Genomic DNA, 141,401 nt, shown 5'->3' with positions numbered 1-141,401 from the left:
GCGGACTTGAGTTATTTCCTGGACGGACTGGTGGAGGATGCCGAGTCCAGCCGACATGACGATGCTGGAAACACTCGACAGGAGCGGACGTCGAATTTCTCCGGCGGCAGCGACCCGAGCCTCTCTGTCCGACATCTTGTCTCCTTCTGAGGCTCTCTGAACCCAACATGGAGGGAAATGCGCGCGGAGCTCCTGCTGCAGCCCGCCGCTTGCAGCTGCGCTCCGTCTCGCGCTCTCACGTCTCGCCCGCTCGTGGGAGAGAGAGACTCACGCGAACCTCTTGTAGCTAGCATGCGAGCTAACAGGCTAACAGGACGAGCACCGGGCGGCGGGTTCCCGGGCTGACGGTCGACGCTGTGCGCCGTCTAAGAAAACAAAACACAGCCGCGTATGGTTTCTTGGTTTGGGTTTAATTAAATTCAACGCCGCTGGTTGACCCCAGGCCCGAGCGGACTCCCATTTTAACCAGCGGTGTTAAATATCTGGAGAGCCTCGATGCTCGCACCAGACTCCGTTCATAAATCCACAACTTAAAGGTTAACTGGGGCGCAACCAGCAGATCTTTCTGTTGCTGCGCCTTTAAATCACTTTACATGTTCTCAGCTATTTCAGCTCAGTTCGGCTCTGACTCGGTCCAGATTCGGCCTTTTAATCGGGCCAAACTGTAAACTTTATGAGGAGCTGCAGGCTGCGGTTCCCGCCCACTCCGCCGTGTTTTGGTGGCAGAGCTCTGAGTTGTTTCTAATCTGATGGCGCCTCCAGCCAGACTCCGTTCTGAAGTCTCTCACTTTAGTTTACCCAGTACCGACGGCGGTGCTCTTCTGCCCGCCGCTGTTAGAGGCAGTTGGGCATCGCAGCTCCTTTCGTCCACATTTAATCCAGACTAAGTTAAAGAGCAGGTCGCCGTTCCCGCCCACACGGCTCTGCTTGGAAGCTCCACCGTGCACTTCGAGCCAGACTCCATTTTAAAATCCATAACTTTTCAGTCTGCGTGGTCACAGGCCAGAGAGTTTCATAATTCAGCATCTGCAAATGTCCAGTATATTTCCTGAAATGTTCCGGGTCGGTTCGGCTCACACTAAATCCATCTTCGGCCGCTTTTCGGATCAGACCGTAAAGTTTACAGAGGTTCAGATGCTGCCTCCGCCCAGTCCGCCGTGTTTTGGTGTTTCTAAAATCACACAATTCTTACTTGGATTTTGGTGGAGGCGGTTAGCGTCACAGAGCTGCTGTTTTCAGTTTGGTTGATGAAGCGGTGATTATTCGGAGTGTCAGCACAGTTTCCCTCCGTTACTGGGACTCGGCCGGTAGCTCTGACCGGCGAAGACTTACTTCTGAGACAGTTATCGATCCTGATCGATTGATCAGTTGAGTCAGGTGGATCCCTCCTCCTCATTTACCTGTTTTCAGGTGTTTCTCTGCACTGTGGACTGGACGGACAAAACTGTACCAGAACAAATAAAGTGTTGTTACTTTAAATAGTTTTACAGGATATTTAGTTACTTTCAGTAACTTGTTATTTTATGAAGCTCCTGTCAGACAAACCTGCATTCTGACTATTTTTCCAGAATAAATGAAGTTGAGTAGAATAATCAGTGAGCTGCCAACTCTTGGTGATAATTAGTTGGGTTGTTTACATTTTTAAGAAGAAACTGTTAATTTTCAGATTCTAGTTGATTGGCTGAAATGTACTGTTGACTCTTAAATTACTATTATTTACAGATGATGTGGTTTCAATTGATTTGGTCTGATTCTGTGTTGGTGGCGTCTCTTTGGCTGAATCCTGGTCACATGGTGTGTTCAGGTGGCAGAGCTGGTGGTGGATAACTGTCGCTCAGGTGACGGAGAGGTGGAGGGTCTGACGGAGGAGTACACGGAGCTGGAGATCCTCAGCATGGTCAACGTCGGCCTCAGCTCGCTGGCCAAACTGCCATCGTTGCCCAAACTACGCAAGGTGAGCTCACCTGCCCTCATCACCAGGTGTCTGGACCGCCCCTTTACCCTACTCCCAACCCAGTGAGACATGTGTAAAAGTACTGATTCAGTCTGTAATATTGGACAAGCAGATCTAATAATCTCTGATTTATGGCTGAGTTGAAATGTGAAAAGTCCCATGTTTGACCTCATATTAAGAAAAATTGAGAATCCAGAAGTCAACTAGTGATACTTTCTGAACCACGTGTAGCTAGAATAAATAAAATATTGAGTAAATGATAGTTTTTAGATGAATCCAATAGGTGTTTAGTCAGAAAATGTTGTAAAATGATAAGAATTGAGAATGAAAATATATTCATTCTTAAATGATGAACTGTGAATATCTACCAGTGGTTTTATTTTATACAAAGATTCCATAAAACATACGTATTTCCAACATCTTAGAACTGAACATGATCTAACAAAATACTATGTGTATGTTACTGCAGCTGTCATAAACTGAGGATATGTATTATTTTAATACTTTACATACATCTTAATACACTTAAACACTTTTACTTGGGTACCATTATAGTGCATTTTACTGTGTGGTTTTCTGCACTGTTTATTAATCAGAACCAGTTCATCAGTGATAGAAGGAAAGCAAACTAAATTATGTTATTCAGCAGCAATGGTAATAACAAAACAAATGATCTGAATTATTTCTGCAGACTGTTTGTTCCCGGTGAGTTTGTGTTGTTTTGAGTCTGAGTGTGTTTGCTGTGTTTCAGCTGGAGGTCAGTGATAACACCATCACCGGAGGTTTGGACACGCTGGCAGAGAAATGTCCAAACCTGACGTACCTGAACCTGAGCGGAAACAAGATCAAAGAGCTGAGCAGCATCGAGGCGCTGGTAGGTGTCACCATTTTACTAATTAACACACACTTAAATTTGTTAATGTTATTAAAATCCATTTAGTGTACATGTTTGACAGCTGAACAGCTACATTACATTACATCCAGGAGCTTTAAGAAAAGGTTCCACCTACAGAGAGTACCATGTTCTGTAGGTGGAACCTTGTTGTAAAGGTCCAGTAGAACACTGTATATATGTAGCGTAATGTAATAGGGTTAATGTAGTGTAAGAGGGTAAATGTAATATAAGAGGGTAAATGTAATATAAGAGAGTAAATGTAGTGTTGGAGGCTAAATGTAGGGTCATTACGACAAGCACATTACTAAAAATTTTGCATCCATAGTAGAAACATAAATTCGGAAGCATATTCAGATCCAAAATATCACCACTTACTTATGAATTAAGTTCTTCACCTACTAGATCAAACCAGCCTAAACAAATCATCCTTTGGTTTGGTACGTACTGATCAAAGACGTTTTTCAGCATGTGGTTTTGAGACAAAGAAACACTTATGCTGTTTGGACTGTCTCTCTGAGATGTTCTTTGGTGTCGTCCTGCAGCAGAACTTGAAGAACCTGAAGAGTTTGGACCTGTACAGCTGTGAGATCACTACGCTGGACGACTACAGGGAGAGCGTGTTCGAGCTGCTGCCTCAGCTCACCTACCTGGACGGATACGACCAGGAGGACAACGAAGTGCCTGACTCCGAGGCCGACAATGGTGAGCAAAAACACAGACCTGCAAACACCGGCCAAAAAAGCCTGCAAATACTGACCAATTAACCTGCAAACACCGACTGAAAAACCTGCAAATATCATCCAAACACAACCCAAATGCCGCAGATACAGACTCAAACACTGACCAAAAACCTTCCAGCAACAATATATGTGGGGTTTTTCCATCAGATCATCAGGGCTTCTTCTGGACAATCTCTGATCTGCTTGAACTTTTTCAGTCATAAATATATCTGTATATTTTTCAAACATTATTGAATTAAATTGAATAATTTATCAAATGCAGGATGTAGCTGAATACAAAATGGATCATACCTACTTCACAAGCAGGAGACAGATATGAAGAATTTTTAGAAAACTTTTTGTTGTTTGGTTCCAGACGATGACGATGAAGGAGGTCCACACGGAGACCTCGATGATGATGACGACGACGACGAGGAGGATGAGGATGACGAGGAAGGCTCCGACGGAGACGAGGACGAGGTCGGCCTGTCGTACCTGATGAAGGAGGGAATCCAGGTGAGTCTGCATGTTGCTGTTTCACTGTTTACCTCTGGGTGGCACTCTTCATCCAGCTTCCTGTGTCCTGATGGTGATTCCTCTTTTCAGGACGAAGAGGACGACGGCGACTACGTGGAGGAGGAAGAGGACGATGAGGAGGAAGAGGAGGATGGAGGTTTGTGATGAAGTGAAACATTCTGTTCAGAATCTGTAAATATCGATCATGAGGTTCTACCGGGTTGAACAGGTGCTTCTCCTGAGAGAACGCTCAGTGAATCCACTTTATTCTTCATTCATTCTCTCAAAAACACATTAATTCTTTACAGCACTAAATAAAGAAAATATTCTGATTGTTTCTGAACAGAGCAGCGATGCTGCTTTTTTTAATTCCACATATAAAAGTACATAATCTGTTTACTGTAGAACTGCAGCATTTTATTGACACATTAGTTTATTCTTGAAATAATTCTGTTTTTCTTGAAATAATGTGACAGACTCCCGAAATATTCAGATCATTGTTTTTAACTAAAAATCACTTGCAACTAATGTAGTGCTCATTATAAGTACACATATAGATTATATTTATAGATTATACATATATTTTAGAAATCTTGCTGTTTTCTTGTATAGTTTTGACTTTATTATTTGTTAAAAGTAATTTTGTTTGTTTTTAATGGTATTCTCACTTTTTTCCCATAATATAACATTTTCTGAAACAGAATTCTTTAGGTGATACTGTATTTGTTAGCATCTTATAAATTAATTCTGCCAATATTTCAGCTTTGTTAGCGAAATTACACATTTAAAACTGTTTTATGGGTGAAATCTAAAAACATTTTCACACTGCCAAATTTTTTATTTTAACATTACATCTGTACAATTTTGTTGCCTTTTTACAGGTTCCCATTTTTTGCTCACAGTGAGCCTAATGATATATTTGTTTTTCTAATAACTCAACTTTCTTCTTCGATCTAGGGTTTATTTTGTCATGTAAAATTACACCTTTAGTGCAAAATGTCAGAATATTCATGTTAAATTGTAATTTTGTTCATAATAATTGGCCTTTGGTCTTAAAATAACTTTCATATGACTTTGTTCTTATACTTTATTCTAATGTGGTGATTTAACTTAAATTTTTAATTTTTTTTCATCCAACAACAATCTTTGGTGTCAGTATTACCTTTGTCTCAGGATCTAATCTTTTCTTCTCGTTTTTTTTATGCTTTTGTTCAGTTTTCTGACGTATTTCTAACTCGTTTGCGTCATGTGACTGTTTTAAGTATCTGTCATTTGTGTTTTTGTCAGACGACGACGGAGCTGCTGTTCGAGGGGAGAAAAGGAAGAGAGATGCTGAGGACGACGGTGACGACGATGACGACGAATAGTTGGAGCCTTCACCTGCTGTTCCACCTGGCCCCACCCACCACCTGACCCCGCCCCCTCCAGTGACCTCTGACCCCTGCTGGCCTCTGAGCTGCAGACTGACAGCTGCTCGTGGCTGATGATGTCATCATTACCTCGGTGACGTCGTCAGCTGACAAGCAGGAAACCAATCAAAAAAGCCTGATTGGTCTTTTAAAGAGTTTGAACAGAAACAGGCTGCATTAATCTAAGTATAGACTTTCAGCGATGCCATTTTCTCACTTTCAGGTAACATTAATGCATCATATAGCAGTTTATTGGTCTGGTATTGATCAAGGCTTAAAGAAGTGCATTTTTCCTCGACATGTCCATTAATGTCACAGTTTACCTCTGTAAAAATCAAACCTCATTTGAATTTAATCTCATCCTGATTGAAGTGATTCCTGCTCTGCTCCAGAGCTCCTGCAACACTTCAACACAACGATGATTACCAATTTGTTTTCAGAATGACACGTCACAATTCACATGTTTTACTGATCCGTCCTAAACCTCTAAATTCTCAGCAGTTTGTGTCATTTTAACTCGCTGTGATTCATTTTTCAATCTAAAGTCCTGCAGTGGAAACAGGACAACATCAAGAAGGAGAAGAAACTCAGAAATTTCTTCTGTCAGTACCAAAGAAAAATAAACTTTTCCTTTATTAATTTTATAAAACTAAAAAAATCCAGGAACCATAATGGTTCCTCAAATGATAAAACTCTGGAACTAATTTTATTTCCTCATACTGTAGATGTGGAACTATCTCCATGGTCCTCTCCAGACTTTTTCTCTCTCCTCTGCTCATCAGCTGTAGAAAGATGTTTCACCATGCTGAATGTATCTTCAGACAGCTTGCTCCTCTGTTCACTGTTTCTGAGCCACGCTGCATTTATTTTATTGATCCAGTTCACCTGAAACCTTTGGATTTTTCACTCTGTCATGAAAAATCAGTTGCAACCAGGAGTGAAGAACTTTTTTTACAGGATCTGATAAGAGCAAAGATTTTATTTTTGGAAAAATTTTAAATGGCACATACAGAATAAAGTCATATTAGTGAAATATAGTGTTTACACTCAGATTTGGTATTTTTTCTGACAAAGCAGCCCAATACAGATGACTGCTTCAAGTTGGACCTTTTGAAAGTTGATTCTTTCAGATTTTAGTTTTTGACTGATCACTGGTGATGTTTTGGAGGTTTTTAAAAAATCAAACGTGTTTCAAACCTGCCGGCAGGTTTTAGGTTTCAGAAATTTAAATACTTAGAGTTAAATGTTTTGCTCACAAATGGTGGAAATTATTTTTGTTGCTGTGCTTAAAAGAAAAACAGGTTTGATTCAGTTAAATGGTAGATTCTGTTAAATGCAGCGAGTTTCTGTTTGATCTGTCAGTTTATTGATCATCGCTCAGAGCTGATCAGGTTTTGTGCAGCGGATCACCGTGATCGAACTGATTTCTAGACGTTTGATCAGGTTCTCCCGTGAAACCAGTTCAGCTTTTACTGGCTTCTTCTGTTTCTCCTGATCCTGAACTCAGCTTCTGTTCAAACTTTCTTCTGTTCAGTCTGCTCTGACTGAATACTACATTACCCACGAGTCTCAGCAGCTGTCACCGTGGAGACACTTCCATTCAATGCTGTGACATCAGAACTATTGCAGCTGCTGATTGATTCAAAAGTTAATCCAGTTAATCTCTGATTTGATGTTTCTCAAAGCAGATGCATTCTGGGACTCATAGTCAACTCAGGTGTGTTTGAACTGTTAATGCATTAACCCCGCCTCCTCTCACCTGGCACCTATCCGTCTGCAGCTCAGTGACCTTTCAGCTCCTCCCATTGGGTCTCTGTGGGTCTCGGGTCCTTGTAAATAGAAGTGAACTGGTCTGTGTAGGTTTTGTGGTGTCGTCTCTTTGACCCTGACTTGTCGTGTTGAGTTTAGAAACGTGAAGTCGGAGTCCACTCGTCTCCGACTTAAGTTTATTTTTTTATTCCTGTCTGCTGATCGTGTTGCTGTAACCGCCGTGTTTTCGAATAAAACGACTGAATTCTCCACGTTTCTGTTCAGTCTGGTCGCTTGAAAAAAACCCACAAAAATCTGAAAACTGTTTGTCATCAGCTAAATAGTTATTGAGTCTATAATGTCAGAGATTCAGTTTTCTGAGAAAACTACATCTATTCATACTTTTTGTTCAAAAGAAATAGTAAATATAATCAAAAAATGTAAAGCAATATAAACTTTCTTTCACTTTAACTGACAATTGGAAAAACAACTTTTATAGAATATAATAGAATAAGTGGAGATTAAAATAAAGATGATTAAAGACATGAAAATAAAATAAAAGCTAGATGCAATGAAATAATAAAAACTAGGCAAAATATTTTTTTTAAAAATAGAACTGAACTAAAATAAAACTAGATTTGAATGTGATAAAATGAATTAAAAGAGCTGCTGTGGTTGCAGCTCTCAGCCTGCAGGGGGCAGCACTGCATTACATCAGTAAAACACCATTATTTCTCTCAGGTTTTTAAGGTGTTCATTAAACCCGGAAATAAAATCATATTCAAGTGTTTCATGATCTCTTTGACTTAAAATTCAGTTCGGTTCTGCTGTAAATACGATCACTGATCAATAACCTCTGTATGAGTGTTGGCGGCTGACACACTCCTCACTTGCTGTCATTAACACACAAGTGTGTGAGCCCTTCTGCAAAGCTTCCTTTCTTCTTATATGGACGTACAGGACAGTCGGGGCGGGGCTTAACACTGTTTTACAATAGAGCTGAAAGAAGGAAATAAAGACTTGACACTATTATTTTAAACTAACTACTTTGATCAAAAACTGACCTTTAAACAACCTCAAACGTAATGATTCAGCTACACATCAAACAATGTCGGTCTCAGGTGTGTGTGTGTGTGAGTGAGGTAAGTTCATGTAAATAGTTGTGCTTTGATTTGTTTCGATACTTTGACTTTGCCTGACAAACAAATCAGATTGAGCCGACTCACTGACTGACTGCTGAGTCATCCAGGTGAGGCAGCACCTGACCGACTGATCTCTGATCTCAGGTGTATGATGTTACAGTTCAGGTGGACACACAGTCGTCATGGAAACAAATCTGAAGCACGGAGTTTGCATCCAGTTTGAATGAAATGTCTCTCACTCTCAGACAGGTGTTCTTCAGCACAGGTACCTCACACTGGTTCTATCTGGAGCACACGTGGAGCAGGTGTGCTTTTACCCAGTGCAGGTTCGTTTTAGACCCACCTTAGAGCTGCTTTACATCTGTTTTGGAACACTCACTGTCTGTGAGGTCTAATTAGCAGCTGCAGTTTCCTCATTGGCACTGTATAATGACACAGATCCAGGTTCAGTTTGCAGCTTTTATTTTAGCACATGAACTGATCACAGTACTGGAACCTGCTTCACTACTGGACTACATCTCCCATCATCCCCTCTGGGCTTCAAGCTCCAGCAGCAGAACAAACAGCACCACTGAAATCCATTAAACGGGTGAAACATCAGAGAACCACCGTCACTCACTAAAGCCACATTTTCCAGTTACACAATGTTGGTTCTGTTTTATTTAAGTTCACATTCGTACCTTCTTGTTGAGCCTCTGGTAAACCTGTGCAGGTGAATCCACTGAAACAGACTTTTATCTTCTCACTTCTCTGACAGCTTCATCAGTACAAAATGTAGCTTAAAAAAATAAAACTATTCTCTGAGTGATTGTTTTAACCTGCAAAGGTGCATGTTTGCTTCCTCACGTGTCGCTTTAACACGACAGTCACTTAACAAACTCATGGAGATTACAGTTGTGATGAACCAAAACAAAGAAATAGTAAAAAAACGTTCAGACGTTTGTCTGAACAGGATCAGGACCTGATGGAAGAAAATTACTTCTATTATCAAAATGTTGGCTTTTGAAATCTAAAAACTGCATGAAATCAAATAATATTTAATGACTTTATCGTTCCCAAATCTCATGAAAGAATCTTTTGTTTTCTACTTATGACATTGACTGTTACTACAGAAGGTTGGTGACTAAAAACACTGTAAACAAAATGTCCACACTGAATTTGAACCAAGTCAGCAAAATCAGTTTGCTAGCTCAGTTAGCATACTCTTGCTGTTGTTGCAGGGACAGCTAGCTGGCTTGTTAGCCTTCTTTTTCTTTACTGGTTTTCATTCTAATTTTCTCATTTAAAATTAAGTGAGGTTGGGAGGACTTGTTTAGTTTTACACAGTTAATGTTTGTTAGCTTTGTTAGCGTAGCAGGTCCTGATACCTGCGCAGACAGTTTGTCTGCAGGTGTTTCAGGTTTACTGAGGATTGTTGGGCATAATTAAAGGTGAACAGAACCTTCACATCTTTACAAACATCTACAGCTGAGATTGAAGGCTGGTGATTGCTGAAAACATTCAGAAAGAAGTCTGACATTCAGACATCTTAAAGGTCCAGAACATTGAACCGACTTGAAATGGGATAAACGAAGGAGGAAGCAGTACCTGTTCAGGTAAACACACCTAAAAAAAACTGACTTTCTGACATAACGTACCTTTATTCTGTGTACTTTTCTCTTTCTAACTTTGAGTAACAGAGTAATTGTGCCTGAAAACTTTGCCTTTTGAGGGATGAATAAATTAGAAAATTAAAGCTGAACAAAAAATTGATTAGCTGCCAGCTGATAAATAAATCCTCCATTATTTTGATAATCAAGTAATCATTATCATAAAAACAGTCTAAATTCTGTGATTCAATCTGAACATTTTCTGGTTTCTTCTCTATGACAGTAGACTGAATATCCACGTTTTTAACCAAACAGCTGATCAATTCATCCAGACAACAATCAACAGGTTAAGTGACTGTGGAAATATTGATTAGTTTTAGCCTGAGCTCTAACAGATGACTGCTGTTGGACACAAACTCAAATGGATCCAAAAAACCCAAAGAAACTGGGACCACATTCAGGGAAGACACTTCATTTCACTATAAACTCCTTCATCTACAATCATAATAAATCTACGTTTTTAATTTTTTTATGGAAAAGGGAAAAGCTCACCAGCTTTTTCCAGAGCTTTCAATCACATCACACAGTTTCTGCAGTCCATTAGGAACAGAGTTTCTGTTGGGTTACAACAGGTGTTCTGTTAGGGTGGGACTGGTTTTGATGTGATGTCCCAAAACTGAAAACAAGACCACAACCAGTAACACTGACTGGTTTAGAACCAGGCAACGTACCTACATCTTATGACAGCAGAACCTCCTGGCAGGTGTAACGAAAAGAACCAAAAGTCCTGAAAACTACTGATGACCCCTGAGCAGGTCACATTTTCCTGAAGAAGGCAATGAGACAGCATTGAAAGCTCCAGAAAAGATGAGTAAATTAACCATTTATATGTCCACCACTGTTCCAGTCATCACTTCTTTGTTCTGTTGTTCCACAGACACACGTCTGTGACTTGAAATAAAAGTTCTCCTTAAAGATCCTACAGATCAGTAAAGACGATCAGTTAAAGAACCATGAGTCCAGAGGAGGCCTTCACCGCTGAGATTCACAGCTTCACCATATTCTGCATTCGTACCGTCCAGCTGCATAAACGTTCCTCTAAAGGAGCGTCATAGCAGAACGTGAAGGATCCAAAGCTGTGGACCCTTAACTCTCCTCTTGGCACATTTTCATGCACTTTGACAACAGAAAGTTTCCTTCAAATATTAAAATGCTTTGTCAACAACCATCACTCAGTCGACTGGAAACTTTATGGTCCGGATGTTTCTGAAGATCATCAGGTAATTGTAACTGAGCTGCTACACTTCTGCTTCCAGGAAACTAAAACCTGAATCTATCAAAATAATTTAAAATTTTTCATCTGCAGCCTTCAGCTTTGTGTCTTTACCTGAACTGGATCTGTCTGACCCAGTTCCTACCAGTCTGACCCAGTTCCTACCAGTCTGAACCAGTTCCTACCAGTCTGAACCAGGTCCTACCAGTTTGAACCAGTTCCTCCCTGTCTGACATAGGTCCTACCAGTCGGAAGGGGATCCTACTGGTCTGACCCAGTGCCAACCAGTCTGAACTGGTTCCTACTAGCCTAACCCTGGTCCTACCAGTCTGAACCGGTCCTGTTTACATCAGGCTCTTGCGGTCGGGGCTCAGTTTGTTGCTGTTGGAGGGACTGATGGCAGAGGTGGAGTCCAGCTGTCGGTACAGCACCCTCAACTCCTTTACCTCCTCCAGAACCTCACGGGCCTGGTTCCAGGCCGCCGCTGCCTCCTTCAGGAGTCTCTCAGCTTCAGCTCGCGTTCCATCAGTCCCGCTCTTCATCTTCCCCAGCTCCCCCTCGCCATCTGTCCGGACCTCCATCAGCAGCTGCTCTGTCTTCTCCAGCTTTTGACCAATGAGGTCCTGCAGCTGGCTGATGGGCGCTGCCATGCCAGTCGGTGATGAGGCTGACGAACGAGACGGTGCTTTGTTTTTGACAGTTTTAGTTTCTGAGTGTGTCAGGATCTCGTCCATGGAGGCGCAGCGGTTCTTCTCCGCCGTTGTGAGACGTTTCCCTGCCTGGGGGGTTTGGGCTGGGCCCGTCTGCTCCCACACCACCACCACCTCACGGGGAAGGCTCTGAGACTTCCCAGAAGCCTCAGCGGTCCGAGCTGAGAGGGTGCCATCTGTTTTGGACCTGGGACAGTCTGGTGTGAGGCGGAATTTATCGAGGTCAACCCTGAAGCCATCGGCACCCTGTGGAGACACAGTGTCCTCCTCTTGGATCAGGTCCAGAGTCAGCATCCCATCTGAGGACGAGGTGGAGGCCTGAAGGTAGAGAGGAGGCGGGTCAACCACTCATACACCTGAGACTAGGTTTGGTAATGACAGCCACTGATTAATCAATTGTCGTTAATATTTTAACAGATTAAAAATATATTAACCCCAGTAAGGCAGAAGAAGAAGGTTGCGCATGTCTGTAAATGCACTGCAGATCAGCTGTAGTACCTGGTTGTTCCACCAGGTAGAGCCTCTTACTGAGACCACAGTTCATGTTGGCAAGCAGAGAGCATTGTGGGAGTTTGGCTAGCAATGGGCACCATGACAAAGACTTCTGTGGAGGTTAATGACCTCCAACCAGAACTCATATAACCAAGATGATTTGTACTCCACTAGGATGTTATAGTAACCAAGACACTAATGTTAGTTAATTGCTCTTACGGAGAAACTTGTGTGTCTATGATTAAAATGAGTTATGTCGGTATATAGAGTAATGTTTACAAAATCCATATTGATTGATTGATAATGCTATAGCAACCATTGGTTAAGAAAATTGTTTAAAATTTGCAGCAGTTTTTGACATCTGTAACTGTAACTGCAGAAACATCCTGAACACCACTGAATGCTGATTATCTGGTAACTGAAGCTTTTGATTGAGTCACACTGTCACAGCCACAGTTTAAGGCTGTGGACTGTGGTAGTGCTTCCTCCTCCAGCCCTGTTCTCTCTCTCCTAGGTGTGTGTGGTGAAGCTGGCAGCAGGTGTGGTGCATTGTAATCAGCAGACGAGCTGCAGGTGGAGCTGAGTGACTGGTCTCTGAGCGTCTCTATAAAAGCAGATGGCGTCTGTCATTTGAAGCTGGACCGTTGTCTAATCTCCAGTTAGTGCTGGGAGTAGAACTGTCCTTCCCACCAGCCTAGAATTGCCAGTAATTCTGTTTTCTGTGTTTAGAAAGCTGATTCCTGCCTGCTGAGTTGCCTGGGTTCCTTCGTCTGCTGGTTTTCCACCCAACCACGGATTCTGCCTTCTACGGAGGATCTCCACCTATCGCCAGCTTAACCTGGGAACATCGGCTTACACCTGGAAAGAGGACTTTCTCTGGAAACATCTGCCACGACCGGGTTCTACCGACACCAACTTACCAAGCACTTGGCGAACACTGGGAGGGAGAGTTCTGGATGAAGCCAAACCAAAACGACTGTTCTCAGCTCATCAGTTAAGTCTCCAAGCCCTAGTATCACCAGACTCTTTGTATTGTTAATACGTCGAATTAAATAATCAGCGTTCCGTATTTAACTTAATGTATTTGTTGCTCTGCATAGGATAGTTTTAGTCTGGGGTTTCAGCTCATAATTACTGGTAGTCTAGGCTGGGTTAGTTTTGTATTTTCAGTTGTTTCCCTACCTTGGTGTTACCATACGTGGGTTAACCTTAGTTTCAGTTTCCATGTTCATGTAGTTATTCCTCCGTACCTCTAGATGGTTTTGTTTTTTAGTTCTAGTAGTCGTTTAGTTCTTCCTTGTCTAAGATTCTAGTTCCGGTTCCTGTATAGAGTTTCTTGTTGTTAATAAAAGCATTTTTAAAACCTTTACGCTGGTGTTGTTTCATTTCCTGCTCCTGAGCCTTTTGAACCTGCCGTAACACACAGTCTTCATCAGCAGATTAATTAATGTGGGTGTGACCTTTGAGCTGAGATTTCTTGTTAATTTGAATGTGTGATCAGTTACAATTTGAATTTGTCAGATGTAAATAAGTTATTTAATACAATATAAGTTTAGTTTATGTGCAAATAACATTTTAATAGACATATTTTATTCAGCAGAAATAATCAGTTATCATTCTGCTTGGTCATGATTTACGCATAAACCCCCCCATTAATCACGTCATTGTGAATATGTTTCAGCAAAGTGAATTTGTGAGTATCTGTAATGACTTTGTGTTGGTTTTGTGATAGATGATACTGACCACAGCCAGCAAGTGACCTCTGGTCGGCAGCCGGCGGTTGTGAGGAATCTTCACTCGATCTCGAGTCAGATGAGACAGCTGAGAGTCTTCAACCGTCACCTGAAACACAACATCAGAAGGTTTAATACAACATGGTGAGCTCATACTAAATGATTATAAGAATAGTTGGAGATTAACAATCAAAAGCTAATTAATTAATCATGCAGCTTTGAAGTGTGAACGGAAAAATAAAAAAAACATGGTTAATACTGTTCTGATTAGTTGTTTTATTAAATGTCAATTGTTCCATCAGCTTATGGACAAACATGACTGGAGTGTTAATTAATGTGTGAAGAAATGCATAAATAAATTAATGTCTTTTTTTTTTTATTTCTACATTTTAATACAATTTTTGTTTACACTATTTCTTTCTTTGTATTTTCTATGAAATCAGACAGGATTTATTCCCCTCAGGGATGACATTATCACAGATCTTCAGGAGACCCAGGACGGAACCCTGAGGAACTCCTGAACTGTACTAAACTCCACTAGCACTTAACTGGTTCAGGTTAAAGTGGGTTCTAAGTTCAGATTCGAATCATTTAAAAGACTCCTGGCTGCTGTTAATTATCAAGAGTCACTGTAAGAGCCAATCAGGATGCAGAGACCATGAAGGAACTGTTTACTTGTTTCATGTGAACAAACACCTGCAGTCTTTGTTGCAGAGTGTGTTCTTCTTGAAAATTAGATCCATAAAACTTTGAGTCCATCATCTGAGAAGAATTTCTGTTGTGATAACAAGAGGAACTCAGCAGAACCAACAGTTTAACACTTTAAACTGAGCCTGAACATCAGTTTGTAGCTGTGAGAGTCGCACACTGTGATTCCCTGAATGGAAAACACTACAACGTCAATACAACATGACTGTGGTAGTAGTGCAACCTGGAACACAGTGTGCGACAGTCAGAGTATTATCGATGAAAGCATTGATTGGAGTATTGATGGGTGGAAAGCAGCTCTGACACACATCCTGCTGCTGTCAGCGAGGACGAACACAAACACAGGAAGCTGCTTCTAAAGTCAGACCTGCAGACACCTCCGAATAATTCAGCTCTGTACTAAATCTGACATCAAGCAAAGGTGATTTTAAAACAACTGTAGCTCATCAGCAGCAAGTCACAGCTCAGTGAGAGGGTTCCGATCCTTTAAAACTCTCACAACCTGTTTTTATAAAATGCTGACCACCTAAAACATCTTTTCACAAACCAAACACTAAACAACCTGTTTATAACTGCACCAAAGAAAACTGAGGGAAGCAATAACAAAGAACCAAAATGCCACCAAACTGCAAAAACTGTCTATAAAAAAAATTAAAACTCTTCAAAAACAGCCAAAAACTGTCCAGCAGCCTCAGAAACTGTTTTAACCAACACAACACTGTAAAACTGTGAAACAAAACCAACCTGAAACTCTACAAAAACATCTGCTCACGAAACACTTAACAGAACCTAAGACTGCACAAGTTGTACTAAAGTGATGAAAAAGTTCCAACAATGCAGCAAAAAATGTCCGAAATTATCAACATCCAAAAAATCTGAAACTTTACAAAAAGTTCCCAAAATGTCTAAACTGAGCCTCTAAGGAACTGTTGAAAAAACAAACCGATAGTCAAAAACAGGGTCTGCTAACAGCGGACTGAACTGCTTTAGACTGGAAACAAAGGCTGCTAACGTTCTGCTTTGTGTTTGTGTCTCTTTAGAACTCGATTCTCAAGAACAGAAGAGAAAACAATAAACTTATATCCACCTCATCCAGAATGCGGTTCTTGGCTCTGGTGATGGCAGCGTTCAGGACGGAGATCCACGACTCTTTATCCTCTGGACTGACGGCCAGGAAGACAAGGTTTGGAACCTGCAACACACAGAACAGGTTAGAACCGCAACCCCAACAGACACAGAACACACACACGGTTTTACTCCGTGTGACATCACACACATGAAACGTCAGAGTCCAAACTTTCTGCTGAGAGTCTGTCGTCAGTCTGATGGGTTCTAGTCGGTCGGTTTGAGTACATGTTCAGAACCTCAGGTTGTTTTAAAGCTGACAACAGGAACAAACTCACACTGAAATAACAAAACACACTGATGAGAATCGGCTGCAGAGTTGTGCAGTGTGAGATTGTGGGATTGTTAGCAGACAGGCTGTTCTGCTGTTCGTGGTCCTCACAAGTACAGGAATCTGTTTAGCAGAAGCTGCAGGACACCTGACACCCCCAGTGCATTCTGGGTATTCGTGTCCATCTGTTGCGCTGCTGTCGAGGAAAGTGTCGCAGCAGAATGTGCAGCTGTGTTCAGTCAGCTGCTGAGTCGCAGTAAAAACACAACCTGCTTCTATCTCACTGAGCTGCACAGGAGCAGAACCAGAACCAGCAGAACCGAGCTGCAGGTGGACAAGCTACAACATTGTTTCAGTCAGGTGACAGTCGAATGAATCTGAGCTTCTCCATCTGGAACTCTTCAATATTGGTGATCCTCCATGTTTGTAACATTACAGCTGATCTGAACCAAAACCAGAACCAGGCCCTCATCCAGTTGATCCAGATCCTCAGTGTGAGCCACGAACGTAGCTTTGATGTGGAAAACATGTTTCTGATTTTCTGACTTTAATGTAAAATCCACACATGGATCTTAAATAAGTTTAAACCAGATAACTTCAAAACCTGTTGGTGATTTTAAAAGACATTCTATCTGTAAAAAAAAAAAGTCAGTGCAGCGCAGAGAAGAGATGAAAGTATAGAAATGCAGTATGTCTCAACAACAGTAAACAGAGGAGCAAGTTGTTGAAGATACATTCAGCATGGTGAAACATCTTTCTACAGCTGATGAGCAGAGTAGAGAGAAAAGGTCTGGAGAGGAAACATGGAGATAGTTCAGCATCACTAGCATGAGAAGACAACATTAGTTCCAGTGTTTTAACATTTAAGGAAACATTGTGGACATGATGGTTGTTTTCTGTCTTTTTTTCATGTTTGTAAAATAAATAATCAAATACTTCTTTTTCTTGATTTGTGTCATTTCAACTGCCACAGAAGACATTTCTGAGTTCTCTCTCCTTCTTGATGTTGTTCTGTTTCCATAGAGCTGCAGGACTTTAGATTGAAAAATGAACCACAGTGAAGAAAAATGAGCCAGAAGCAGAAAAGACCCAAAACAAACAACCAGGAAATATGACAACATCTGCTGGGTTAAAAATACACAAACAGCAACCTGAATTATCAATTTTAATGATGTAGAAAGTTGTTTAAATACATTTTTCTTAGTTTCACGACCTCTTGACTTTTGTGAGTCACTACAGTCAACTACAGCTTCTGACTCCTCGGAGCCAATTTAAATAGAACCCATTTGATCCACTCATTAGACTCAGACACAAACACCACAGTGGGAAAATCTGAGGAGCTCAGCACAGATCTGAAAAAGCAAATCATTGACTAGAACAAGTCATAAAGTCACTTGGAGCCACAAAGTGACATAAAGAAATGGTTAAATCAGGCTAGAATGATGGTTTTAGACCGGTCTGCCCAAAGTTCTGATTAAACCCATCAAGAACCTGTGGACTGATTTAGAAACAAGTGTGAGTCAGAAGGACAACAGATTTAGTTGAACTGCACCAATTCTGTCCAGAGGAGTCAAAGATAAACCAGAAACTTGTGGATGGAAACCAGAAGAAGCAAACTGAGGTGAAAATGGCCAAGGACGATTAGCCCAATGGTAGCATTTGTGTATGTATATTTATGAGCCAGCAGATTTAGTCATATTTCCAGAAGATCTTTAATACATCTAAGAAAGAACCAAAATTATTATTTTTGACAAAGATTCATGTTTCAGTGATTCCACCATAAATTCAGAAATGGTCATTACAAGCGGACTTTTGTTCACGACTGTATAAAAGTATGTTCAGGTGTATGTACAAGTTTATGTACAGGTATGTTCGGGTGTATGTACAGGTGTGTACAGGTGTGTTCAGGTGTATGTACAGTTCTGTTTAGGTGTATGCTCGTCATTGTAAATGAGAAATTGTTCTCAACGGAGCTTACCTGGTAAAATAAAGAATAATAATAATAATCATGTTCAGGTGTATGTACAGCTCTGTTTAGGTGTATATACAGGTGTGTTCAGGTGTATATATAGGTGTATGTACAGGTGCATTCAGGTGTACCGTGTTCCCTGGCGAGCTGCAGCGCTGCAGTCTGAACTTGCTGTGGTTCTTTTTGCTGCGACTCTTGTTCTTTCTGATCTCCTCGCAGCGCTCGTAGTCGGACAGGTCCAACACCTCGTCAGCCCGACCCAGCTCCTTCACCTGTAGACAGGTAATATACAGGTAATATACAGATGATATAGAGGCAACACAGGTGCTCAGGTTAGTTAGGTGTGAAGGTTGAGGGGGCGGAGCATAGAGAACCACTTCATCCTCAAACAAATTTCCTCTCAGTTTTTGTTTTGAGGTCACATGACACTGTCAGGATTCAGGCCCCGCCCACACCAGTTGAGTTCCTCCAGAATCAGGCAACAAACATGCAGCTGATTTTCCCACAAATACAGTCAGTGTGGTCAGTGATCAATATTGATACCCGTGCCGATATCGATAATGTTCGGTCTATCGCGGTCTATACCAGCTCATGTGTTTTCTCTGTTACTGTCTTTGTCTGTGAGTGGGAACTTCATTTCCCATGAGGCTTTGAGGGAGTAAACGGGAAGTGTAGAGTTTCTGTTCAGTGAGTTGGTCTTTTTTTAGCTTGTGTCTCTTTTCCTGATCAATTATGGATGATCTATTAACAGCTCTGCTGCCCAGAGTTGTCTGGGAAACACATGAATAAAACATCAGTTTATGAAAACTTATGGAACAATACTATCAGTATATTTTAAAAATAACAATAAAAATCTCTTATGTAGTTTTTGTTTTTATTGTTTTCTCTAGTGTTTGGAAAGTTTGATAATTTAAACAGTGTTGGATGGTTTAATGTAGGTTTGAACAGTTTTGGACCATTTCTTGGAAGGTTTTGACAATTCTAGATGCTGAAAGACAGCTTAGTTTGTTTTTGGACAGTTTTTCTGTAATTTAAATACTTTTCTGATCATATTTGGATGGTTTTTAGACATTTTTATTGAAGTTTTGGACAGTTCTTCACAGTTCTGGATGGTTCGGACAGCTTGGGACAGTTTTAGTTTAATTTTTAACAGGTTTGGTTCCAGGTGTGTACAGGTGGTTCTGCTGTCAGGTGTCGGAGCAGCACTGATCCTCTATCAGCTGATCTGCTCTGTGTTTACTCTCCACTCTTTATAATGCTCAGCATTCATGTTTCTACCTACAGACAGACAGACAGTTTACGGACAGACAGACAGCTTACAGACAGACAGACAGACAGTTTACAGAGAGACAGACAGTTTACAGACAGACAAACAGACAGAAAGACAGATAGTTTGCAGATAGACAGCTGTTAGCCCGTTAGTATATCTCCTGCAGGTTTTGGCCCATTGGTCTCCATGGAAACAGCATCCATTATTAACCAGACTTAAACTGAGACTTCCTGGGAGGGAGGCCACGCCCACCACACACACAGACACACGCACACGCACGCACACACACACACACACACACACACACACACACACACACACACACACACACACACACACACACCTGTTTGCACTGGTGTGTTCATGTGTTTGTGAGGACTCTGAGTGTGACTGCAGCAGCTGACAGTCTCTGGTTGTTTCTCTGCAGTTTTACTTCAGATTTGGATACACAGTTTGGTACAGTTTATTTTTAGTTCCTGTATACTGGTGCCACAGGTGTAGAACAGGTGTAGAGCAGCTGGGTCGTTCCAGAATTTGAGGACATTTTACGTCCCACCCATCAAATTTCAAATAATTCATGTACAAAATACTAAAACATGCAGTTGTTGTGTAAATTTACTTGTTCTGAGATCAAATCTAAAAAAATAGAAGAAAATTGTGTTTGAAAATGTTTTTAAAATACTAAATAAGTCTGGAGTTCCCCCTAAAATGACATTTTTCTCTTGTCCCACCCCCCTGAATTGAATTGATGAATTGAATCTCAAATAAGACCATTAAAATCAAACCTAAACCTCCTTTTTGAGCATTATTTTTTCATTGATGTCTTTTGTAATTGTGGGAAATTTTTTTTTAAATCAACTTAATATTTTAAATAATAATAATTATGCGTGGAACATGTGTCCCACAACAACCCTATTAGCACAACCTTTTTAGCTGAAGAAGAAAACAGTGAATCACACGATACGCTGGAATTAACATCATCCAACAGTTTTCCTAAAGAATGGGTAGAGCAAAGGGATGTCCTCTCTTCTATTTCTCATATTTTCATAACATGGTCAGCCTTGATTGAATGTCTCACTCTACCTCATATTACCAGGATAAGACAAAGTGTTTTTGCTTTTTTCTTTACTTTTTTTCCATCAGTAAATTTGTCCTCTTGGTCAGCAGTAACAGCTAGCTAAATAGGCAACTTCTACTCCTGAGAAAAAAGCTAACATTAGCATGGATTAGCAACCCTGTTACTGTGATCAGAGTAGCGTTAGCAAACAACAAATAAAATGTGGAATAAAAGTGGTACCATTGATGTGTAAGCTGAGCCAATCAAGCCTTTGATAGTTTATTACCTATTATTGATGAATATGGAGCAGAAAATTGAAAAAGAGGTCTATTTTTCAAAAATTTGGAAGCCCAAATGTCCTGCGAATCTGGAATGACTCAGCTGATTGGTCGGTTTTCCGCACTTTGTTGGAGGGTTTCTGAGCAGTTTAAACAGCTCCATGGGTTCTCCAGTTTATTACCGTTCAGAGAGTGCGTTGGGCTGAGTTTGAGTCAGTGTTTGAACTGAACCTGAACCGGTCTGAACTCTGAAGAACATCACGTCCTGTATCATCACTCATTCAATCAATAATTAGTATTCACCACTCAGCTTCACAGTTACATAATGACTGACCTCTGACTGTCACATCCATCAGTGTGTTTGTTATCGAGTCAAACTCTCGATTAAGGACGCAGCCAATCAGATAACAGTGCTGCAGTCAGAGCCGGGTCCATGTGAATAGAATGACAGCCCGAGCAGCCAATCAGAGGGCAACTGTCTGAAGGGAAACAGACACTGCTTCTGAACATTTTAACCTCCATCTGTTCACAATAATCCACAGTGTGTGCGTGTGTGTTAAACATGAGATCTACATGTGGACACAAATCTGTCTTGATGTCAGTGTTTCTGTATTAATTAGTTGATTTACTGACTTTTTGATTGATTCAAAAAGTTAATGAAATTAATGTAATGACTTAATAGTGTTTTATAAAGCTACTGTATGTGATCATTTTATTATTATTACTTCCCTGTGCTGAATGTATCTTCCAACAATGTGCTCGTCTTTATGTTGTTTTTGAAATATGTGACAACAGCTAAAAACAAACAGAAACTGCTCAGAGTTCAGAGGTTTAAATGAAAAATTTAAATATTTACTGTGACTTATGGATGGGATCAGTTGATAAACATCACTATGTTTTGTCAGAAATTATAACAGATGTTTGTCTTTAAGCCATCAGTCAGTGAAACCAGAAAATAATCTGCTGATGACTTCGTAATGACAATAATCATTAGCTGCCACCCATGCGACAGAAAACCTAATAAAACATAATAATATATTACAAATATAAAAAAGACAGGAACGGTTTCAGAGAACATCTCATGAAGACAGAAAACAGCTGAAACTGAACTACATTTCCCATCATCCCTCAGTACAGACTCACCTGCTGTCAGTGACCTTATCTTCACCTGTGAGGAAATGATGCGTTCACTGACTTTTGCACCCGAAACCACATCTGAGACTTCACAGAGCAGGTTAATCAATAATGATTTAGTATTGATTAATCTGCTGATGATCTGTCTGATCAATCAAATGTTAGATCTATAAAATGTTTTAATCCAACAAACAATTTTAAAGATATAAAAGTGAAATAAAATAGCTAATTTCTGTGAATTTGGATTTATAGTCAATTATTAAACAGATCATTTAAACAACTAATCTGACTGACTGACCATTTCAGACACATCCAGAGAATTTCAGCTCAAGTCATTCAATGAAAATGACTGTGAAAAACAGAGAGACAAAGTGAACCTGAGACAGTCAGCAGATCTATTATCACTAATCACATTTATTGATCAAAATTGAATGACATAACAGGAGCTCTAGTCCCCGATGCAGCAATCATGGGTTGGAATTCAGCCCATGGCCATTTACTGCATGTCATTCCTCCACTCTTCTACCCAGGTTTCCTGCCTCTCTCCACTGTCCTACACAATAAAGGCAAAAAGGCCAAAAAATATAACTTGGAAAAAAAAAGAAATGAATGACACATGAAGCTGCTGAAGAGACAAAAGAATGACAAGTGATTCTGTCGAATTGAAAACATGGTCAGAGTGTGTTTCTGTGTGTGTTTATTATTGTATGTGTGTGGTTTGTGTGGTTCCACCCTCAGTTTCTATTCCGGTCAATCAGGACGTCGCTGCTGACGGTGAGACTTCTCCTAAACCGAACCTCAAACAGCAGCAACACTCAGACGTCCTAATTTGGTTGTGAGACAGTTTTTAGGAAGCTTTGAATGGTCATGTGACCACTGACGAAGACTAATGAGTGACATCAGAAAAGGAACCGAAGAAAACCAACAGTTCCACAGTAGTTCTGCGCTTCCTAAATTAAACATGGAACTGAAACTCTTACCCTGAACGCACCACAGAGACTCAGCTGACAGACGCTGAATCTCTAACCTGAGGATGTTCTTTGTGAGAAAAAAGTTCTACAAGAGCATTCTGTATGTAATAAAGGTTCTACAAGGGCATTCTTTGTGAGGTAAAGTTTCTACAAGAACGATATGTCAGTGATAAAGTTTCTGTATGTGATAAAGGTTCTATCAGGATGTTCTGTTTGTGACAAAGGTTCTACAAGGATGTTCTCTGAGAGAAAAAGGTTCTACAAGAACGTTCTGTATGTGATGATGGTTCTACAGGGAAATTCTTTGTAAGATAAAGGTTCTACAAGAACTTTCTGTGTGTGATAATGGTTCTACAGGGACATTTGTTGTGAGAATAAGTTTCTACAAGAACATTCTGTGTGTGATAAAGGTTCTATGAGGACGTTCTAAGAGTGATGAAGGCTCTATGTGGACGTTCTCTGTGGTAAAGGTTCTAAGAAGACGCTCTCAGTGTGAAAAAGGGTTCTTTGGACACATTCTCTGTGATAAAGATAATTGTTTTCAGCATGATAAATGTTCTATGAGGACATTCTCTGTGTGGTAAAGGTTCTATGGGGATGTTCTCTATGTGTTGAGTGTTCTATGAAAACGTTCTCAGTGTGATACAGGTTCCATAAGAACATTCTCTGTATGATAAAGGATCTGACAGGACATATTGTCAGAGTGACAAAGGTTCTATGAGGATGTTCTGCGTGTAATAAAGGTTCTAAGGGAATATTCTTAGGATGACAAAGGTTCTATGAGGATGTTCTCAGCGTGACAGAAGTTCTATGAAGATGTTCTGTATGTATTAACGGTTCTGTGAGGATGTTCTGTGTGTATTAAAGGTTCTATGAGGATGTTCTATATGTATTAAAGGTTCTATGAAGATATTCTGTATGTATTAAAGGTTCTATGAAGATATTCTGTATGCGTTAAAGGCTCTATGAGGACATTCCGCTCTGTGCTGCAGCAGTGAAACCGGAGCTCTCTGTGTTTGCAGCTCAGACTGAAACTCGACTCCTGCAGAACGTCGACTTTAGAAAGTGGAGGAGAAACTTTCTGTTTGCAGAATGAACCTAAACTGCAGAACCCAGAGGAACATGTCGGACACTACACACAGTACACACAGCACTCACAGTACTACACTACTCACAGTACTTCTTTCTTTAGTTCAAGGATGTGGTGAAGGAAATATTTATCAGAACCTGGAACTACATCATGTTTGAATTCAAAATACAACTGAAGCATTCTGTTAGATTATTGATCACTGATCAGTAATTTGAAGTGATTATTGAATATTTAGATGCTCTCAGTGACGTTCTGTCACTTTAAATCTGTTTTAGTAACTAACAAGGTTAATGATGATGTCATGACCTCACATGTGATGTCACCCTCAGCTGTCTGTCTCCATGACAACCTCTGACACCTGGTTGCCATGGCGAGAAGTGAAGCACCTAAGGAGGCGACAGCATCAGTCAGCTGACAGCGAGGCGGGTGTCAGCACCTGTTGGCCCCGCCCCCTGTGACTCACCTCCTTCTCACAGATGAACAGCTGGTCTCCTCGTAGAACCACAAATCGGTTCTTCCAGATCTCTCTGAAGATGCCCTTCCCACAGAACTTCCTGATCCAGCCCACTTTGTCCGGCGGAGTGTTCTGCGGTGCCGTGTCCGCCGGACCCTGAAACAGGTAACAGAAGCTGTCAGTTTCCAGAGGTTCACTAAACGCCTCACAGTCACAGAGAAGCTTCTAGCCTCCATCAGTTAGCTTTCAGAGCTCAATCTGTTAGCATCTGCCTAGCTTAGCATCTGTCTTGTTAATTATTTGACTAACTTTGCACCTGCAGAGCTTGGCATCAGACTTACTTTACATCTGTATTGCTTAACATCTGAACTGTTTAGTATGTGACTTGCTTAGCATCTGAGTAGCTTAACATATCTTTAGCCTAACATCAAACCTGCTTAGTATGTAATTAGTTCAGCATCTAACTAATAGTCTGGCTTGTTTAACATCTGACTAGATTAAGGTGCGACTATGTTAATACCTGACTAGCTTAACATCTGACACACTGTGCAATTGACAAATTTAGGGTCTGACTTGCTTAGCATTTGGTTAGCTTAGTATATGACTATTTTAGTATCTGACAAGCTTAGCATCTGTTTAGCTTTTCTTTTTCTTGAGCCACGCCCTGTAATTAATGAGTAGATGATCAGATATTTCCTTTTGCTCTGCGGTGCGTTCAGGGTCTTGTTTTATTGCGTTAGTGTGAGGTCAGTCTGTGGTGCATTCCGGTGTCTGTGTCAGATATTTCTAATCTAAGTCCATTAAACAGCTGTAGAGTGAAACTTGCTCAGTGTGTCCTCCTTCTATAAATGTGGATTCCTGCAGTCCATAAACTCACCATCATCTGTTTTTATTACTTTTTAAATCATTAATGAGGCTCTTACTGTGAAAACCGAAGTTCAGCTTTAATCAGCGGCTCTGCTCTCCTTCAGAATAAAAGCTCAAAGAACAAAAGGATTACTTTTGTTCCTCGCGCTCCAGTGTAACGGTTTTAACGATTTTAACGGCTTTAAAGCGGCCGTTCGGTGCCTCCGGTGTCTGCTGTAGGCTCCGTTAACACTCACCCGTTTCCCGGAGCTGTTCTTCTTCATGTCTCGGAGCTCCGCTACTTCAGCACTTTAACTCCGGTAACGCAGCGGCGGGAGGAGGCGCTGAAAGCGGCTTAAAGGCCGGTAAAGTCCGGCAGGGAGGACCGGAGCCTCCGCCTCACGCTGCGTGGCTCGGCTGCTGCTCCTCGGTGTGATTCTGCTCTCCGCCCCGCTGCTGTCTGCTGCCGCCGGGCTCCGCTGCGCTCTGACCGGCCTCAGCCTCTCCGACGGTCGGTGTCCGGTTACTGCTCCTCCTCCCCCAGACTCCCGCTGCTCAGCGGCTCCTCGGCAGCATCACAGCGCCCCCATCCGGAAATAAACCGAACTCCATAAAGAACCGAACGTGTCGAGACCGACACTGTGTTTACACAACAATTTCATTTTAGCTGTATAAAATATAAATTGTTTGATAAACATTTTTCCATCAGATTTTAAATCCAGTTTCAGTTTGTGAGCTTTCTGCTTCACAACAAGTTTAAACCTTCACTTTTATTATGTCTGCAGATGTTTCACTGAGCCAGTTAGCGGCCGTTTAGAGTAATCAGATTACTGATGATGTTCAATAAATTGTCCCTTGATATACCGGATACGATCCCAACTCTGCAGATTTGTATTATTTTAGATGAATTTTGAATTATTTTTGGACAATATAAAAAAAAATTGACAAGTTTCGATTTCTATTAGACGTTTATGTGGTTTGTTGGACGTGAAGCTGCAGGAAGCTCTGCAAACCACCGTGTTACCTGAACCCAAACACAGAAACACTCTGATGGAGAAACCAGAAGCAAAGGTGAGGAGCTGCGTGATGTCTTAAAGGTGCAGCAGCTCAGGTGAACACAGAAGCTGCTATTTGTTTCAGTCACACACAAAATCCAGATGTGATTTGAAAACCTCGTGGGTGTGGTTCCAGATCAACAGCTTGGAGGTGGACTTCAGGTGATCTCAGGTAAATAAAGGTGAAACATGTCTTTAGAGTTGCTCTCTGATCAGCAGACATCAAAACCTCACGTTCACATCAGCACCAAAACATCTAAAACACGGAATAATTTATTAAAATAAAATATGAAATTAAGTTGTTTTCTAATCGTGAATCTGATCAATTAAGGGAAAGTTTCAACTGCAGCCGTCAGGTCAGCAGGTTTTACTGTCTGCAGAGGTTCACACTGATCCAGGATCTGGATCTGATGTGGATGTTGGCAGATGTTTAAAGGCTCAGATGTGACCTGGAGTTGAATCACAAACTGGGTCAGACAGACGGATTATCTACTGACACGCTGCATTAAAGGCACAAAACACGCAAACAACAACATCAACAACAACAGATCAGTCTGCAGCTTAATGTTCAATTAGAATCCTGATCTGATGTTTAATCAGTCGACACCTCCACAGAAACAGCAACACATCTCGTAAAAAGCACAACAAATGAGCACACAAAATAATACAAACAAAAAAAATGACAAATAATAAACAATAAAAATTTAAATAAGTCTTCCAGACTTCCTCCTATCAGAGTTTCCTCCAGTTTCTGAGCCTTTTGATGGTGAAGAAAACTGGACTGACTGACACCTTGACTTTCTTCGCAATTTCTCTGTAGGAAAGACATACATTCTTAAGTGTTATGATGGTCCATCTCTCTTCTATTGTCAATTGCCTTTTCCTTACAATTTTTTTAGCAACACACTACTTTCTGCTGTACAAGACTGTTCAAATAATTCTCTTGAAGGTATGGTGCCACAGTGTGCTCCAGCACTACTTTTATGCAGACAGAGGGGGTTGTAAGTAATCAAGAAAAGTTAGGACACCTGTAGGACTTGGTAGCACCAGCTTTCAAGGTTTGATCAACCTCCAATTGTTGCAAAACAGACTTAAGTTATTAACCCATTTCTTGTTCCCTGAAAAAGGCCTTTTTGTATAATTCTGAAATGTACTTCTGACAGTTCACCACTTACCTTTGTACCATTTCAAGCTATTCACTGGGCTTGCACTACATGAAAAATTGGGACATTCTGAAACTTTGACTGGGAGTGTAAATTATTGAAGCTTTCTTTTGTGACATAATCTGTGATTTGAATTCAATTATTACAATAACTGCTTCTATTGTTATTTTGGTTTGTTTTGTTTCATGTTGCTTCACGGTTCCTCAGGTTTGTAACGTTCTGTCCAGCAGAAAATCAGCCTTTATTAGACCAACATCTGAGAGCTGACTCTGAGAACGCAGAGATGATTTGTTCAGATGTCAGAAGAACAGGAGAGTTTGATTCAGTAATCGGATCAGAATAAAGTGTAATTTTACTTCCGAAAGTTAAGGATTTAAAATATGAATTAAAACTATAAAATAAAAAAAGAAAAGACATAAAAAGCACAAAAACACTGAAAGAACATTTTTATTTTTCAGCGTCACTGTGATTCTGTTGCTTTAGCACCCTGTAGCTGATCAATAATCATTAATTGATCAATAAGAGATCAATAACTGATCAATAACTGATCACGAACTAATCACGGACAAATCAATAGAAACTGATTATAACCCTGAATCTGATCAACTGGACACAAATTCAGTTTTTAAAAATCAAATTTTGACCAAACAGCTTCAGAAACTCGATGCAGTTAAAGCGGCAGAAATAAAACTACAACAAGAAAATCAGAATTTACAGTAAACTGAGCAGCAGAAACAGCAGCTTTGTTCTGGGGAAGTAAAATCAAGTTCTAAAGTTCTACCTTCTAAAAATGAAACCATTTATTAATTAAATCTCTCCAGCTGGTTTCTCAGTAAAACTGTGGTTTTTTGTTTTCAGAATTTTCATCTTTAAATCTGAACCTCATTAAATATTTGCTAATTTAATAATTGTTAATAAATAGACGTCCAACAGAAGACATTCTATGAAAGTAAAATCACAGACAATGAAAACGTGTTTCTGTCTGAAGTGTGTCTTCTTCAATCACATTTCAGATGAATGCTCCAGAACTTTTAGTTCCAGTTTTTGGAACTGATGTGAAGAACTTTTTGGGGAACTGAAGGTTCCTTTAGTTTGTTCTCTGTGCTTCAGTCTGAAGTTCTTTGAAGGTTTAAACTGAAAATACTAAATGTTTATTAACTTCACAACATGTTCCGTTGACATTCTCACTGTGGATCTCTGTTCCTGCTGAACGTCTTTGGTTCTTCCATCAAAAGGTTCCTTCTGTTGTCTTTGTGTCAAAGCTCAAAGAACAAAACTCACAAATGTATTTAGAAGAGCTGGACACGGAATTACAGGATGGAACCTGAGATTCCTCCATGAGGTTCCTGTTCCCACAGAGCATGCTCAGTAGAACCCTCCACAGTGAAACCTGTAAAGATCAAGACTCCAAAGACTTTGGATCAATTTATTCGATTTGAGCTAAACTCAGACATTCCACGCTGGTTAAACACACAGATCAGGTTCCCTGAGAATAAAATCACCTAACTGTCTGTCAGCCCTTAAACAAAAAAGAGAGAACAGTTTGCAAACACAGAACCTCGTGTTCTCACATTCTCACAGCCGGAGGCAGAATTTCCTCAAACATCAACAAGCTGAGTCGAAGAAACGTGAAGGAAAATGACACACAGTCAACAAGAACTTGAAGAGGAACAAGGACACAAAGATGGAAACATAAAAGGAACACAATGAGAACCCATTAAAATATCCAGGGCATTGGAAGCTAAAGAGAACATTAAGGGAACTTAAAGGGAAAACAAGAAAACACTGAGGGAACATCAACAGAAACTTTAACAGGAACACTGAAAAAACTTGAAGGCAACATTTAGGAAACATAAAGTGAACAACAAGGAAATGTTTTGAAAAGGGAACTTAAAGTAAAAAATAAGAGAACGTAAAGAGAACAACAAGGGAACATGAAGGAAGCATAAAGATAACATCAAGGTCATTTTAACTAAAAGATGACCGAACTTCAAGAGAACAATAAAGAAACACTAAGGGAACACAGGAGAAAAGTTACACAGGAACACTGAAAGAAATGAAGCGGATATGAATGAACATGATTAAAACATTTAGGAAACAGCAGAAGAACATATATGGAAACTTAAACAGGAATACTAGCAGAACTTAGTGGAAACATGAAGGGAACATAAAGGAAACATAAAACATCAGGGGGGCGTAAAAAGAACAACAAGAGAACATAAATGGTTAAGTTCAAAAGAAACCCTAAAAGAATTTTACACAAATATTAAGGGAACATCAAGGGAAAAATAAAGACTAATTTAAGGGGACTTAAACAGACCATCAAGAGACCATGAAGGACAAGCTCAGGGGACATTAGGGGAACATACTCTTGTTTGAACAGTGTTCAGACACGTTCTCAAGAGTCCAAACACTTGGAACATGTGGAACATGTGGACTGTATGAGTTAAAGAACACACATGAATTTGACAAACACACATGAAGCTTGACATTCAGATAAACAGAGCTAGCAGATGTTGTGTTTCATCTCTTCTGTCCTGCTGGGGGCACTGCAGCTCCGTCACTTCCTGTTTTCACCACGTGTCCTTTAATCCGACCAGTCGTGCGCTCTCTTCCCACAACTTCTTTGCCGCCACATCGTCTCGTCCTTCCGGTGCCGTCTCCTTCTCTGCACAGTCACTGCAAACGTTTTATTGCACCATTACACATTGTTGCGTACTTGTACTGCAGTACACCTGATATCTGGTACTGCGTGCTGCTCAACATGCTTGGATTCTGATTTCACACAAAAAGAATTAACAATTTGGTAAAAACAGCGATAAAACTGGGTGTATTTTTCCCTGAGTGTGGTAAAGGCTTCGTTACCTTACAGACTAAACTCAGGGAAACCAGACTCTTCTCCCAACAGGTGTGTCTGTATTTAGCCCCTCCCACTCCTACCTGAAATAGCGTCCAGAGCGTTCCTCGAGACCCGGCGTCACGGCGCAGAACACGGTGGTCTGACAGCCCTGCCACGGCGTCTTCATGAGCAGCAGCGACGGCAGCCTCAGCAGCGCCCCCAGCAGGGGGAACCAGCCCTCCACGTGGCGACCCAGCTCGGTCCTGATCACACCGGGGTGGAGGGAGAACGATGACACGCCTGTACCTGCAGGACAGGTGAGAGTTCAGTCAGGGGGAGGGGTTCTAGGTGTGTCAGTCAGCTCAACAGCCAACCATGTTGCAGGTGTGATGTTCTGCAGGGAAGGGATAGTTAGACAACAGATAGAACACAGTTTATCAGGTACTTATACTGCAGTCCTGAAGGTTCCTGTAAGAACCCTCAGGACTGCAGTATAAGTTCCTATAAGGACCCTCAGGACTGCAGTATAAGCTCTTGTAAGGACCCTCAGTACTGCGATATAAGTTCCTGTGAGAACCCTCTGAACTGCAGTATAAGTTCCTGTAAGGACCTTCAGGACTGCGATATATAAGTTCCTCTAGGAATTCTCAGGACTGTATTAAAAGTTACTCTAAGAACCCTCAGGACTGCAGTATAAGTTGCTCTAAAAAACTTCTGAACTGCAGTATAAGTTCTTAAGTACTGTCATAGTAAAATATTTCAGTGCTGATGGAACCTGGTTGAACCTAGGTCAGGTTTTAGGTTTTTATGAGTTTGGTCTCTGAATTTTGAGATCATTCATTGAACACAGTGGAACTAAAACTGTGGCGCTGACGGCAGCCGACCAATGACTGGAGCCAAAAACCAGTGATGTCACGATACAACAGGTAAATAGAAGAAAAACATTTGTTAGAATAAATGAAAGCATTTTAGAGAAAACAAATAAATAATGCATCATTTTCTAAATATCAATGCTGATGCATTTTCAGAATCATTGACTATTCTGCAGCAGCTGTGCACCCCGTGAAGACATCAGCCCCGTTTTCAGTCAGTGCTTAGTGTTTTCACTGTTTGGTGTTTTCAGTTACTGTTTTGTATTTTCAGTCACTGTTTGGTGTTTTGAGTCAGGTTTTTTTTTTTTTTTTTTTTTTTTTTACTGTTTGTAGATTCAGTGTTTGTAGAACCTGAGAGTCTGCGGGCGAGTTCTCTGGAGAATAGCACGTTGGCCAGTTTGCTCTGCCTGTAGCTCTCCAGAGGACTGTAGGTTCTCCGGCTGAAAAACAAGTCATCAAAGTTGATGCGACCTGAAACACAAAGAAAACACAGAGACTGTAAAACAGTACCAACTAACACTTCAGAGGTGAGAGGTCAGAGATCAGAGGTCACACCTCCTCGGTGGGCAATGGACGACACGTTGACCACGCGGCTGGGGGCGGAACTCTTCAGCTTCGGCAGCAGCAAATTTGTCAGCAAGAAGTGACCCAGGTGATTGACAGCCAACTGAGTCTCGAAACCGTCTTCTGTCAGCCATTTTGGACACATCATCACTCCTGCAGACAGACAGACAGTTTACAGACAGACAGTCAATCAATAATCATTTAACTAAACATAAAAACCCTGAACCAACATATCCAACATGTTTCCTCAAATGTTACACACTGGAACTGATGTTGTTTCATACTGTAGATGTTAAGATAAGATAAACTTTATTGATCCCACAGTGGGGAAAGTTCACTGTTACAGCAGCTCCAAGACAAAACAAAACAAAACAAAAACACAGAGAACATTATTATTATTAGAGACATTGTCTGTGTATATAATGAACATTATATACACAGAAGATTATTTTTTTTTAAGAATACTATTTACATGAGTTTGAAACAGTTATTGCACATAAGTGGTATGTATATGTGAGGGAAAAAGTGCAGCAGTAACAGAGATAGACCAGTTTATACAGCGGCATTGTGAAGTCTGGCTGATGTTGGGATAAACGACCTGTGGAATCGCTCCTTCTTACACCTAGGGTGAACCAGTCTGTTGCTGAAGTTGCTTTTTAAGTTCACAGTCTGATACAGAGGGTGGGAGGTGTTTCTGATGATAGAAGACAGTTTGGCCAGAGCCCTCCTCTCTCCCACCACCTCCATGGAGTCCAGGGGCAGCCACAGACTGAGCTGGCTCTTTTTATCAGTCTGTTTAGTCTGTTCTTATCACGCTCAGAGCATCCCCCTCCCCAGCACACCACTGCATAGGAGACCATGGATGCCACCACAGTGTCATAAAAGGTCTTCAGCAGTGGCCTGCTCACACCAAACGATGTGAATCTCCTTAGCAGGTATAGATGACACTGAACCTTCTTATACAGAGAGTCAGTGTTATCTGTCCAGTCCAGTTTGTTATTTAGGTGAACACCCAGGTACTTGTAGGTCCTCACTCTCTCAATGTCAAGTCCCTGGATGTTCAGCGGTGGAGTGTTTGAGGGTTTCCTGTGGAAATCGATCATCATCTCCTTTGTCTTGCTGGCGTTCATTTGGAGATGGTTGTGCTGACACCAGTACACAAAGTCAATGATGACCTTCCTGTACTCACAGTCGTTCCCCTCTGACACGCATCCTATGATGGCAGTGTCATCAGAGAACTTCTGGAGATGACAACTGTCTGTGGAGTAGCAGAAATCCGATGTATAGAGGGTGAAGAGGAAAGGTGAGAGTACTGTACCCTGAGGGGCTCCTGTGCTGCAGACCACCACATCAGACACACAGTCCTGTATCCTCACATACTGAGGTCTGTCTGTGAGGTAGTCCATGGTCCATGCAGCCAGCTGGTCACTGACCCCCGCCCTCTCCATCTTCACCCTCAGCAGTGAGGGTTGTATTGTATTGAAGGCACTGGAGAAGTCGAAGAATGTCATCCTCACGGTATTTCTAGTGTCCTCCAGGTGAGACAGGAATCTCTGCAGCAGGTAGAGGACGGCGTCATCCGTCCCAGTCCCTGGCTGGTACGCAAACTGCAGGGGATCCATGTTTGGACTCACCAGGGGACGAAGATGGTTCAGGACAATGCTCTCCAGGGCCTTCATCAGGTGAGAGGTTAAGCCCACGGGTCTGAAGTGGTTGGGCTCCTTGGGGCACGAGGTCTTTGGGACTGGGACCACACAAGAAGTCTTCCACATGGCAGGAACTCTTTCTAGTCTCAGGCTTAGGTTGAAGATGTAGCAGAGCACCTGACAGAGCTGGTCTGCACAGTCCCTGAGGAGTTTAGAGCTGATGCCATCAGGACCCATGGCTTTCCTGGCCCTGGTCTTCCTAAGCTGCATTCTCACCTGATCCACTGTTTGTGTGAAGAGAGGAGGAGGAGGTGGGGGGGGGGAGCCCCAGAGATGGTGGAGGTGAAGAAGGTGAGGGGGAGGGGGCTAGCAGGCAGGAGGAGCTGGAGGCGGGTTGGACAGGTTGAACTATCTCCATGATTCTTCTCCTGACTTTTTCTCTCTACTCTGCTCAGCAGCTGAGAAAGATGTTTCACCATGCTGAATGTATCTTCCAACAACATGCTCCTCTGTTCACTGTTTCTGAGCCTGCTGCATTTACTTTATTGATCCTATTGGTTTGACTTTCCTCTCTGTGGAAACACTGCCTGCAGTTCACCTGAAAACTGTTGGTCACAGCTGAGTCAGTCCTGGAGAATCAGAACCAGGAGGAGGAAGGTTCTAGTTTCACAGGATCTGTTTATTTTTGGAGAATTTTTAAATGAGACTTGTAAAATAGTGTTTCCAGCTGATGAAATGTGTCATATTAGTGATTTTTTTTTTTTTTTTTTTTTAAAGAAAAAATGTCTTTTAAACCCACTGACTAGTTCTGATGTTCAGTCAAAGTGTAAAAACTTTATATAAATATTAATGCAGACAGGTAGACAGACAGACAGGCACACAGACAGATGAGCTCACCTGCGTTGTTGATGAGGATGTCCAGTCTGTCTTCACTGTCCAGGAAGTCTTTGGCGAACTGTCTGACAGAGTAGATGGAGGCCAGGTCCAGGTGTCTGATCACCACGTTTCCGTTCCCCGTCGACCGGCGAACCTCCTCGGCCGCCTGCTCCGCCCGGGTCAGGTCCCTGCACGCCATCACCACCCGGGCCCCTGGTCAGCAAAACAAACACACCTGTTTCGGGTGTTCTTGCAGCTTCTTTAGCCTCAGTTTGCAGAAGTTTCTCTGAACAGACTTCAGGGCGTCTCTATGGCCTGAGCGGAGGTCAGAGGTCACAAAGATTCTCAGAGAGGCTGAAACCCTCTGAGCTGATTATTAGGATTAACACCGTTCTGCGCGTCTGATGGCAGGAATTACAGCCACCAAATGAAGACCTAAAGACAACCTCGGCAGCAGAGCAGTAATAAAAATTAAACTAAGTTAGAAACTGGGGAGCAGAATTAAATAATGAATGTAGAATCTGCAGGTTGTGGATCTCGGATGGATACTGATGGATCTGCAGATTCTCTTCATATCAGCTGATGGTCGTCTGCTCCTGAAGATCCCTTCAGGTTTTCAGGTACATTTAAGAATCTCTCATAGTTTTTAATTTCATTATGTGACTCAGAGCAGTAGTTATGAAGGAAGAGGGCTGCAGTGAACAGGTGTGTTCAGGTGTGTCTACAAGTGTGTCTGCAGGTGTGATATGTGCTGGAACCAGAACCTCTTCCAGCCATGTCTCTGCTCGTCTCTTTGCCGATGCCGGTGTTCGCTCCAGTGATCAGAACTGTCTTCCCATCCAGACGAACCGAACAGCGACACACTCCACCTGCAATCCACTTCCTCAGCACTGCCATACCTGCACACACGCAGCAGTTGTTACCATAGAAACAGCAGGTGATGTGGATGTTTACCATCACTCCTAAAATATCTGCTGCCATTTTCTCTAAATGAAACGACAGTTTATTAAATGAAAATCATGATGTGTTAAAGGAGAAGTGAAACCAGCAACAGAGACAATAAACTCATCAGAAACATGTTCACTGAGGGAACAGATCAAGTGAGAATTGGATTGTTTTCTCAGACTTCTATTCAATCAGTCTCCCCGAGGAGTCGCCCTCCGCTGACTATTAGAATGAATGCAGGTTTTAGGAGATGACATGCATTGTTTACATCCAGTCTGATTCTCTTCACCAAAGAAGTACAAACACTGAAAGAATTTGCATGATTTTATTTCAGATGTAGTTTCTTCTCTTCCTAAACATGTCTTTTCTGTATGAGAAAGAATTTACAATAATCTAACTTTGTATGTTTTTTGATTTTGATTTTCTTGCTTTTATTTGGCAACAAAGAACAAATAGACCATGTCATTTCATCTTTTTTTTTGGTTTAAAATAAAATTTAACAAGCTACGTGACTTTTGTTTTAGGTTTCCAGATGACAGAATGGAATTGCCTTGAAAAAGAGAAATCAAAAACGGTGACGGAGTTGGTTTTAATTTTCCTTTGTGAACTTCCTAGTTTTTGAAAGGTGCAACACAAATAAAAACTATTATGACTGGTATTAATTAAAGAGCTGAAATCTTCTTCTATTGCTTGCAGACTTGTTTAACAGTTCATTAAATCCAGTTTTATCGGTGAGCTTCTTGTCGTCTTCAGCTCCACATCTTGGAAACAGAATAGAAACAGAATGTGCAAAGTTACTGATCAGAAATTAGATGTGAGGTCTTACAGATCAGAGTGACTCCCAGCAGAGCTCCACTCCTCAGCAGCAGCCTCCCCCAGCCCTCCTCCCCTACACTGGGGTCGGGTCCACCGCCATCACCCTCGCCACCTCCACCGGGCCATGGCAGCACCAGGAATCCTCCCGGAGCTGCTGCCTTCATCCTGTAGGTCCAACTAGACTGAGAGCGACACAGAGACGGAGACTGAACAGTACAGATTAACAGATTACAGCAGATTATGCACCACAGGTTGATCTGAGAAACACACTTCCCCCTACAGGTAGCGACAGGAACACAAATTGTATGTGAGATTTGGACTGTTGGTAAAAATTTGAAGTTTGAAGAAGTAAGAAAATAATCATAAGACCAAATGGTAATGAAAATTGTAGCGTTTTTGCTGGTCAAGACCTTAGAAATACTACAGTGGGGTGCTACAATAGCTCAGCTGGTTGAGGGGGCAACACATAAATAGGGGCTATAGTTTCCAATGCAGCGGTCACGGGTTCGAACCCAGCTAGTGACCCTTTGCTGCAGGTCCTTCCCATTCTTCTACCCAAGATTGCTGTCTCTCTCCACTGTCCCATATAATAAAGGCCAAAAAAAGAAGAAATACTATGGTTCAAAAATACTTGTATAGTAGTGAAAGAAAATAAAAACTAGAGGTATTGTCATAAAATTGTGATAAGTGTTTCATTATTTATTATATTGGATTTATTTAACTGATGCATTTTTCTTTTCTACATTAATCTAAACCTAAATAAAGAAAACTATCTCAGTGTCAGGATTTCCATATCTTACATTAACAATAAACCTTCCCCCTGTAATTTCTCTAATTAGAAAATTTGGTTGTTACCGTTTCGCTTTCTGTGTTTTTATTACCAATATTACTTTATTTACAGTCAGATGCCCTTTTAAATTTCCTCCAATGCGAAATCACATACATTTGCATAGAGGTGCTCTAATGAGACAATCAAACATTAAAATTATTTTAAAGTCCAACATATCAAACATGGGTTGGCTCTGGCTTCTTAAATGTGCACATTGTCTGTTTTTGTTTGTCATGTGTGAGCATAGACTGTGTAATAAAGATTAAATAGAAGATAAGAAATATTATTACACAGTCTATGTGTGTGACTTCACTCTTTGGATTTATGGATGGATTTTGATTGACATCATGCTGGGACATGGTGAAAAAAATAGATTTTCGTTGCAATGTTTGACTTTTTATAGACAAACTGATTATTTGGCTAACACATAAAATAACTGAAATCATTTGGTAATAATAAAACAGTTCCAGCTGTAGTTGTAAAACTGTATACAACCAGATTGTTTGTCTATTAGTTTGTTAATAAAGGAGCGCAGTCTGACTGTTTTATTATTTTTGGTTCAGTATTTGTTGAAAAAGGTCAACTGATTCTAACTGAATTTCAGATTAATAATTAATTTTAAAATTTTAAACAGCAGAAACTTTAATTCATTAAAACCGTTATCTGGTCATTTTTAAAATCTCATTTAGTTTTTTTTCAATCATAAATTACATTTTGTAAAACTTTTATACATTTTGTTTTAAAATTGATTACTCGACTGATCGATAAAATAATTGTCAGATCATTTCACAATTAAAGAAGCTGTTTATTGTGTATCAGCAGATTGGATGTCAGTGTATTAATTAAGACAGTCCGACTGGTTCATTATTTCTGTTCAGTGTTTGTTAAAAGTTGAACTGACTCTACTTGAACTCTGGTTAATTTAGTATTTGTTGTTTAATGAGACAAACAGCAGAAAAACTTCAGTTATTGAACCTTTATTTTGTAATCGTTATCACTTTTTGGCTTTAGAGTTCAGACCTGACGTCACTAGGCTCCGCCTCTTCACAAAACAACAAAAACAAAATGGCGGCATGTCATCTCAACCCCTGCTGTTTTTGTGCCTCCAGGTCTCGGTTCTGACCGCCCAGTGAGTCTGCCGGTGCGGCTCTGCTTCTTGTCTCGTCAGTGAGGTTCACCAGAGCATTATCGGCCGCTGCGGAGTATTTCACTGCCTGCAGTCTGAAAACCCGCGGCGCAGAGCTGTACTTCTAGAACAATTTCTAACGACCAATCAGAGGCAGCGCTGCCTGAAGTGGAAGTTGCGTAACATCCTTGCGGGCCAATCTGCGGCTCTGACTCGGACAGTGGGGGGAAGGCCCGCCCCCTGCTATCGAACCGGAGCGCGCCTGGAGAAGAACCGAGCAGCTAAGAACCCGTCCGAGGCTCTCCGGCAGCAGGTAAGATCCTCCCGGTCCGGCCTGGCTCGGCCCGGGTTACCACGCAGACCCGGTACACCAGCGGCCCGGGAGCCTCATGTGTGGAGCAACGAGCTGCTGCCGGCGGGGCGGTGCAAGCAGGCAGGCAGGCAGGCAGGCAGGCAGGCGAGGAATCAAACACACCGTGGCGGGCTGAGATGGGCACCACGTCCGCTCTGTGCTCACCGTGACCCGGTGCAACCGGTTTACCGAGGCTCTCTGACGCTTCTGTGCCTTCCGGAGGAGAAGATTGCTCCAGCCGGGACAGACGCGCTTTGGGCGGGTTTAAAGAAACGCAAAGCTGTAGAGCAACACCCCAGCGGCCGTAGTTGGTACTGCAGACTTGAGGCCATTTAAATCCAACTTTATTGAGCTCTGCGGGACAAACACTGAATAAAGTTTAGTTTAAACCAAAACATCAAGATGCCATATGTTCAGTTCGTTTTCCTCTTAGATTCATTAATCATGTCAGATTCATTTATCATATGATAAATGATTGGAGCTGAAACCAGCAAATGTAATATATATATATATATATATATATATATATATATTTTTTTTTTTTTTTTTTTTTTTCAATTGATTATCAAAATTCTATATGCTAAACATTACATTTATAATGTCCAGATTTTATATAAAAAGCTGCTGGCTGTCCACTAAAGAAACCGCCTGTGTGTATAAAGCTGCAACTACTGACTGTTAATGAAATCACCAACTCTTCTGACATTAATCAGTTTGAAATAAAAACAGTCTAAATTCCATGATGTCAGCTTTTTCAGTGGTGATATTTTCCGGTTTCTTCCCTCCCCTATGGCAGTAAATTGAAGATCTTTGGACAAAACAAGACGTCAGCCTTTGAGTCTAAGTGCTGCTTCATGTTCTAATGAAGGTCATGTGATACGCTAGAAAGCTGCTCAATAGACTCTTGGTCTGTTTCCTGGAACAATTCAGCCTTTCAGGCTACTCAAATTTTGTTTTATGATGATGAGGATGTAGGTCAGAGATCATCTATTGGTTCTTCTGGTGGTTTCCATAGAAACATGGATACAGAGCTGTTTATGGAGTGTGAGGAGGAGGAGCTGGAGCCATGGCAACAGGTGGACGACAGCGTGGAAGAAGACGAGATGGACTTTATGGACAACTACGGCGAGCCAGGTGAGACATACAAGTGATCTGCTGTCTGAGTGTCTGTCCTCAGTGACTGAGTCCTCTCAAAGACTTACTCTGTGTTGTCTGTTTCATAGTGGAGGATTTGCCGTCTCCTCTTCCTGCCTCTGACACTCCGACCCCCAGGACTCCTCCACCCATCACACCTGCTCCAACAGGTATCTGTGTGTGAAGAGATGAGAAAAGAGATGCAAAACAACAATGTGACACAGCAAAACACTAACAGGACAAAAAGATGTAAAACCAGCACTAATAGATGCAAAAAGTAATTTTTTTGGTCCTCAGCTTCAGGTAAATGTTTGTTTATTGGTCCTCAGCCTCCCCTCCTGTGCAGATCATCTCGTCCTCTGTAGCTCCTCGTCTTCCCTCCATCATCACTTCCTCCACCACCCGCCTCCGTGCCGCCTCCTCACCTGCTGTCTCGGCTCCGCCCCTGGTGGCTCAGGCTCCGCCCCTCATCCTGACGCAGACGACAGGTGGAACGTTTCTCCTCCCAGCAGCCCCTGGAACCGGCAATGCCCAACCCATCCTCCTGACCACACAGGTACAGAAAACAAATGCACTCTCTGTTTCATACTGACTGCGTTCGATTTATTAATCAATCGAGCAGATCAGTCAGTTCAACTGATAAATCATTTCCATCATCATGGATCATAAATGTCAAACAGCTTCTGAAATGTTAAGATCAGCTGAAAACACTGTTGAAGAATATATCGTGTGAATGTGATCTCACTCTGGGGTTGCTGTGAAGTCACTGTGAGGTCATGTGTTCCCAGGGCTTCCCGGTGATGAACTCCGGCACTCCTCTGCTGCTGAACCTACAGGGTCAGACGGTGCAGCCGCTCACTCTGATCCAGTGTAAGTTACCGACAACCACGCCCATCGATCCATCAGAAACCTGATCGGGTCATTGATCCCAGCTGGTGTGTTGTCTCCACAGCGCCATCACTCGGTCAGCTGGTCCGGCCTAGTGTAGGGGTGTCCCCCGTCCTCTCCCAGGGTCAGACCATCCAGACCCGACCGACCGCCATGCAGCTGCCCGCCACGCTGACCATCCGAACCGGCACGCAAGGACCTGGTCAGAGAGCCGCAGTCTGAGGGGGCGGGGCTTTAGGCAGCCACTCGCACTGACTCACTGACTGATGTTCTTGTTTACAGTTAACCTCCAGGTGACGCAGGTGGGCAGAGCCAGCACCCTGAAGCTCGCAGGTGCCCCAGCCCTCCCCTCTGGTTCTGCCAATGGAGTCACCAGAGTCACCACATTCAGCAGCGGTACGAGCCACCACTGATCAGTACACCAACACTTTGATCACAGAACGTCTCAGACTGAGTTCTACTGTCTGTGTTCTGATGAAACCAGCTCAGTCCCAGTTTTAATACCAACGAACTGATCATCAGATACTCACTGATACTGCAGAAGTCAACTAGGGATTTTTTCTTAATTACGTGTCACAATAATTCAAAACTAAACACACAAAATACTTTAGTATGAAAGAATGAAACTCGGTTTACTTGGATACAAACCTGCAGGTTCATGAGTTCATGTGTTTCAGACAAACTGATGGACTCTGAGAAGAAAATCATGAATCTGTTGTCTGAAGCATCAGCCCAGAACAAATGAACACTGTGATCAATTAGTGTTATTGATTAATCCATTATTGATTGATATTGTTGCTGGGTTTGGAAATCAAAATTAATTAGCATCCACAACTTCACGCCACAAAACTGTGTGAACAACAAACAAAGGATCCATTTAAAAGCACCTTAATGGGATCACAACAAACCCAGATCAAAGTGAATGCATTAAGTTTCGGTGTTACCTGGTCTCTCAGCTCCTGGCTCCACCCCCTCCGTCATCATGACGCCCACTGTGACCTTGGCACCGACCTCCAACTCTCCAAGGGTGGTGATGAGCGTGGAGGAGTTCTACTACGGAACCTACAAAGGCGACCTGAGTCTGAGGAAGCCCCTCCCACTGGGCATCAAAACCTCCACCTTCACCTGCCAGATCTGCATGCACCTGGCAGAGAACAACCTGAGGTGTGACCACCGAGCATCTGAACACACCTGAACATGCCTGGACTGCTGGATGTCAGTGTTGTCTGTGTTAACCTGTGTGTGTGTGTGTGTGTGTGCGTGTGCATGTGTGCGTTTACGTGTGTGTGTGTGTGTGTACGCACGCAGGTTGATGCAGCACATGCTGCAGCACTCGGAGCTGCTTAGTGGAGGAGGAGACGATGAGAGGAAGTGCTGCAGGTACTGTTACCGACAGTTCTCGTCTCCAGCTCAACTGCAGAGCCACCAGGAGCAGGTGCATGGCCCCACCCTCTCCTCCTGTAAGAACCACACCTGCTCACACACCTGAGAAACGCATCACAAGAGAGTATTTGTGGACATGTTGGTCCCGACTGTGGACTGTTTGATCTCAATTTGAAGTTCATCTTTTCAAGATCTGACTTTGGTCTCACTTGTCCCTCTTTCAGGTATGTGCCGTATTTGTGAATGGGCGTTTGAGAACGAGCCGGCCTTCTTGAACCACATGAAGTCAAACCACAAACCGGGGGAGATGCCGTACGTCTGCCAGGTGAGTCTGACCTCTGACTTCCGTTGGTGCTTCTTCTTAGGTGTCAGTCTTAACTCAGGTGTGATAACGTTTCTTGTAGGTGTGTTCGTATCGCTCGTCCTTCTACTCGGACGTCCTGCAGCACTTCGCTAGCTTCCACAGAGAGTCTCGCTTCCTGCTGTGTGTGTTCTGTCTGAAGGTGACCAGAAACCCAGTCAGCTACCAACAGCACCTGCTCCGACACCAGGTAACACACCTGTTCACACACCAGGTAACAGACCTGTTCACACACCAGGTAACACACCTGTTCACACACCAGGTAACAGACCTGTTCACACACCAGGTAACACACCTGTTCACACACCAGGTAACAGACCTGTTCACACACCAGGTAACAGACCTGTTCACACACCAGGTAACAGACCTGTTCACACACCAGGTAACACACCTGTTCACACACCAGGTAACAGACCTGTTCACACACCAGGTAACACACCTGTTCACACACCAGGTAACAGACCTGTTCACACACCAGGTAATGACTTGTTGCTTGGTTGATTGTTATTCCATTACAGTACTTTAATGGATTAAAAACATATTAACTGATGAGACACAAGATGAGACCCCTGCCTGTAGATCAACTGTAGTGCCTGTTTGTTCCAGCAGGTGGAGCCTCTTACTGTGTAATGAGATGGAGTTACAGTCAGAATGACCAAAATCACAGACAAAACATTGGTTTGATTATTGTTTTTACAAAAATGTGAAAACCTTGAACCTGTCCAGAACAATAAATGTGGTCTCCACATGCTACAGATAACTATTTAACTATTTCCCCGTTTCCAGCCTCTACAAACTTTCTCTAAATTCTTTATGATTTTACATCTTTTGGATGTTTATTTTTTATCTATTTGTTTATTTTTAATATAATGTTCCTTTCAAACCTGAAAGTTAATTTACAATTTCTTAACCTTTTTTTTTTTTTTTTTTTTTTTTTACTTTAACTGTTCTTCAAATTCCCTGTGTAACTGAACTGATTTTATACCCAGTAATAAGTGTCTGTGTCAGTATTTAATTGATTATTGATTGAAAACATGGTCGACTGTCCGTTAAGGAACCTGTTAATTAATTACGTCTCTGGTTAAACACCTGGACAGTAATTCCTTGGTTTTAATTCTGTCCTCTGTGTCTCAGATAAACCAGGCCTTCCACTGCAACCGCTGTCGGCTTCAGTTCATCTTCCTGAAAGACAAAATGCAGCATAAATTGGAGAGCCATCGCAGCTTCCGCCGACCTGCTCAGCTGGAGGGACTGCCGCCAGGGTCAAAGGTCAGCCCTGCCCGTCCTCCACACCTCCAGCCATTACATCAGCTCACCGTGTGTTAATGCTTTAGCCACAGCATCGTTCGTTATTATTGGTCCGTGTGTCTCCAGGTGACCATCCGGACGTATGGGAAGATCCGGCCAATAATGACATCAGCAGGGAGCCGTCTCCTCCAGAACCCCGTCTCCATCATCCAGCCAATCAACATCAAGACAGAGGTGCAGAGGTCGCCAATCCAGAGGAGCCACGTGATCTCCAAATCACCACGATTCCCACACAAGAGACCAATCAGCCGCACCCGAGTCCACGTCAACAGGTAAGTCCAGGTCAACAGGTCAACAGGTGAAAAATGTGATGTTTGTCCAAAAGGTGGTGCCAGAGGACAGATCATGTTGTGACCTAAGTCACAAGTATTTTGTCTCTGTTATACTGTCATATGTCCTACTGTCATGCATTCGACTTTCAGGTGTTCTTTTCAACTGTCAGATGTTCTGTTCTACTGTCAATGTTTTGTTTTCATGTCAGGCGTTCTCCTCTCAGGTGTTCTACTATCAGGTGTTCTACTGTCAGGCGTGTTCTGTCAGGTGTTTTGTTCTACTGTCAGATGTTCTACGATCAGGTGTTCTACTTTCAGGTGTTCTTTTCAACTGTCAGATGTTCTACTATCAGATGTTCTGCTGCCAGATGTTCCACTATCGGATGTTCTACAATCATGTGTTCGACTGTCAGGTGTTCTACTGTCAGGTGTTCTACTGTCAGGTGTTTTGTTCTACTGTTGGGTGTTCTACTGTCAGGTGTTCTACTATCAGGTGTTCTACAATCAGGTGTTCTACTGTCAGGTGTTCTACTGTCAGGTGTTTTGTTCTACTGTTGGGTGTTCTACGATCAGGTGTTCTACTATCAGGTGTTCAACTATCAGGTGTTCAACTATCAGGTGTTCTACTGTCAGGTGTTCAACTATCAGGTGTTCTACTGTCAGGTGTTTTGTTCTACTGTTGGGTGTTCTACGATCAGGTGTTCTACTATCAGGTGTTCAACTATCAGGTGTTCAACTATCAGGTGTTCTACTGTCAGGTGTTCAACTATCAGGTGTTCTACTGTCAGGTGTTTTGTTCTACTGTTGGGTGTTCTACTATCAGGTGTTCAACTATCAGGTGTTCAACTATCAGGTGTTCTACTGTCAGGTGTTCAACTATCAGATGTTCTCCTGTCAGGTGTTCTACTGTCAGGTGTTCTACTGTCAGGTGTTTTGTTCTACTGTTGGGTGTTCTACGATCAGGTGTTCAACTATCAGATGTTCTCCTGTCAGGTGTTTTGTTCTACTGTCAGGTGTTCTACTGTCAGGCGTTGTTCTGTCAGGTGTTTTTTACGTGGAACCGTTCCCTCCCCCTGCAGGTCAGGTGATTCAGACCAGGCGGTGTGCTTAGAGTGTGGAACCGAGGCGTCGGACTTCTCGGCCCACTATCCGACCCACGTCCACTGCCTGCTGTGTCCCTACAGCAGCTGCTGCTCCAGAGCCTACGCTGCCCACATGATCCAGTAAGAACCAATCAACATCATTGATCACTGACTGATTAGAACTCAGACAGGTTCAGCTGATTGATCCGTGTCTGATGTTCTCTGATTGCAGCCACCACGTTCCACGATCAAAAGACAAAGTGCTGCCCCTGCACAGACTGCCCCCTCCCTGGTGAGAACCAATCAGCATTATTGATCTGATCAGTTTTCAATCTATCAAGTCTGTCGCCTCCCCTGAGGTTGTGTCTCTTCATGCTGTTGTGTCTCTTCATACTGTTGTGTCTCTTCATGCTGTTGTGTCTCTTCATACTGTTGTGTCTCTTCATGCTGTTGTGTCTCTTCATACTGTTGTGTCTCTTCATGCTGTTGTGTCTCTTCATACTGTTGTGTCTCTTCATACTGTTGTGTCTCTTCATTGTGTTGTGTCTCTTCATGTTGTCTCTTCATACTGTTGTGTCTCTTCATGCTGTTGTGTCTCTTCATACTGTTGTGTCTCTTCATGCTGTTGTGTCTCTTCATGCTGTTGTGTCTCTTCATGCTGTTGTGTCTCTTCATACTGTTGTGTCTCTTCATGTTGTTGTGTCTCTTCATGTTGTTGTGTCTCTTCATGCTGTTGCGTCTCTTCATGTTGTGTCTCTTCATGTTGTGTCTCTTCATATTGTTGTGTCTCTTCATGCTGTTGTCTCTTCATGCTGTTGTGTCTCTTCATACTGTTGTGTCTCTTCATGCTGTTGTGTATCTTGCAGTGTGTTCCTGCTGCGATGTTCTCAGTGTGACTTCAGACCTCAGACTGCTGATCAGATGGCCGATCACCTGCTAGAAAACCCGGATCACCACAGCGCCACCTGCTACCCCCGGAGTAAGACTGCACCACAACACCCACACAACAATGACACAATAACACACATACACCTGAGCGGTCAGAGGTGATTTATCGACCTTCAGGGCAGAAACACAAACAGACCCTTGTACAGCATCCTGACGTTCTCTGGGTCAGTCTGAGTCAAATCAGACAGAATCAGGAAACATGTTCCTCCACTGTCTCAGATTCTGTTTCCTTATTTGTGATTTGGAACCCAACTAAGTTCTCTAAAATATTTGGTTTGAATTTTGAGAGCTTCAAGTTGTCAGATCTGTGCTTTCAGTGTTTTCCCCATCAGAAATTGGTGTTCATAGGGGTCTAGATGTTGGTGTTGTATGTGCAGAGTTACAAGCTGCTTCATGTTGTCAATTTTGTGTGAAATTTAGCAACATATGAGGCTGATTTTGTCTTACATCAACATATATACACTTTCAAGTTTCAAGTCAAAACAGGCTACAACTGGAACCTTCTGTTGTCAAACTTTCCACACATCAGATACTGCTGATGTTAGAGCCTCAAACGTTGGTGAAATGTCAACCAAAGACTGTATTTTTGTGGAAATATGGGTCCTTCCAGACATATACACTTGCATCAGGCACAGGACCACTAAAGTCTGAACATTTTAAGATCATAAAATTAAAGATTTGTCCTCTGCTGGATCCATTCAATCATTCTGGCCTGATGAAACTATTCTGTCTGTTCTTACCATATTTCATGGCTGTTAGTTTTATTTCTGGAGATACTAAACACCAAAAATGGCTTCACAGATCTCTTTGTTTTGATGAAAATGCAGAAATTCTCAGGTCTGAAAACATATGAAATTTTCAAAATATTTTCCAGAACCTACTTTTGGATCCCAAATACCAAATCAGTAAATGTAAAATTTTTCCTCGATTCTGCCTGATCTGACTCAGCTGCCTGACGTTCTGGATGTTCTTGCCTGTTCTCTTAAATCAGACATTTCCTGGGTGGAGTCTAGAACAGATTCTCCTGTGACAGCGTCCAGCTGTGCAGCCAAAATAAACAGAAGTGACCAGAAGAAAGGGTCAGAGGAGGAGTAAACAGCAGGAACAATGTGTTTATACAGAACAGGAAGTTTGTCAGGCTGATTAACCACAATCTGAACCCTCTGAACTCCGACTGCTTCCTGAAGGGAGTTGTCTCTTCTTGGTCCGTTTTTGTCGCCCCTCTGTCATTTTGTATCATGTTTTGGTTGAGTTGTGTCTTACTTTTTATTTTGTCTCCATATCTTACAGATATTTTACGTTTTTACAACCTGTACAAACTTTTTCTCTCTGCTCTGCACATCACCTGTAGAAAGATGGTTTACCATTCTGAATGTACACTTCCGGTCAAAAGTTTTAGAATGCCCCAGTTTTTCCAGTTTTTTTAATTGAAATTCAAGTAGTTCGAGTCCAATTAATAGCTTGAAATGGTACAAAGGTAAGTGGTGAACTGTCAGAGATTAAAAAAAGGTAAGGTTACCCAAAACTGAAAAATAATGTACAGTTCAGAATTATACAAAAAGGCTTTTTTCAGGGACCAAGAAATGGGTTTAAAAACATGAAGCTGTTCTCCAGCAATGGAGGTTGATCAAGCCTTGAAAGTTGGTGCTACCAAATCCTGCAAGTGCCCCAACTTTTCTTGATTACTTACAACCCCCTCTGTCTGCATAAAAGTAGTGCTGGAACACACTGTGGCACCATACCCTCAAGAGCATTATTTGAACGGTGTTGTACTGCCGAAAGTAGTGTGTTGCTATGAAAATGGCGAGGAAAAGGCAATTAACAATAGAAGAGAGACAGACCATCATAACACTTAAAAATGTTGGTCTTTCCTACAGAGAAATTGCAAAGAAAGTCAAGGTGTCAGTGAGTACAGTTTTCTTCACCATCAAAAGACGCTCAGAAACTGGGGGAAACTCTGACAGGAAGAGGTCTGGAAGACCCAAAGCCACAACAGAATCAGAAGACAAGTTTGTGAGAGCCAAGAGCTTGGTGATAGACGGCTCACAGGACAACAGCTTCAAGCACAGCTTAATAGTGGTCGTAGTAAGAAGTCTCAGTTTCAACTGTGAAGAGAAAACTTGGAGTTGTAGGTTTGACAAATCGAGTTGCAGCAAGAAAGCCATTGCTGAGACGTCAGAATGAGAAAAAGAGGCTCGTCTGGGCCATGAAACACCGCCAATGGACCACTGAAGACTGGAAGAAGGTATTATGGACTGATGAATCAAAGTTTGAAATCTTGGGTTCATCATCCAGGATTGGTTTCATGCCATCAAGCAGACAAAGGGATGGTTCCTCAGTGTGTTACATAAACTTTCAAACATGGAAGAGGAAGCATGATGGTCTGGGGCTGTTTTGCTGGATCCAGGGTCAGTGACTTCAGGTACCCTGAACCAAAACAGCTACCACAGCATTCTGCAGCACCATGCAGTACCCTCTGGTATGTTCCTTGATGGTCAAGGGTTCATCCTACAGCAAGATAATGACCCAAAACATAAGTCCAAGCTATTCCAGAACTACCTTAGGAAAAAAGAACAAGATGGAAAGCTTGAAAATGTGGAGTGGCAGTACAGTCTCCAGAATTAAAACTGATGGAGCTGGTTTAGGATGAACTGGACAGAAGAGTGAAAGCAAATCAACCTACAAGTTCCACACATTTATGGGAACTTCTGCAACAGAGTTAGGAAGAACTTTCTGAAAAATATTTGATTTCCATTGTGGAAAGAATGCTATGAGTGTGTTCAGCTGTGCTATCCACCAAAGGCGGCTACTTTGAGTTTAGAATAAACGTTTTTATTACATTTTGGTTTCTAAATTGATTTTTTTAACTTCATTTTTTATTTGTTATATGCTTTTTTTTTTTTTTTTTTAAATTATTTTTCAGTTTTATCAAATTTTTAATGATGGGTACAATTCACGTGCCAGCATGTGCACAATATTGTCATCGTTCGTTTTTCTGAAGACAATTTCCCATCCAGAAAGTAAAACAAAATACAATAAAATAAACGGAAACATGAACATATTTTTGAACATTAGGGAGTGACCATTACATTGTTTTTACATTTTTAGACTCAAAATTAAATTGGGCTTTTTAATTTTTATGTACACAACCCATTTTTCCCAACATGCCACAAACCAATCTTGTTTTTGATTTACAAACGCTGTCATCTCTTCCATTTTATAAATATCCATTGTTATATCCCACCATGCTGACATGGTGGGAATATCCTGCGATAGCTATTTTTTTGTTATCGATTTCTTACTTGCAACCAACAAAACACTCAGATATTTATCCTTTTTTCTCCAGTCCTCTGGTAAACATCCAAAATAAACAGTTTTTATTCTAAATGGAATTGCACATTTAAAAATGTCTTGCAGTGCTCCATGAACATCTTTCCAATACTGTCTAATAAGTGGGCAGTCCCATAGGATGTGAAAATGGTTTGCATGTTGGTCTCCACACTTTCTCCAGCAGATAGGAGGAGTTCCATCATAATGTGTTTTTTGACATGGAGTGATGAAGTATCTTATCAAAGTTTTCCATCCATATTCCTTCCATCTCTGTGAGTTTGTGCATTTCCACTGGAGTTTCCATATTGCAGTCCATTCCTCCTCTGATATAGTCATCCCTCCTTCTTTCTCCCACATTGTCTTTGCATGTTCAGTGGAATGACACAATTCCTCAGACATTTATACAAAATTGAAATTGGCTTCTTATTCGTTTTCCCATCATTTGAATTTTTAAACAATTTCAGTAAATCCATGTTACTCTCTGACACTGTATCTACTTTTGCTTCTATATAATGACGTATTTGTAAATATCAGTAAAAGTCTTGTTTTTCCAGTGCATATTTATGTTTGTGTATCAAAGCTGATAACTTTACCATCCTTAATCAACTTGCTTAAAATTGTTATCCCTTTAGAGGTCCATAATTTGAATCGTGAGTCTAATTTGTTTGGTAGAAAGTCGGAATCATAAGCATACCATTTTAACATTACAATATCTTTTTTCAGGTTATTTTCTTTTACTACATTTTTCCATACAGAGAGAGTGCATTGAACCCAAGGGTTATCAGTAGTGTCAATATATTTTTGAATATTCGCATCAGCCAGAGTAGCTTGTATTGGGAAAGGAAAGATTTGCTCCTCTATACTTTTCCATTGGGCATTATATGATAAATCACACCAATTTATCGATGCCTTCATCTGTGCCGCCCTAAAATAATCCCTTAGAGATGGCAAGCCCCATCCTCCCTTCTCTTTAGACGATTGCAACGTTTTGAAACAGACTCTTGGCCTTTTCCCCTCCCATATATATCTCGATATCATCTTGTCCCATTCATTAAATTGAATTTGATCAATTTGTATTGGTAGAGTCTGAAACAAGTACAACAGTCTTGGTAAGACATTCATTTTGATAGATTCGATCCGAGAATATAAACTGAAGTAAGGAATTAAATTCCACCTTTTCAAATCTTCATCTATCTTTTCCTTCAGTGGAGTATAATTGAATTCAAAAGTTTTTGTTAGATTTTTTGGTATACTAATACCCAAGTATTTTAAGGATTCACCCTGCCACCTCATAGGGCACTTAGTTGTTATCTCCACCGGCGGGTGATAATTATATGAGAGTGTTTGAGTTTTGTTTATTTTTGTTATACGCTTTCATTTATAATGAGACATTAACATGCATAATTTCCAATAAAAAGCTGGAAAAATTGGGGTGTCTAAAACTTATGATTAGTTGTATATCTTCTTGTAGAACTTCAAGAACCAAAACAACTGTCCATTTCCCTTTTACTGAAGCCCCTAGGAATTTTCTGTAAAAACATTTTTTTGACAAACAGTAGACTTTTTGAGGACAGACAACATGCCTTTGTAACAGATTTTGGGGTTCAGAGGGTTAATATTGGTTGATTATTCAGTCCCTGTTTACTCCCGACAGAACATCTGCTGTTGCTGAGTGCAAATTTTTGTTTGTGCTGAAATCTGATTCAAACCTTCCTGAAACACTCACATGCTTATTATCATCACAGTATTTAGCTTTAGTATTGACTTTGTTGAAAACGACTGTTGAAGTTTTTAAAACCTGTCCCTTGTTTTTCTTTCAGCCTACACCGAATTGGACATTCAATTCTGCCACAATGAAGAGCTGAGTTCTGCAAAGGATAAGGAACCCGAGCAGGACCTGGACATACCTGACGACTCCTGGAGGTCAGCAGACTGTTGGAAACAGTCAGTAGAGAGCAACAAATCCTCCATCCTGCCCTTCACGGAAACCAGCGGTCCAAACCACTGGCTATCTAGGAACAGCGATGCCATAGACTTCTTCAACCTGCTCTTCCCGGCGGCGCTCATTGAGCTTATCACCAAGGAGACCAACTCCCATGCTAAAACCTGCCAGTTCCTGGACGCCAGCTATCCAGACTGGGTCCCTGTCACCACCCATGAAGTCAAACGCTTCATCGGCCTAGTGATCCTGATGGGGATCCAGAACCTGCCTGACCCGTCGCACTACTGGTCCTGGAATCACTATGACAACAGCTGCACCTTCTACCGTGCCATGAGCTTCAAGCGCTTCAAGCAGATCGCCACCAACATCCGCATGGGAAGCTTCGCCACCAGCGAGTACTGTGGCACGGGCAACCCTGGTGACTCGCTGCACATCTTCAGGCCGATGCTGGACATCATGAGCGAAGCCATGTGGAACACCTACCAGCCGAACTGCTGCCTGACCATTGACCGAGCGCTGCTGCCCAGCCTGGAGGAGGAGAGTTCCCACCTGAAGGGAAACCCAAAAATGCAGCCTCAGGTGTGGCTGCTCTGTGATTCCAAGTCTGGCTACTGCCACCGCTTCTTCATCCAGGTGGGGCAGAAGGCGGGACAGGAGGTGGGCGTCACAGTGGTGCCAGAGCTGGTGAAGGGTCTGGAGGGCAAACACCACCAGCTCTACCTGGCCAGTTCGCTCACGTCAATCCCACTCATGCAGAAGCTCCTAGATCAGAACATTTATGCTTCCAGCTCCTTCCCTCCACCTAATCCCATCCTGCCCCGGGAGCTGTGGGATGAAGGCCAGCTTGAGAAGCCTGGAGACTTCCTGCAGAGGCAGTGTGGCCCCCTGTTGGCCACTCGCTGGAGGGACACCAAGGAGATGGGCTGTCTTTCGACGAACGCAGCGCCAGGTGAAGCCGACACTGTTTGGAGGCGGTCTCAGACCAAAGTGGGTGGGCTGGACCCCATTGACCGCCCAATGGCCTTCCGCCTCCTGCAGGAGAACATGCGAGGTGTCGACATCTGCAAGCAGCTGCTGGCCTGCAACCCACTGGGAGGAATCCCACAGGATCGACACTGGCGCAGCCTCTTCTGGTTCCTGGTCAACCTGAGCATCGTCAATGCTTTCATCATGCTGCGGGAGAGCCGCAAGGAGAACCCACCCGCCTGGGTGCAGGATGGCCTTTTCACTCAGGTCAACTTCCGCAAGCGTCTGGGCAACCAACTTGTCAAGTGCTCCCAGAAATACTTAGAAACCATGGAGATTGCCAGCAACCGGAGCACAAGGACGGAGACGCTGGGTGACCCCATCAAAGAGAGACACAGAATGGCAAAGATTAGCAGCATCTCCAAGAGGTGCAAGAACTGCAACACGAAGAGCGTCCGTCACGAGAGTGTGTATGGCTGCATCATCTGCAAGGCCAACCTGTGCAAACAGCCTAGCTGCTTCTGGGAATTTCACGGCCTGTCGCCTCTCAACAAAGGTCAATGTTTCACACAGTCACTCAAAAGCATCCTGCTTTATTACTGCGATACTTCACACAACTAAAGATGTGTTTGATGTTTTCAACAGGACCAACAAAAGTCGGATTTCTCAAGGATAGACTAAGGTAATCGTTGACCAGTGATATGTTATTCTTTCATTTTTGATGTGTTGTTTGTAAGAATTAACCCTCATCCAGCAGGTTTGGAGGGTGGGTTCTTTTTTATTTTTATCTAACACTTTCAAACTTTCTGATGGTCCTTGAAATAATCACGGGAAATTAACCAAATCTGCTGTTAAACATTGCAACTCTTTCATAAAAAATATTTTATTCTAGGTGACCAATTTTAAAATTCACCAAAAATGGACCATTTGCTCAATCCAGATCCCGTAAAACCAGAACGTCTTCCCTCCTGGTTCCAACTGATTCTCCATGACTAACTCAGCTGTGAGCTCATTAGAGAGAAAAAGTCTGTTGACACTGAAAACATGGAAATAGTGCAATATAGGGGGTCCTCCACGTACGTCAGAGTTTCGTTCCTACAGCCCAACGTAAGTCGATTTTCACCACAAGTTGGAATGTCGTTATGTGCAACACGATATCAATCAGTTCTTCAGAAAAATCCTGAATACCAATAACTTTCATGCATGTATAAGTCATTTTACAAGACGATAACAGAATATGTTGCACTGTTTTTACAACTTGATCTACTTGATCATGCTTGGGAGCCATAATGAAGGGCAAAAAGTTAGCAAATGTAGCACAGTCCAAGGTGGCGTACAACTGGCGAATGTAAACAAAGCCGTCTTAAAGTGCTGTGTTACGACATATTCGTCCGCTCTGTTCGCCAGCTAGTTCCAAGTGATGAGTTCCAACGTAACGCCGTACGTCGTAAATCAAGGACCCGCCCGTAACTAGTTCCGACGTAACGTTGTAGGTCGAGGACATCGAAAATTGAGGACCCCCTGTATCTACAGTATGTGTAGACACCAATGAGGACACATTAGACAGTAGCCAAAAAAACGCAGAGCTCGGGGTTAAAATTTTTAATGGAATAGTCTTTGCTTGTGTCTTTGTTTTTCATTAGAAGTTGCTGCTGTGGTTTCATATTGACATTAATGTTGTTCATCTTTGCTGCAGTGGTGCAGTTGAGGTGGATGAGGTCGACAGCGTGGACCAGACGATGGCTCCTGTAGAGGAGTTTTCCGATGATGAGAAACTGGATGATATGGACGACATTGAAGAAAGTGACGCTATTAAAGAAGAATTTATCCAAGAAGGGAGAAGTCTGGAGTCTCACTTGCCATCGACAACAAACACCCATGCCCAACCAGCTGCTATCTTACCCGGGTCTAAAGAGCGGGAGGATTTCCTGAGCGCCCGGCAGCTGAGGATCGCCCTGTTTGCTTTGTGCGATGGACTCCGTCAGGCCTCAAGGGTGTTTTCCACTGAGACACAGCAGATCCGGTCATGGCTGAAGGAGGCCAGGAACCGTCTTAAACAAACCGTGCAGGAAGTCCACAGTGACGGCGAGGATCGCATGGTGGCATGGGTACTGTCCATGAGGGAGCAGCAGCTTCCAATTACAGAAAGCAACCTCTTCCGCAAAGTGTCAATGCTGAAAAAGAAGAGAGGCTTCGGCGACAACTTCCGCATTTCGTACATCTGGGCGGTGAGCTTCCTGCTGCAGAGGCGGCTCGGTGTGAGGACCGCTGGCAGGGCTGCGTCTCTGGGTCGCATCCTGCCTTCATCTCTGGACACCAAGGTCTTGTCCTTCAGACAGTTTACACAGAAGGTCTTCTGTGGCCACAAACTCACAGAAAGCTCTGTGGCTACGATGGATGAACTGTGCCTCTTTGTGGACGTGAGATTAGCTCAGGACAAGTCCCGATGCTCAGAGGCACTGGAGTTCACTGGGTCTTCACCACTGGTCACTGTGTACCTGTCAGCACTGGCTGACGGCACTATGCTGCCGTCTCTGGTGCTGGCTAACCACCAGGTAGCCTTAAAAACACTGCAGGAGTTCATTATGGTGGAGACGAGCCCGGAGGGACTGCTGGTTGAGGAGGCATTGGCTCTATGGACGAACAAGGTTTGGCTACAGAATCAGTCTGGTTTGGCTCGTAAATCAATGCTGGTCCTGGATCGGCACAGGGAGCACCTGGGAGATCAGTTCATCACCGCTGTCAGTGGGTCTGGCACCCTGCCAGCGGTGATCCCCGGAGGCTGCTCCTTCTGCCTGCAGCCGTTGGAGGTCTGTCTGAAGCCGGTGCTGCAGCGCTACCTGCTGGCACGCTGGTCCAAGTTCACCAAAAGAAATCCGAAGGAGCTGGACGAGATGTTACCACGCCAACTTCAAGCTAACGTGGCTCAACTGCTGGTCGACTGGGTGGTTGAGGCCCTGACACACCTGAATAAACATCCGCAACTGTTGAAGAAGTCATTTGACCTGACAGAGCTCCTGCCAAGGTCCAGAGATGATGACAATAAGACAAAGGAGGATGAAATGATGAGTCAGAAACCAGAGGAGGTTCAGTCAGACCTCCTGAAAACTTTAACAGAGATTCTGCTGGGAGCTGAACAGGTAGATTCACCAGATCTGCTGGAACTGGAGGATGAAGAGGACGAAGAGGAAGGACAGGAGACAACAGAAGAGACAACAGAAGAGGCACAAAATAAAGAAGATGGTGGGAAGGAGGAGAAAGAGGAGAACGAGACAAACGACAAGCAGAAGATGGAGGAGGAAGGGATGGAAACTAAGAAGGAAGGAAGGACAGAGGACACAGAACAGGAAGTTCAGGAGACAGTGAAGGATGAGGAAGATACGAGGAAGAACGGCGAGGAGAAGGAGGACAAGAAGGAGGACAAAGAAATAGTAGCAGAGGACAGTGAGAAGGACAAGAAGGACATGAGCAAGGAGAGGCGAGAGACAAGGATTGTGATCGGAGAAGACGTTGGAGACGAATGGAAGATAACAGTGCAGAACCGAAACGAAGGCATGGAGGAGGAGAGGATGGAGGACGGGACAGAGGACAGGATGGAGGGCAGAATAGAGGACAGGACAGAGGATAGGACAGAGGACAGGATGGAGAACAGGACAGAGAACTGGATGGAGGAAAGCTGAACTGTTGATAAGGACATGAGACTAAACACTGGTTGAGTCTCCCTGTAGTGACTCTGTGATTTACTGGTTGGACAGTAAACAGGTACAAGTCCAGGTTTGGACCAAGGGGTTCGGTTCAGATTTAAGGTGAACAGTGGGACAGAAACTGAAAAGGAACCCCGGATGTAGCCCAAAATTTAAACATTCAAACCAGACTGACAGCAGAAGGTCAGATATGACCTTGTTGTTTTTAAGTAGCGGCGTATAGGGGATGACAGAAAAACTGCAGCTGATTGGACTTTAATCATGTTTTACAGTCTGGAACTTTAATTTGCCGCAGATTTTTTTGTTTAGGTGTCATTATTTTTGAAAGTTTTTGTAATAAAATAGCAGGAACAAAAAGACACAAATGATTTTTACACGAACTGATCATGCAGTTGGTGTAATAAAAGCAGTATTTTTAACTAAGTTTCTCCTGGATCCAATCAGGATCCAGCAACTTTAAAGGGAATCTGATCACAGATGCAGCATCCAACCAGATCAGACACCTGTGATGGAGTTGGAAAATGACATATTTCGTCACCCTTCTGTAACTCCCAGGTCGTGACAAACTCCAGACAAGCCTCCAATTTGTCATGTGGTGGCTTTTTTTTTTTTTTGTTAAATAAACCTCAAAGTCAAAAAGGGTTTCTTTTCTGCAAGTTTATTCAGACTCTGCAAACTCACATATACAGTTAATGAGTGAGCTGAGCCTTGATTTTATACAATCAGGTTCACAAGCTTCCTTTTATTCTGAGGTGTAAGGCTAAAAGTCACAGTGATTTACTGAGTAGTGATGTTACCTTTAGTCCATTATATGACCTGCATTTATTTACAAATCATATTCCCCTTTTGTGAGCTCCTAAAGCTTATAATATCCACAGAAAATCTAAATCAAACTGTCATGCAAATATTGATTAGGTTAATTATTAGGTTATATACAAATATAGTTAAGACTAATGATAATACAAATCACATGGTTTCGCAAAGTAAATATTAAGATTAAAGTAAGAGCTCATGAGTTTTATTTTTATTTGTCACATGCTCTGCAGTGAAATACAAAGCGACTGTTGTCAAGGCTGAGCAACAATAATTCATAAAGGACGAAACTTTACAAAAACAATAGAAAATTTTAAAAAAAGGTCTTCGCTCTGCTGACCTCAGCAGCCAAGTAAGTAAATGCTTTACACACAGTCATCATCGTGGCATAGTGGAGTCCAGTCTGGGAATCAGAGACACTTGTTTTTCAATTTGATTTAATTCAGGAATCTCACTAATTCATTCACCAAAAAAAAAATAAATTAACTTTTCACGTATTTCAGCAAGACTCTCACAGATCTTACTACACTGATCACATCTGAAAACTTTTGGGATACACCTACGAGAGGTCAGTATGTGGGCGTGGCTCTCAAGTGTAGGACTTGGTTCTGTCAGTTCTGGGCTCCACCAGTTTCTCTTTGTGCAGGGGCGGATCTACTGGGGTGGCATAGGGTGGCAACTGCCACCCCTAGAAGATGCCTTGCCACCCCAGTTCTGAACGATCTAATTCAAAAATATGTATATGAAAGGTTGTGGCCGGCCGTAAGGAGCGAAAGTCCAGGAAAGACGAATAACGAGTGAAACTCCGATGTCCGAGTGCTTTTGAATGCACCATGTAGACGTCACGTCCTGTACAGTCTATGCTGCTACAGATACGATGCGACACGACCCCCTGAGGGGGCTGATCTTAGACCTCACTCATGTGGATGACAGCTGGACTTCAGTGTGACAGTAAGACACTAGTTAGACTGGGTTAGACTACGTACTAATATAACTGTTCACAATGTATTAAATGCTAATAGTGTCTAAATTCACTTAAAGTGCTTGCGAGACGAGCCACAGTTTCCAGTGAGCCTGGGCCTTGCTAATTTTTACTTATGTAGCTAGCTAATGTTAGAGAACAGCCACAGAAGGATAGTGGGGGATCGTCTGTGGAAGATTTTTCTTTTTTTTTTTTTTTTTTTGATAATTACAACCTGTGATTCTGACAACAGACTGTAAGTCAAAAGAAATCACACATTCACTAAGACTTTACATGACATTAAAGTGTAACTAAACCCCCAGTCACACCAGGTTTTCATGCACTGTTTGAAAACTACATCCTGCTTGTTTAATGCTGTTTTTTATCATTTTGCTGTCAAGGTCATAATAACACCAACACTGATGTGTTTCATCACAGTACAGTCATATCATTTAGTTTACAGCTGAAAAACGTTTGCATGTTAAGTATCTCTTTAAAGGTTTAAATGGTACACATCAGATTGTATCATAGTTAATAATGAAAATTATCAAAGGAAAAAACATAGTTCAGTCAGTGTGATTCTTGTAGGAGACAGTAAACAATGAAGAGGAAGAGCATCCTAGAGAGGAGATGGAGGAGGAAGAGTTCAGAGAGAGAGAGAGAAATGAAGGCATGCAGAGCTCAGACAGAGAAAGGTAAATCAGAGACTATCTCTGGTCCAGCTGGTCCACATGCTACGAATATTACTTTAGTATAATATATCTGAGTAAGAGGTACACCTGTCACAATAATTACCTTTTTGGACAAATTATTATCTGATGTAGTTAGTCTTTTAATTTTAAGATGATAAGTAGATCCTTAATTCTTAGGAATATCCAAATATTGGAATTATAGAATTATTGTAAGAAATGTCTCAAATACAGAGCATCAAAAAATAAAACCACAAATCTAAGACAATAAATAAAATGGATGAATTGATAATGTAATCATTGTGGCAGGCCGAACATAAGCAGAGATCACACAAATGCAGATTTCCCAAAACAGTGCATAAGAGAGACGTTGTCTAGTCTTAATCTAATTTGTTGCTAAATTTAAGAAACATTTTTAACATATCTAGCATTTGGTTTCTTCAAAGTGTGTAAGGTTGACTTTATTTCTGTTTAAATCTTTTCCCCTTTCTGCTAGACATATCAAATCACATATTGTGATTGGCAGCTAATAAGAACAACTCATGTTTAGGATTGGTTTGACAAATACAAATGATATTTACTTATTTAACATACTTATTTCAGCAGTATTTGCGTCAATTTGATAACGCCTGCTGGTTGGTTTCATCCAAACCCGTCATTCCATTTTTGAGTAATGTTGCTAACAGACAGACACCAAAGAACCTCACCAAACTCCTCCTTTCTCTCATGTGGTTTCGAGTTTTTGGCTCCGGTTTGTTGTTCTCCTCGATGGAGTCGAGTCCAGATCAGGATCCAGTTTAAGTACAGAGACTCTCCAGCTTCATCCACAAAAAACATTAATCTAGTTCAACGCCTTTTTCTTTCTCCTATTTTCTGGTTTTCTTCCAATCCAGCTTTCAAAGATTGTAGTTGTTTCATAATCAACTCATTTGTTCAACAATCTTTTTACCATATTAATCATATATTGAATATTAGGACAGTTTGGTGGATTATCAACTTTGTCAACCATTTGTCTTGATTCTCCAGCAGCGATCAAAACCATCCCAGTGATAATCAGCCCTGATTCCTCTTCAACACTGATCTTTATGTTATCTGGGGAGACGATCAGTGTAAGAATCTAAACCTTTAACTCAACACCACAGTTTTCTGCAGCAGTCAGAGTTTATCACAAAAACACATCGGTCACAGCTCTAACTTCACCTGGTTCTGATCTGCTGGGTTCTTGGATCTCTGCGTTCACGTTCTGGTTCCTCCTGTTGTTCCTCTGTGACGCTGAGCTCGAGGACGTCCTTCATGATCCGCTGACACCCGGTTTGGTTCTAATGGTTTGATTCGGACTCACAGGTTGTCAGTCTGTCAATCAGCTGCTCTTAATGTTCTGTAAAGTTTGAGGTGGAAAACCTGAGAATCACTCAGCCTGAAGGTCACCTGAAGGTCGCTGGTCTGATATTTGAGCATCACCTACTCTGCCAGTCAAAAGTCTGGACACACCTTCTCATTCAATGGTTTTTATTTAATTATTTTCTACATTGTAGATAAATACTGAAGACATCAAAACTATAAAAAAAAATACGTATGGAATTATGTTGTAAACAAAATAGTGTTAATTGTAAGTATTAATCTACAATGTAGAAAATGATACAAATAAATAAGAAGCATTGATGAGAAGGTGTGTCCAAACTTTTGACTGGTAGTCTGCATTTAATTAGAAACTTCCATGACAGTTGTAAACTTTGGGCTTGTCTAGGATTTATCACAAACTAAAGGCTGAACAAAGGAAAGCTTATTTCACAGAGCTAAGAAGGAAATTAACCTCGGTACAAACACAGAGGTTTGTTGCAATAAAGTGATTATAATAATACTAATAATAGGATGTTAATGATCCAGTTTTATCTTTTGGTATCTGTAGATTCACCCAGAGAGCACACAGACTGATTTTAACCGGTTAATGAAACATCTGAAAGAATCGTTCTAACAGCATTAATTTACATTAACATCACAAACGATGACAAGTCCAGTTCTGGGTGCTGATTGGCTGGTCTGGAGCAGGTGGAGTCCACTGATGATGATGATGATGATGATGATGAATGTTTGTGTCGTACAGAAGAACTTTATAAAAATCCCCATGAAGTCTGGTGGAGCTGAAACTACAGATTATTTTAGTTTGATCTCTAAAATGGCTACGATTATTGATTATCTGTATATTGACTAATGTAATAATGTTTGCAGCTCTGATGGTTCACTGAGATTCTGAATGTTGCTCAAACTAAACAGCTTTTACCACCTTTAAGACTTTGATGGACGCTTTAGAGTCAAAACAATGAGCAAAATTAATCGCTAATAAAAAATCACTCTTAGCTGTTCTTCTAAAGAGCTGCAAAAATTTGGATTTAATAGTCATTTTCTGGATTCATTGATTGGCTGTTTGTCTCTAAAATGTCAGAAAATGTTGAAAAATGTGGATCATAGTTTCCTCAAATATCTTGTTTAGTCCCAGGATCTTCAGTTTGCTGTCACAGAGAAAAGAAACCAGAAAATAATCACACAGAAGAAGATGAAATCAGAGAATTTAGACAGTTTTTAAGAAAAGACTGATGATGAGTGACTGAGAACTGAAGGTGTTTGTGCTGCTGACAGACTCTTCATTATGTAACTGAAGCTTCATGCTGACTGAACTTTGACTCACAGATTCCTCTGAGATGTTGAAGATTCTTATCAGCTTCTTATCCAACGTCTCTGCTGGAACCACAACGCTGTTCAAACACAGCTGCACTCGTTTTCATAGATGAATTCAGATTCAGAGTGAATTCTTCTGGCTGGAAATGACAGAAACAAGTGACAGACAAAAAATGCAAGAAATTCAGGGGTATGAATAACTTTGAACATGGCATTTTCTATAAAAAAAAAAAAACAGAACCAATCCAAGTTTATCGTTAACAACATCACTGCCACCTGTTTGTGTTGTTTCCAAAATAACAACAAAAACTGTTGGTCCAACTAAAACTGTAACTTTACACTGATCACATCTGTCTGATGTTTGACTTCATCACAGCTACTGGTTCTGGATGAGTTCAGTGGTTCAGAGGAAAGCATCCAGCAGGAAGGTCCATGTTCTTCCAACCAGAACCTCCAACCCAGCAGGAGGCTGCTGCTGCTGCTTTTCTGTGTCTTTGATTAAACGTTTAACAGGTTTTACAGGTTTTAGTCTTATGCTTCACCCGTTTTGTGGCTCCTCATCCATCTGCAGCCTCCATGTGTTAGGGTTAGGGTTTCTGACCCAGCTGTGACCCAGTTCTAACACCAGCTGCAGGTAAGTTCAGTCAAAGCCACGTAGCTGTTCAGGTCTGACAGTAAATCAAGGTTAACACATAGCCCACCCCTCCTCTCTAATTGGCTGGCTCCTCACAAACAGCCCATGTAGCTCCTCCCCCTGGTGTTATGTCAGTGGTTCTGGTCTGAGGGAGTCCAGACCTGCAGGATTGGACCAGCAGCTCAGACATGGGTGAGTTTATCTCTACATCACTGATGCAGCTGCTTAAATCTGGAGTTTTTCTGGTGGAGTCTGGTTGGTCTGCAGCTCTCAGGCTGCTCAGCTGTTGCTGCTTCTCTGCAGCTCACAATTAATGAAACTGCATTTTACAGGCTGTTTGCACAAAATAAAAATCAAGTTTGTGTTTTAAACAATCAGCTGCTTAGATCTGGTGTTTTCCTTTTGGAGTCTGGGTGGTCAGAGCTGCAGCTCTCAGGCTGTTACTGACCTTTGTTCTGTTTGTTTGAGTCCACTGTGGAGCTGCTTCTGTGCAGCTCCGGACTAATTAATCTGCATTCCATCACATTTTATTGCTGTTTGCACAAGCAAACTCAAGTTAGTGATATTTAAACAAACTGCTGCTTAAATCTATGTGTGTCTGGTGAAGTCTGGCTGCTGTAACCTATGCGGCTTAAACTGGTCAGACATGAAAGCAGCTGCTAGTAAAAGTTTTCCGCCGTGGTCATACGTGTTTCTAGAGCTCTCCGAAGCGTTGCTGTGGTTTCTAGAGGTTTTAGGAGCTGGATGTGATGAAACACTTTTATTAGCAGGTCATGTAAGGAGAGTCGAGAAAACAGGATGTTTGTTTGTGAAAGTAGCAGCCAAATTAAATCAGACAAAAGAAATATAGAAAATCCCTGAAAATCTATCTTTTGTATTGATTAATCTGATTATTGATAAAAAGCTTTAAACCTGATCTACAGCAGTTGATCAGAGTCTTTCCTTATTACTGATATTATTGATTATTGAAGCTGTAAAACTGACAGATCAGTAATGAACAACAAAAGAACAACTGACCGATCCGTGTGTGTGTGTGTGTGTGTGTGTGTGTGTGTGTGTGTGTGTGTGTGTGTTACATAAGGCTGCATGTCTTTCTCTTCAGGAGTCCTCATTAGTCTCGAGCTGCTTTGTTTATTATTGCAGCAGATTTAGAAGTTTGTGGACTTTTGTCCCCCGTTGGTCTCCGTAGATTACAGAGTCCAGACTGGTTTCTGCTGAGTTGATCAAGCTGATCTGGACTCAGTTTTACAAAACACCTGAAAAGGTCTCAGAAACCAGCAGCTGGTTTCAGTCCAGTGACCAACGCAACTGTAATAAAGGTTGTAGCTGGTTATTCACTAACAGTGGCAACGACTGTGACCTCTAAGTAGTGTTGTGTCTCTTTGTGGTTGTCCTCACTCTCTTTCTGGTTGTTTTGTGTCTCTTTGTGGTGATTTTGTGTCTCATTGTGGTAGTTTTGTGTGTCTTTGTGGTAGTTTTGTGTGTCTTTGTGGTAGTTTTGTGTGTCTTTGTGGTAGTTTTTAGTCTATTTGTGGTAGTTTTGTGTCTCTTTGTGGTTGTTTTCTGTCTAATTGTGATTTTTTTTCTGCCCCTGTGGTAGTTTTGTGTCCCCTTTTGGTTGTTTTGTGTCTCTTTGTGGTTGTTTTCTGACTCTTTGTGGTTGTTTTGTGTCCCTTTGAGATTGTTTTGGGTCTCTTTGTAGTGGTTTTCTGTCTCTTTGTGGTTGTTTTATGACTCTTTGTGGTTGTTTTGTGTCTCTTTGTGGTCGTTTTCTGTCTTAGTTCTCCTGAGAACTTCAGATCTGAGTGTCTGAGTGTCTCAATGCTCTGGGTCTGTTGTTAAAATGTTTCCACTGCAGGAACCATGAAGCTCCAGGTCAGCTCAGCCTTTTACAGCAACCTACTGAACATTCAGCATTTAACTTGAAGCAGACGTTTGCTTCAGAATGTTTCTGAGGGTCAAAGGTGATGCAGGACTGAAGAGCTGCTGACTCTTACTGGACGTTTCTTTGGAGGTTTCTGATGAAGGTTGATCTCTTTTGTTCCTCAGCCAAGTGTTCAGGATGTGGACCAGGATACCGCAGCCCACTGGACGCCATGAAGGGTGAGTGACATCATCATTTCACTCAGTAAAACTTCATCTCAGAGTCACGTGATCACTGAAACCCCACCGCAGAGATCTGAACTACGAAGCCAGATTAGTGTCAGCAGGTATGCTGAGCTGAAAGTCAGAGATTTCAGTATCATGAAGGTGGCTCGCTTTTAACCTGCCAGATCTCCATGGTAACTGATGCTTTAGCGCTATCTTAGTCCAGGTTGTGCTCACAGTTTAGATTTAACCAGATGGTTTCCTGATGATTCTCTGAGTGATTCAGATCCTCTCTGAGCTGTCTGTTAGAAATATTCAGCTGCACTGATCAGTAAAACAAATATATTAACACATGATTAGCAGTTTTCTACCAGCATTCCTGTCCTGCATCATTTACAGCAGCAGCTTTTTACCGTCATAAATTTTAATATTCCTTGTTGTTCTCCATTAAAACAACCTGCTGACTCCAGTAGGAGGAACATGATTGGTCCATTTACTGAAGATGAGTTAAACACCTTCTTTTATGTGAACAGAGTCTGAAGAAGAGAGTCTGAGTGATTAATGAAAGTTGATAAACACCTTCATGATACCCGTTGACTCTGAGGTTCTAGTTTTTGTGGAGCTGATTTACACAAAGAAAGTCTGGGTATGTTGAACTCGCTTCGTAGTTCAGCCCTCTGGTTAAACCGCACCTGAGATTTAACCTGCTGTAGACCGGGTTTAACTGAGGTTTAAGCCTGAGGACAGATTTTACAGCTTCCAGAAATTCCTGAACTGCTTGATGTTTAAACTTCTAAAAGCAGTGCTATCACTTCCTCCTCAGTTATCTATCATGCCAGTTGCTGATTATCTGACCAACAGAACGCAGTAACATCAATGAAGTTTTTATATCATCTTATAAAACATTACATCCTGGAAACCAGCCAGGGTAATAAATACAATCACTGCAACTGTTTAAAACTAATAATTCATGCTTGTAGTTCAGGTCCTCTCAGCGTTACTGTTTTATTCTACAGGCAGATTCTCTTCATCCTCTGACTCCACGTTAAACACCATCCTGTCACAGATATGTTTATTTCATGGACATGTGCAGAGTTTCTCCTGCTTTCATGATGTTTGTCAGACATGTTGAGCAGCAGATTAAAAAAAACACAGTAAAGGAACAACAGGTGTATTAATGATGGCTCAGTTCCATTTGGTGTCTTTTTTCCTGGTTGTAGGTCCTCGGGAGGAGATCGTCTACCTGCCCTGCATCTACCGAAGCACAGAGATCCTGAAACCCGACTACCTGGCCACCGTCGACGTTGACCCAAAGTCCCCGACCTACAGTCAGGTAGACCCGGACCAGTCTCTGCTGGGTCCTACAGCTCAAACTGTTTTGTGGTCCATCATTGGTCCTGGACCGGTTTAGACTGGTTTGGGACTGGTTTTAGGGCTGGCCTCAAGACTGGTTTTAGACAGGTTCTGGATTGGTTTTAAGGCCGCTTTAGGACCTGATTTTGGATTGCTTTAGGGACTGGATTTTAGAATACTTTTAGTGCTGATTTTAGGACTGGATTTAGACAAGTTTTTGACAGGTGCTAGACTGGTTTAAGGGCTGCTTTAGGACCTGATGTTGAACTGGCCTTAGGGATAGTTTTTATACTGGTTTGGACTGCCTTTAGATTAGTTTTAGACTTGTTTAGGGGTTGTTTAGAACTTATTTTAGACTGGTCTTAGGACTGGTTTATACAGGTGTTAGACTGGTTTTATAACCACTTCAGGATCTGATTTTTGGACTGTTTTAGGGATTGGATTTTAGAATAGGTTTAGGGCTGGTTTTGGGGTTGTTTTTTGACTAGATTTACACCTGGTGTCAGACTGCTTGTAAGACATGAAGACTGGTTTTGGATTTTGTTTCAGACTTTCTGTAGATTGTTTTTAGGGTTAGTTTTAGACTGATTTTACATGGGTTATTGACTGCTTTTAGATTGGTTTGGTGCTGATTTTGGACTGGTTTAGGGATTATTTTAAACTGTTTTGAACAGTTTTAGGGACGGATTTAGACTGATTTTAGAGCTTGCTTTAGACTATTTTTGGGCTAGTTGTAGACTGGTTTTAGGTCCTATTTTAGACCGGTTTCATGGCTGGTTTAAGACTGGATCATAATATGTGTTAGACTGGCTTTAGGACATATAGACTGGTTTTGGACTTGACCCTTGCTGTAGACTGGATTTTGGACTGGTTTCAGACTGGTATAGGGGTTGTTTTGAATTGGTTTTAGGACCTGTAGACTGGTTTTCAGACTAGGTTTAGAGCTTGTCTCAAACTGGTTTTAAACTGGCATGGGAGTTGTTTTAGACAATTTTATTCCCATCTGAATTAATCAGCTGATTGATAATGAACATCTTTGCTTTCGAACAGGTTTTTCCTGCTGCTGCTTCATACGTTTCCTTCTCTTCTTCTTATCCTTTAAGGTGTTAATTTTTTCTGTCTTGAACTTTTGAACATCTTTCTGTAACTGTGTTCTTTAAACATCTTATGAATCAATCAGATCCACATGTTCTTGTGATTTCTACCTGCATAAATATAAACATGTTGGTTCAGGTGATCCACCGGCTGCCGATGCCGAACCTTCGTGACGAGCTGCATCACTCCGGCTGGAACGCCTGTAGCAGCTGCTTTGGCGACGCCTCTAAGACACGGAACCGTCTGATTCTGCCGTCGCTGATCTCCTCCAGAATCTATGTTGTCGATGTGGGGACGAATCCCAGGGCGCCCAAAATGCAGAAGGTACCGTCATCACTGCAGTTTTACCAAGACACATGTTCAGTCCACTACTGCAGTCACATGACCAGCTGCTCCCACTGAAACACAAATCCAACGCATCTCTTAATGATTTACTGCAGTGCTGCTGTTGCCCATGACCCCACCTCCACCATAACATCCACCCATGAGCTCAGAAAGGGTGATGCAGACGTCAGGGTGCTGGATTTTGCCTGGTTTTAGACTTGTTTTAGGGTTTGTTTTAGAACTGGTATTGCATCAGTTTCTGACAGGGTTTGGACATAGTTTTGAGGCTGGTTTTGGACTGATGTCAGACCTTTGTAGGACTGATTTTAAACTTGGTATTGGACTGGCGTCAGACTGGTTTTGGTCTCACATAAAAATAGAAAAAAAGAGCATAAAAATAGAGCTGCATGATGCTAGGATCAGGACTCTGGACTCTGTGGGTTCTGTCAGTCTTCTGGTTCTGTTTGATGCTGTCATTCTGCTGCAGGATGAATTTATGATGCTGAATGAGGAGAAACTGCAGCGACCACAGTGACCAACTTGACTCCACAATCAAGTTCGAAGCATCTTTCACTTGAATTTCGGAGTTTGTTGTTGCAGCTTCACAGTCAGTTTATACAGTTTAATAAGAGACTGTCATTTTAGATGAACTCTGGATTTTTTCCCAGAAATGAACATTTCTCACTGTTCAGAGTATTTTGTGTTTCTTATGTGTCGGGCTCAGCTGTTATAAATCTGACTTTGGGTTCAGTAAGAACTAGAACTGACTTGTACAGACTGAATAAAAACAGGGAGGAGGTTCATCTTGAGGTCAGACTGATAAACACTCAGCTGACAAATAAACCATCTGTTGATGTGAAACCACAAGAATCTGTCGGACCAGTGGGCCAAAAATGAATCAGAACATAAACATGTCTGAGCCCGCTGTTCCCTGGCCTGGGAACTTTATCTCCCCTGATGGAGGTTCTACAGGGATGAGTTTTGCAGTTGGAACCCGCTATCAGTCAAAGATTCAGTTTTCCTTAAAACAGCCTGCAGCTTCCATTAGTGAAGAGTATCATTCAGACTGAAGTTAGAAACACAAAGTTTCTGATCCTAGTAAGTGTCCGGACAGAACCGGAACCACCATGTTAATAATCAAGGAAAACTCCAGTCAATGACACAGAGGTCAGAGTTCCCGCTGTACCAAGACCTGAGGGCTGAACTAGGAAGCAAGTGTGCAAGTCGTCTCCTCAGTCGGAGTTAACGGGTATCATGAAGGTTTTTAGCAACTTTCTTTGTTAACTCAGACTTCCTGCTTCAGACTCTGTTCACATAAAATGAGGAGTTTAACTTGTCACGTGACTCTTCTTTAATAAAGGAAATGATCGTGTGCGGCTGTGTCAGTCAACAGGTTGATATAATGGACAAAAATGAGCAATATAAAAATTTATGATGGTAATAAGCTGCTGCTGTAAATGATGCAGGACAGGAATTCTGGTAGAAAACTGTTAATCCTGTGTTAATATATTTATTTTACTGATCATTGCATTCAGTGGTTTTGATAATGTGCAGATCAACAAGTTTACAGACAACACATTTTCCCTCAGAGAATCTGAATCACTCAGAGAATCATCAGGAAACCATCTGGTTTAATCTAAACTGTAAATCTAAATCTAAGCACAACCTGGACCAGGTTAGTGCCATAGCATCAGTTACCATGGAGATCTAGCTCCATAGCATCAGTTACTATGGAGATCTAGCTGCACAGCATCAGTTACCATGGAGATCTAGCTGCACAGCATCAGTTGCCATGGAGATCTAGCTGCACAGCATCAGTTACCATGGAGATCTAGCAGGTAAAAAGAGAGCCACCTCTGTGATACTGAAAACTCTGACTTTAATTTCAATATGCCTGCTGACACTAATCTGATTTCGTAGTTTAGCCTTCTGGTCAGTCGCTGTTGTGTTATTGTTGTGTTAATTTTTGTGTTGTTGCATTGTTGTTGTATTATCGTTGTCTGGTTATTGTGTTATTGTTGTTATTGTGTTCCTGTTGTGTGTTCAGATGGTGGAGCCGGTCGATCTGTTCTGGAAGTGCGGTCTGGCGAATCCTCACACCAGCCACTGTCTGGGCAGCGGCCAGATCATGATCAGCTGCATGGGAGACCCAGCGGGGAACGGCAAAGGTAACACAACAGCGACAACACACACAGCTACACACACTCACCTGGTGCCAACGTTCTCATGAACCGTTGTGTTCTCAGGTGGGTTCGTTCTGCTGGATGGTGAGACCTTCGAGGTTCTCGGTAACTGGGAGCACCCGGGGGAGGCGGCGCCATTTGGCTACGACTTCTGGTACCAGCCGAGACACAACGTGATGATCAGCACCGAGTGGGGGGCGCCCAAAGCTCTGGTCAATGGATTTGACCCTGCTCACGTTAAAGAAGGTGAGGAAGGTTCTGATCCTGGCAGGGTTCCAGCAGGTACTGTAGGGTGAAATCTGAGAACTTCATCTGGGTTCTCTGGTTCTTCTTTCAGGCCTCTATGGCAGCTCCCTCCATGTTTGGGACTGGACCACCCACAGGAAGCTGCAGACGCTGGATCTGGGTGAAGACGGCGCCATTCCTCTGGAGGTCCGGTTCCTGCACGACCCAAGTGCCACCGAGGGATATGTGGGATGTGCTCTGAAGTCAACCGTGTTTAGGTTCTACAAAACACCTGTCAGTACCGCAGGGTTCTGATGGACTCTGTTGTTCTTACACTGCATGTTCAGAGTTTATCAGTTACATCTTTGTGATAAAGAGCTGTAAGACTAAATTAGCTTGAACATTATATCTGTTCTTATTAGAACTTTGACTGAAGCAGGTCAGAACCACATGAAGAAAATATACTGCCAGTATAAACTAATCAATCAATTGATCAAACTGACCACTAATCAAAACTTGAAATCAGTAATTGCTGCTGCTGATGGCATAGAGTCGTTTTGTTTTTAGAATGTTTACTGCTAATTAGCTAGTGGTTGCATGCTCACCTAAGATGACCAGCATGTTAGCACTGTGAGCTTGTTAGCATGATGATGTTAGCCTATAGCTCCTATTAGAGCATTGCTGTAACCTCAGTGTTTTATGTTAGCTTTTTGATGTTAGCCTTTAGCTCCCCAGTTAGCATGGCTCAGTGTGGTATCCTTGTCTCAGAAAGGTGACTGGGCTGCAGAGAAAGTCATCAGTGTTCCTAGCAAGAAGGTGGAGGGATGGATGCTGCCAGAGATGCCAGGTGAGTCTGTCTCACCTGACACCTTTCTATTGTACCTGTCACCTGTCTGTCTCACCCGTCTCACCTGCCACCTGTCTGTCTGCACAGGTCTCATCACAGACATCCTGATCTCTTTGGACGACCGTTTCCTCTACTTCAGTAATTGGCTGCACGGTGACATCAGACAGTATGACATTACAGACCGGAGGAACCCACGATTGGTCGGCCAGGTCTGACGTTGATACACCTGTCCGATGATGTAAAACAGGTGACACCTCAGAGTGAGACTGCTCACCTGTCTGTCTGTTCCAGGTGTTCCTGGGAGGAAGTCTTGTTACTGACGGACCAGTCAAAATCCTGGAGGATCCAGAAAACCAGCCGCAGCCCCGCCCCCGCATCATTCAGGTACGACAGACAGAATGCAGCCCACCTGTCTGTCTCTGTCCTCTCTTTCCCTGTCACCGGTCTCTCTCTCACCTGTCTAAATCGCCTCCGTCTCTGTCAACTCTCTGTCTCACGTGTCTGTCTGTCTGTCTGAAGATATATGGCCCAACAGATGATCCCAGGGTGGTGGAGAAGGACTTGATCACGTACCTGTAATACTACTGTCTCCCATGTCTTCGTTTGAATCGTCTGTCTGTCTGTCTGTCTGTCTGTCTGTCACACCTCTCTCTCTCAAATCTCTCTCACCTGTCTGTCTGTCTCTCAGGGGAAGCGTATCCCTGGAAGTCCTCAGATGTTGCAGCTCAGTTTGGACGGTCGCAGACTTTATGTGACGACGTCTCTGTTCAGTGGTTGGGACAAACAGTTTTACCCCGACATGATCAGGTACTGACCCGGGAGCCTGCAGAGGTCAGGACACAGGGGGCGTCCAGAGTCCAGGTCCTGGAATCTGGACTCTGGAGAATCTGTAGTCGTCCTGCTGCAGTTTGTTCAGTTATGTATGTTTGACATTAAAGTATGTTGACAGTTCTGCTGTGTAGTGGAACTGTGAGTGTCCACATAGACACTGTGTGCTGAGGTTCTTCCTGTGTTGTATTTGGTTCAGAGAGGGTTCGGTGATGATGCAGATCGATGTGGACACTGTCAACGGCGGTCTCTCCCTGAACGAGAACTTTCTGGTGGATTTTGGGAAAGAACCCGACGGTCCGGCTCTGGCCCATGAGCTCAGGTATCCTGGTGGAGACTGTACCTCCGACATCTGGCTATGAACAGGACGCCTCAGCTGCTGCTTTTTACTTCGTCTCACGGTTTTCAGATTTTTTTTCCCTCCTCAGGCGCCTTTAAACACACAAACACAGCAAATCTGAACTGAATAATGTGCATGAATCAGAATATTCAGCGCAGATCAGACTGAAGTTACTGAAAACAGAACAGAAAGTAGAAATTGTTTCTGTCCTTTTCTGACTTCAGCATCAAACACTAAAGCAAGTTTATTGTCTTACTTCATAATGTACAAATCTAAATCAGAACAAACAGCACAAACACATTTAAATACACGATGTGAGAATAAAAAGTGATGACTGCTGTGAGAGTCACGTCCTTACATAGTCACATCCAACAGAAGATTGTACATTCCTTTTCAAAAAAAGCTAAATAACAACAAACAGCACCGAGAATCATGACTTCAGCTGAAGGAAACTTTGATCACTAATGGGAAAAACACAAATTACAGGATTTAGGAAATTTTTCAGAATAAAGAATAAAAGGCATTAAATATTCCATTTACTTGGAATTTTTTTTCTTATTCTTCTTGTTGTTCTTAAATGACTTTTTTACTAAAAATAAATGTTTAAAATGTCCTGTAATAAAATCAAAGAGGGTTCGATAATATTTTACTGGTGAAAAAACACAGCAGCACCTATAAACAGATCTATGGAATAAACTGTGGTTTTGATGAGCAGCTGGTGATTACGGCCTACAGGGGGCGCTGCTGCAGGACATATCTGCTGCTGTTACCTGCAAAAAACTAAACATAAAAAAGAGTTTTCATTAAAAAAATGACAAATCTTCAGATGAATAAACCAGTTGTGTTTTTCATAAATCAGATTCTCAGAATGAATTGACCTGATCAATTAAAACTAATCACAGTGATTAATTAATCTGCAGATCAGCATGACGTCAGTTTAGAGTAAGAAATACGATTTTTAGACTGATTTTATTTTCTCTCCTTATCCAACTGTAGTTTCATATTAAAATAAAAATGCAATCTTCTTTCTGTGTTTGCATCATTTTTCCAGCAACTTTCTGACTGTTCAGGTGAATGCATTCTAGAGACTGACGTTTCCAAAATAAATACTGAAAGGCCAAATAATTGGCCTTAGTAATAAAAGAAGATAAAATAAGAGCGTCATGTCTGAGGGCATCAGAGTAAAGTCAGTAAATGCATTCTCAGCTGCTGAAATAGGTTGCTGATGTATTTTAGTTATTCTAGGCTACAGCTTCAGTATTCGCCTCCAAAAAAGCTTCAGATATAACAGTTTTTAACCATTTTTAAAACACTACATAGGTTAATATTTTTGTTCAATAAATGATCAAATGATGAAAATTTTCCTTGTGGTGTTTGTTCACATGCATCAACCTGAAATGTTTCACAAAGAGTTCTTAAAACCAGACTTCATCCTCACTGTGTTTTTATCATTTGTTTATTATTTTATTATTTATCATTAAAATGACATCTGTTGCGTTTAACTCATCTTCATACTGACTTTAGCACCCAACAAACAATAAAACAGCAGCTTTTGTCTTTTGTTTTTGTTGGTTGAAGATTCATTTTTTCACATTGTTAAACTGAACTTGGTGTTTGTGAATATTTGGACTTTGAAAACTTTAAATCGTTTGAATTTCACCTATTTCAACTTGAAATGGTTCAATTGATGAACATGTAACCTTGTGGATTGTTTGACTGAATCAGTGTGAGTTCAGCAAAAAGAATTTAACAAAAATCATATTAACCTTTTCTGAAGCTTTTAATCTTCAGAAAATTTTTAAAAATGTCTTTTTTATTTATTTTAATCAAAATCACTGTCATATTTATAGAGTCCATTTAACCCTTAGATGCACCAGTGATGGGACCATACACTCTTCCATAAGTGGGTCAGAAATGACTCGAATAAGAATCAATGTGTTTCCATGCCATGTTTGTCATTTTGGTTGCGAATAATTATTTGTATCACTGTTTGTACTATATTTTTGTCCACACAAGAATGATTTCATGTTTGAAATATGTTTATTTTTGACTTTAAAACAGATTAACGTACATTTTGATAATTGAAAAAGAAGAATATTACACAGAACATCAATAGAAGAATGTCAACATCCATTTTGTTAACATTTTTCCACTCTTTTCCTCCAGCTATTGCTACTGTCTGTCCCACCAAGTTTGTGCATCACCTCTCATATGATATTATCAGTGATAAAGAGCTTGAAGTAGCACTTATGCATCTAAGGGTTAAAGCAATAGTGACTGAGACAATGTGCTGTCCAGCAGAAAAATAAGACTAATATTCTACATTTATCCAACAAAAAAAAAGCTTAAAGTCTGCAGATTTATACATGAAAACACAACGAATCAAACCATCTTCTCGTGTTCTGTTTATGTTCAGTTTTATTTCTGTATTCATTTAGTAACTGATTCGTTAATTTGTTCAGTTTTATCAGTTTACATCATAATAAATAAACTGTGAAAATGAAGCGTGACTCCGCCCCTCCGGCAGGTGGCGGCGCAGCAGCGGAAGTGACCTGCAGACTAAACAGCAGCAGAAGAAGAAGCAGAACAGCGCCGCCTGCTGGCTGTTAGCTGAAATGAAGAACCGACAGAATCAATGGAGGAGACAAACAGTACCTAAAGCATCATTTCAGAACCGCTAAACCGCAAGCAGGTGAGACCGACACACCTGGACACGACACTGCACCTGGAGCCCTCACCTGTGCTAACGTTAGCTTGGCATTCAGCTGTATAATCTGCTGAGCGGCAACAGTTGGCTTGGTTTCTACTGGCTAATGCTAACTGTGTTTCTGGATTAACTCTGCCTGGAGTTGGAAGCTAACGCTGCTAATGGTTAGTTAGCTGGTTATCACTGTGTGTCTGGCTAACTAACTGAGTCAGTGTTAGCCACCAGCAGCTGAACCGTGTTTCTCATGTAGCAGCAGACAGCCACAGAGCTAAATGCTCGTTTTTACAGAAGTTTATAAAGCTTCGCTGCTTTTAAAACCACGAGGTTCGTTTTAAACTTCTCCAGCTGTTCTAAAAAAATCTCCCTAGACTCCTCAGAGACTCTTCTGAACCTCTGGATGGAAATAAATAATCTCTAAAACATGTTTTATTAAACGTTTTAACTTGTTTCTGAACCAAAACAAAGCTAACGGCCCAGTGGCTAACTGCACAGACTATGCAGACTGTCAACTTTCATAAACCAGCTAAAAACCTTCTTTATCAGTCAGTGAACCAAATACGTTTAATCCGATTGAACATAAAAGTCTTTGAGATTTTTAGAAACACCTTCATAAAACTGTGATTCTTTGTAAACGATCTTTTAGTGTTTTTTAAACACGGTCGGATGGTCATGTGTGATGAAAGCTAACGGTTAGCTTCTCTGGTAACACTTACAGGAGCTGCAGCTAAAGAAGCTAACAGTCTGTTTTACTTGACTTTAAACTGTCACTGGCTGCTAATGCTAACGCTGGCTAACGGAGCGGTGCGTGTCTCTGAGCTAGCTTTGTGCTAAGCTAGCACCGGCTAAATAAGAGGATTAATGCGTCTGTGGCTTCTGTTCAGTGAGTGTTTGGGTCCATCAGACTGTATCCGGTGTTAAATGTCGGACAGGTGTGGAACAGCTGGATGCTAGCGTAGAAACAGCCTGAGCAGAAAAACAACAGGCTGAAAAAAAATCTGAATTTATAGGCAAGAAATCACCTTATAGTATCATGTGATTTACAGTTTCACCAAGAAAACAATTTAGTTGGTGAAACAAACAGAGTCAGTTTGTTAAAACAGAAACCCAGGTTTCCTCTGATCATAACTCATTTTCTGTTTGACCAGCCAGCTGATTTAATCATTAAGCCACTTTAACAATCAGGTGATCAATGAATCAGTCAAGCTGATAAATCAGAGTCTGTGTTCATCGCCTCATCAATGACAGTGATTAGCTGATTATCAGTTGTTTGTAAAACTGTCAAACTTCAGTCTGAAAGGTGTACATGTGAGAGATAAATGAATATTTCTTATCATCACGGGACTGTTTTTAAATGTTATATCAGCTCATAAACTCTACCTTTGTTTTGTCAATAATTAAAATAGTTTTATTCTGCTTTTATTACTGTGTTGAACATAAAACTTCTGCAGGAAGATTCAATCACAGAAGCAGAACCTTAAACGTGTAAAATTAAACTTTCATGTTGGAACATTGACATCATAGATATTTGCATTTTGTTAACAAAAGAAGTCGGTCAAACCTCTAGTAAGTAAGAATTTAATATACTGATAAAAACTGGATTAAAGGTTCCAAACTGAACTGCTACCATTGGGGCAGCGAAATACTGAACTATTAGCAAATAACAATATGTCAAAGTTGCTGCTGTTTATTGATTAATTGCATCACAATGCACCTTTATCACGTTAAAATTATCTTCTCCACATGTTTTTTTATTTGATTCAGTGGAAAAGAAATGAAAAAAACAACTGTTGGTGCTAAAATCCTGACTTGGATCTTAATATCTGTCAGAATAATAACAGTATGACATTTTGCTGCAGGATATTTTTGTACTAACTTTGATCCAGATCAGTGATCAGATGCTCCCTCAGGTCATCTAAGTCTGTTTCTGAACCATCTGCTTCTCTGTATTCTGATTCTGAGAAAAATAAGCGACAGAGATGGAAAAGCTGCAGATCTCAGATCAGCTTCACATTTGTGTGTCTGCAGGCTGTAATCTGTAATCTGCTCAGTGGATTACAGGTCGATGATGGTCACTTAACCAGCTGCTCATCATTTCATCTGTTAAACATCAGGAATCTGTCCGATTCTTCGGTTCTCTTGGATCCACACAGGCCAGAAAGAGTTTTTATACTTTTATTCTGCTGCTCTCAGATCGGGTCCAACAGGATTCACAATCTCAGTTTACTGCTCAGAGTGAGGCTTTTTGGGAGGTAAAAATATACAACATATATGTAAGTATAATCAGTAAACACAGTGTGTGCTACTTTATATACAGAAACCTGTTTTTTCTGACCATCAGATGAACAAACATGTCTGTTATGTTTCAGTAAATGAAGCTACAATTAGCTACACTGGTGAAATATGAAATCACTATTTTAGTTCTTATGATATTGGTGGGTGTCAAAAATTCCTCTTCACAGTGAAAAACACCCAGGTTTAGTGAGAAACTGTATAAAAGCAACTCAAATCTGCTTGTATTTGGACTGTTTTTGTGCAGATTTTTCAGTTTGTGAGAAGTTCCTGGACCGTTTTTGGAAGTTTTCTAGCCAGTCTTTGCTCAGGTGTATGAAAGGGGTTTTGGTTCTTTCTTCAGTTTTCTTTGGTACAATTTGTGCATTTTAGATGTGTTTTTGTTCTGGTTTTGGATGGTCAGTTTTAATAGGTTTAGATCATTTTTGATGAACCATTTATTCTGAAGTTTGTGGATATTTTTCGTACTTTGTTGGCATTTTTTCATCTGAATTTCTTGGTGGCTCTTAGATTGTTTTGATTGACAATTTTCACAGTGTAAACATGTGAATTGTCTGTCAGCAGCTCCTGTCTCTGTGTGGTTCATGGAGGTATTTTATAAACTGTTCCTGGACACTTTGGTTTTCACTAGTTTTCTGCGGTGTAGTTTGGGCAGTTTTATGCAGATTATGTTTAGTTTCTGGAAGTTTTCTGACACTTTAACGTAAAGTGCGCTCAGATAAATGTTAGAATTTGGTGCTGTATCAGAAACTGAATGTAAGTTTTATGGTGGTAGAGTTTGATATTGTTTTGATAGACAGTAATAAAGCTGCTTATCAGCTGTTAGCAGCTCCCGTGTTAAGCAGTTTTTGTGTTGCAGGTGAACAGATTTAGATTTTTTTTGAGAGTTTTTGTTCAGGTTTTCAGTTTTTTCCAGCTCTTGTCAGTGTGATAACGGTAAAATCACTGAGTCTGTGTTTCTTACTTACAGAAATCTACATTTTCCTGGTATTTCTGATTGTTTGATGAAATGTTTCAGTAAAAAAACTACAGTTAACTAACCCTGACCCAAACCTTTGGCCTCTGTTTCAGCGGAGGTGGGTGGAGCTTCCCAGTGGCCATGATGGAGGAGGCGGAGCCTGACGTTTCCCCCATCCCCTCTGACCAGAACAGCCCCTCCCCCTCTGTCTCGTCCTCCCCCTCCCTCTCCCTACCCTCCACCCCCTCCTCCTGCGGCCCCCCCCAGGCCGCCACCCCCCCTCTGTGCGTCATCAGCGAGGGCACCAGCGAGCTCAGCCTGGTGATCGACGCTGAGGTGGCTCAGCGGGCGTGTCAGGAGGTGCTGCAGAAGGTGAAGCTGCGGCAGGTTGAGGGTGACGTCACCCACCTGCAGAATGGGGCGGGGCTAGAGGCGGAGCCCGCCGCTGACAAACCCTCCAAAATCCGCGAGGAGGACGACCATGATGCCCCGGCGCCCGGCTCAGTAAAGAGTGCCCGACGGCGGCAGAGACACAACCCCTCCAAACAGTCGTGGCTGCTGCGCCTGTTTGAGTCCAAGCTGTTCGATGTTTCCATGGCGATCTCCTACCTGCACAACTCCAAGGAGCCCGGCGTCCAGGCGTACATCGGCAACCGGTTGTTCAGCTTCCCACACGAGGACGTGGACTTCTACCTGCCACAGCTGCTCAATATGTACATCCACATGGACGAGGATGTGGGCGACGCCATCAAGCCCTACGTGGTGGGTGTGGCCTCCAACTCTGTGTCCAATTAGCGGCTTCCTCTGGAGCTTACAGCTGCATCACATGATCATGACCATCAGATAGCTTTCTAAATTCTTAGCAACCATTAGGACACCCGCAACACCTGCAGTTACTCTAGCGATGACCCAGAAGGACAAAACACACAAATCAGAAAGAACACATATTGTCTATTTTTAATGAGTTTCTTGTTCTGTGTTGTTAATTGTGTGGTTGTGTTCTGCCCTTCTGGTTGTCTGCAGGTGCACCGTTGCAGACAGAGCATCTCCTTCAGCCTGCAGTGCGCCTGGCTGCTGGGCGCCTACTCATCCGACATGCACATCTCCACCCAGCGACACTCTCGAGGAACCAAACTGAGGAAACTCATCCTGTCTGATGAACTCAAACCGGCGGGGCCTCGTGCCCGCAGGGATCCCCTGACGCTGACGCCGTTCTGCCCGGCGGCGGCCCATGGTGGCGGCTCTGGACCACTGGGAGGAGACCACGGTCTGTCGCCGTCCAAACGAACGCATCAGCGCTCAAAGTCGGACGCCACCGTCAGCATCAGTCTGAGCAGCAACCTGAAGAGAACAGCCAGCAACCCGAAGGTGGAGAGCAGCCAGGATGAGGTAACAGCCGGCCCTCAGGGGCCCCACATAACTAGGTTTCAGCTGTGTGTCTGCAGCAGCCTGTGCAGCTGATGGGCTCACAGACGTTCAGTTTAAAGTCAGGATTTAACAGACCAGAAGCCAAAGTAGACGGTTCAGACGTCTCACTCACAGTTCTGCTAGTTCCAACTTTCCTTATTAATCAATCTGATCAGACCTGAAACAACCAATTATTATATTTCAGAATGTGTTCTATATGACACAGAATGACACATCACTTTATTTTAGTGAGAAATGAGCCGGTTGTAGTTGACTGATCCTCAGTGACAGAATTAATATATTTTCAGTCCGAACAATAATCGGCTGGTAGCTGAACGTCCTTCAGCAGCTTCTTCTCTCTGACCTTCAGGACAGCAGCTCCAGCGACAGTCTGGAGTTTGATTCTGGTCCCGTAAGTCCACCAGCTTCATGTTCTGACCTCCAGGGTGCATTGTGGGAAATGATGGAGGCTGTGGTTCTGGTTCAGTCCACAGATGAGCTGCTCGTCTTTGGACTGAACCACTGTGATTCTGTTGGATCCAATCAGCTGTTTGAGGTTCTGGTTGTGGACTGATCACACTGATCATCTTGTCATTGATTGATTAATTTATTGACTGTTTGTGTGTCAGGTCTGATCAACAGTGAGGCTGCTGATATCAATATGATCAATACTGTTACTTTCTTTGTCCGTCTAAATGACCAGAGTCCTTCAAGTATCTGCTGATTTAATACCAGTTTATGCTTCAGCGTTTATGATGAATATTGATGAATATTAACCAAACTCCAGTCAAGAATCTCTCATATTTAGTTGAAACTAAACTACATATAAAACTGGTTGTTGTTGTTATTGTGGCATTAAAGTCCTAAAATATTGTAAATGTTTAAAACACTTGGTGAATATTACAGATCAGATTAAAGCATCAACTCTCACATTCAGTTTTAATCAGATGGCAACCAAACTCTGTACAGTTTTCTGTTTAAATAAAGCGTGAAATTACTAAATATACAATCAGATTCTGTAAACCGGATTCTTCTGGTGATTCTGTGAATACTAAAGAATTTGGTCCTGTTTTTATTTTCATATAGAAAAAGAGCATCAGAATATTATATTTCCAAACTTAAAGCGTCCCACCAAACACAGAAAAGGGAGTCAACTAAAACACACAGTGGTTTTCCAATAACTATACATTCATATTGTGGTTAAATAAAGAGTAAAAATGACATTTCAGTGTCCGTGAAAGAGTTAAAATTAGTTAAAGAGAAAGTGAATACTCGGTGCTGCTTACAGAACCTGCAGCTCTACGTTCTGTTTAGACAAGCACTTATTTACACACTTTAGAATTTGTACTTGAAACTTTTTTGTGCTTCTGAAAAATATCTTCCTTTCTGACCTCTGAGAGCTTCTAGTCTTCAGCTGTGACATTCAGACGTCATTCTGCTGCTTCAGTCTCAGGTTTCGATGAGGCCACGCTGTGAATTTTGATTCTATATAAGATTTTATTCCTGAAAACTGTTGCAGCAGAGAGTTATAAGCAGCTCTTTTTGAACATGTAGCTTCTTTTAGTCTGGACAGAAACCAGTCAAAAAGCTGATTTAAAGGAGCTCAAACCTGACACACAAACATCACAGCTTTACCTGTCTGTCTCTGAGCTCACCTGAGCTGAGGCTCCGCCCCCTCCACCTGTCTGACGCTGTGTGTGCCTGCAGCCGGTGCGTCTGGCTCCTCAGAGGGAGTTCATCAAGTCTCTGATGGGCATCGGGAAGCGTTTGGCGACGCTGCCGACCAAAGAGCAGAAAACTCAGCGGCTGATCTCAGAGCTGTCGCTGCTCAACCACAAGCTGCCGGCCAGAGTCTGGCTGCCGACCGCCGCCTTCGACCACCACGTGGTCCGAGTGCCGCACACCCAGGCTGTGGTGCTCAACTCCAAGGACAAGGTGAGTCTCAGCGAATACAGGAAACGCTGACTGAAGAGTTCATCAGAATCATGTTCAACACACTGAAACTGCAAGTAACAGCCACAGACATTCACTCATGGAACAGGAAATAAATCCAGCTGAAACCGTCAAATCTCCTCTGTAAGGAATCCTGCACATTTTAAGCATTAAACATTTTAGTATTTTACATTAATTTGTTTTTAGAAATGTTTGATCCAGTTTGTCTCGTGTTTTTTGCTCATGTTTTTGTGCAAATGTCACATTACAGGAACATTTTCTAAAAATCATCTGAGGACAACGATAAGAGTCGAAAACGTATAAGAAACTTTTCCTGCAAACATTCCCTAAACATTGACATTAGAACCTTCTGTCGTGTTGGAAATGATAAATATCCTTAAAGCGTTCTTCAAACATTAAAGCATTATCAGAACCTGCAGAGAACCTTGTGGGAATGTTTCTAATGCGCTGTCACCCTAATGCACCCTCAGGCTCCGTACTTGATCTACGTGGAGGTTCTGGAGTGCGAGAACTTTGAGACGTCCAGCGTTCCGATCCGGATCCCAGAGAACCGGATCAGGAGTACGCGTTCTGTGGAGAACCTGCCGGACTGCGGTATGACGGCGGAGCAGCGAGCAGGAAGCTTTTCCGTCGTTCCAAACTACGACAATGACGACGAGGCGTGGTCTGTGGACGACATCGGAGAGCTGCAGGTGGAGGTGAGGCCCCGCCCACACAGCAGTGATGTCATTACCATGACAGCTGTGGCTCCACCCAGTAATATGTTGATGCTAAGAATTAATACATGGGCGTTTTAGATTAATAACGCTGACTTCTTCACTTTCTCATTTAAACCTGTAAAATGAACTTACTTAGAATTAGTTTAATTATTGAATTCGTTAAATCGGTTTCAGATGTGTTGTATGAACCAACAGACTGAATTAAAACAATATTCAAATTATTAAACATGTAGCTTAAGATGTTACAGCTGTTTGAATCATTTAACTGGTGACAATATTAACTAACTTTGCACAAATATTCAGTCTACTGAACTACGATAGAACATATTGGATTTACTGTAGCTGTACCTTTCACAATAAAAGTAAACCACGTAAATATGGAAATAAAATGGAGAATAGAATTTGGTAACATCAGGGATTTAGATTGGTCACATCTAAACAAATTCAGCTTATTGATTTAAATGTGTTTGTGGAACTCCAGCTCAGAACCAGCAGAACCATCACAGTTCTGTCATAGAACCACCAGTTCCATGTTGTTAGATGGATGATATAAATCTGACTGACTGTTCCTCCACCATCCTCCTCCAGCTCCCAGAGGTTCACACCAACAGCTGTGATAACATCAGTCAGTTTTCAGTGGACAGCATCACCAGCCTGGAGAGCAAAGAGCCAGTGTTCATCGCAGCAGGAGACATAAGGTACCCAGTACACACAGTACACACTCAGAGTACACAGTACACACAGTACACACTCAGAGTACACAGAGTACACACTCCTGACCTGGTGTTTGTGTTCAGGCGTCGGCTGTCTGAGCAGCTGGCTCAGGCTCCCACCACCTTCAAACGGGACCCTGAGGACCCCTCAGCTGTGGCCCTGAAGGAGCCCTGGGAGGAGAAGGTCCGGTACGTGACTCCACCTGTCCTAGTCACCTGACAGGGCTTCACCTGCACACCTGTACTTCCCTCAGTTTAGTCTGTAAGGCAGCGCCTCCTCCCAGACTGCAGTGTCCTGACAAACACCTGAAACCTGCAGGTCAAACTCTGGGAACAAATATCTATCAGCTGCACAGAATGCATATAGTTATGATTGAAGTTTGAATATGTGTGACTGTAGATTCTGACAGTGATTGTTATTGTTATTATTTGTGCGTTTGTAGGCGGATCAGAGAAGGTTCTCCATATGGTCACCTTCCAAACTGGAGGCTGCTGTCAGTCATTGTTAAATGTGGTGATGACCTGAGGCAGGAGCTTCTCGCCTTCCAGGTCCTGCAGCAGCTCAAGGTAACACTGTGACATCACATGTCACATGACAGTGACGGCCGACTCCTCCTCTGACCTCACATCTCTGTTTCTTTGCAGTCGATCTGGGAGCAGGAGCGGGTTCCTCTCTGGATCAAACCCTATAAGATCCTGGTTCTGTCGGCGGACAGCGGCATGATCGAGCCGGTGGTGAACGCAGTGTCACTGCACCAGGTGAAGAAGCAGAGTCAGCTGTCGCTGCTCGACTACTTCCTGCAGGAGCACGGTGCCCCGACCACCGAGGCCTTCCTGTCTGCTCAGAGGAACTTCGTGCAGAGCTGCGCCGGATACAGCCTCATCTGCTACCTGCTGCAGGTCAAAGACAGGTGAGGAGTCACCTGAGCTGCACACGCTCAGACCAGCCAGCAGTGTTTAACTGTCTACGTCCTCTCAGGCACAACGGTAACATCCTGCTGGACGCCGATGGACACATCATTCACATCGACTTCGGCTTCATCCTGTCCAGCTCGCCCAAAAATCTCGGCTTCGAGACGTCGGCCTTCAAACTGACCTCAGAGTTTGTGGACGTGAGTTTAACACGCTGAAGAATTTAACCTTTAGAGTTCACACCTGTCCTGTACCTGTCCTGCAGAACAGTGGTTCCCAACCTGGGGTCCAAACCAAACAGGTTGGGAACCACTTCTGTAGAAGACGGTCTGTCTGTGGGTGTTTCTAACCCTGTGTGTGGTCTGTCAGGTGATGGGTGGTCCAGACGGTGACATGTTTAACTACTATAAGATGCTGATGCTGCAGGGTCTCATCGCAGCCAGGAAGCACATGGACCGAGTGCTGCAGATCGTGGAGATCATGCAACAAGGTGAGTACACCACCTGCTGCAGCACTGCCTCCCTAACTGCCCTCCCTAACTGCCCTCCCTATCTGCCCCAGGCTCCCAGCTGCCCTGCTTCCACGGCTCCAGCACCATGCGAGGCCTGAAGGAGCGTTTCCACATGAGCCTGACGGAGGAGCAGCTGCAGCTGCTGATCGATCAGCTGGTCGATGGATCAATGAGGTCACTCACCACCAAACTCTACGATGGCTTCCAGTACCTGACCAACGGCATCATGTGACGTGTGTGTGTGTGTGTGTGTGTGTGTGTGTTTGTGTACATATGTACACTGAGGAGCTGATGATCTCCAGCTTTTAAAACTCCACCTTCTTCTTTTATTTAATTGTTATTCCATTTTCTGTTTTTCTCTTCATCTCCTTTCGTTCCTCCTCTTCTTCTTTTTCCATATTTGGGCAGAAGCCCCTGATTGGCTGCTAAGCCGGACTCGTAGCCAATCAGAGAGCAGCCCAGTTTTAGTTTGAACTGTGAACCGTCAGCCGGCGGCAGGTTTTTATTGTCTCTGAGCCGCAGCAGACTGATTAAAGGACCTCTTTGTGTTTCTTCATGTTTGGCTGCAGATTGTGTGAACCAGTTTGACCCAGTAAAACCAGCCAATGTCGACCTGCAGCTCCAGTTTCATTTCATTGCTTTACTGAAGACCTGCGTCAGTGTCGGTAATTAACATCTTAATTAACTCTGAGACTGAAGCAAACTGCTGCAGGTTTGGTAGAAGAAGAAGAATCCAACTTTGATGTTCAGACATTAGAAGGTTCGAGTCTTTTCATGGAAACAGAAAAGTCACTTCAATAAATGAAACCTGTGGTGTTTGATTCATCTGCACACGTGACACGATTCATCCGGTCGACTACTGGCCTCATTTCAGATCATCTTCAACTTGTCATAAAATGTGGATATTTGAAATTTTAGATTGATTCTTTAAATACTTAGATAATTTCTTTTTTATAATCTGCCCTTTGACCGGCTTTCAGCAAGTTTTTTTTTCTCACATTGAAATGTGAGACTGAACAAAAATATCTTAGAAACTTAAAGAAAAAAAAACTGCAATTTTGTACTTTTTTTGTACAAAAATCAGTATAATGAGGGGAATGATGTAAAATTTGACCAGATTACAATGAGACAGATAAACGGTCTCCTGATCATTAGACTCACATGGTTTTCTGCTCTGAGCTCATGTCACGTGCACACTCCTGTTTTCTATGTGCACAGGTTTGAGGTTAATTTAAAGCCTCAGAAACCTTCAGTTCACTGAGAAAATGTCAGAAAAATCTATTTTAGTAACCATTTTCTGGATTTTAGCAACAAAACTTTCAGGTTTCTCGATGGATTTTTTCTTTTTCCAGCAACACTGACCTCAATAAAAGCACAGAAACAAGCTGAGAGTCATTCAAAGATGTTTTTCTATTTTCAGACCCTGAACACACTTTTAGTTTTTAAACTTGTGCTGCTTTTAAAACAGAGACTTGTTTTATTTTGAAACTGCAGAATCGGTGATGCTTGTGTTCAGTTTCTGATCTTTTCTCAGAGTTTAATGCACCATGATGATGAACTTTTCTGAAACTAAAAGACGAGAGAGAAAGAAACATCATGTGATGGGTTAGAGTCGTGTTCGTCTGCACAGAATAAAAGATACTGAAATGTTTCAGAGCCTGACGGAACGAAACCTCAGTTTATTTATTGTTCTGCAGTAACCTGAGAAAACTTCATGTTTGACAGCAGGTTTAAATCACAGAAGGAGCAGAAACGGACTTTAACTGTGAAATCAAGCAAAAGGACGAATATATTCTACAAACTGCTACATTTGAGGTTTCTGATCAAAGTGTGGTCAAACTGACAAAGTGTGTTTTTATTGTTTAATTCAGACTTTTTCTGAAACATCGTCAACAGAATTTAATCCTGAAAGTCCAGAGAAGTTTGTTTCGTCACAGATCATCACGTTTTTACAATAATTTCTACTCCACAGGATATGATATATGAACAACTCTTGAGATAATTAAAACAAAAAACCATGAAAAGATAAAAACCTGAAATGTTCTCGATTATTTCTCATTGTCACTGATTCAGAATCTGTAATACTGGAAAGGTAGATCAATAATTGATTATTGGGGAATTGAAATATGAAAAAATGAAAAGTTCGATCTCTGGGCTCTAACAAAAAACTGATATAGCAGAAGTCAACTGGTGATATTTTCTGAACCACATGTAGCTGTATGTCAGTAATACGAAAGTAAACACAGAATACTTTTATTGTGAAATACGAAAGTAAAAGGAAAGCGGCGTACATCTGAGGGCAGATACAACACAAGCAAGGATCTAGTCGGGAGAAAACAACCTGGATATTTTTATTTTTATTTATTTATTTATTTTTTTCGCTTTTCTTTTTGCAGTGTCTCAAGTGCAACAGTTCAGTTTTAGTAGAACTTTGAGAATTGATTGATCAGGTTTGACAAGTTGAACCACAACACCTAACGTATTGGTAAATAGTCGGATCCAAGCAGATAAATAATATAATAAACTAATAAAACTTTACTGAAAACAGAAGAAAAGCAGCTTCAATTTCAGAATTTTTCACGTCTGTTTTAGTAGCAAATAAACATCAGTAATAAATGAAGTTTTGCTTTTTGTTCTTCAGGATTTTATTCGTTAGAAATAACTTACAACGTGATTTACCTTCAGTCGCGTGAGACAATAGGTGATAATGAGGAGCCTTTAAATAATCTTGAATTAAGGCCTGAAAAAAATATGAAAATGTCTACAATGTTTAGAATCGTTCGTTCTCACGTTTCAGTTTTCTGATGTTTGGTTTGAAATAATCTCAGAGATCATGAAGATGAAAAGCCTCTTCTGTTTTCAGTATTTTTGTTTTTCTTTTTTTAATCGACATTCTGAACAAAACTGAAAAATCTATTTTTGGTCAAATAAAATTTGACCTTCTAAAAACAGCCGTCAATGAACATAAAAAGAAACAAAAACAGTTAAAAGAAATGATGCCAAAAGGCTTAAGCTTATTTATTTCTAATAAATTTCCTTCAGATGCCTGTTTATTCTTATTTTATGTAAAATTAGCAATTCATTCACATAAAATGAATAAAAACATAAAATGCATTAAAAACCTTCTAAAAAGTAATTTCATACAAAAATGAATAAATACAAAATAATTAAAATGAAACAGCTGAAAATGGATTAGAAAGGGAAAACCTATCGTGAATAAATATATACAGTAATAAAATTAAACGAAACATCCTGAATAAATTAGAACAAAAATGTTATGATTAATTACAAATTAATTGAACAAGTAAAATCTGAATCAATACAAAAATATCACATGAAATACTAATTAAAAATAAATAATACTTTATAATAAGGTTCATAAAATGAAATAAATAAGGAAATAAAAATATGAAAAATAAATAAAAACATTTGAAAAAATCAAAGCTGGTTTAATGAATGTTCTTCACTCTGCTGTAGTTCTGGTTCTGGTCTGTAGAGGGCAGCAGAGCTTAGCTGGACCGTCTTCTGACCAGATTACCCAGAGTTCCAGAGGTCTGAGGACGGGGCGGAGCCTCACCTGTCCACACCTGCACAGAGCTGAGACGCTGAAGACTGAAGGAGGAAAAACAGACGAACAGAAGAATGTTGTTCAGAACTACAGAATCCATTTGAACCGGACCAAAGCGAACCGAGCCGAGCCGAGCCGAACCAAGGAGGTCCCATCTGATCCAGCTTCAGTCTGGACTCACTTGGACTCACCTGAGACCCTCTGAGGACTTTTACCTGAATCAGGAAGTGGAGCAGCTGCAGACATGGTGAGTTCAGCAACTTCAGTATCACTTAAAATTGTTTCAGCTGCAGAGAAACACTGAGTCTGGTTCTGGTTTTAATTCTGGTTTTGATTCTTGTTCTGGTTGTTTGAGGCTGTAAATCTTCTTACAGCTGAAGTTTCTCTGCTGGTATTTGTTGGAATTAAAAAAAACTTTCTGATCTCAAAGTTTATTCATTTTGAAGTTAATTAAAGAATAAAGTAAATAAATCAGAAAAATAAAACGGAGTCAAAAACATACAATTAAAATATCACAAATAAATCAAATATTAAACAAAAACAAATAAAAAATAATAAAAATCACAAATTAGTATAAATTACAAATAAATTAATAAAACAAGAACATAAGAACAAGAGCAAATAACATAAATAAAAATATTTTTAATTAAATGAGCATAAATAACGAAATGCAAATAACAAATATAACAAATGCATAAAAGTGAGATAAAAACAAACAATAAAACATATGTACAAAATAAATAATGGGATGAATAAAATTAAAATAATAAAATAATTTAAAACTAAAATATCTTCAATATTTGTGTTCAAATAAATAGAAAAAATAAAACACAAAAAAGGGCAAAATTGCATAAATAAAAATTAGCAAACATCAATAAATAAAACACATTTATGAATATCACAATGAAGTGAAATTTAAAAACTAAAATGGGATAAATAAATAGAAAAACACTATGATATTTGTAATTGATAGAAATAAAAGAATATAAATAATATAAAAGCAACCAATAAATACTCCCGTTACCATGGAAACCATGTTACCATGTGATCAGGTTGTTTACTTGTTTGTTTGTTGTAAATTGAGACGATGTTTATTCTGAGCTGATGTGACTCAGACCAGCCAATCACAGAGCAGCAGGCGGCTCAGCGCAAACTAAATCACAAAAACCCACATTTAATTTGTAATTTTATTGTTCAGAAAAATTTCTTATGACTCTGGAGGAGAAAACTGAGAAGATTATTTAACATTTTATGGACTCAGAGGTTTAAGCTGAAGTTTTAATCTCTGTTTGGTGTGAAAACTTTAGTTCACAGACTGAAATTCTAATCACAAACAGACACACACAAACGTACTTGTTTATGTAACTAATCCACACTAATCTAATCCTAAACCTAAAACTAAATCAGAACCCTCTAACTTTGAATGGCCTGAAGGTCCTCACTTTGATATAAAACTCAAGTTGGCCCTCAGAGACATAGTTTGGTAACCCCACACACACACACACACACACACACACACGCACACACACACACACACACACACACACACAAAACCTGCAGTGTGTTTTACATGTTCAGGCGTCTCTTCAGCTCAACAAGATCCAGCAGGACAGAAGAATGTTGAGAATCCAGGAGGAGATGTTTCCTGAAACGTTGCTGAAACGTTACTGGGACGTTACTGGGACATTTACCGTAGGCTCCGTCAAACAGAACCAGTCTGAAGGTTCCTCAGAGTTTAACAGCGGAGAACATTCACTGAGGTTCACATGAACACAAATGTACAAATATACAGACATGTTATATGTAGTATTTCTGCACTTAAACACGCTGAGTCATGCTTTCTCTCAAACCTCTGCATCTGTCAAAGTGAACAAACGTGCTCATCAATATAAATGATCATCAGTTGTTATCATCATGGATCAATCTGCACTCGATTCCTCTCCATGTGAAAAACACACCATGAATATGAAACAAAAACAGATCAATTATTCTAGAATATAAATCAATACCAAGCCTGTCCTAGCCATCCCAGACTGAACTGGAACATAATGAAAAATATCAAATTTAGGTATTCACAAAGAAAATATCACAAATAATACAATTAAATGGAATATAAAGAAATACAAATTAATGACTATGTTACATATTAATATATAAGTAAAGTTAAAGATTAAAATGAGATCAGTTAAAAGCAATCTGGTATTTTTAATAACAACGAAATACGAACCAATAAATAATACAAATAAATGAAATAAAATAGAAATTATAGATTTCAATACTTGTAAATAATTACAATTAATAAAGAAAGAAAATTAAAAGAAATAAATAGTAAAATAAAGAGTGAAAAGCTAAATAATACAAATAAATAAGAATATCAAACAAAGAAATGAAAAAAAGTTTGGCCCACAGGGCAGTAAAGCTTCTTATGTTTTCAGTATTTTTTGACTTTTTGAAAATCAACATTCTGAACAAAACTGAAACAAATAAATTTTTTTGGTCAAATAAAATTTGATTTTCTAAAAACAGCTGATTAATGAACATAAAAAGAAGCAAAAACAGTTCAAAGAAATGATGCCAAAAAACTGAAACCTTTTTATTTCTAATAAAGTTCCTTCAGATGCCTGTTTATTCTTATTTTATGTAAAATTAGCAATTCATTTGCATAATATCATGAAAAAAACCAAATAACCCCCTCTGTTTGTCCACAGGGCAGTAAGGAGCGCTACCACTGGCAGGCTCAGAACGTGAAGGTGAGTGGAGTGGACGACATGGTTCTGCTGTCAAAGATCAACGAAGACGCCATCACAGAGAACCTGAAGAAGAGATACATGGACGACTACATCTTCGTATCCTAATTATTTATTCATTATTGTGGTTATTCCTTCTTGTGAGTGAGACCTGGTCCTGGTTCTGGTTCTGGTTCTGGTCCTTGACCCGGTGGTATCAGACCTACATCGGTCCAGTTCTGATCTCAGTGAATCCGTTCAAACAGCTGCCATATTTCACAGACAGAGAAGTGGAGCTGTACCAGGGAGCGGTGAGAGAGACAGACAAACAAACAGATACACATGTAGACACAAACAAACAAACAGGTAAACAAACACAGATAGACAAATTCATTAACAACCATGAACACAAACAAACTCACTAACACAGTAACACAATAACACAGTAACACAGTAACACACACAATAACACAGTAACACAGTAACACACACAGCAACACAGTGACACAAAGTTGTGTGATTGTGTGTCTGTCTCCGCCCCCTAGGCCCAGTATGAGAACCCCCCTCACATCTATGCTCTGGCTGACAACATGTACAGGAACATGATGATTGACAGCGAGAACCAATGCGTCATCATCAGGTGGGTGGGACTTCACAGTGTAACACAACAGACACACAAACAGGTCTAAGCATGTGCAGTGTAACATGTATGTTGATCTGTGTTCTGTCAGCGGCGAGAGCGGAGCTGGAAAAACTGTCGCTGCCAAATACATCATGAGCTACGTGTCCAAGGTGTCAGGGGGAGGAGACAAAGTACAGGTCAGTACTCAGAGTACACAGTCAGTACTCAGAGTACACAGTCAGTACTCAGAGTACACAGTCAGTACTCAGAGTACACAAAGGGGTACTTATACAGGAAAGTACTCTGATTATTCAGGTCAGCATTCAAAATACAGAACAGTACTCACAGTACACTGATCAGTACTCAGTTTACAGGTGAGTACTTAGATTAGAGGTCAATATTCACATTACTTAGCTCAGTACTCAGATTACAGTTGAGTACTTAGAATACAGGTCAGTACATAGGTATCCATAGTTACTGCTGTTGTCGCTGCCGTCTCCATGGTTACGCTGTTGTTCTCTGCAGCACGTTAAAGACATCATCCTGCAGTCCAACCCACTGCTGGAGGCCTTTGGAAACGCTAAAACCGTCCGCAACAACAACTCCAGCAGATTTGTGAGTACAACTACTACGTGTTACTCAGATATAAATACACAGCGAGACTGTTTGAAGTACTACACGTTTCTCAGATGTAAAGTGACAGAGATATTATTTGAAGTACTACACAGATACTCTGTGGTTGTTTCAGGGGAAGTACTTTGAAATCCAGTTCAGTCGAGGCGGCGCTCCTGATGGAGGAAAAATCTCCAACTTCTTACTGGAGAAAAGTCGAGTCGTGTCTCAGAACCAAGGAGAAAGAAACTTCCACATCTACTACCAGGTACTGGAAAAAGTACTGCAGCATGTACCACAACATGTACAACCAGGTACTGCAAAAGTTACTGCAGCATGTACCACAACATGTACAACCAGGTACTGCAAAAAGTACTGCAACAAATACTACTAGGTATCCTGTACTACTCTATCACATGTGCTACAGGTCCTGCATGTGTTAAATGCTTGGAGTAGTGGCAACATTTGATCACTATGACCTTTGTCTGACCTCTCTATGACCTCTGACCTCTCTCTGACCTCTGACCTTTGACCTGTTCCAGCTGTTGGAGGGGGCCAGTGGAGAGCAGAGGGAGAACCTTGGGGTCACGACCCCCGACTACTACTACTACCTCAACCAATCAGGAACCTACACAGTGGAGGACGTCAACGACAAGAAGGAGTTCTCCGATACTCTGGTAGCTGTACTCACCTAATACTATCTATATAGTATTATACAGTGTGGTGGGTTTGTTTGTCTGAATGACAGAATGTGTTACATTAACACACCTATGAAGCAGCAAAGTGTTAAACCATCGTCGTGTTAAACTGTCGTTGTGTTAAACTGTTGTGTTTGTGTGTCAGGGAGCGATGTCAGTTGTGGGTCTGTCTATGGAGGATCAGGATTCGGTTCTTCAACTTGTTGCGGGAATCCTTCATCTGGGGAACATCAGCTTCAGAGAGGAAAACAACTATGCTGTGGTGGAAAGCCAGGACTGTAAGAGAGACAGATTACATTACACAACCTGCATTACACACCCTGCATTACACAATCTACACAATCTACTGCACACAGGGCAGACATGAACAAGTGTTTATAAAGTGACTCAGCTCAGGTAGATTAAGTCCTTTAAAACGCTCAGAAACTGACTGAAGCTCTGCGAGTCAAACACTGTCGACCTTCTCAGAGTCAACTCTATCAGATGTGAACTCACACACATGAAACACATATGTTCAGATTCAGAGTGACGTCCAGCACCTGAGGAGATCCTCATCACTGATGTACATACCAACAGACCTCTACAGATCCTCTTAGAAAACCAAGAAGAAAACAGTTCAGAACTCCATAGAGAATCTGTCTGATTTTAGTTTCATTCAGTATCACGGTGATCAGTGGTGTTTGGAAGAACATCGGTGATTCTCTACAGACAGGAGCTGCTCACACACAGTTCTGCTGCTTTATATAGTAATTATAAACTAGTACAGAGTTAAAAACAGGAGCTGCTCACACACAGTTCTGCTGCTTTATATAGTAATTATAAACTAGTACAGAGTTAAAAACAGGAGCTGCTCACACACAGTTCTGCTGCTTTATATAGTAATTATAAACTAGTACAGAGTTAAAAACAGGAGCTGCTCACACAGTTCTGTTTCTTTAAACTGACAGTCTGATTCGGTGTGAACTGAAATAGGCTGAATAACAGACTGAAGCTGTAGCTCACAGCTGACTCATTGCATCCAGCAGTAATGTAAGTAATACAGAGGTATTATTGCAGCAATACTATTTAAAAAGGTGTGTGTGTAGAGTTGTGAAAGTGTATCTAGACTGTGTGTGTAAATGAGTGAAACTGAAAATTCTGAACAGATAATTCTTCATGTCCACTTGTGTCTCGTCTGTCAGTCCTGGCGTTCCCGTCCTTCCTGCTGGGAATCCCTCAGGACGGCCTCTGCAGTAAGCTGACCAGCCGGGTGATGGACAGTAAGTGGGGTGGGAAGACCGAGTCCATCTCCGTCACCCTGAACACCGAGCAGGCCTGTTTCTCCAGAGACGCACTGTCCAAAGCTCTGTACACCCGACTCTTCGACTTCCTCGTTGACGTCAGTCCAAGTAGCCTCTTCACTCTGCTTCAGTCTCTCTGTGGGTTTAACGTCTTTTCACTCAGTTTCTTCTTTTCTCTGTCAGTGTATCAATAAAGCCATGCAGAAGGACCAGGAGGAGCTGAACATCGGAGTCCTTGACATTTACGGCTTTGAGATCTTCCAGGTACTAACACACCTTAATGTATCTGAAACATGCACCTGGATTTACTCTGAACCTTTAATCCATGTCTTAAGGTTCCATCCCCACAGTCTAGAACTGTCCTGGACCAACAGAATAAAGAAAACACGTTACACAGATTAAACTAAAAATTCAAGCTCCACAGCAGAAACTCAGTGCACCAAACTAAGTCCAGCTGTAATTTCCAATCAGGCTACCTGCATGAACATGGTTCTAAAATGAGCTATGAACAGCAGAACTCAAGTGCAAAAGCTGTTGATGACATTTCTAGATGCACCATGAATTTCTGAGGATAAACCAAAATATTGGAAGACAAGATGAGTCCCAGTCTGCAGAAGATGGAAGAAGAGGAATATTCTAGCAGGAGAACATTCAAAGAACAACATCACACAAGAGCTTCTACACTAGAACAAAGTGGAACTAGAACCTGGACAGAACCTTTGTGGTATTTTCCAGAGAAAGCTAGAGGAACACAACCCCTCTAGCAAAGAGCAGCTGAAGAACACACTGTGAGAAGATGTGAGCAGAAATGAGTGGACTCTGGTTTCCTCCATGCTGAGGAGGACTGAGTCTGTCATCAGAAATAAAGGTGGACCTGTGAAGGACTGAAGGAACTAAAGAAGCTAATGAAACATGGACTCACTTTAGTTCCATTCATGCATGAAATCTATGTGAACTTCGCTCCCTCTTGCTCTGTAAAATTATTTATTATCTACTTCTTTTTCTATTTTCAGAAAAATGGCTTTGAGCAGTTCTGCATCAACTTTGTCAACGAGAAGCTGCAGCAGATTTTTATTGAGCTCACTCTAAAGGCTGAACAGGTGACTTCATCATTTTAAATAACTTTCAAAGTAGACAAACTGATTATTGATGAGGCTGATCGATCAATTTAAATTCCAGATTCAATAAGAAATAATTTGGCAACAAGTAACTTTGGTGATTAGAGATAAATCAGGAGTCTGTCTGTGGCGTCTCTGTGCAGGAAGAATATGTCCAGGAGGGAATCAGCTGGAAGCCCATCGAATACTTCAACAACAAGGTGGTCTGTGACCTCATCGAGTCCAAACTGGTGAGTTGACCAATCCCAGAGCAGGACTCGGAGCGTGTAATAAAGCAAAAGTGTGTTAATACATGTCTTTTAAATTCATCCCACACATTGACCTTCAACAGAAACTAGATCCACAGAGTCAGAGGTGGAGGAGGAACTTTACTCAAGTAAAAGTACTGTTACCACAAAAAAAAATACTGCAGTAGTAATAGTCAGAGCAGAAAAATGTCTCCTGTGGCTGTTCCACTGTTTAATATCACACATTAATGTATAACAAGGATTTCACTGATTTCACTGTAGTCTGTTGAATATTTTCATTCTGGATTAATCAGCGGATTATTTCTTGCAGTATGTGATAGATTCAGAATAAACAGAGAAGCTTCATCACAGCGTCACCTTCACAACACCAACCAACAGGACAAACTCTAAATCATTTTAAATACAGTCGTATCAGTGAAATTATTCAAAGGAAAAGCAGCAAAGTTTCACGTTTATCAAGTCATGAAATGTTTTTCCATGAATGAAATTAAACAAATTAACTGATTAACCATTGATCATTAACTGACTAATCAAGTCTTTTGTGTGTTTTCTGTGCAAAAATAATTTTCAAAAAGCTGTCAGATGAACATAACAAAATAGAAAAGAAGAAATAAGAAGATGTTGTGGAAGGAGAATGTGTCATGAAAACCTAAATACAGCTCTTGAGTAAATGTACTCAATTACTTTCCTCCACTGAACAATCTTGTTTTTTTCTGATTTTAAAATCAGTTATTGATCACGTGGAAGTACGAGATGAAACCTCCACATTTTATTCCCATTAATTAAATACAGCTGCTTTGAATTACTGTTGACCGAGTGCTTGCCAGGTTAACTAGTGAGCACTGCTGGTTATTCAGGTAAACTAAGTTTATTTTCTCTACTGCAGGGAAGAGAGAATATTTTACACACAGATGAATCTGTCTCTTTTCAACATGGTCATCAGTCTCTGAATTAGAATCTGCCTCCTGGTGACACCTGAGGCAGATGAAACCTCCTGCAAACATGATGCTAACATTCATTTGGATTTATCACATCTAATCATTTCCCAGAGTCCTCCTGGAATCATGAGCATCCTGGATGACGTTTGCGCCACAATGCATGCTAAAGGTGAGGGGGCGGACCAGACGTTGCTGCAGAAGCTGCAGGGACAAATTGGATCGCATGAACACTTCAGCAGCTGGAACAGAGGATTCATCGTCCACCATTACGCCGGCAAGGTGCTCTGCACACCTCTACTCGAGAACACCTGTACTGTACACCTACACACCTGCACACCTGTCTGTTACTGACCACACATGTACACCTGCCCCTGTCCAGGTGTCATATGATGTCAGCGGGTTCTGTGAGCGGAACAGAGACGTGCTGTTCAATGACATCATCGAGCTGATGCAGAGCAGCGAGTTGTGAGTCTCAGTGTGTGTTTGTCTCCTGCTTTGGTGTTTCTGTGAGGACTCCATGCTCCCAATCTTTGATAGTAGAAATATCACAGCAGGTTGTTCTCATGCTTCAAGTCACCAAAAATCACAAGAACATCCCAAACAAGGCCTCATTGCATCTCACTACATCCGCTTGTTGATCTGAGTTAGTGTTTTCATCATAGAATATTTGGATAATAAACCCACCTATGCGCTGGCTGGTGCGTACAGATGCAGTTTCAGGATTTGACCAGCAGGTGGTGCCACTGTCACTAGAGCAGACACTGTAAAGTATCCGAAGCCCAGGTCTTCACAGTGTAGAAGTATCTGTGAGGAGCTCTTGATAACTTGCTTCTGTGATGTGTTTGTGGTCAGTCCGTTCATCAGAGCGCTGTTCCCTGAGAACCTGGAGGCAGAGAAAAGAGGGCGACCAAGCACTGCCAGCAGTAAGATAAAGGTGAGAGACACATTACACCTCCACCACCACTAACCTCTAAACTGTAGACTCATGTTCCTGATGGAACCATAGGTCACAAACGATATGTTCAAGGGCCATTAGACTGTTAAAAATCTGATGATGCTTTCTGTTTTTTACTTCTGATAAATGGGATAATTTTCAATTTTTTTAAGGATAAATCTTTTCAACAAACAAATCTGCACAATGGCTTGGTGGTTAGCACTTTCACCTTGCAGATCCCTGGTTCACGTAACGGCCTTCCCCAGATCTTTCTGCATGGAGTTTGCATGTTCTCCCTGTGCATGCCTGGGTTTTCTCCGGGTACCCCTACTTCCTCTCACAGTCCAAAAATATGCTGAGGTTAACGGGTGATTCTAAATTGTCTGTAGGTGTGATTGTGATTGTGATTGTTTGTCTGTACATTTGGCCCTGCCATAAACTGGTGACTTGTCCAGGGTGTGCCATGCCTTTGCCCTAAGTTGGCTGGGATAGACTCCAACCGATCCTAATGAGGATTAAGTGGTGTATAGATAATGGATGGATGGAAATCTTTTCAAACAGGCTGGCAGATTTTGGGGTTCAGATTTAACAGAGTAAACTGTTCCCTCCTCTGTAGAAACAAGCCAACAGTTTGGTGCAGACCCTGATGAAGTGCACACCCCACTACATTCGCTGCATCAAACCAAATGAGACCAAACGGCCCCGAGACTGGGAGGAGAACCGGGTCCGACACCAGGTGGAGTACCTGGGTCTCCGAGAGAACATCCGAGTCCGCCGAGCAGGATACGCCTACAGACGGGTCTTCAACAAGTTCCTGCAGAGGTCAGAGTTCGAACATGGTTAGAACCAGGACTACATCCTGCTGCTAACATGCTAATGGAGATTCGTGCTCTTCAGGTACGCCATCCTGACCAAAGAGACTTGGCCCAGCTGGAGAGGGGAGGAGCGTAAAGGAGTCATGCACCTTCTCAACTCTGTCCACATGGACCAGGACCAGTTCCAGCTGGGGAAGTCCAAAGTCTTCATCAAAGCTCCAGAGTCGGTACGAAATGCTCATGAAATGGGTTTCCCACTGTAAACTTTAAAAAATGCATTTTAAAAGTTAAACCTCCTCTAGTGTGAGTTTTAAGGTATACTCAATCACAGTTTAAACTGGGAGTTGAAGTTTAGGTGAAATAAATTTATTCCAAGTTTTGAGTAAAAACTAAGCTGAAGTTTAAATGTAATCCGTATTCGTTTTAAGGAAGTTTTAAAGTTTGATTATAATATACACTACCGTTCAGATGTTAGGGGTCACCCAGACAATTTCATGTTTTCCATGAAAACTCATGCTTTTATTCATGTGCTAACATAATTACACAAGGATTTTCTAGTCATTAATTAGCCTTTCAACACTATTAGCTAACATAATGTAGCATTCAACACAGGAGTGATGGCTGCTGAAAATGGGCCTCTGTACTCCTATGTAGATATTCCATTAAAATTCAGCCATTTCCAGCTAGAATAGTCATTTATCACATTAACAATGTCTAGACTGTATGTATGATTAATTTAATGTTAACTTCATTGAAAAAAAACGCTTGTCTTTCAAAAATAAGGATATTTCTAGGTGACCCCAAACTTTTGAACAGTAGTGTAACCGGGTTAACCAGGATTTAACCAGGTTTAAACATTAATACTTGTTGGTGCAGTCCAGCATGCGTATTGCTAATTGTCCCTGCTGAACATACCATTAATGAATCACCATCAGTGCCTGGATGTTCTAGTTCCCAGCAGCTCTTGGTTCTCTCAGACTGCCAGGTTCTGTCTTTAGTTTGGTTTAATTTTGTCTCTGCAGCTCTTTCTGTTGGAGGAGATGAGGGAGAGGAAGTATAATGGTTATGCTCGAGTCATCCAGAAGGCGTGGCGTAAACATGTTGCTGTCCGCAAGTATGTCAAGATGAGGGAAGAAGGTAAGACGTTCTTCCATCTGTAGATAAGAGTCATCTAAGTTTGTGTCCTGAATGATATTTTGGTTCTTCCAGCCTCCGACATCCTGCTGAACAAGAAGGAACGTCGCAGGAACAGCATCAACAGGAACTTTGTGGGCGACTACATCGGCACCGACAACCATCCTGAGATTAGGCAGTTTGTTGGCCGCAGGGAAAGGATCGACTTCGCCGATGTTGTGGTGAAATATGACCGAAGATTCAGGGTAAGAATCATAAACTTTTAGCAGATCCTTCTTATAAACATCTAGAACATTATCCCAGCCCTGAAATTCATGTTTCTGATTGGATACGTTAAACAGGGTCCAGATCCGAAAGGTTCTTAAGAAGCAGCTTAACCAGATCAAGTCTGTTTCCCTGAGCTAAAATACTAGAACCAGAGCTAGAACCAGCACCAACTGCAACCACTTCCACAACCACAGTCAAAAGTAGAACTTGAACTAGAAAGCTAGTACCAGGATCTTAACTTCAGTATATTCAACATTCTCAGTACAAGGGCTAGTCCATTATCCAGAACTAGTACTATGAACAAAACCAGGTTCAGGATTAAAACTAGTTTTAGAACTAGAAGAAGCATTGGAACTGGACCAAGAGCCAGTTTAAGAAACAGAGCCAGAACTAGAAATACAACTCGTATAGGATCTGAACCATATTTTGGTTTCTCAATGTTGGAACCAGAAGTATGACCAAGACTAAGTCCAGGACTGCATTTGTTTCATATCTAGACCAAGAACCATAACTAGGACTAAAACTAATGGCAGAACAATCCCTCTGATTGGTGGATGGCCTCAGTCTACAAGAGAATGTGAAACTAAGGGGTCACTAAGTTTACTGTTGCTGGAAGTCAAACCTGGTGCTCCTTTACCTGAAGCGTCTCTGGTCCTGTTGTTCCACAGACTGTGAAGCGGGACCTCATCCTGACTCCAAAGTTCCTGTACCTGATTGGTCGCGAGAAGGTGAAACAAGGTCCAGATAAAGGCCAAATCAGGGAGGTTCTCAAGAGGCAGATCGAGCTCAACAAAATCCAGTCTGTTTCCCTGAGGTATTTCACCGAAACTAGAAATAAAACTACAACCAGCGATAGATCTAGAAATGTAGAGAAAAAACAATGGTACAGTAAAACTAGGACCAGGATCAGAACTAGAACTAGAATTGCAACAGAGTCAGAATTGTAACTGTGGAACTAGAGCCTGTAGAGCTACAACATGAGTGAAACTAGAGCCAGGGTCAACACTAGACCTGTAATCTAAGACAGGGGCCATAACTAGAACCAGGACTAGAGAAAAACTAGAGCTAGGGGAATTGGAACTTCAACCAAAGTCATCTCACCAGAGCACCAGCTGAAAGTACAAATGGAACTAGAACTACAGCAAAGATCAGAAATGCAACTGGGGAATCAGAAGAAGGACCAGAATGAAACTGGAACTAGGGTCAGAACTAGAATTACAAATACAACCAGGGACAACACTAGAGCTAGGATTTAAGTGAAACTGGAACCAGGGTCTGAATTGGAACTGTAGAACAAGAACCTGAATTAGAGAAAAGCTACAGCCAAGGCCAGAAAGCTGTAGATGTAGAACCGGAACTAGTGTGAAACTAGAACCATGGTCTGAACTAATCTACAAACAGCACCAGAGTTAGAACAGCAGAACTAGAACCAAGACCATAGTGAAACTGGAAAGAAAGCAGAACCAGGGCCACTAGGCCTGAGCTACAGCTGGAAGTGTAGCTGGAACTAGACCTTGATCCAGAATCATAACTATAAGCATGAACCAGAACATTTGGAAAGTGTAGCATATAAGTTGTTTCCTGTAAAAGAACATAAAAACACCTGATGAGTATTTTGCTATCCTACACCTGTCTGTCTCTCAGCACTCTGCAGGATGACATCTTCATCGTCCACGAGGAGGAGTACGACAGCGTTCTTCAGAGCATCTTTAAGACAGAGTTCCTCAGTCTGCTGGTGAAACGTTATCAGGAGAAAATGGAAAAGAAGCTGCCACTGAAATTCAACAACCTGTCAGTAATAAACTCAGTCAGCACCTCCATGTTATCTGTTCACAGTACAATGAACTGTTACTAACCAGTTACATATAAACACAGAAGTTCAGATTGATTCAGTCTGAGTTAAATAGAACCAGTTCACAACATCAGTCATCTGAGGTAAAAAAAAAACTGACAGTATTCTATTGTCCAGAAAAAGAACCAGACCTACTTCTTCAGACTAACTTTCTCCATCCACTGTTCCCATCCAGTCTGGAGTTTAAGGTGAAGAAGGGCAGCTGGGGTCCGTTCAGCTCCTCGGGGTCCAGGCAGATCCAGTTCCAGATGGGTCAGGGCGATGAGGTGGTCCTGAAGCCCAGCGGGAAGGTCCTACAGGTCTCTATTGGACCAGGTCTACCCAAGAACTCCAGTAAGTTCTCGATTCAGTTGCCATCGTAGAGTGCTGTTCACTCCATCTCACTATCTGTCCATTTGATCTGCAGGACCAACAAGGAAGGACAACCGTAAGAGCCGCTACATGGGCCAACAGGCTCCACCCACTGCCCATTACAACTCAGGTATGGGTTAAACCTCCAGGTGTCAGGACGTCTGTGTCTATGTGGATGTCAGGTTCTAAAGGTTGTTTTGTTTCTTCAGCTCCTTACTCCAGAGGGGGCGGGGCTCCAAGAGGAGGCTACTCCTCCTCCCGAGGCTCACTGCTGAGGCAGCAGTCCAGCATGGAGCAGCCCACCTTGCCCCGTCTCCAGAACCAGCACCGCCCTGACAGCCGTCGCAACCAACACCATGACATGGGCTTTATGAATGTCCCCGACCAGGGAGCTGCAGGGTGAGGCTGCCTGGAATGACCGAGTGTCACCAGCAAAATCAGAACAACCAGGAGAACCAATACAACAAAGATCACCAGTAGAACCTGTAGAATCAAGACCACCAGCAGATCAGTCAAAACAGTAAAACCAGGGTGACCAGTAGGACCAATGTAACCAGTATAATCAATATAACCTGACTCTCCACTTAGACCTCTAAAGCAAGTGTCACGTGTTTAACCAGTACGACCAGTACCACCAGTCACCTGTCCCTGCTCTTGGTCCATATGAGTCCAATAATCCCTGTGTATTGCCTGCAGGCTGCAGCGGCGACGGTCGAAGGAGGTGAAGCCTGTTCCTGGAGCGGGTCGACCCAAACCGAAGCCGAGAACTCCTCATTGCCGAGCGCTCTACGCCTACGACGCCCAGGACACCGACGAGCTGAGCTTCAATGCCGACGACGTGATCGAAATACTCACTGAAGGTACTGCTAGTACTATTACTCTAGTGGTACTGTCACTACTGTAGTGCTACTGCATATCTGCATATACTGCCTTATTATGGCTAATGCTGTTAACATTGTAGTAGTATTACAGCTGCTACTACTGCTGTTTACGTTGTTGATACTGTGATGTCACTGCTACTGCTGCTGTTGGCACTGTGCCTAATACTACTGTTAGCTCTGCTTGCTAATGCCATGGATTATGCTACTGCTAATGCTGCTGTTAGCACTGCTGCTAATGCTGTTGTTAGTGATGCTGCTACTGTCAGTCAGTATTGGTCAGGCCTGTCGTCCTCAACAGCATCTTTATGTTCATGCAGATGCATCTGGTTGGTGGTTCGGTCGGCTGCGTGGTAGAGAGGGGATGTTCCCCGGAAACTATGTGGAGAAGATCTAGGCTTCCTGTCTGGAGTCAGAGGTCACCGACCTGCTGCCGTCGCAGGGTCATCAGGAGCCTGAATGTAACGAGTTCATTCATAAACAAACACATGAATGGCAGCTGTCAGTCAACCAGGGCTGCAGAGGTTGAAGGTCAGGTTCAGGTGTTTCTACCTGCTGACTCCTGGGCTCCAAGTGTCCGCATAACACGGTTCTCAGTCCTGCTAAAGGTCCCCACATGGCTTCAATCTCATGCTGCATCCAGTCCACTTAAATGTTTCTGTGTGACTTCAGTCTCTGATCATCTCAGGTGTTTGTAAAACAGCAGCTTAATCAATTCTCACATCAGTGTTACCGCCTGATATAGTGTTTTGTCCTGCCAGCGCCCTCTGCAGGCTCCAGTGTTCATTACAGGCACAGAATAAACAAATAGCTTAAACATGACAGTAGGTTTAAGGTGTTGAACACGGACAGACAAGATGATCAGAAACTGAAAGTCATGCTGAAGTTTATACATGTAAAACACACTTCTTTTATTCTTCTGAACATGTTAAACATCACTGCTGAAAACACACCAGAGGTTTTATTGCTGATTAAAAGATGAAATACAGATTTATTAGAAATATAATCTTTATAAATGATTAAACATTTTTACACTGAAAAACTCTCCTGCTTATTTTCTGCATAGGTGTCATGTTCAGAGTTTAATCAGTGAACTGATGGTGAGTTTGTTAGAATTCAGAGTCTCCAGCTGATCCAGGAACAGTCAGTTTCACCTCTCTGAGCACCTGAGTGGCACACCTGCATATACAGTCACTTGCAACATTAACTGGTCAGTTTTTGTGCTGCTGGATGGAATCGGGTATTTTTCAGCTATAAATCACACAAAGTGAAACTGCAGGAAACTACATTATCCAGAGTTCTGTACCTCAGGAGGGCTGTGCTGCCTTTAAATGCTTATGGAAATGTGGCTTTTGGTCCAGTTTCTGCAAACTGCAACTGATCTGATATTTTTCACTGTCATTGCTACTACAAAGAAAAAAAACATTTTGAGAGTAACATCCAAATATTTAGAAAAAAAATGTCACAATGTCATGTATTGACAAAATGTTTTCACTTAAATTATGCCATTTCAGTTGCACGTTGATGAATGTGAAAGCTGATGGAGTTCATGGTTTTTATCTGTTCTGGAGCTAATCATTGTAGATCTTGTAAGTTTATGATTTTAAACACAAAGTGTGCAGTTATTAATATATCCTATAAAATTATTTTATTTATATGATATTACAACAGAAATAAAAGAAATTATATATATATATTGAGGAACTTTTTCTGGGTAAAGACAACCTTGATTTTTGAACACAAATTTTTTTTTTTCTCTTAAAACTGAAAATGTGACTCGCTGGTTTGCACCGTCGCCTCACAGCTAGACGGTTCTGGTTAGAATCTGTTCTGGTCTTTCTGTGTGGAGTTTCCATGTTTTCCCTGCTGGGTTCTGACCAGGTTCTCCAGCTTCCTCCCACAGTCCAAAGACATGCTGAGGTTAATCGGTGATCCTAAATTGTCTGTAGGTGTGAATGTGCAGGTTGTCTGTCTCTATGTAGCCCTGTGATAGACTGGTAACCTGTCCAGGTTAACTCTACCTTCACCCTAAGTCAGCTGGGATAGAGTCCAACCTCCTGCCACCCTAATGAGGAATAAACAGTGTATAGATAATGGATGGATGGATGGATAAAACTGAAATATTCACATAAAATAATATTTGCTTAGTCAAAATAATATCTCTATTTCAGAAATATGACCCTTTTAAAAGTGATTTTATTGAATAATGTATTTGTCACTGTGGTATTCTGCAGTTTACTGTTCTCTAATGTTCTTATTCGTTTGTTTTGGTTCGCGGTGGTGTCTTCCATTAACAGCTGGAACATTTCCGAGCTTTAACCGTGTCCCTGAACGCGTCCTGACCTTTTACCCGGTCCGTTACCGACAGTACGGTTACCGGCAGCCCACTGACTGTTAGGTTTACGGTACCGTGTGTGACTGACAGTCCGCCGTCCGGTGAGTCGGCTGACGCCGTTTACCGGAGCCGTTACCCGGTCAGAGACAGAAAGCAACTGGCGGGTCAGAGCGGGACGGTTGACGGTTAGCGGCTAGCAGGCTAACAAGAGATGGAGGAGTTCCTGACGGCATGCCAGCGGGCCGTGAAGGTAACACTGTTAGCCGTTAGCCTGTTAGCTCACACAGTGTTGACGTTCAGATATTCATTATTCAGCTTTTATTCATTCAGCGTGGACGCTGTCAGGTTAGCATCAGCTGCACCTTTCAGGTTAAAACACAACACGAAATTAATCAACAAAACTTTATTTAACCAGGTCTGACAAACACGGGATCGTAAATATAAACTAGAGACTGAGTAATTTTGAAGTTATTTATATTTTAGAATCTGAATATTTAACCGTCGTAATGTTTTCTGTGCAGTTAGAAGGACTGAAATCAGAAGAGCAGAGAAAGTTCTTTGTCTATTTTAGAAAGGTGTAGTCCTGAGACAATACGGTAAATTAGTATAATAATTAGCACTCTAAGGGTTTAGTATTTAAATCAGACAGGTTAATAATAAATATTATAATCATGTACAGTTTTAATCTTAACATTTATATAATTTTGAGAGTTTTCATTAAAAATTTACTCAAACTAATCAATTGATTATTCAGATTTTTGATAGTAAGTTAAATAGCCTTTAGTGATTAATGGACTTATTGTTTCAGCTCCACACAAGAATTGATTAAATAATGCAACGAGAGACGAATGAATGTTACAAAACATTTAAAGCAGAGAAAATATGAGCAATAGAAACACAAAACTAAAAAAGTAAATAAAATGATGATGAAATCTTTAAAAATAAGGCAGTGATAGACTGTAACACTATGTTCAACAGAAAAACATTAATAAAAAGACTTACAGCCATAAATCTGTGTAGTTTAGATAATTGTTTAAACACTTGAATGAGTTTTTGAAATCATTTCTGAAGGACTTTTGGTGACTCCTTGGTAAGATTTGTGGGATCATGGTGGATCTAAAAGAATGAATAATGAATCTGAGTTTATACCGGCTTCAAAGTAAAATACCAAAACTTACACAAACTGACCTGTAAAATGCAAATAATTGTATTAATCAATAAATGATACAACAAAAGAGAAGACATTGTTTAGGTAAAACCATGAAATGTAACTCTTTAAATAAACATTTATGTTTTGGTTTTTGTTTTTTTTTAACTATCTGGTGACACTTTGGTGCAATTCATGTAACTGTACTGGATCCAAAACAGCATTAATTCACAATAATGCTTAATTCTTTTATTAAAGACACTTTGGATCAACATCTGTTGTTTTAAATGTGCTGTTGGTGGTAAATAACAGTCACTGGACTCATGAATCCAGGTTCTTCACTGACATAGAACCAGATTTGAGAAGGACAAATCTGACTCTTGATTCACACTTTCAGGTGGCTGAAAGGTTCTATAAAGGTTCTATAAACGTAGCAGTATATTTTACAGTGTTTGGATTATTTTTTGAGGCTCTCGTGTTCACAGCTTCTCTGGTTCTAAATAAGGTGAACAGACAAAGAGATTTGTTTGGTCTCAGGTTCTGTTGTTCTGGTGAAACTCAGTGGTTCTGAGTGTTGTATACAGAACTGGTCCTGTCGTTTGTACACGGTCTATAAAACTGTCTGTGTGGTCCGTCCTGGTCTTCATCCCCCAGGCGAACACGGGTCCGGTGGCTCCAGGGTTCCATGTTGTTCTGGGAAACGAGGCCTGTGACCTGGACTCCATGGTATCCGCTCTGGCCTATGCCTATTTCCTGTCTAAGGTGAGTCACCGTCCAATCAACTACCAGGATTGGTGAACAGCGTCTGAAATCTCTCTCTCTGTCAGACTGCACACAGTGAGATGCTCGTTCTGCCGCTGCTCAACATCCGTCAGTCAGAGCTGCTGCTGCGATCAGATAACATCTTCCTGCTGCGTCAGACTGGTTTGTCTCCGGACCTGCTGCTGTTCAGGGACCAGCTGGATCTGCAGGCGCTGCAGCGAGACGGACGCCTGCGGCTGACGCTGGTCGACCACAACGTGCTGCCCAGGTAACCAACACTTGACAACACATGACAGCTAACCAACAGCTGATATCTAACCAACACCTTAAAGCTAACCAACACCTGACAGTTATCCAACACCTGACAGCTAACCAACACCTGACAGCTAACCAACACCTTAAAGCTAGCCAACACCTTAAAGCTAGCCAACACCTTAAAGCTAACCAACACCTGACAGCTAACCAACACCTTAAAGCTAACCAACACCTGACAGCTAGCCAACACCTGACAGCTAGCCTACACCTGAAAGCTAGCCAACACCTGAAAGCTAACCAACACCTGAAAGCTAACCTACACCTTAAAGCTAACCAACACCTGAAAGCTAACCAACACCTGACAGCTAGCCAACACTTGAAAGCTAACTTACACCTGAAAGCTAACTTACACCTGAAAGCTAAACTACACCTGAAAGCTAACCTACACCTGAAAGCTAAACTACACCTGAAAGCTAACCTACACCTGAAAGCTAGCCAACACCTGAAAGCTAACCAACACCTGAAAGCTAGCCAACACCTGAAAGCTAACCAACACCTGAAAGCTAACCAACACCTGAAAACTAACCAACACCTGACAACTAACCTACACCTGAAAGCTAACCAACAACTGAAAGCTAACCAATGCCTGAAAGCTAACCAGTGCCTGAAAGCTAACCAACACCTGAAAGCTAGCCAACACCTAGAAGCTAGCCAACACCTGAAAACTAAACTACACCTGAAAGCTAACCAACACCTGAAAGCTAACCAACACCTGAAAGCTAACCAACATCTGAAAGCTAGCCAACACCTGACAGCAAACCAACACCTGAAAGCTAATCAATACCTGACAGCTAACCAATACCTTAAAGCTGACCACAAACAACTGTCAGGTGTGACTGTTAACCTGCACAGGTAGCCTTGAGTTGTAGGTAGGTGTGAGCACACCTGTGTAATCAGTTTGCCTCCCACCTGCAGTTCAGACAGTGACCTGGAGGTGGCGGTGGTGGAGGTCATCGATCACCACCTGCAGGAGAGAGAGCCCTCCCCCTCCTGTCCTGTTACTGTGGAGACAGTGGGATCCTGCGCTACCTTGGTAACTGAACGCATTATACAGAAATCTCCAGAGATCCTGGACCAGCAGCTCGCCCAGCTGCTCTACGGTAATCACCTGGTCAGATACACCTGATAATCAATACCTGATAATCAATATCTGATCACACACACCTGGTCAGATACACCTGATAATCAATATCTGATCTGTGTGTGTGTGTGTGTGTGTGTGTGTGTGTGTGTGTGTGTGTGTGTGTGTGTGTATGTAGCCGCGGTGGTGCTGGACTGCGTCAACATGTCACCTGCTGCAGGTAAAGTGACTCCTAAAGACAGTCAGTTTGCTGCAGCTCTGGAGACACGATTCCCTGCTCTGCCACCGAGGGGCGCTCTGTTCCAGGCACTGCAGAACGCCAAGTTCGACGTCTCAGGTGAGTCTAACCTGAACCCGAAGGTCTGCACAGGTAGACCACACCCACCCATAGTACTCTGAAGTATTTATGGTATTTATCTATAGTATTGTGGTAGGATTTTCTCTTCAGTTATAAACACACAGGAGATGCAGTGTTTGTAGTAGTAATCAATCAATCAATCAAACCTTTATTAGTCATTGCACACTTTCATATACAATGAAATTTCATTTGAGCTGCCCTGCCAATGACAGCTCTGGCTGCTGCGCAGTGCTGCGTGTTGGGATCTGGGTAGGGATAGCAGAGAGTAAATGAAAAAAAAGGCTCATTGTACCAAATGAAACCTCCAATGTTGGGAAATTCAATTTGAGAAGGAACCTAAAAGAAAAAAAAAATGTAATGCTGTATTAGCAGTATTCCTTGTGGTATTTGTAGTATTAATGAGGTGTTTGTAGTATTTATTGCCGTATTTGTGGTATTTCTTGCAGTTTTTTTGTATTTCTTATCGTATTTGTACTATTTCTTATAGTAGTATTTGTCGTAGTATTTCTAGCTGTGTTTTGTTCTCAGGTCTGAACACTGAGTAGATGCAGTGTTTGTAGTATTTTTTGCAGTATTTGCAGTATTTATAGCAATATTTTGTCCTCAGGTCTGAACACTGAGCAGATGTTGTTGAAGGACATGAAAGCTGTTTCAGGAAGTTTGAATCTCGCCGTCTCTGTTCTCTACATCACTCTGGAGGTCAGTCAGCAGTACACACTGTACTACATATTGTACTACATCCTATCCTATACACTGTGCTGTTTACTGTGTTAAGCTTTAATACTGCCTCTCACACTACTACATTATACTGCATTATACTAAACAGTAGTACAGTTACTACAGCTGAGCATCATGTACCTGTAGCCCCAATATTTAGTGTCTGAACCTATAGAGTCTTTATTCTAGACAGCGCCACCTGCTTCTATGGATGATCACTACAGTACTGCGCTTACAGTTTTAAAAGTTGATTGCACTCAAAATATACTTAGAATTTTAAAGGTTTATTCCATCCAAAGTACTACTTATTACAATAATAATGACTTGGTCACTAAGACTTGCATTAGAACAAACTGTATAATTATCAAACTTAAAATAATGCAACCATCTGCTGTAGCCGTTGTGGTCTCTAATGTAGTGACGGACAGAGCTCAGTTCAACAGGCTTCTATCATCTGATGAAGGATTAATTAATATATTGACTAGAGTTAATTTTCATCATCCAGAGCCAAAATCTCATTTTGATTCAATGCAACAAATCAAGCAGCTCAGAGTTAGTTTTACAGCAGCTTTCATTACATAAAACTAACTGTTTGCAGGTTCAATGTAGAGTTCAAACAGTTTGTTTCTCACACTCTGGCAGGTTGACAGGAAGACATCAGAACTGTTTTTATGGTTAAACAAATAAAAATGTATTCACATGCATTATTCAAACTGTGACTGTTGTTCATCACGGCCAGAAATGCTGCTGCTTCTTTTAACACTAGGTTGTGGAAGTTCATCCTCCACTACACCTGCAGCCCCAGCTGACCAATCAGCTGCAGGGACGCCACTGTGCCAGCAGGTGGAGTCAGAGAGCTGCAGGACTGAATGCTCAGCATCTTTTCTCAGGCAGCAGTTTGTCATCAGAAGGCTGTGTGTTTTATGTTGATTTTATGTGTGTGTGTTTTGTGTGTCAGGAGTTCCTGCAGAGGGCGGGGTTGGAGGAGGAGCTTTCAAGTTTCTGCCAGAAGTTTGGATTTGATTTGCTGCTGCTGATGACAATCTCCTTCACTGAGAACAAAGAGCCAATCAGAGAGCTCGCTGTGTTCAGCCACAGCACCACCTGCAGGGACCAGGTACCACTGTACTACACACTACTAAACACTGTACTACACGCTACTAAACACTGTACTACATGCTACTAAACACTGTACTACATGCTACTAAACACTGTACTACATGTTACTACATACCGTACTACATGCTACTAATATTGTACTACATGTTACTAAACACCGTACTACATGCTACTAATATTGTACTACATGTTACTACACACTGATACACACTGATGTGGGTTCTGTTTGTCAGTGTTGTCATGATGACCCAGGTGTCCTCCCTCTTCAGGTGAGCCAGTACCTGGAGCAGGCCCATAGCCCCGCCCTCGACCTCAGTCCAATCAGCTGCCCCCATCGTCTCCTCACAGCCTATCAGCAGGGTAACATCCTGTAAACTAACAAACAGGTAAACACGGCGAGAAGCCCTGATTGGTCCTATCTTACCAGGGTTTCTGTCTCCTAGGAAACACGCTGGCATCCAGGAAGAAGCTCCTCCCCATTGTGAAGGACTTCCTGAGGGAGCGGGATGGAGACAGTCGCCTTGTAGACGGCGAGGAGGATGAGTCTGGGGTCCCTCCCACTCCGATGAACAGCCTGGTGGAGGGCTGTCCTCTGGACGGGGGGCTGCCGAGCATCAGTGCCCAGGACCTGGAGGAGAAGTTCAGTAAGATGGCCAACAACTGACCAAGTTCTGATCCACCCTCCTGATCCAGGTCCTGCAGAACCAACAGGTTCTGATCTAGATCAAAAAGATCCTACAGATTCAGATCCAAAAGATCCAGATGCAACAGATCTAACCTTCAGAATAAGAGCCTACTGTTGGTGGGGTTGGTGGCCTTCTGGAGTTTCTCAGCCAAAAACAGTCGATGCCAAACTGGGAGTTCAGGTCATCAGAAACACAGGAAATGGAAACACAGACGACATGAACACACACACTGAGCTGAACCAGAACCTGCTCACAGAACAGAATACCTTAGAACCTGAGTCTGTTGGTACACAAAGAAATCAGCACAGAGTCCAGATCACAGAACCAGAAGTAGCTACAGAACCTCAGTTCTCAGAAAACTCACAGCAGAAGAGCTTCACAGATTTAAAGGTTTATTCTGGTTTGTTGCTAATTAGTGTCTGTTGTGTGTCTGTGGGTCAGAATATCTGGCTGTTGGATGATCTGCTTGATCTTCGTTATTCATCTGTGATATACAGTTCCGTAAATGCCTCGTACTCATCTTTAGATGCTGCAGTTTCCAGATGCTCCTTAAATGCCTCACAGTCATCAGTAGATGCTGCAGATTCCAGATGTTCCCTAAACGCCTCACTAGTCTTCTTCAGTTACTGCAGCAGCTCAGAGATCAAACATTCGTTTGCAGAGTCACGAGTTCTGATTTCATATTTAAGTTTATCTACATGGACTGTTTTCTGTGAGCTGAGCTTTTCATTAGCACAGTTGATGGTTTTCATTTAGCTGTGGGAAACCCTGATTGTCATGTTTTGTAACTCTGCTGGTGTGACTGAACGTGGTATTTTTCTTCTTCTCTGGTTCAGTCGGCTTACCTGGTCTCTGCTCACCAGGTGAGTATGTGTCTCTTCCAGCCTCCTTCTCAGCTCATATATCAGAGATAAAGTCAGTGTGACCCACAGGTACACAACAGACACACTAATGAAAACACAGCAGCATGATCCCATGAGGAAATATTAATAAATAGAATTTAATTCACGTCATCACCCTGAGTTTTGTTTTATATTTTACAGACGACAACAACCGTATTAAGAATAAGTTGTGGATCTTGCTTTGTTTTATAGAATGAAATTTAAAATGAGACGTTTCCAAAGACAATCATCTGTTTTTAAATGAAGACGTTCAGGTTTAAAATAACGATTCAGCTGAAACACAAACTGCAGCTTCAGTCTGATCACAGCAGCAGGACTTTCACAATAAGGGCCCCAAGAAGGGCAGAGCTTTAATTGTGAAACAGGAAGAGGAAATCTGTAGAAATAGGAAGTTGCAACAAACAAAGACAAAACATTTATGTGAAGGTTGGTTTGGGCTTTTCTGATTCCAGCTGCTGCAGTTTATATCTTTGACCTGAAACCTGCTTTTCATATAAACTGCATTTGTGTTTGTTGTGAAACTGAAGTCAAATGTGAGAATCAGGACATTTTAAAAGCACAGAAACATGAGTAGCTTCTCACTTTCTCTATTTCTTTTCTTTAACTGAAGCTTCTTGGTCCAAATCATCACAAAGAGGTTTTACTTTTGTAATTTGTAAGTTACTAGTGAAATGTTTGACTTTAATGTGGCATCATTTATATTTTAAAAACCTGTTTTCTCATAATTCTGACAGTGTCCAAATAAAAAGTCTGACTACAGATATCTGAGCATCGTGTCGTCTCACAGAAAAAACATTTGACTAAGTGAAAGAAACAACTGATTTCTGATCATAAAAAGACAAATATTTGATTTCTGATCATTAAAGTTGAAGAAACAACTGATTTTTCTCATATATTTCTAATTTGCAGCTCAGAAACGTAAATTCTTCACTTTGCTGATTGTTACAACAGAATCTGTTCACATCAAACTGTAGATGGCGGGATTTAGGACCCTGAGGGCTCCTACCTCTTCCTCCTGCTTTAAATAACCTCTGCACCTGATTGGTCGATGTTAATGAGTCAGCCTGCAGCTCCTTTGTGCCTCACCTGTCTGCACAGAGCAGGTGAGTGTCAACCAATCAGACGGCGGCTTTGTTGTGAAATGCAGACTGACAGGGCGAGCGAGTCCCACAGAGTCAGAGAGAGAGAGAGACAGAGAAAACAGACACCAGACGTCCAGCCGATCATATGTGCCTTTCAGAACACACCGTGACATCACTGTGACATCATGAGCTCCCCTGGTGAGAACGCGAATGGACATAAGGAGAACAGGTACGTTAAATATTCAGAACTAAGCAGATCAAATTTCTGTGTTTGTGTTTCCTGTCTCTGTAAAAACAGGAACATGCTTTTGATGCTGACGCTGGTTCCTCCTGAGGGTCAGTTAAAGCATCGTCATGCTGTGTTCACTGTTCCATGTTGATGAGTTTCCTGCAACCTTCTTGAGAACCCATGTAGATCCCACAAGAACCCTGGAAGTTCCTCAAGAATCTGGAATCTCTTAAAGAAAACTTAAACCCTGTAAAAGAGAACCTCATTTGAACACCTGAACTCCTTTCATTTAATTTGGAATCTTTACAAACCCTGAAAACACTTCAAGCAACCTGGAACCTCTTCAGACACCGCTGCAATCTCATCAATTGCTCATAGAAAACCCTTGAAGAACCCTGAAAATTCCTCAGGATGCTTCTTCAGTATATCTGGCTCTTCATGAGGAACTCCTTTAAGCAGTCCTGGAACATCTTGAAATTCCCCGGGAAACCAAGATTCTCTTTAAGCACCCAGGATTCCCTTCAAAAACACCTTTACCTTCCTCAAACTCTATTGCAGCTTTTTAAAGGAAATCACACCAAGAACCCTTGAACATCCCAAAGAGTCCCTAAGAACGGCTCAATTGAATTAGAACCTCCGTAGAACACCTGCATTCCTCTCAGGTAAACTTCGCTCTCTCTTAGTAACTCTTGGGTGACTTCAAAAACACTGGGATCTCCTAAAGACACCAAAAAGCCCATCTCAAGAGTCTAGAATCTCCTTAAAACACTCAAATTCCTCTCAGGTAAAATGTGGACCCTCCTAGGAACCCTTGAACCCCTTCCACAAATCTAGAACTTCCTCAGGAATCCATAGAAAAACCACAAGACTCCTGAAAGTTTCTCAGGAACCTTCTTTGTTTTATATAAAACCACCACAAGCATGTGAAATCTCCAACAGCATCTGCAAGCCTTCCCAAAAGATTCTTTGAACCTTCTTAGAACACTTAAATTTCACTCAGGTAAAATGTGGACACACTTAGGAACCCTGGAACTGTTTCAAAGACCCCGAAACCTCTTCAAAAACACCTGGAACCTTTACAAACACTATTGCAGCCTCTTCAACAACTCAGGGAAACTCCATCAGCAACCCTGGAACCTCCTAAAGAAACCTTGCGCCTGTGTCAAGTCTTAGAACCCTGTTAAGACACCTCTCAGGTAACACTGAGATCCTCTTAAGAACCCTAGAATGCCTTTAAGCACACTGGGACCTGCTCCAACACAGATGTAATCTCCTCAAGTATTGGTGATAATCTCATTAAGAACCCTGGAAATTACTCCAGAACCTTTTTCATTTTATGTGCAACCTTCTCAAGGACTCATGGAGCCCACCAAGTACGCACACCTGTACAGACCACGCTGACTGGTTCTCCTGGTTGGATGTTTAGTGTTGGTTTATCCCAGCCGGACACTGAAGGCACCGCAGTGGAAACATGAGCCCTAACCTGAAGAGGGCCGCCCACTTTCTACTGCACACCTGATCTCCTTTACCTGTGACCTGCACACAAAAACGTATGCACAGGTGTGGTTACCTGGCTGGGTGTGTCCTCTCAAATACAACAAACAGAGGAACAATACAGCACCGCCCCCCTCACCTGCTCAGATATGTCAGTCTGAGTGAACTGGTTTGTTTAGTCTGATCCGACTAAGATTTTCAGAGAACGACACGACAATTTCTAGACTGACATGCCCAACTGAGGAGCGCTACCTGCCAAACCTGACAGGTGAGAGTCATCTGACTGCACCTTTCTGTTCAACTTGAAAACCAGGAAGAAGCTTAAAATGAAAGAAAAGTGAATGGAGTCTGGTTTACAGCGAGTTGACAGCTGTGTGCATGCAGGTGTTATACAGGTGTCATTGAGGAAATCTGATGCTGTATTTTTAGACATTTACCAACTAAAAAAAATCTGTTAATCAAAAAGTAATCAGTAGATGGATAAAAATATTGATCAACTGCTGTCTGTCCATACATTTATATGACACCAACAGATTTCACAGCTGAAACAGCAAAATGACCTCAGATCTAATCAGTTACAGAAACATATGACTGCTCTGAGTAAATTACAGTACTCCACTGTGTCTGGTAGTACTTTTACTACAGTGCTGGACCTGAATACTCAGTGGTTAAAACCACAAACTCCTGATTATAGTTTAAGCTGAGAGGGAAACAAAAACTAAGCAGCTTTAAATGTGGAGTCAAAGTCAAACAGCAGCTGATCGTCAGGAGTCCAGAGTGTCCCTGAATGCACCATCTGTCCTCATAATGTTGATTAAAGGTTCGCTCATAGAAAAATAGAAATCTAAAATGCTAAAAATAACAAATAAATACTTTTTACAGAGCTTGATCCTAGATCAAGTCTGCATGTCTAGTTCATTGTGGAAGTTCTTGCTTGGATGGATCTGAACCTTCTCCCTGATGGTAGCTGTTGAAACAGATGGTGGGCAGGGTGTGAGGTGTCTCTGATGATTCGGTGTGCACATTGCAAGGAGTAGAAGGGTGGTGATATCTGGTAGCGGAACCCTAATGATTCTACCAGATGTTTTTATGACCTGCTGTATGGCTGCCTGCTCTGCCTTCATGCAGCTGCTGAACCAGACAGCCACACAGTAGGTCAGCATGCTCTCAGGGACACCTGTAGAAATTTACCCACAGTTTCTGTGGTAGCTTCTCTCTCCTCAACTTCCTCAGGCAGTAGAGACGCTGCTGGGCCTGGCCAATGACTGATTCATCGATTTATTGTCACCTGAAGCTCAGCTGGTTGCAGATTTTCTCTGTTGATGTTTGCAGACATCACTTTGTTCCGTTTACTGTTAGAAAATAAATCAGTTATTTTAGTTTAGATCTTGTTTATGGTAATTTATTTGTAATTACCTGCACTTTGTAACAAATACAGCTGCAGAAGAAGAAACATCAGACATTATCATCCAGTGAGAGAGGAGACTTCCTTCACAGATGTTACCTTTGTGTTTTGTTCCTACAGAGCTGCTGCAGAGCCCAGCAACATCCAGGACATGGAACTGAGGGAGGAGTGGCAGGACGACGGCTTCCCCAGGTCACACCTCACCTGACTGCTAAACAGAGACAGGGGGCAGCAGAGAAAGAGGAAGCTAACTGAGGCTAACTTGATTAACACTGATGCTCACTCATACTGACAGAAATTAACTAATGCTAATCCATATTGACAGAAGTTAAAAGAGGCTAACTGGTTCTATCTGATACTAACTGATGCTAACAGAAGCTAAAAGATGCTAACATTGATAGCTGCTTACAAACGTCTGTGTGTAATATGCAGAACAGTATTTTTAATAACAATATTTTTTGTCCCTCTGGTTCTGTGTCTGGGTGCTGGTGGTTCAGACCACTGCCAGAAGACTGTGGGAGTCCAGAGGAGGCAGAGAGTCCAGCAAAGGGCACCAGAGCACCAGGTGATAACAGAGTTTCTGTTTTACAACTTTATTTCAGTCTGACTCCACTATCAATGAACAGAAAAGTGCCACCTTGTTATTCTCCTTCCCTTCACCCCAACTCCTGGGGGCAGATAGCGCCTTCCCTAAGCCTAGTTCTGTCTGAGTATATTTTTTTCCTCCCTGGTAAAGGGTTTGTTTTTTTTCTGGTTCCTTCCCACTGTCGCCAACTGTTTGCTCAAAGGTAATCTAAAGGAAACTTTGGATTGTTGGGTTTTCTGTAGTTCGTAAGGTCTTTAATATGTTAAATGACATATGTTGTGAATTAGTGCTACATAAATAAAACAAATTAGAATTTGGGCTGCACATTGGCGTGGCGGTTGGCACTTTCTCCTTGCAGCTAGAAGATCCCTGGTTCGCGTCCTCGCCTTCCCGGGATCTTTCTGCATAGAGTTTGCATGTTCTCCCTGTGCATGCGTGGGTTTTCTCGGGGTTCTCCGACTTCCCTCCCACAGTCCAAAAATATGCTGAGGTTAATTGGTTGGTCTAAATTGTCCATAGGTGTGAATGCAAGTGTCTTTGTCTGTATATGGAGCCCTGCGACAGACTGGTGACCTGTCCAGGGTGTCCCCTGCCTTCACCCCTAGTCAGCTGGGAAAGACCCCAGTCCCACTGTGACCCTAATGAGGATTAAGCGGTGTATAGATGATGGATGGATGAATTGAACTGAAAACTGAAAGTGTCCAGCTGTAGCTTACGTTACCTTTCTGTATTTCCTGCTCTGTCCCGTCCTCTCCTCAGCCCCACCCACCAGCCTCGCCCTGTCAGGTACAGTCGGGGGTGTAGCTAAGAAGCGTCTGGTGGCTCCGTCTCTCAGTCTCACATTGAGCCGCCGCGACTCTCACGACCTGAACGACAGCTTTTCAGCAGCAGCACTGTCTGCAACGGATGAGACACTGTCTCTCGACGTGGATGCTCTGTCGACGCCACCAGACAGTGAGTCGGGAACACTGCCCGACAGCAACCACGACCTGGAATGGGAAGGTGAGACACAAACTCACTGAAGATGAGGATTTACCTTTCTGATACCTGACCTCTAACCTCTAACTGACAGACGACCTACCTCGTGTGGGGAGGGGCAGGGCTGTGGGCGTGGCCACAAGCTCGGTGGAGACATCTGAAGGTCTGATGGAGCTGGACCAGGTGGACAGCAAGGGGCGCCGCTGGAGGAGGTTCTGTATCGCCGGACAGGAGTACCACGTCAACATGAGCGTCCTGGAACCCTATCTGCAGGTCCTGTCACATGGAGGTCAGAGGTCAAACACACCTGAAAAACACCTCAAACACACACACTGAAACACAACCACAACAGACCAGAAACACACCTGTAACACACATGAACACACATGTACCACACCTGTAGCACACCTAGAAAACATCTAGAAAACAGATCTGAAACACACCTGTAGCACACATGTAGCACACTTGGAAAACATCTATAACAGACCTGAAATGCACAAAAGACACACTTGTAACACACCTGGAACACAATAGACTAACACCTGCAGGGAGGTCAGGTCTGGTGTGCACCTGTGTGTCACTGTAACCATGACGTACTTGTTTGGTGGAATATGACTGTCTGGGATTGGTCATCAGGTTACTATGGAGACGGGATGAATGCCATCATCCTGTTCACTTCCTGTTATCTGCCAGAGAACACAGTGGAGGACTACGAGTATGTCATGGACAACCTGTTCAGGTGAGTGTGGATCCGTAGACAGGGAAGAAGTGTGAGCACGACATGAACACCTGGTGAACACCTGGACACAGGCGTAACGGTGTGTCTCTGTACTTTCAGGTACATTGTGGGGACACTGGACCTGATGGTGTCAGAGAACTACCTGCTGGTGTACCTGTGTGCCATGGCTCCCAGGAACAAACTGCCGGCCATCAAATGGCTGCACCAGTGCTACACCTCCATTGACAGGAGGTACGCTGGGTTCACTCACCTGGACAGCCCTGAGGGGCAGAGGCAACGCCTTTAAGGGTTGTTCGAGAGTACACCTTGTTTCCACGGCAACAGAGGGGTCATTACTGTCTGTCTGACCCGTCTGTCTCACCTGTCCATCTGTCTCAGGTTGAAGAAGGACCTGAAGGGGCTGCTGGTCGTCCATCCTGCCTGGTACATTAAAGCTCTAATCACTGTGGTGAAACCTTTCATCAGGTCTGAACACACATGCACGCACGCACGCACACACACACACACACACACACACACACACACACACACACACACACACACACACACACACACACGCACACACACACACACTTCTTTGATTATTGATGAGTTCTACAGCAGAGTTCTAGAATCTTTCTTGTGTTTTTCAATTATCTGTTCATTCGATTCATTTCAAACTGGATGTGTGAGTCATTGGGACTTTGAGGAAGTACAGTGTTCATTTTATTTCTCTATTTTAATGTGGAACACCTTGATTTGGCTTTTCTTTCTTTTTTTTTTGACAAGAATATAAAGAAAAAGAACTTTCCATTCAGCCAAAGATGCATCTACTAAACACTGGTTTGTATCGGGTAAATACTGATGCAATCACTAATTTGACCTTCTTATATTGTTTATCTATTGACATCATTTTGTTAAAATCTGTCTTCACTTTGACATGGAAGGGTCATATCTTTGTAAATGCTTCCTGACTCAGACTCTCAAGATTCAGTGGAAATATTTGGAATAAATGTCTCAGAAGATAAGATAAGATAAAATGCCCCTTTATTAATCCAACAGTGGGGACTTTTGCATTGTTCCAGCAGCAAAGATAGTGCAAGCATTTTTAAAAAATAGTACAAAAATAACAAAATAGCCAAAATAATACAAGATATACATTAGTACTGATTATAGAACGTTATTGCACATGCCAGTGGTATTGCACAGATTCTTTCACAGATGAAAATGTTGACATAAGTATTAATATAGTAGAAATTATTATCTATATTGCACAGATTTTATGTAAACAGAAAAATACCTGTGGAGCATATGTCCTCCTAGTATATGTACACAGAATAATATTGCACAGGATATTATAAAAGTACAGAATATTCATCATATTGTACAGAACAAAACAGCAGGAATAATCACAGCATAAAACACCAAAATAAATCAAAAAATATGAAAAGTAAAAAGTCTGATTATCTGTGAAGACTCATAAATCTCAAAAATTCCTCTTCAAAATACAGTATTTAGAACTTGATGATTTAAGATAGTCTCCTCTGAAAATAATCCTTGGAATATTTAGAAGCAGCATCACCTGAAAATGAATCAAATTCAGTTCATTTTCAGAATCTTCAAAAATCTGAAACCTCTGAAATGAGACATGAAATCTTCAGATCTGCTACACACATATGCAGAAATATATTATCATTTTTTTGTTTTAGTTTTAGTTTTAGTTTTTTAGAAGGGGGAAGGAAAGGGGGAATAGAAAGAGTGTGGGGGTAGCGGGGTTGATAGAAATAGGGATTAACCAATATGGGCTTTTTAGGGTTGATGTCGACAACATATCTATTTTTATTTTTTTTTTTTGGTAATTGAGAAACTCAATAACTGCCATGTTGAACGAACATCATGAGAAGCTATTTGCTAACAGTATGTGTGATAAACATACCTGCCACTCATAACTGGACTATTAGCAGCACAGATAATGCAGCTAATAGTAAGTAATCATTAATAAGGATTACCATTTTAGAAATTGTACATATAAACATGAAACACTACATATTATCAACATGTGATAAGCGGAAACCTGCCATTTACAGCGAGGCCTTTTCCTAATAAAGGATTAGTTATACTAATACTAATACTAATATTAGCTATGATGTTTGAGTGTCACGGGACACTTTCTTCTCTGTTTTCTGAATCTTTTTTTTTTTTTTGCCCAGTAAGGTTAATGTCTTATGAGTTAATTAGCCAATAGACAATACCAATTATCAAAAAAGTTCCAAATATTGGAGCCATTATCGGCTGGACTGATAATAAGTGGATCGGTTGTAGATGGAAGGAAAGGTAAGAAATAGAGAGGATGAGGGTGAGAGAGGTTGAAGAGGTGAGGAGGAAGGAGTCACACACACACACACACGCACGCACGCACACACACACACACGGAGAGAGAATCACCATAGCAACAATCTGTGTCCACAGTGAGAAGTTCAGCAAGAAGATCCAGTTCGTTCAGAGTCTCCAGCAGCTCTCCCAGTTCATCCCCACAGACCGGCTTCAGATCCCCGACGCCATCCGACAGTAAGTCCTGAAGGTCGCTGTGATCCTCAGAGCTGAGCAACTAAACTGGACTTGTAGGTTCTAGAAGAAGCTTCAGCATTGTCCAAGAAGTTCCCAGTTCTAACTGCCTGGTGGGGAGTCCCAGGTATTTATTGTCACCTCAAATCACATGACTCATGGCATGAAACCACCAGGTGAGGGACATCTGAAAGTGTTGATGATGACTAAGCTGTCAGGTGAAGGGTAACTGAAGGCGTTAGTAGTGGTGAAAGACAGTAAGTCTGGACAGAGGACATGAGAGAAGGAAAACATCCGTGTTAACTGGAGGGTCTACAACACCTACCAGCTACTGTCACATCACACCTCAGATCCTCCCCAGAAAGTCTCACAAACATTAGCCAGACCTGTGAGTTCTGGGTTGGTAATGGGCCAGTTGTAGTGAATACTAGAACTCCCTACCAGTCAGTTAGAACTGAAGATGAGTCAAACAACCAAAAAAATCCAGATTCCTTCTACTGAAGCTCTGAGGAACCCACCAGTAAGAACATTAACTGTGCTGTAACTCTGCTAATCTCTTCCTTCATCCATCACGGTTCTATTAGTTCTACTGGTTCTACTGTTGTTATCTTCGCAGCTGATTTTTTGGGTACATTTCTGCTGAACCTTGTGTTCAAAACTTGACACTGCTTTGTTCTGAGCGTTAGACGAACAGTCTGGATTCTATTTCTGAGCTGCAGGAGAACCTCCATGTTTCCTGGTTTAATGGTGGGAATGATAACTGACTGGATGTAGGCAGAGTTCTGCAGTAGATGGCTTGGTTGGTTTCTTGATGTTCTGGTTGTTCTGATGTTCTTCTGCAGGTTTGATGAGAAGCAGAACAGATGACAGTGGATGAAGTTGGAGGTCAGAGGTGATGAGGAGAACATCTGTCCTGCTGCTGTACAGACGAACAGACGGAGGGCTATTACTGATGCTACCTGAGTGTTGGAGGAGATCGGTGTTCTCTAACAGCCACAAGAGCATCAGGTTCTCTGAGGAACATGTGGAGATGTCTTCAATCTGAGATAAGAACAGCAGTGTTCAGACTCTGGGTGACTTTTCCTTTAACTGATATGGGAGGTTTGTTTAAACTGTTTCAGATGCTTCAGTGATCTACAAATCAGACGTTGATGTTGTTGAGAAATCAGCAGCATCCTGATGTTTCTATGTCAACAACCTGAACCTGTTGTCATAGCGACAGCATGAAGCCTCCATCTTGTTTATCTGCTGCCTTCATTCCGCTTAATTTTGGTTTGATCTCCAGCTGCAGGAACATGTGCTTAACCTGCTGCAAGCCTATAATAAAAGCACCAATCAAACAGGTTCTACAACCCCATTCTCTGGTGTTTCATGGTTCTGGTTTTGGTTCTGACAGATATGAGTGTTTCAGCCTGAAAACATGAAGCAGGAAGCGTTCTCTTACTCTCACGTTTTTAACTTAAATACAGTTTCTTGAACACTTTACTGTTATTTTACAGATATTCTGTGTTTTGTTAAATTGCAGATAATCACCAGTAAATCCACAGAAGAAATGTTTGTATTTGTTATTTAACTGTGTAAAAAACAAACAAACAAAAAAACCCAGACCATACTGTAAATAACATTCACATCAAAAATCTGTATTTTTATAAATGGTAAGTTTTTTTCTTTAACAATGTGTGACAATAAAATTACAGTTTTACAGTACTGCCCCTGATTCAGCAAAAAAAAAAATCTTCATTTTACAGATATTTGCTGTTAGTTTCACAGTTTTCAAACATTTCACTAGTAAACATTCTTCTGTCAGAGCTTCACAGGTTGTTTTAGAGGATTTATTTTACAGTGCAACATCTCCATGAGAGTAGAAATGAACTAAGAACGTTTTAACATTCTGAGGATGTTTGGACGATGTTGTCAGAATATGTTCCATGATAACTCAAGAAGAATGTTCTCAAAATAACATTCAGAAAACATTCAGAAAATGTGTTACTAGACCGTAGAAGACAGATCGTGCCAGTAATGTGATATATATATATATATATATATATATGATGAAATGTTCTGAGGATGTTCTGGAAACATTACTATGGAACATTCTTCTATAAAATATTCCTAGTGTTACATGATGACAAAAAAAGGATGTTCTCAATACAACATTTGGAAAATTAACTTCATGTTGCTTTTAAGAAGAACATTCTGGGAACTAAAAGAAACCTTCCTCATAAAACATTACCAGAACTTTGCAGAACTTTCTCAGAATGTTTTAAAACTAGACTTGCAGCTGTGATGTTTTCTAAGTGTCCAGCAGGTGGCAGCACCTCACCTGAGAATAGCCTCCAGTCGTCCACAGAAGAAGATCTGACAGGCTTCAGATGCTGCAGCTTCTTTTTGTTCTGTTTCCAGGTTTAACTGGATTCAGTCTGAACATCAGCAGCTGGTGAGTCAGTGATCGCTGATCGATTGATCCGTTTAGGTCAGACTGCTTCACACAGTAAACACCTGATTCTTCATCAGAGCTGGAACAAGTATTCAGATGCTTTACTTCAGTTAAATACAAAGTAAAACTACCCCATTACTGCTTTAAACTCCTCCGACTGATGATCAGATTATTAACATCAGAGTTTCGGCTGGAGCCACTTCACTCATTTATATCCACTTTATACATTTATTTTAACATTTTGGGATGTTTTGTTCACATTTTTAGGCTTTTTTGTTTCTTTATTTAATCATGTTTTATTAAAACCCTTTAGGGACGTTTTACTCCACCAAGGAATGCAGTGGAGTTATGTAACGATCGGTGTACATTTGTCCTGTCTGTCTGTCTGTCTGTCTGTCTGTATGTGCACAACATTACTCAAAAATGGACTAACGGAAGTGGATGAAATTTTTAGGGAAGGTCAGAAATGACACAAGGACCCCCTCGTTAGATTTTAGCAGTGATGCGTCTTATAGTCTGGACCCACGGATTTGTTAAAGATTTCTGTATCATTGAGGGATAGCCACGGTGTCACTGTAACTATGACAACAAGTGAACACTACGTCAGCTGCCTGCTGATGATCACATGATTGTGATCCTACTACAAATCCACTGCTGTGGAGTTATCAGGACTTATCCATCAGAAATCATACAACGACTGAGCAGCCTTAGTGGAGTACTGTGCTCTCTGAGGGCTTTTCCTGTTTTTAAATAGTTGGAAAGTTTAACTACTTTTTCTGTATGTTTTTTGGGCTTCTGTAAGTTTCTAGGCAGCAGGTTACTGTTGGAGCTGCTGCCACAATTGGTTCAGCAGATCTTTATCAGGCAGAACCAACTGTTCTCACTGTGAGGTGTTTCATCCTCAGGTGTCACTGCATGAAGGGGTCAGAGCCTCAGGTGTCCGTGAAAAGGTTTATTGCGCTCCTACTGGGTCCAGCTTGGACAGCACGGCTACTGATTTGACTCTGGTACTGGTCTTTCTATGTGAAGTTTCCATGTTCTCCCTTTGGTTCCCTGAAGGTGTTTCTGACTGGACCGGATTGGTTCTTGTTCTAAACACCTGACTGCGCTCACCTGTCAGACAAACACTTCTGATGCATCAGATTTAAATTGGGTTCAAAGAAACCATCATGATGTGAAGCAGCAGGATAGGGTTAGGTTAATGATGGTTATCTATTAATGACTATCATCATTAACCATCCGTTGACCATCAATTCACTGTTATTCAACCATTATTAAGCACTATTTAACCACCAGTTAATCATTATTTGACCATCATTAAATCCTTACATTTAAACCAGATTATAAACTCACAGTAAACACCCTGCAGTCATAGGCTTCTCTGCAAGGCTGGCTAGCATTTAGCTTCCTTTTATAGCTAGTTCTAGCAGCTAGGTAGCTTTTAGGTAGTAAACATTTAGCTAACTTTTAACTGGACTAAAGGTCAGATTCAAAACTGTGTACTGTCAACCTGCAGGAAGCTGGTTCACAGTTCTAACAGCTGTTTGTGAGGATTAATGATGATGTCAATGTTTCTGTTTCAGTTTCACGGTTACTGTGGTTTAAATTAAAACTCAGTGTGCTGACGACCACTGGATGTGTGTTTGGTTCTAAACATGACAGCTGCTCAGTGTGTGTGGGTGTGAGTGTGTGTATTTATTATAGTTGTGTCTCAGTGTATTAACGTGTTTCTATTCTCATTCTATTTACTCTGATCTTCATTTATGGCTCCCAGCTTCAGGCTCCGCCCCCTTCATTGCACTACCTGTCCACGCGCCCTCTCTGCGCTCTGATTGGCTGACACCTGGAGCTGACCAATCAAAGGGCTCTGTCCTTCGTGGGCCCGGCGTGTCCACGCTGTGTGCACGTGCTGCTCAGTGTCGAAGTAACGGGACACCGGACAGTAACACACACACACACACACACACACACAGGGACACACAATCCGGTATAAAACCGGCTCCTCTGTTTACCGACAGAAGCACCGAGAACTCCGGTGATTCATCAGCTGCATTTTAAGATAGACCCAGACTAATTAGTACTAATTATTATATTATATTGCATTATATTATATTAGGCTATACTGTATTAAATTAAACCATGGTTCTGACAGCGGGTTCCCGGCTGCAGCTCTTTCAGCTGCAGTTCTCGGATGCCGGACGCTCCTTCTACAGCAGCGGGGACAAACTGAGCGGCTCCGTGCAGCTTCAGGCGGCGCAGCCCTGCAGGCTCTCCGGCCTCCGGGTCACCGCCGCCGGCTGCGCCCGCGTCGAACACCGCGGCGGAAAGAACCGGAAGAACCGCAGCCAGGAGGTGGAATACCTGAAGTATGAGGAGGAGCTGCGGCTGGAGGAGGAGCTGAGCACAGGTCAGACTCACCTGGGCCTCAGATAGGCCTACCAGCAGGAAGAGTTAATCTGACCTATCAATAACAGAATCAGTGTTTTAATCAGATATAAACTCAGAATGATCGAATCAATCAATCAGATACTGATAGAAATAAATCAATAAACGTCTCAGATGTCAGATTTTGTTCCGTTTCATTGAGATTTAATATTTTGTAGGTTTAGATGTTTTTGTTCAGTCATTTAAAGAAAACTGGTGTTTAATTAATCAGGTAGAATAATCAGCAGGTGAATTTAAATCCAGAAATCTAATGTGTGTTTCTCTAATTAAATGTTCAATAAAAACTGAAATTTGAGCTCGGCTTTATGTTCACTGATTCATTAGTTTTGTATTTAGCTCTTTTCCTGCCACATAAACTTATTGTTGTTTTCAGGAAGCTGCAGATGAAAATAGTCCAAAAACAAACTGAGGTCACAGCAGCTGCTGTTATATAACGGACACTGAGCTCACTTCTGATTGGTTCACACAGCTCAGGTGTAGAGGAAACACCTCCTCAATAGTGACAACAGGTGGAGCAGGTTGAACCGAATGAATGAAGTTAATCTTAATAAAGGCAAACGCTGCTGATCCAAACATTTTATTATTTAGTATTTGAGATTCACTGTAAAAAAACAACAAAGCAGAAACAGGAAGTTTGATTATTAAAGACATTGTTGGTTAAATTCCTGTTTTGCTGTTCCAGACTCTGACGGCTGCTTCCTGCTGCCAGCAAACAAAACCTTCAGCTTCCAGTTCGGCTTCGAGCTGCCACCGCCGGGGTGAGACTGACTCCTGATCAGTTATTGATTAGATATCGATCAGTTACTGATCAGTCATTGGTGATCCCACTGACACTACTCTGCTGTTTTCAGGCGTCTGGTTTCGTCCTTCAAAGGGAAGTTTGGTTCAGTGCGTTACTACGTGAGGGCGGAGCTTCAGAGGCCCTCCCAGCATGCTTTGCAGTGTGAGAAGGAGTTTGAAGTGGAGGAGCCGCTGGACGTGAACCAGGCCGACCTGCTGGTACTGCCCCTGATTACGCCTGATCAATAATCAGACATGCAGCCTGATGCTTCAACACAACACATTAAACACTTTAACTAAAATACACTGACCAATGATCAGTCGTAGAATAATCCTCTTCCTCCTCAGGCTCCGGCTGCAGCCTCCAAACAGAAGAAGGTCACCTGCATGTTCATTCCCGACGGTCAGGTGTCCATCACGGCTCAGATCGACAGGAAGGGGTTCTGCGAGGGCGAAGACATCAGCATCAACGCCAAGTTCGAGAACACGTGTTCACGGATCGTGGTACCGAAGGCCGCCATCATCGCCAAGCACTCGTACGTGGTGAACGGATCCACCAAGGTGAGGCTGGACACAGTTCAACAATTGAGGGTTTTAGAGGAGGTCTGAGCTCTGGTTCTACTGGTTCTACTGGTTCTCCTGGTTCTCCTGGTTCAGGTTCTGCGTCAGAAGCTGTCGGCAGTTCGAGGGAACCACATCATCTCCGGGATGTGTGACATGTGGCAGGGAAAAACCATCAGGGTCCCCAAACTGAAGCCCACGCTGCTCGGCTGTGACATCATCAGGGTGGACTATGCCCTCATGGTGAGTCAGAGATGATGTAATCATGATGCACTGAGGAAAGCCAATGAGAGGACAAATAACAATAAAACATGGAAACATAAGAGAATTTATAGTCAGAGTTAGTTAAAAATGTGAATGTGAGATAAAATAGGATAAAATGAGAACAACAGAATCAGTAGCATCATAGAGGAAATAAAATTAAATACGATTAAGTTAGAGTTAGGAGATGAGCTAAATAAGAAAATCTGTCAGAATTAGTTGACGTAAGATGAAGTAGCATGAGATGAAATATGACAAACAAAATATTTTGCTTATCAGTGAACCTGAAGAAAATGATAAAATAAAAATTGAACAAAAGTTGAACATCAAGAGATAAATGAGATAAAATGAGATCAGATACAGAAAAAAATATAAGCTGAGATGAAATGAAACAAAGTGACATATAATTGACAAAAAGTTCAAATATGACAGAAGATGAAGCAAAATAATGAGATGAGACTGAGAAAGATGAGACAAAATATATAAGTGAAATGAAATGAAATAACAAAATAAAATCTAAAAGGAAATCATAAGATGATGTGAGGTGAGATGACAGATGGACAGTTGCCTCCAGGTCCATCAGAGATGATGGAAAATAAGATGAGATAAAATAAAATATTTGCGATAATAGAATAAAACAAGATTACCTCAAATAAAATCTGAAATGAAGTCAGGACAGCAGGAGAACATCTGAATAAGATGAGACGACACAGAATCAAACCGGTGATGTGAAATAAATCCAGCTAAAATCGAGGTTAACCTGAAGCTCCACCCCCTCAGATCTACCTGCACATCCCCGGCAGCGAGAAGCTGGTTCTGGAGCTGCCGCTGGTCATCGGTACCATCCCGTTCAGTGGCGTTGGCAGCAGAACCAGCAGCATGAGCAGCCAGGCCGGGTCCATGAGCAGCTGGTCCTCCTTCCCCTCGGCGCCGCCCAGTTACAGCAACATCCACAGAGACCTGCGGGTCGACGGTCCCAGAACACCGCTGCTGCATGACTACGACGACGGTGATGATGACGATGAGGGCGGCCTCTTCATGAGGGCGCCGGAGGTCCAATACCAACCTCCCCCGGCTTACAGAGAGGTGAGATCACCCGAACCCCCCAATAGGTCCAGTTTGGTTTGTTCCGTCTGATGGGGAGACAAGATGTTACACAAAACAAGATTTTATCTGTTAAAATGAAAAAAGAGCCAAAGAGACGGGATTAAATAAGATGATCTGAGTTATGAATTAAAACGAGGTGAAAGAAATTTAGGATTGAGGAAATGATCACGAGACTGAAAAATTAAATGATGTAAGAAACATAAACAACATGAAAGAAAAAAGATGAAATGAACTGAGATGGAGTGAGATACAACTCCAGAAGATTAATGGAAATGAGATGAAGTAAAACAGGATGATGAGTAAAATAAGACAGAATTAGATGAAAGGACAGTAGAAATATAATTCAAAATGAGATGATGTTAAATGAGATTCACTAAATTTAAGATAAAAAAATATAAATTGAAAGGATAAACAAGATGAAAGAGATGAAAAGAAGCAAGGTTTGTTGACATCAGATGTTGGACTGAATGAAGATAGATTACAGTTCTACAAGATTAAAGAGAGATTAGACAAAATAAATCAGGATTTGATGAGACATGGTGAACTTGTTGAGATGACATATTTAGGATTCAAACCTGATAATATGAGATTTTAAAAAGTAACATGAAATGAGAAACTGAGATGAAAGTCTTTGTTGTTCTCAGGTAGATGACGACTCCGTCAGCCCTCCTCAGGCAGTTCAGGTGTTCTGAGGACATTCTGCCTACGACCAGACGAGGACACTGTCCACCATGACGGGACTGAGGACGGAGTCTAAGGGGGAAGCCTGAGCTCCAAGTGTGGTCCTCTGACATGTCAATCATTCCCCGTCCAATCAGGACTGACACTCTGAGCTCAGCCAGGACAGTGGCTTAGCAGTTTTCTAATGGTGACTCAGCAGTTTTGTAGTAGTGGCTCTGCTTGTTTTGGCACTTTGTTGCATGGATGAAAACAGAAAAATAGTTTGTTGTGAAAAGTGTCTTTTTTTGTATTTGTTATGGACTCTGCGATTGTTTTTTTTTTTTTTACCGCAATATCCTGATGTTACATTTGTATATATTTTGTAAAGAAGAATTTTATTTTTTTATTTCACCAATAAACATCTTCAGATCGTAAATCTGTGTTGTCATTGTTTGTTGAGCTGCGCTTGTTTATTCTGAAATATGGACAAACAACAAAAATCAACAAAAACAGGAATGTCAACACAAAGAGCTGATTAGAAAGAATTTGTTTATGAATGAAATGTTTATTCACTGCATCTCAGTGCAGTTTTCAGGTACTCAAACTTGCTGTACCTGCTGTATATACTGCATATACTATATACTATACACTGTATGTAAAATATATATATATATATATATATATATATATATATATATATATATATATATATATATATATATATATATATATATATATACTGTATGTACTATATATACTGTATGTACTATATATACAGTATATGCTCTAAATACTGTATATATAGACTACAGGCCAAACATTTGGAAGTAACTTCAAGTGCTGATGAAACTCCATGATGCTCAAGCTCGGAATAAAATTCCTGGGACATTCCTTAAAAAACTTGTGGAACAAATGTCTCATATTTGCCATTTTGTTGTTAAAGCCAGAGGAGGATACTTTGAAGAAAGCAAAGTCTAAGCCAGAAAAACCCAAATACCTGATAATTATAGTAAAAATGTATTCTGATGAGTGACTCTTTATATTTTTATTATGTATGTACTATATATATATATATATATATATATATATATATATATATATATATATATACTGTATATATATATATATATATATATATATATATATATATATATATATATATATACACACGAACACACACACACACACACACACATATATGTATAAATACTCCATGTACTATATATACTGTATATACTATATATACTGTGTATCAGTGGTTCCCAAACTGTTTGGCTTGGAGCCCCCCTATAAGCTGCACCCCAGTGCAGCGCCTACCACCCCCACCCCCATCAAAACCACCCCATCAGTACACTACAAAACATAAGAGGGAAGTTATTAGGGTCCGAGCACCACGAAGTGGTGCGAGGAACCTATTGAAACCCTAAGAATTATTATTTTTATTATTATTTTTCTTCGTCCGCTGGGAAATCGGCCTTTTTGACGCCCTAAACATACACGAAAACGCATGAAAATCGCCACACACATCAGAACCGGCGAAAAATTTGATATTTTAGGGAAATGGCACGCGTGCGTGCCAAAATGGCTCAATAGCGCCCCCTAGAAAATTAAGAAAATTCAGCCCCCGGACAGTGTTTGACCTAGACTTCTGAAATTCGGTACACATGTAACTCATCAAGACGCACAAAAAAGCTTCTTGCATCATTACCCATAATGCAACAGGAAGTCGGCCATTTTGAATTATGAGTCATTTTTGGACATTTTTTGATATCTATAAACTCAAACAGCGTAATCCTGAGAGAGCTGAAATTTGGCCAGGATGTACTCCAGTCATGGGTGATCAAAAGTTATCAAAACGCTCCGCAAAAGTCTGAGGACGCGGAAATGGCGAGCCACGGAATGCGGCCATTTTGAAATATGATTCATATTTTGGACAATTTTGTCATTTTTGGACATTTCCAAAAGCTATAAACTCAAACAGCTTAACCCCGACAGAGCTCAAACTTGGCCAGGATGTACTCCCGTCATGGTTGATCAAAAGTTATCAAAACGCTCTGCAAAAGTTTGAGGGCGTGGAAATGGCGAGCCACGGAATGCGGCCATTTTGAAATATGATTCATATTTTGGACAATTTTGTCATTTTTGGACATTTTCAAAAGCTATAACCTCAAACAGCGTAACCACGAGAGAGCTCAAATTTGGTCAGGATGGACACCAGTCATGGTTGATCAAAAGTTATCAAAACACTCCGCAAAAGTCTGAGGGCGTGGCCATAGTTACCAGCGGAATGCGGCCATTTTGAATGTCTTGCCATGAAACAGGAAGTGCTGTCTAACTAGCCTGTACATGCTCCAGTCTGCTTCAAATTATACATGTGTGATCAGAGTCCAGCCCTAATCACATCCATAGGTTGATATACACTCACAGTCATAGCGCCACATGGCGGCCATTTTGAATTTCTCGCCATTAAACAGGAAGTGCTGTGTAACCAGACTGTACATGCTCCAATCTGCCTGAAATTTTACATGCATGATCAGAGTCCGGCCCTAATCACATCTTTGTGCCACTTGGCGGCCATTTTGGATTTCTCGCCATGAAACAGGAAGTGCTGTGTAACCAGCCTGTACATGCTCCAGTCTGCCTGAAATTTTACATGCATGATCAGAGTCCGGCCCTAATCACATCTTTGTGCCACTTGGCGGCCATTTTGGATTTCTCGCCATGAAACAGGAAGTGCTGTGTAACCAGCCTGTACATGCTCCAATCTGCCTGAAATTTTACATGTATGATCAGAGTCCGGCCCTAATCACATCTTTGCACCACTTGGCGGCCATTTTGGATTTCTCGCCATGAAACAGGAAGTGCTGTGTAAGTAGCCTGTACATGCTCCAATCTGCCTGAAACTTTACTCTCTCAGTTGCAGCGCCTCCTGGTGGATATGCGTGGGCCAGTCGGGCCGCTCGGATGCGAGGACTCGTCCAACGCTGCTTGCAGCTTTTATTGGTTTAGTGGTTGGAAGTCAATAAAACATTAGCGTCAGTCAAATTGAATGCGTCAGTGGATGGAAGTGGTGGTTGCCTTGTGCTGCTCTTCACTTCACTGCAGCTCCATGGCTCCATCTGCTGGACGGACAGAAGTGCAGCAGCTGATGGCATCTTCTTTGACCTCACGCTGCTGTCAGACCCCAGATTAGGGTTTATTTCAGATATATATAATAGAAAATAGTAATTAAAAAATAAGCTGATGTTGTATTTTTGCAGCAGTGAGTTTTACAGGGTTAAGAGCAACCAGTCAAAGGTTATTACTGAGGATTTTAAACAAAAACATTCAGGCAAACAGTTAACATCATAGGGTGCCTGACATGTTTGTTTTTTTTCCGGGTCGATACAGATTTTTTTTGTAATCAAGGAGATCAATAACCAAGATTTGGAATCACTACACATTTGCAGAAAAAATAAAGTTTTTGAACAGCACATAAAGTTAAGTTAAAATTAAAATAATCACGAGTTGCAGCCTTTGCTTATTTATGTTTTACATGCTGAAGTTGTCCTTCAGTGTTTCACTGATCAGATTGTGCTGTGGGCAGGAACAAGATCAGAGGGAGGCAGCTGCAGCAGACCCAAAGTAGTTTCACATTCATTTATCTGATCAGATTTCAGGGGGCTTTTTTTTTTTTTTTTTTTTTTTTTTTTTTTTTTAAGAAATGGGACCAATAATTGAAAACATGCTAAATATCAGATGGGATCATTGGTGTCACAGGACATCTGCAGACACAGGTCAAAGATTACAAGGAGTTTATTTAACGAATGAAACTAAAACCAACACAGAAAGGATAACTAAACCAAGGTGAAAACAAAAAGGGGAAACCAGACTAATTGTAGGAGAAAGGTTCTGGTTTCAAAGTCTCTGGTCTGGCAGAGAGCGGAAGAATGAAGAACCGGGCCTTCGTGGATTAAGGTGATTGAGAACAGGTGAATCAACCCCCACACCCGTGAGAGAGATGGATGGATGGATGGATGGATGGATGGATAGATAGGTAGGGAGGTAGATGGACCATAGATAGATGGATGGATAGGTAGATTCTGCAGTGGGGAAATTTTCAGTGTGGCAGTAGCAGATAGGAAAAAAAGTAAAAAGAAAAGCAGCACTCAGTGCACAGATATAAATAGATGCTTTCTCCTTAGAGAAGAAATAGAAATGCTTGTAAAAAAAAAAATCTTGTGAAATTGCACATATTGACTTATTTACATTTTATTGCAGTTACTTCATGGGTGATCTGAACTACTGGGAGCAGGCTTGATTGAACACAGTCTGACTGCTGCAGGAAGGAAGGACCTCCTTCAAACATCGTGGGTGAAGCAGTCTGTCCCTGAAGGAGCTGCCGGTGATGGTCGTGTTTCCTGCAGGGGGTGGGAGATGTCCTCCATGATAGACAACAGCTTTGTCATCATCCTCCTGTCTAACACCAGCCCAGGACAGAGCTTGCTTTCTTAACCAGTTTCTTTAGTCTCTTCCTGTCTGCAGCCGTGATGCTGCTGCTCCAGCAGACCACTCCATACAGGATGGCTGATACCACCACACAACCATAAAAGGTCCTCAGAATTGCTCCCTGCACCCCGAAGGACCTCAGTTTCCTGAGCAGGTGAAGTCTGTTCTGACCTTTCTTACACCGTGCGTTGGTGTTCTATCTGTAGACATGTTTGAATGTCTTTATCAATAAATGGTCAAACACATGTTGAGTGTCAGTTCAGCTCTTTGTTCCACACATGTATATGTTCCTATGTGATTGGTGTCTTGCAGTCAGAGTGTAAAGAATTGAAGCTGTCAGAGGCTTTCTGTGGTGAAGAGGCTGCAGGACATCAGCTGCTCCAACAGGTGACGCCTTTGTTCTTTGGCTCCAACCAGAACCAGCAATAAATCAGCATGAGCTGCAGCTTATCCACCTCATAGAGTGTATAATAAAGAAACCAAGAGGTTTTAGTTGATAGCTGTCTCTAGTGAATGACCAGCAGTGTCTTGTTCAGGTTGTGAGGAGAAGTAAAAAGCTTACAGCAGCTGGTATTCCCAGGTAGTCTCCCATCCAAATACTAACCAGGCCCAACCCTGCTTAGCTTTGCAGATCAGATGAGATTGGGTGTATTCAGTGTCAGAAACAAGCCTACAATGTAAGTTCTGTACCTCACATGATTCAAATCTCCACTCACACCTTTTATTTGTCCTTTGATTGCTCCAGTACCGATTGATGCCATCATTTAAGCCAATTTACAACAACACCTTGTAGGAAATGTGGTGCAGAGGTAAGTTTTGTGCCTCACATGTTGAAGGTCCATGGTTCAAATCCCCACTCACACTTTTTATGTGTCCTTTGGATGCTCCAGTACTAATTGCTAGCATCATTTAAGCAAAGTTAGAGCAGCATCTTGTAGGACAGGTGGTGTAGAGGTAAGTTTTTTGCCTGGCATGTTGAAGGTCCCCGGTTGAAATCCACCTTAGTACCTTTATTATCTTCACCTCCTTAATAGTTTTGTGTACCATCATTTACGAAAACTAACAGTTACACCCAGTAGGAAGGATAGCGCAGTGGTAAGTTATCTGCCTCTCATCCAGGAGGTTTTTGGTTCGAATCCAGCCCAGGGCTCTTTTGACACTTTTTAAGATAAGATAAAGATAAGATAAAGTTCTTTATTTCTCCCCACTCCAGGGGAAATTTACATTGTTACAGCAGCTTTATTTACAATATATACATACTTTGGCTGTATGACAACCTCTTTCAACCATCATTACAACAAAGTCCACGAGGGACCTTGTGTGAAAGATAGCTCACACATAGGTTGTGTGTCTGTCATGTGGAGGGTCACGGTTCGAATCCCCACTGGGAACCTTGTGGAGGATGATAGCGGAGTGGAAAGGTTGTGGTCTGTGGTGTGGAGTGTCAGTGGATTGGAGTTGAAGGGTGGTTCCTGCAAAACCCAGAAGTTGCCCGAAAAAGGTAAAGAGCGTAAAGAGCGTAAAGAGCGTAAAGAGCGTAAAGAGCGTAAAGAGCGTAAAGAGCGTAAAGAGCGTAAAGAGCGTAAAGAGCGTAAAGAGCGTAAAGAGCGTAAAGAGCGTAAAGAGCGTAAAGAGCGTAAAGAGCGTAAAGAGCGTAAAGAGCGTAAAGAGCGTAAAGAGCGTAAAGAGCGTAAAGAGCGCAGTGTCAACATTTTGACAATTCATAAAATGCTGTTGCCGTGGCAACGCATCGTTGCCGTAATAAACAAAGTACTTTTTGACAGGTTAAAAATGCTCAAATGCTCGCCAAAATTACCACACATATCTGGTCCGGCAACCCATTTCATATTTTAGGGAAACTGCACATGTGTGTTGCAAAATGGCTCCATAGCGCCACCTGGAAAATTTCAAACAGTTACTACAGCCAGTACGTGTCACCTAGAATTATGAAATTTGATACACATATGTAACTCGTCAAGACACACAAAATTCTAATTGACACCCATGCCCAAAATCCAACAGGAAGTCAGCCATTTTGAATTATATGTCATAGGTTTTGACGATTTTGGGTCATTTTTAGACATTTTCAAAAGCTATAAACTCAAACAGGGTAACACCGAGAGAGATGAAATTCGGCCAGGATGTACTACACACATGGGTGATCAAAAGTTATCAAAATGCTCCGCAAAAGTCTGAGGGCATGGCCATGGCGGCCTCCTAAACTTTGATGCTTTGCCATGAAACATCAACTGCTTCAAACTTTACATGTATGATCAGAGTCTTGCCCTGATCACATCCATATGCTGACATACAGTCAGAGTTATAGCGCCACCTGGTGGATGGACAGGAAATGCTCTATAACTAGCCTGTACATGGTCCGATCTGCCTGAAATCTTATATGTGTGATCAGAGTCCAACCCTGATCATATCTACAGGCCAATATACACTCTCCGTCACATCGCCACCTGGTGGATGGACAGTAAAAGCTCTATAAGTAGCCTGAACATGCTCCAATCTGCCTGAAATTTTATGTGTGTGATAAGAGTCCAGCCCTCATCACATCCATAGGCCGACATGCACTCTCGGTCGTAGCGCCACCTGGCGGATGTGCGTGGATTCACCGACCGGCACGGATGCGAGGACCCGTCCAACGCTGCTTGCAGCTTTAATTGAATTGTATTTCTAATAGTCAAACCAAGAGCTGTACTATGACGAGGAGGAGAGAGTTTATGGCTGCAGTAAATTTGGTGACACTACAATGCATAAGAGTTAAGTTACTGATTTTTTTTTAACTAAAAAAATCCTTAAAATTATGGGGAAAAAATTTATATCAAACCAAGAGTTGTAGTACGACCAGCAGGAGTCAGTTGCTGGCTGCAGTAAATTTGTTGAATATTTGTGTCTCTTCGCTGTTTGCAGCGGTTTTGCATTTTGCAGACGGTCCCTGTTCACTCGTCGCACAGCCAGCTGCTCATAGACACCAATGTTAATTCTGCAGCTTGAAAGACAGATACTTTTGATTAAACTGGGCTTGTAGTACATTTTGTACCTTACAACGATGGAAAAGAGGCATCGTTTATGTTTAGACAACGTATATTTAATGAGTTATTGATGTTGGAAGTCTGAATTTGTGAATATCTTTCCGACTTTACCGAACTATGCTTTGTTTCCTGACATCGCCGTAATTCGCTGGTTTCATGCTGTCATTAGCGACCATTTCACCACAAATAACATAATTCTGTCTTGTCCTTTAATAAAACCAAATTTAAGGTAACTCTCGAGGTATAGCCGGAGTTTTTAGGTACTGATGAATCTTCACCCGTTTTGCGTTTTACAGACACTGTTTCCGTCAGTAATTTTCTAACTGCACACAAACTAATGAATCAGGATGAACTAGCGAGCCAAGCTGAAGAAAGCGTGGAGAGAAGTTGAAAGGTCAAGGAGGTGTGGCCATCGAAGTAGCAAAGGATTTTTGAAGAAAGACCAAATAAAGGTGTTTTTAAAGTGTTTTATAGGTAGACTTGTGATGACAGTGAGTCTGTTACTCTGATTTTATCCAGAATGTAAAAATCAATTTTTTATAACATCACAGCCTCAGAGCAGACAAAGCTTCGTGCCCCCCCTCAGATCTCTGGCGCCCCCCCTGGAGGGGCGCAGACCCCAGGTTGGGAACCACTGCTGTATATACTGTCCATAGTTGATGGTGTGAGCAGCTGCAGTCCCTGTGCAGACATTTATTTTAAGCTGCTATAAGAAGTGGGTCAAACATCAGGGAGAATCTAACTGCAGCTCGTCTGTGTGTTTCAACTGTTTTATCAACTGTGACTTTTTGTCCATAAGCAAGGGTTAGGCAGCATCACATTCACTGAGATGTTGGATTAAATGTGACAGAGCAGAAGTGGGTTAAAGTTCAGTCTGTGTTTGGACATCAAACATGTCTCTGGTTTATTTCAGAGCACAACAGGTGGATCTGATTTATTTCTGCTCACTGATGCCGACTGTCGTTCTCAGAATCGTCTTCTTAGAAAGTTACAGATAACTCAGAAATGTCTTTAAAAGGAGATGAAATGTTTCAGAAAAAGATGTTTCATATTCACAATAATTGTATCAGTTAACATGAAATTCAGGTTTAAGCTCAAGTTTGACTCAAAGTCACTGTAGAACACTGTGTGTGTGCCCGGGTCTGTGTAAGTGTAATGTGATCAGTTGTTTACTTCGACAGCACCTGTTCACGGTTAGTGCAACAACACACACACACACACCCACACTTCAGTTTGTGTCAAACATCTGATAAATATCATCAAACTTTAATATCTGGATTGTACTTGTAATATACACATTTCAGTGCTCCATCCATATAAACATCTATTCATCCATTCAGCCATCCATCCATCCATCCATTATCTATACTCCGCTTAGTCCTCATTAGAGTCACTGGTGGACTGGAGTCTATCCCAGCTGACTAAGGGTGAAGGCAGGGCACACTCTGGACCAGACCTGGGCATCCTATGGCCCGCGGCCCACATCCGGCCCGCCGGATGACCCTGACTGGCCCGTATGAGGTCACTGGAAAATATTAAAAGTCAATGCAAATATATACCATCGCAATACATGCAAGCAATACGCCTGCACTGCTTTTATTTTGAAAGGTCTGCTAAGTTAACGTTTTTTCGCGCGTGCTTTCCGTACTTAGGTTTATGCGCTGATTGGTTTGTTGGTCAGCTTCAGCCAGGGAAGATGTCAGATAACGGCAAAAAAAGAAAGATTGATTCCGAATGCAGAGCTTTTAACAAGGCACGGACTTCCAAGTATTTCTTCACTGAATTTAGAGGTAAAGTTGTGGGCTAGTTTTTGGAGAACAGATGGCGGTGCTCAAGGATTATAATCTGAATCGACATTAAGAGACCAAACATGCGGAGAAGTACAAACATTTGACTGATGCAGAGCGGGGAGGATGTCTGAAGGTTTGCTAGCTAAACTGCTAAAGCATCAATGACTTTGTTTTACCAAAGCTCACATCAAGGGATGCAGCAGTCAAGACGAGTTTTCTAATATCCTACAAAGTTGCCAAAAACAGTAAACCATTCTCTGATGGAGAGTTTATAAAAGAAAGTCTGGTGGACTCTGCAGCGTTTATATGCCCGGAGAAAAAAAGAAGCGTTCGTTAATGTGCCCCTTTGGAGGCGAACCGGAACGAGGCGGGCGGAGAGCATCGCCGAAAATCTGGAGCTTCAGCTGCACAACAAAGTGGACGATTTTGACGTTTTCTCCTTGACTCTGGACAAGAGCTGTGATGTCCGTGACACAGCCCAGTTACTCATCTTTGTACGTGGACTAACAGAAACCTCTGAGATGACGGAGGAGCTGGCAGCTGTGCAGCCAATGAAGGGAACCACGACGGTTCACTGAGGTAAATACACGCATGAACAAACTGGGACTAAAATGGGAGAATTTGGTTGGTGTTACAACTGATGGCTGTCCAAATTTGACAGGGAAAAATGTTGGACTTTTGAAACGGATGCAAGATAAAGTGACTGAAATAAATCCAGAACAGAAACTGATATTTTTCGCATTGTATTATACATCAGGAGGTGCTGTGTAAGTCAGTGCTAAAAATCAACCACGTGACTGATGTTGTAGCTAAAGTAGTTAACTTCATCAGGGCAGGAGCACTGAATTACAGACAGTTTGTTGTCTTTTTGGAGGAGATGATAGTGAACTTGGTGACCTTGGTTACCAGACAGCTGTCAGATGGATCAGTCTGGACAAGGTGCTTAAACGAGTTTGGGATCTGAGAGCAGAGATTCAAGACTTGGGCATTGTACATCATTGTGTTGTGTAATTTACTGTTTTTATTGAGATATATTGAACATTGCTGTAAGTGTAGTGGGGAGCTGTTGTCTTTCTTTATGCTTCACAGTCATCTTAATGTAGATTTAGAAAAACTGACAACACCTCATAGCGTTCATGATGAACAAAAACTGACATGATAAGGCAAGTTTCAAATCTCTGCCAGCTGATGATCATATTGTTGTAGAATAAATTCTGAGTGATGGCTTACTTGATTTGTTTGTAAAAACAGTGACTGCTGAAATGTAATTAAAGCACTTGGAAAATCAGTTTCACATTTTAAGTATGTCTTTATGATAGTAAATATCTACAACTCAATAGGCAGCAATCATAGTTTGAATGAAAAAACAAAATCTTTCATTAAATAGTTGTGTTCTATGTTCCACATTTTCATTATATCATTGTATTGTTTCATTTACTGTTTTTATTGAGATATATATTGAGCAGAGCTTTTAAGTGTACTGGTCCGGCCCTTAATAACCGTCAGAGTTTCTCATGGGGCCCCGTATGAAAATTAATTGCCCACCCCTGCTCTGGACAGATCACCAGTCAAAGACAAACAAGCACACTCACATTCACTCTTACGGGCAGTTTAGAATTATTAGTTAACGCCATGCATGCCCAGAGAAAACATACAAACTCCACGCAGAAAGATCCCAGGCTGGGACGTGAGCCAGGAATCTTCTAGCTGCGAGGTGACAGTGCTAACCACTGAGCCACTGTGCAGCCCTCCATATAAACATCTGTTTTGGTCCATAAAGCTTTGTATTAATCTGACAAACTGTAGTATCGAAACTTTCTGCCTGTTGAACAGATTATCATCCTAAAACAGAAACAGTTTTGATCCTGAAACAGGTCAACTTTCTGAAACTACAAACTAAAAGTGTTCTTTTTCTTATTCTGTAGTGTGCAGCAGCTAACTATTAGCTAGCCATCAGTTAACCCGCAATTAACCAGCAGTTAACCATAAGCTAGCGATCAGCTAATCACCACATAAACTTCAGTTAAATATCAGCTAATCATCAGCTATTAGCTTACCATCAGTTAACCAACAATTAACCAGCAGTTAATCATAAGCTAACGATCAGCTAACCTTCAATTAACATCAGCTAAGCATCAATTAACCATCAGCTAACTATCAGCTAACCACCAGATAAACATCAGATAACCTCCAGTTACCATCAGCTAAACTACAGTTAACTATCAGCTAACCACTAGCTAACCATCGCCTAAAGCTGATTAACCACAAAAACTCAAAGAAAACACACTGCTAGGCTAGGCTTGTTAATTTTTAGCTAGTTCATTTTTAGCCAGTTAGCATTTAAGTAGCTTTTAAGCAATTACCGTTGGGCTTATTTTTAGCTAATTAATATATATTCAGTTTTATGCTCCTTTTTTTTAGCTAGTTGGTGTTTAGTCAGTTTTTAGCTAATAAACTTAAAGCTAGTTAGCATATAACCAGCTCTTAAGTAGTAATTTGTTAGCTTATTTTGTAGCTAGTTTATAGTGAGCCACTGGTTATGCTGGTTTTACTGGTTTAACTGGTTGCGCTGGTTTTAACAGGTTATACTATTTGCAATGGGTTTTTTTACTGGTTTTACTGGTTGCAATGTTTTTAACTGTTTATACTGGTTGCAGTAATTTTTAGTGGTTATACTGGTTGCAGTGGATTTAACTGGTTATACTGGTTGCAGTGATTTTTACTGGTTATACTGGTTGCAGTGTTTTTTAGTGGTTTTACTGGTTTAACTGGTTGGGTTCTGCTTATTGGAGCAGTTACTCCTCCAGCACATCAGCACTCTTCAGGTTTCAAGTGACCTCGATCTTCAGCTCCTCTTCTTTCTTCTTCTGTCTTTGGACCTGCAGTCCTTCTTCCTTCACTCTGATTGGCCCGCAGCGTCCCCCAGGCTGCATGTGATTGGCTGAGGTCAGGGGTCACTGGTTCACATAGTCAAAAAATATAAATACCTCAAACAGGTATTTAGGTGCAGTACTTGTATGAGTAAATGTACTCAGTGAACCCTCTGGTTCTAAGTCACTGTTTTATTTATTTATATATTAATGAAGTCATTAGTGGTATATCAATATGAGTGTTACTATAATAAATAATTCTATATAAGGAATCATCCTCTTCATTTTTGTCATTAAGCTGTTTTAGATGTTCTGCAGGTTTGTGGAGGTTTAACCTGCACATTTACTTCGTTCTGCTGCTAAAACAGAAACAGTCTGAGAGGAGGGTTTCTCTGGAGGCAGAATCAGTTCAGATTTTAAACTTTTCTAATTAGGTTAAAACTCAGATTTATCAGTTTCTCTTCTCAGAAACTCTGGTGGACACATGTGGAACTGTGAGGACGATTTCCGTCTGTAAACTCAACATGAGCTGCACTGTGTTTGTGTGATTATCACTTTTATTATTCATTATCTATTATCATACACAATAAATAAATAGTAAATAATAATAATGTATTATATATTACTTTATTATCTCAGTACCATTTTCAGTCAATCTAACTGCAGCCTCTGAATATCTGAAACACTTTCTGAGAAACATTCTGCAGATGAACTAAATCCATCTGGACCTGAATAAACCCAGATTTAATGCGGTGAAGTCCTGTTTTAGTTTCCAGTAAAATGATCAACTGTGTCTTTGTGATCAGAAGCAGCTGGTTGTGAAACATCACAACCACGTCCAGCGTATCAGTGAAATACAGTCAGACTGGTTCTGATCCACTGAAATGTGACTGGATCAGAACCACTTTGGATTTGGTTTTATTCAGCTCTGACTCTAATATTTCCTGGCCTGCTTCATGCTGTTCAGGTGAGTTCACCTGTACCTGCCAGAGGCCACGCCCACCACAGGTGCAGCTGCTTACCTTGATGAGAAGCTTCACCTGCTGCTCTGCTGCCTTTGTTCTGTTGGACTCTGTGAGCTGGTGTTCTCCTCATATGTTCTACTTTAGTTTCTGTTTTACAAGAACCACAGAGGGATATAAAAACCTCTAAAGAGCCTAAACCAGCTGGACTCTCAGAGACTCTCACCTGTCCAGGTGAGCCATGTTCACATTTTGTGCTATTCCTCTCTTTAGCTCTGTTAGTTAAGGTCATGTAGATTTATTTTTGAAGGTTTATTGCATGAACTGAATCATATTTTGCAGTTCCTTCAGTCTGAATCTGTTTAGATCACAGTTCTGCTGCATCAGTTCACTTATTTGTTGTTTGGGACTCAAAACTCAGTTCTGAAAATATTTTGGCTGAATTCATGATTGGGATTGGCACATTTTGCAATTTTTCCAAGTAAAAATAACCCTTCGG

At 41.8% G+C, this 141,401-nt stretch overlaps 10 protein-coding genes across 12 annotated transcripts in view; 8 read left to right on the top strand and 2 right to left on the bottom strand.

Annotated features, from left to right (window-relative positions):
- Positions 1-7,514, top strand: part of LOC111587903 (acidic leucine-rich nuclear phosphoprotein 32 family member E-like) — a 7,710-nt gene extending 196 nt beyond the window's left edge. Inside the window, exons 2-7 of the mRNA XM_023298036.3 lie at positions 1,805-1,954; positions 2,706-2,828; positions 3,392-3,551; positions 3,945-4,084; positions 4,175-4,241; positions 5,372-7,514. Of these exons, the coding sequence (XP_023153804.2) occupies positions 1,805-1,954; positions 2,706-2,828; positions 3,392-3,551; positions 3,945-4,084; positions 4,175-4,241; positions 5,372-5,451 (720 nt within the window). The 3' untranslated portion in view covers positions 5,452-7,514. The remainder of the gene's footprint in view (positions 1-1,804; positions 1,955-2,705; positions 2,829-3,391; positions 3,552-3,944; positions 4,085-4,174; positions 4,242-5,371) is intronic.
- Positions 7,515-8,829: 1,315 nt separating this feature from the next.
- plekho1b (pleckstrin homology domain containing, family O member 1b) lies at positions 8,830-25,893 on the bottom strand. The gene is made up of 6 exons (XM_023298336.3): positions 25,612-25,893; positions 24,518-24,664; positions 18,386-18,526; positions 15,977-16,081; positions 14,192-14,290; positions 8,830-12,274 (listed from the first exon to the last, which is right to left on the bottom strand). The coding sequence occupies exons 1-6, from the start codon at positions 25,636-25,638 to the stop codon at positions 11,591-11,593; spliced, it is 1,203 nt and encodes a 400-aa protein (XP_023154104.1). The 5' UTR covers positions 25,639-25,893; the 3' UTR covers positions 8,830-11,590.
- Positions 25,894-28,984: 3,091 nt separating this feature from the next.
- Positions 28,985-37,581, bottom strand: si:dkey-23o4.6 (retinol dehydrogenase 12). Its single transcript, XM_023298059.3, has 7 exons — positions 36,141-37,581; positions 35,134-35,268; positions 34,391-34,582; positions 31,839-32,000; positions 31,635-31,754; positions 30,513-30,717; positions 28,985-30,251 (listed from the first exon to the last, which is right to left on the bottom strand). Exons 1-7 carry the CDS (start codon positions 36,292-36,294, stop codon positions 30,146-30,148), a joined length of 1,074 nt encoding a protein of 357 aa, XP_023153827.2. The 5' UTR covers positions 36,295-37,581; the 3' UTR covers positions 28,985-30,145.
- Positions 37,582-38,258: 677 nt separating this feature from the next.
- pogzb (pogo transposable element derived with ZNF domain b) lies at positions 38,259-56,397 on the top strand. Its single transcript, XM_035942910.2, has 19 exons — positions 38,259-38,398; positions 39,453-39,571; positions 39,661-39,741; positions 39,901-40,127; positions 40,360-40,441; positions 40,524-40,661; positions 40,742-40,855; positions 41,416-41,623; positions 41,768-41,919; positions 42,067-42,167; positions 42,247-42,393; positions 43,338-43,472; positions 43,578-43,783; positions 44,863-45,006; positions 45,098-45,157; positions 45,732-45,844; positions 50,964-52,607; positions 52,697-52,733; positions 53,748-56,397. The coding sequence occupies exons 2-19, from the start codon at positions 39,457-39,459 to the stop codon at positions 55,729-55,731; spliced, it is 5,688 nt and encodes a 1,895-aa protein (XP_035798803.2). The 5' UTR covers positions 38,259-38,398; positions 39,453-39,456; the 3' UTR covers positions 55,732-56,397.
- A 5,220-nt stretch (positions 56,398-61,617) lies between these two features.
- selenbp1 (selenium binding protein 1) lies at positions 61,618-72,375 on the top strand. Its single transcript, XM_023298243.3, has 12 exons — positions 61,618-61,720; positions 63,578-63,631; positions 64,837-64,949; positions 66,203-66,388; positions 68,436-68,556; positions 68,635-68,817; positions 68,909-69,090; positions 69,565-69,643; positions 69,731-69,852; positions 69,935-70,027; positions 70,332-70,450; positions 70,671-72,375. The coding sequence occupies exons 1-12, from the start codon at positions 61,717-61,719 to the stop codon at positions 70,831-70,833; spliced, it is 1,419 nt and encodes a 472-aa protein (XP_023154011.2). The 5' UTR covers positions 61,618-61,716; the 3' UTR covers positions 70,834-72,375.
- A 970-nt stretch (positions 72,376-73,345) lies between these two features.
- On the top strand, positions 73,346-83,811 carry pi4kb (phosphatidylinositol 4-kinase, catalytic, beta). Of its 2 annotated transcripts, XM_035943014.2 has the most exons (13): positions 73,346-73,503; positions 76,879-77,527; positions 77,789-78,154; positions 78,543-78,584; positions 79,880-80,107; positions 80,596-80,823; positions 81,433-81,542; positions 81,642-81,746; positions 82,001-82,124; positions 82,203-82,468; positions 82,537-82,669; positions 82,839-82,959; positions 83,031-83,811. In XM_035943014.2, the coding sequence occupies exons 2-13, from the start codon at positions 76,907-76,909 to the stop codon at positions 83,210-83,212; spliced, it is 2,526 nt and encodes an 841-aa protein (XP_035798907.2). In that variant the 5' UTR covers positions 73,346-73,503; positions 76,879-76,906; the 3' UTR covers positions 83,213-83,811. The 2 variants fall into 2 exon arrangements, with proteins under 2 accessions (XP_035798907.2, XP_023153932.2); XM_023298164.3 differs by lacking the exon at positions 78,543-78,584.
- A 2,744-nt stretch (positions 83,812-86,555) lies between these two features.
- myo1eb (myosin IEb) lies at positions 86,556-102,063 on the top strand. Its single transcript, XM_023298061.3, has 27 exons — positions 86,556-86,795; positions 89,257-89,394; positions 89,496-89,585; positions 89,820-89,914; positions 90,006-90,093; positions 90,422-90,511; positions 90,645-90,776; positions 91,051-91,185; positions 91,352-91,484; positions 92,388-92,584; positions 92,670-92,750; positions 93,500-93,586; positions 93,748-93,834; positions 94,902-95,069; positions 95,170-95,255; positions 95,643-95,724; positions 96,341-96,546; positions 96,622-96,766; positions 97,562-97,676; positions 97,749-97,918; positions 98,609-98,754; positions 99,585-99,731; positions 99,968-100,125; positions 100,199-100,273; positions 100,353-100,542; positions 100,840-101,003; positions 101,342-102,063. The coding sequence occupies exons 1-27, from the start codon at positions 86,793-86,795 to the stop codon at positions 101,416-101,418; spliced, it is 3,285 nt and encodes a 1,094-aa protein (XP_023153829.1). The 5' UTR covers positions 86,556-86,792; the 3' UTR covers positions 101,419-102,063.
- A 1,299-nt stretch (positions 102,064-103,362) lies between these two features.
- Positions 103,363-111,204, top strand: prune (prune exopolyphosphatase). Its single transcript, XM_023298093.3, has 9 exons — positions 103,363-103,606; positions 105,158-105,265; positions 105,331-105,533; positions 106,496-106,680; positions 106,840-106,998; positions 107,627-107,718; positions 108,695-108,853; positions 109,125-109,215; positions 109,299-111,204. The coding sequence occupies exons 1-9, from the start codon at positions 103,568-103,570 to the stop codon at positions 109,517-109,519; spliced, it is 1,257 nt and encodes a 418-aa protein (XP_023153861.1). The 5' UTR covers positions 103,363-103,567; the 3' UTR covers positions 109,520-111,204.
- A 290-nt stretch (positions 111,205-111,494) lies between these two features.
- Positions 111,495-121,204, top strand: bnipl (BCL2 interacting protein like). 2 transcript variants are annotated; one of them, XM_023298189.3, is made up of 10 exons: positions 111,495-111,754; positions 114,774-114,845; positions 115,151-115,218; positions 115,999-116,241; positions 116,312-116,506; positions 116,854-116,956; positions 117,056-117,187; positions 117,335-117,421; positions 119,405-119,503; positions 120,343-121,204. In XM_023298189.3, exons 1-10 carry the CDS (start codon positions 111,711-111,713, stop codon positions 120,365-120,367), a joined length of 1,068 nt encoding a protein of 355 aa, XP_023153957.1. In that variant the 5' UTR covers positions 111,495-111,710; the 3' UTR covers positions 120,368-121,204. The 2 variants fall into 2 exon arrangements, with proteins under 2 accessions (XP_023153957.1, XP_023153973.1); XM_023298205.3 differs by lacking the exon at positions 111,495-111,754 and adding an exon at positions 111,813-113,516.
- Positions 121,205-123,945: 2,741 nt separating this feature from the next.
- Positions 123,946-128,187, top strand: LOC111588050 (thioredoxin-interacting protein-like). Its single transcript, XM_023298176.3, has 7 exons — positions 123,946-124,344; positions 125,065-125,140; positions 125,234-125,381; positions 125,511-125,723; positions 125,820-125,966; positions 126,765-127,070; positions 127,736-128,187. The coding sequence occupies exons 1-7, from the start codon at positions 124,077-124,079 to the stop codon at positions 127,781-127,783; spliced, it is 1,206 nt and encodes a 401-aa protein (XP_023153944.1). The 5' UTR covers positions 123,946-124,076; the 3' UTR covers positions 127,784-128,187.
- The last annotated feature ends 13,214 nt before the right edge of the window (positions 128,188-141,401 follow it).

This window comes from Amphiprion ocellaris, chromosome 9 (genome assembly GCF_022539595.1).
Source record: "Amphiprion ocellaris isolate individual 3 ecotype Okinawa chromosome 9, ASM2253959v1, whole genome shotgun sequence".
Lineage (NCBI taxonomy): Eukaryota > Metazoa > Chordata > Actinopteri > Pomacentridae > Amphiprion > Amphiprion ocellaris.
This window is presented reverse-complemented; position numbering and strand designations above follow the sequence as displayed.

Bases quoted from the DNA above. Each gene is read 5' to 3' on its own strand.
- plekho1b (XM_023298336.3), bottom strand. From the start codon at position 25,638: ATGAAGAAGAACAGCTCCGGGAAACGG. The intron at 24,665-25,611 runs GTGAGTGTTAAC...TACCTGTTTCAG, and splicing joins AGAACAGCTCCGGGAAACGG to GGTCCGGCGGACACGGCACC. The intron at 12,275-14,191 runs GTCAGTATCATC...CTCTACCTTCAG, and splicing joins GAGGTCACTTGCTGGCTGTG to GCCTCCACCTCGTCCTCAGA.
- si:dkey-23o4.6 (XM_023298059.3), bottom strand. From the start codon at position 36,294: ATGAAGGCAGCAGCTCCGGGAGGATTCCTGGTGCTGCCATGGCCCGGT. The intron at 32,001-34,390 runs GTGAGCTCATCT...GTCTGTCTGCAG, and splicing joins CATCCTCATCAACAACGCAG to GAGTGATGATGTGTCCAAAA. The intron at 30,718-31,634 runs GTTCTACAAACA...CCTGTCCTGCAG, and splicing joins ACTCGCCCGCAGACTCTCAG to GTACAGGCGTGTCATCGTTC.
- pogzb (XM_035942910.2), top strand. From the start codon at position 39,457: ATGGATACAGAGCTGTTTATGGAGTGTGAGGAGGAGGAGCTGGAGCCA. The intron at 39,742-39,900 runs GTATCTGTGTGT...ATTGGTCCTCAG, and splicing joins CATCACACCTGCTCCAACAG to CCTCCCCTCCTGTGCAGATC. The intron at 42,168-42,246 runs GTGAGTCTGACC...CGTTTCTTGTAG, and splicing joins AGATGCCGTACGTCTGCCAG to GTGTGTTCGTATCGCTCGTC.
- selenbp1 (XM_023298243.3), top strand. The intron at 64,950-66,202 runs GTAGACCCGGAC...ATGTTGGTTCAG, and splicing joins AGTCCCCGACCTACAGTCAG to GTGATCCACCGGCTGCCGAT. The intron at 66,389-68,435 runs GTACCGTCATCA...TTGTGTGTTCAG, and splicing joins GGGCGCCCAAAATGCAGAAG to ATGGTGGAGCCGGTCGATCT.
- pi4kb (XM_035943014.2), top strand. From the start codon at position 76,907: ATGATGGAGGAGGCGGAGCCTGACGTTTCCCCCATCCCCTCTGACCAG. The intron at 81,543-81,641 runs GTACCCAGTACA...GTTTGTGTTCAG, and splicing joins ATCGCAGCAGGAGACATAAG to GCGTCGGCTGTCTGAGCAGC. The intron at 81,747-82,000 runs GTACGTGACTCC...GTGCGTTTGTAG, and splicing joins CCCTGGGAGGAGAAGGTCCG to GCGGATCAGAGAAGGTTCTC.
- myo1eb (XM_023298061.3), top strand. The intron at 91,485-92,387 runs GTAAGAGAGACA...CTCGTCTGTCAG, and splicing joins TGTGGTGGAAAGCCAGGACT to TCCTGGCGTTCCCGTCCTTC. The intron at 95,256-95,642 runs GTGAGTCTCAGT...GTTTGTGGTCAG, and splicing joins CTGATGCAGAGCAGCGAGTT to TCCGTTCATCAGAGCGCTGT.
- prune (XM_023298093.3), top strand. From the start codon at position 103,568: ATGGAGGAGTTCCTGACGGCATGCCAGCGGGCCGTGAAG. The intron at 105,534-106,495 runs GTAACCAACACT...TCCCACCTGCAG, and splicing joins GACCACAACGTGCTGCCCAG to TTCAGACAGTGACCTGGAGG. The intron at 106,999-107,626 runs GTGAGTCTAACC...TTTTGTCCTCAG, and splicing joins CGCCAAGTTCGACGTCTCAG to GTCTGAACACTGAGCAGATG.
- bnipl (XM_023298189.3), top strand. From the start codon at position 111,711: ATGAGCTCCCCTGGTGAGAACGCGAATGGACATAAGGAGAACAG. The intron at 114,846-115,150 runs GTCACACCTCAC...CTGGTGGTTCAG, and splicing joins CAGGACGACGGCTTCCCCAG to ACCACTGCCAGAAGACTGTG. The intron at 116,957-117,055 runs GTGAGTGTGGAT...CTGTACTTTCAG, and splicing joins GTCATGGACAACCTGTTCAG to GTACATTGTGGGGACACTGG.
- LOC111588050 (XM_023298176.3), top strand. From the start codon at position 124,077: ATGGTTCTGACAGCGGGTTCCCGGCTGCAGCTCTTTCAGCTGCAGTTC. The intron at 125,382-125,510 runs GTACTGCCCCTG...CTTCCTCCTCAG, and splicing joins TGAACCAGGCCGACCTGCTG to GCTCCGGCTGCAGCCTCCAA. The intron at 127,071-127,735 runs GTGAGATCACCC...TGTTGTTCTCAG, and splicing joins CTCCCCCGGCTTACAGAGAG to GTAGATGACGACTCCGTCAG.